Source organism: Indicator indicator, chromosome 16 (genome assembly GCF_027791375.1).
Source record: "Indicator indicator isolate 239-I01 chromosome 16, UM_Iind_1.1, whole genome shotgun sequence".
Classification (NCBI taxonomy): Eukaryota; Metazoa; Chordata; class Aves; order Piciformes; family Indicatoridae; genus Indicator; species Indicator indicator.
This window is the reverse complement of record NC_072025.1, coordinates 12,714,640-12,847,013: the sequence shown is the minus strand read 5'-3', so window position 1 is coordinate 12,847,013 and position 132,374 is coordinate 12,714,640. Positions and strand designations below refer to the sequence as shown.

The window sequence follows — 132,374 nt, the reverse complement described above, 5'->3', positions numbered from 1 at the left end:
GCTGGTTTAGTGATACAAGCTTACTCAAATGCCCTTTCACTGATTCTCCTCTATTATTTACGGATTTCACCTAGACGAACAAGGTTGTGCAAATTAATATAAATCAGTCTACTTAAAACTTCTAACACTTATGGTTTAAATACTGAATTACTGTCCTTGACAGCTGAAAGCTGCACGATTTCTTTCCCTTCTAAATTTAAGACTGCAATGTAATTCTTAGCAATTAATAATAGATCATTAGAAATACTCTGAAAGTATCCACAATTGAACTGTAAAAGTGGTGAGACTGATCAGAATCCTACAGAGTACTGCAGCCGTGCATGTCAGAGAAAGAATGTTTAACAGCAAATGCTTGCCTGCCTCTGCTCCATCAGCTCCTTCAGCAGCATAAAAGCAGGGTAGGACAAGTCCCCAGTTATGTCTTTGGGGACAACCTTTGCAAAGAGCTTAAATACCATTAGCGTGGCAAACTGTGCCGGATACTACTCAGTACAGGAAGTCCAGTATAACCCCACTGCTCAGCTGAGGTTACATTTCTTTAATGCACAGAGAGCAGGAGCCTGCCACTGAAATGCGGTATGAGTCTCCATCCTTTGGCTCCAGTTGTAGAGCTCATACTCTTACCTCATTTCCAGATAACAGCTAATGTGATAGCTGTTTTCCAAACCTTTAACTGTAGCTCGCTGCTGATACCTGTGTGGATTTCTTGAGCAAATGAACTGATGCCACCCACTGAATTTTAGGGAGAGGTAGCTTAATGAATTATTTGCCTGTTCAAAAAGGTGGATTTTGTCAGCAGGTGCAAATCTCTAGGGATGAGTTTTTAAATATTTGCTTCCTCCCGTTGGTCTTGAAAGTGATTATTTGCTTTTTCCTGATTGTAGGAGTGGTGTGAAGTACTGCATCATTCTCCTAGTTAGTCCTGTAGCATCTTTGCACCTCTGCCACTGAAGATTTGTGCACACATGACCTAATGCTTACTAATTATCAGAAAAGTCAGGAAACTGTTTTGCTAAAAATCTGTTTACTTAAGTTTCATTCTTTTGAACATATGGCTTTCAAGATTTTATGGGAGGTTAAGTGATGAAACAATGGCCTGAGACTATCTGGCTCTAAAAGGGCCTTTAGCAGCACAGTCCAAGGTACTCCCTTGCTTCTACGAATAGGGCAAACCCCATTGCACGGGCAACAGGGAGGAGAGAGAGTTGGAATCACCTGCCTGTAGTTGCACAACTGTCTGGCAGAAAGTAGGGAATACAGTTCAGGTCTTTCAAGTCTGAAGTCAACATTTAGCCCATTAGGCCAAATTTCCTAGAAAACTGTATAACAAATTTATATAAGTCCAAAGGTATTTGAGCTTAAACTTAGATCCTAAAGTCATGCTTTGTTATATGAAGTACCATATTGTCGAATGCTACTGAATGAATTACCTCTTTACATGTAAGATTGATTCCGGCAATGTTTCTGCAAAAGTTAGGTGGTTACTTGCAATGCTAAAATGGACACTTTCTCCAAAGATAATCATAGAATCATAAGAGATATCTGGCTTCATTGCTACCTCAAGAATTAAAAAAAAAAAATACCAATAAAAAGGTCTTGCATCATGCCTAAGGTCATTAGCATCTGGCTTTGGGAAGCTGCCAAAGAGAATGAATATCAAAGGCTGAGACTATTAGTTGAGAGCCTGCCAGTCCCAGGAGATCTTACCTCAGTCTTAGAGCAAGAGCTTCCTGGCAGATCTTAATAGCTGTGACAGTACTTTCAGTGCGAGGATTTCACTTATGATTGAGTCTAGAACTAAACAAGACTTGGAAGAAACTTTCCGAGCACAATGAATGGCTCCAGGAAGTCACCTGAACCCAGTGATTGGCCTGTGTGCAGGTGTTGCCTGCTCACATAGGTTCTCTCTGCTCCAGGGGAAAACAGATGCTTTTCTGCACCTGCTCTACTTTCAGCCCAGCTAAGAAGAATGCACTGCATTAATCTTGTATAGAGGTGACCAAGTCAAGGTGAATTTGCATGGTCTCTTCCCCAGCCATAAACAGGCAGCTCTGTAGATGAGCGCTGTTGTACATAAACCATTAAGCCAAGAACAGTCAGTGCATATGTGGAGCAGGCACTGCTCCTGCTCAGTCCTCCAAATACTTCTCCAGCCAAAACCCCCAATCTCTTCTATCTAATCTGAAATGAGTCAGAATATTTCATAAAGTTCCCTGACTTTTTCAGGTACTGAGAAATAGATCTATGGCTAAATGTTATCTTCCTGTTAATGTGACACTGTGGATCAAAATAGGTGCCCATGCCTTCCAGCAGCCTTTAAAGATGGAGCAGTGAGGACAAGAGAATGCAGACTTTTCTGGGGTACAAACATCTGCCCAGGGGCCTTGTTTGGAGCACATCCATTAATTTTAGTTGTAGCATATGTGTACCTTATCACATAAATAAAACCAAAAAGAACTTTGGCTGAGAGGCACACAGAAATTGAACTAGTGAAAAACAAACCAAAACCCAAACCAAACATCAACTAATAAATAAATAAAGCAAACCTGCAAGTCAAATACATCACTGATGGAATTCTTTTTCCTCAGTGCTTTGTATCCCTTTGCCAGTGTACTTTTGTAGTCAGTGTCAGTTACTGTCTCCAGACATTAAAAAGCCTGTGTCCTTGCCTCAGATGAAAATGTGAAAACAGTGATTACAATGGATAGAGGTCCTTGGTTTCTTTTACAGGTAATAAAATAAGTGAACATAAGTGCAAAGGTACTTAATGGTTCACCAAAACCTGCCTTACTTCACTTTCAAGTTTATCCTCCTGTTGTTCTCACCTGTTCTTAATAGATCATTGATAATCCAGGTGTAATAAAAGGAAGTACCTAAAATTGCTTGCCTGGCCCTGTAACTGGACAAAGAGACACATTTATTCCAATAGTGCATTGGTGTTGCTGTACATAAAGACATTAAATAAGTCTTCTACAAATAAACACCATCATTGCTCCACAGAGATAAAATGGTGGCATTTAAAACTTACTGTGTGGGTCATCACTCTTCTACATGGGATCACTGCACAGCAGAATGCATTTTACAAAACATAGTTCAGATCATTTTAAATCTGGATGGGTACCTGCCTTTAACTTCAGTAATCAAGACTAGAAACTGTTTCACTATGAAGAAGTGAAAGTTGATAGATCTCAGTTCAGTTCCCATATGGATTCAGTTTAGTTCTCACATGGGAAGGTGCACAGATCACTGAAACTGCCATCTTTTTTTATGTTCTTTTGTTTGCTGGAAATGAGATCATATTTAGCAGGGTCAGGGAAAGAAAAACTTGAGTGAGCTGTGGAAAGAGAACATGTTTTTCTGAAGTTGGCCTTTTCTGGAGCTAGATTGGGACAGGGCAGGAAAATGTACAGGCCTAGACACTGTCTGCAAGCCCCTTGAATGTCTGTTTGCTGCCTTTCAATAAGACCTAATTTTAAATATCTACTTACACTGTTGTGGGGCCTGTGGATTTTGTTGTCTGAAATGCCAGAGAATTTTTTTGCAAGAAGTAGAGAAAACCTTTTCTCATATGATTGAGGTTTGTTTGTTTAATTGCACATTCAGTGATGTCCTTTGTGCAGTTTTTTTCTGCAGAGTGAAAATTGAAGTGACACAAGTCACTTAAGATTGTTAATGTTCTTATAATACTTATTATGCTTTAAATTTAATGGTAAAGAGGGATGTAAATTTGAAATAAAATGGTTTTGACACAGACTAAGCACTTTCACCCAAAATAAAATTATGAAGTGCTGCTCAAATGTATTTCTTCCAAATTGTATTTGGAAAATTACTTTACAATCTTCATGCTGCTCATATTAAGTGAAACTCAAGTGTTTTTAAAAATGCAATTATTATAAATTAAGAAAAAAACATCATAAATACTTACAGGCAAATTAAAAGTAGATCAGTGCAAGTGTCACTGCTGCTTTGCAGCTCTAACTGCTTAGTGCAGTACTGGCATTGGTAATTGGGTATATTTGTGCCTAAAGCATCACAGCAGGGTGCTGGACCAGGTATTCTCTCTGTGTTCCTGAGGTCTGTGCTTGGGTGATACTTGTGCTTCCTGGTAAAAAACTATGATATCAGAAGAGAGGCAAATGCTCTTCAATATGGATGTGTATTTTTATTCCCCAAGGTTACTGTTATTTTGTCAATTCGTATATTTGTCAGCCATGTTTCAAAGTTAGCTGAGTGTTCAGAGCTTGGTGTAGGTGGTAAGAGGCCAGTGGGTAATTTCTGGTCCTGGATATAGTTACTAGTCCCCTGAGGTTTGAAACCTGCAGGTGTTTGATTAAGACTCATTGTTTCAAACTGTCCTTCTTTATCTCTCTAGTAATAAAGTAGGTATCTGCTGTACGCTTGATCACAACTGTTTGCTTATGCTCATTGTGCCAGTTTTTTTTTTTTTCCTTACATCTAGCTAGGTGTGATGCAACACTTAAATTGGTAAGTAAAATAAGCAGCATGTTCCACTGCTAACAGCTGAGCTGTGCAGAGCAGTTTCTAATTAGATTAAAGAAGCACCAAATACTGGCATTGTCAAAAACTGGCTTTCCAACAGCTTATTTACATCACAAAATCTGTGTATAAAAGTAGCTTGCATCCCTCCTCTCCATAAACAGGTGTTTCGCATTCTGTAGGGCTGATGCTTCACAATGAATATTGTGAGATAATGTAGTTTGAAGTAGGGAGAAAGCATTCTGATAAACAGAATGCACAGTTTCTATGGTTAGAAATGAGTTTTTTAGAGCTTTCTAAAGAAGCCAATTTTTTTTAATAGATGTATTGCAAAGGCTCTGCTATTTCTCTTTACTGGCCAGTATAATATGATGGTTCTGCACAAAGACATCTTTTTCGAAGTCTATAGAGGAAGAGTTTGTAAAGGCAGGGATTGTTCATACACTCTGCTATTTTACAAACAGCAATTGTCACTCACTTGCTAAAATGGAGGTCAGGAGAAAGTGCTATTCTTGGTAGGAGGATGAAGCCACAAAACTGGCTGAATGACAATCTGGCTGTGTCTCAGGTTTCTTATATAACTTTGGGTAAATCACAAATTTACTGGTTTGTAAAAGGGAGATAATGCCAAGCTTACAGTGAGGATTGTGAAGTTTTATTGGTGGTTTGGGTTTTAATAAAATTTGTTAAATTACTTGAAAAGAATGGCCTCAGAGCTATATGGAATTTATTACATATCTGGTATATATTTAGATGCATTTCTTGGAACCAAACTGATTTATACCATTGAGGATTTGAATTATATTCAGCGTACAGAAAGGCATTTCCTTCTTAATAGTCTCTTTATTAGAGAAGAACATACCAAGTATTTAATTTCTACTTAAAACTGCAAGTTTTTACTACAGGGTGTGCTGACAATATCACAGCCTAATTTTAGCATGAATGATTTTAAAAGAAGATACCACTAAATGCTCATGTTGAGTTTAGTGTTTCCTCCGTATTCAGATTTTTGTCTAATCAGCTTAGAGTTTAGCACTCCTTTACTAGAGTCACAGAGGCTGGATGCCAGCTGCAGCTCCTGCTTGTAGAAGAGACAGTTCAAAAAGAATATTCTCTTAATAATCTGTTGGGCAAGCTGTGTATGGTGGAGTCATATGTGGGTGAAGAGTTTAATGCAGAAAAATTTATGACAAGCCAGAGGCTTTGGAACGAGACATATGGCCGGACTAATAAAAATTTCTCACAGATAGAGCTAGAGGACTTGATCCTGCTTCCCTTGAAGCAAGCAGCACAAGTCACATTGGCTGTGCAAAGGCAGGATAAAGTCCTTTAGCTTGTGGAGACCCTCAGCAGGAGGGGACACCTGTCGGAGCCATTGAAAAAGGCATCAAAAGTGTTCCTGAACTCCCATTAACCCCATGCTGCTCCAATACAGTCTGTTTTGGTATAGCTGCCTTTACATACTATAAGGCAATGACCATTCAGCTCTTCTCTGTAGGAGCCTCAGGGTCCTTCTTACCACCACTGCATGGTTTATTTTAACATTAGGACAACATGAAAGAAAAAAAGGAGGTTTGTGAAAATTCACACAAACCGTGTGTGTGTTTAGTATACCTGAAGGCTTGTTACTTCCTTGTGGTAATCCTGCCAGACCTCCTTCTTCAATCACTTCTGTGTCTCTCTGGCAGTCAGCTTCCTGCAGATATTATACCCCAAACCACTGCTCCATAAGAGACTTCTGTTTTACACCTGCCATCCTTCTTTTAATTGTATGATTTCGCACCTTGTTCTAGGCCTGGCACTCCTCCAAGCAATTCCCAAGTGTCCACTAAAAAGTGGTTGGTCTTGAAGCACTTTTCTTCTTTTCCACTTCTCATGCTATGCATACTCCCTTATTATTTTAAACCAGGGTATTAACAGAGGGAAAGCCCTGGTAACCAGTCCAGTGCGTCAGAGTTATTAACAAGGCAGTTCTGATCTCACTCTAAAATAGGCTTGTGCTTGTTCAAGTGTGTTGCAAGCAGCATGGATGCTAAAATGTAAGGGACTCAGTAACCAACACAGCACTTGGTCATAGGAACTTTGTGTTTCTTGAGTTGCTTCTACCTGTTGCAACATTCAAACATTGCCACAAGTTATTTAGTTCCCAAAGTTTCTAGATGCCTAAATAAAGCATTCCAGCCACTTTACCCAAGTCTAGTATCCAGATCACCCAGATAGATACTGCTTGGGCTGACAAGGTATTTAGTTCCAGTCTGAACACATTTAAACTAATAATTTCTAGTATTAAAGTCTGTTATTAATGATGCCTAAAAAATATCAGGTAGCAGAGAGATTTTGTTTTTTCTGTATAAGCAGTCTTCTGTCAGAAAGCTCAGTTATACAGGGAGTGGCAGAGAAGGAGGAAAGGGGCTGGAAAGCTTTGGTGTCTGTAAGCAGAGAAGGGCTGGCTCTGTGCTGGAAGGCTGCTCTGTATCCTGGGTTCAGAGGAAGGCAAAGTGGTGAGGGGGTGAGAGGAGGGGAACTGCAGAGACTGCCTGGGCAATGGGGCAAGGCAGCATCGGAAAATAAATGAGAGCTCACGGCAGATGCAGGTTCCTCAGCCAGCTATTCTTGGCAATGAATAAAAAGGTTAAAGCAAGGAAGAGTTACATTTCTTTATATAAGTGTGTGCGTATGTATATGCATGCATGTATTTTAGTTTTTAAAAGGTTGCTCTTATTTCCAGGTTTTCAATTATTTCAAAGGTTGCCTGTATTGGAGGTGCCACAATAACTCAAAGCTTCACAGAGACAAGTCTATTATTGCTTATATCACAGGAATGCCCAGAGGCCTCTTGTAAGGACAAAGCCCCATTGTGTCAGATGTTATGGAAGCACCATGTATATTTTTGATTCATAGCAGATTTTGAATCACCCTTAATAGTTTAATTTTTTTTTCCCCATCAGTTAATTTCAGTTTTCAAGCTCTGAAAGAGGCTTTTACATTGCATTTGTAGGTTCTGGCAAAAATGTCTATGTAGATTGCTACAGCCACCTCTGCATACCATTTCTGTGCACCACCACTGGCAAACACCAACAGCAGGCAATAAAACTAGAAATAAGTGATTCTGAGAATTTATCACAGTGGCAGATTCAAGTATTAATGAAAAAAAAAAAAAGTAGGAAGCCCAGACTTTTTTTATTTCTTGTTTTGTGAGGTGATTTTATTAGAATTGAAATATCCCTTTAATAGCAAAGTATTTAGACTTTCTGTGACAAAAGCTACCTTTTTTTTGGATAACAGACACTAGGTTGACTCTACAGTGTAAAGTTGTCCTATTGAGCAGACAAATAGTGGAGTAGTTGCTCGCACCATTTACCAGCACACTCTGCAAATAATCATTGGAAACCACTGAGACTATTCATGTATTTCAAACAACTGCTTCTGTAAAGTTATGGCTTTGCCCAGGAATGGTAATTGTAATCATTATGTGAATGCACCGACTTTGAATTTGTTCAGCATAATAAAATAGCATCCACTATGCACAAATGTTGGAAGACATTTGGACTATGACTGCATAAACTGATGGTTTGTGTTGTTTAGATTGCTGTTAGCCAGAATTCCAACCTTTTTCTTAGTGCCACTCTCATCATCAAGGTATATCCAAAGCTACCACCAAGTAGGCAGGCACCATTCACTGCAAGTTTTTCACATATTATCCTTCAGCACTCCATTTCTAAAGTCTTATCTCCCTTGTCCATAGCCAAAAGCTACTAACTTGGAACAAAGTTCAATCAAGACCCAAACATAATGAAGAAGGAGAAATCACAAAAGATGGAGTTAATGGTTGTAGCTACCGCTGTGGATCCTTTTGCCACAGGCTCTGAAAGTCTGGAAAATTAATCAAAGTTCAATCAAGGATGTATGATATTGCGGCTCCTGCAGCAGCAGTGTCTGGTGTCACCTGGGAGCTGTCCATTAAAAACAGCTCACTGCAAACCGTCCTGGTATCGATGTGCTATCCCAATAGAAGGGAGTAGCCAGATGCTACTCCAGGACATTGCTATACCTTCTGCTTTCACTCCTGGGTAAACTTCAAGAGTTCAATGTGTATTTTAGACATAAAAAGAACAGGCACATATCTGGAGTAAGTTAGTAAGAGTTGGTTTTAAACTAAGTGGTGGATAAGTGACCCTTTCAAGGAAGTTTCCTTGGAATGTCACTGTAAAATAAGAATTGAAATTTTTTCCTCTCAATCAATAAGAGAATGTAGACAGGAAAAGACTAAAAGTCTTTGCTAAAGCATAAAGTTGTAGGAAGAATCTTCATCAGAGTGTGAGAGCTGGTAAGTGTGCCTCCATAATGAACATTGATTCTCCTAATAGTAACAATACTTTAGGCAAATTCAACCTAAATTGTAGCTTTTGAACTTGGAAAAAAATCTACATATAAACTGTAGTAATTTTTCTTAAATAATCCTTCATCCAAAAATTCATTACAAAATATAGAATGTTTGCTTTTTATTTGCTGGGGGTGGGGTGGGTGGGGAGAAGTCCTGTAACCTATGTGATGTTTATGATTAAAATTTGACAACGCTTGTAGGCAGGGAAAATTCATCTTTTGTCAGTCTGCCATTGAGACCTCTCCTAGTCATCTGACTAATACTCTAACACTCCCATGAAACAAAGCAAAACTTCCACGATAGTTATTACTGCTGTATTACTCATTGGTTGTTCTATGCCATAGTTAAAATGGTTGAAATCCACCACCTGGTATTAAAGAACAAGAAGACAGAAAACCAACCAAACAAAACCAACCAACCAAAAACAACCACAAAAAACCAAAACCCCAGAAAAACTCCAAATTCCAAACACACCCCCCCCCCCAAAAAAAAAACCCCAACCAACCAACCAAAAAAAAAAAACCCTCAGAACCAAAAGAAAAAGAAAATGCTGTAGGCTGTGAAAATTAATACAAAACTTCATACTGTAGGTGAAGTGTCTCCTGTATTGGTAGAACTGAAGTGTGTTTGAGAAAACAGCATTACTGTTTCAGGTATCATACTGGGGACTCTCCTTCTTTAACCATGTAAATACAAGTGGCTACCAGTTTTATGGCAGGCATTTTATTCTGACTTTGACACACCTCTGGCCCAATGTCACACCCTTTGGCCCGAGGGCACAAACGGTGTTCCTGACTACTCCTCTTATGACAATACAAAGTCTCTGGAATTCTGTCTCAGTCGTTTCAATCAGATAGCATGAATTTGTCTGTCTCCCCATTGTATTTCTGCAGGGTTCATCAGGATACCTTAACTGAAATTACTAGTATTCTTTTGATAAACCATCACTGTTAGGAAGAGGGTTAAAGTTTGTTGTTAATTACTAAATCTTGGTGACAGATAGAATGTGCCTGTTAAAACTTGTGTTGTAATTTGAGGATTAAATGCTGTACCTCAGCAGTATCAAAACTGATTTGGTCTAAGACATTGTTAGGAGCTGCAGTTTAACAAAGTAGATACCTTAATGACAGAAGTAACAATTAAATGTTTTAAACTCCTCACAGGACTTGCAAGATGAGAGGATGGGTGGTAGAATTGTGCAGAAAGGGAAATGTGTAGCCAATACAACTGCCACTTCAATCCTTGATAGCAAAAATCCTCAGCTCCCATTGTTGTTTGGTTATTAGATTTCAAAATTGCATTTCACTTTATTATACCTTTCTCGTCTAGTTCAAAGTTTTGCATGTTCATATTCTCTGCTAACACTTTCTTGTGAGTCCAACCCCAAGTAGACTGACCACTTAGGTATCTTGTCCTTGCTGCAGCATTCTCATCTCAGTTTTTAGAGGGGTGTCTCTAGTTGGGTATCTCATACATACAACAAAATTATATAGTCTTTTGCCATTGATTTAATTAAAAAAAACCAACCAAACAAACAACAAAAAAAACCCCAAAAAGATACCTAGAAAGGTGGTGAACAGAACCAATGGAGTAGAAGGGGGCAAAAAAGGTCCTTTAGCGTATATCTGAAACTTAAGATTCAGGCAAGTGGCTGTAGACATGCTTCCTTTTGATAGCAACGTGTGGTGATTCCTGTTTTTATAACAGTTTTTCCAGTGTTGCTATTCACTGCACATATATGCAAAATGTTTCTACTTCTGTGTTTTTGAGTCAGCTTCAGACTTGGTGGGATTTTTTGGCATATTTGTGATCTTTAGCTACAAAATACAGTTCGGGACTGTGAAGCCCTCTTCTCCTTGAAGTTTGAATCTTGTGGAGGTTGCTCTGCTTTACCAAACATTTTCTTCTACTCTTTGGTTGTACATACTGAAATACGAGTGCAGGAAGCTACTAAGCAAGAAGGTGGAGGGAAATATATGGCAAAAAGGTGGAAAACAAATATTTGCAAAAACCAATGACTTTGCAAAGTTCAGCTGGATGCTCCAGGCTCCTCATAGTGTTTATTGAAAAGCTGAGGAGGGCAGAGAGAGTACAGAAGGAATGCTGCTTGCAGAGAAGATAGATGTTTTGGACTCATTGAGACTCTGAATTGTAAGGCTCTCAAGATCTAATAAACCTACCTAAAAATCAGATAAAACTGTTGAAAAACGCAGAGTAGAGCATGCTGGAAAGAAGTAATTTGGAGTTTCTGTAAATGCTGTCAGTTCCTGGAATGAAATTGTATGCATACAACAGAAAGGCCCTGTTATCACAAAACTGGTGAACTCACCTTTATGGCATTTATTATGGATTGCGGATTAACTCTATTGAGAGAGAAAATGAGAGATAAAACGGTATATTTATCTGTTTGTCATCAAGTATATGCCAAAAGTTGTGTGTCTCTCTTGTTCAGTGTAAAACAGCATTAAAGGGAGGAAACAAATGCTAGAAAGCCAAAGAGTGGAATAAAGTGGTATTCAGCACTATTGAAAAGTCAAGTGTGGCAGCATATCCTTGTGGTGATCCTAAGACATCTCCAAAAATATTTAAGGAAATAATGAAAATTAGAGAATACACAATTATAGAAATCATTGTGAGCAGGGGAATGCTTTGGTAGGAAGATCATCAACAGGACCACCTCAATTAGCAAAGAGATTAATATGATATGACGTGAACAAATTTAGTGATTAGCACAGAGAAGTCAAACCAAGCACTTTAGTTTATTCTGTTTCATATTTTAAAGCAACAGCTTTTAAACCAGTATATTAAAAAGCTTTTTCCATGCAATGTACAATTAAGCTGTGGTATATAAATATAATATTATTAATGCTGAGAAATAGATCTTGAACAAGGATGTAACTTAAAGAAATAAACTATACTAGATGGCAGACTTATACAGAATCAAATTTTTCAAAGACAAATACATTGTGGCATAAAGCAATAATTAATAAATACCAAAAAGAAACTTAGCATTCAGGCAGGTCTTTTCATAATTGTTAATTGTAGAGTTTCTTGATCCCAGTGACTGTTTCAGTGAAGAGGCACTGGGTCACAGGGATGATCTGGTATTGATAATGTCTGTCTGGATCTGCCACATATACTACTTTAAATATTAGTGTTTTGTAGTGGCCAGTTCTCATTTCCCTATTAGTCTGAGCTACAGAAGTAATGCAGTGAAGAGCCAGATGAAAAGTTGTGGTGAAGCAGCAGTACAAATGCAGGTAGTATTAAGTAAACTTATTATTTCCATTGCATCCTTTGCATCTATTTGAACTAAATGGGATGTAAACAGCAAAACAGGGATCAAGCTTTGAGCTATTGTTAAATTGTTACTGTTGTTTGGGATAATTTATAGCTCAGTATTATCTGCTTGGGCCACCTTACAAAATCAGCCTGCCTGGAAATACTGAACAACAGCCTATTTGACTAGTGCTCAAAATGTATGCTGAAGCACATTAAGTTTAAAATTATTTTAATTTTCAGTTGCAACAGTTTGTTAAATTTTGAAAACCACTGGGCTTGCAAGTTGTTTGAAACCCACAACTGTGTTTATGTCTTGCTGGCAGGACCTCAGTTTTCATTTTCAAGGTACATTTCTGCTTTCCCCTCCTACTTCTTCAAAATCTTGGGTCCCATCAGTCCTGGACAGCACTTCCAGGACTGATTGGCTTTTCTCCATGAAAGGTGAGTGTGCCCATCCATGGTGCTGTGGGGCTGACCATTACTTCATGTGTCTTCAGAGGAGTGAATTGTTTAATCCGCACATCTCTCCAAGGCGATAAGTGAGCAGCACATTAAATTAGCGTTAAGATCTTTGCCAGCACTGGCTTAAGAGGGACATGGTGTATTACGTGTTTGGAATTCAGGCCAAGCAAGCAGGACATGAAGGTTAATGCTGTTTTGCAGCTAACTCTGGTAGAAGTGTGAAGCAGGCAGCGTGGGGTTGGGGAAGTTACGTGCGTATTTGCCTAGAGAACACCTCAGCAAAGACCAAACCTAACATTTTGTCAGTGCTCAATTAGGTGTTTTTAAATTCTCTTTAGAATTTTTTTTTTTCAAATTCATGTAATGATTGAAATTTAAAATGTTTAGAGAAATCTTTTCCTGGGGAATGTATTGCTGTGTCACACTGTTGCAGTTGTAATGATTCCTTAGAATTTATACCCATTTTTAAGCATTCTCCATAATAAAACCAGCTTAGAGTGGCAGCTTTTTGTTTGTAGTCAGTTCCATATGTTGGATCTTTTTTCAAAACTTCAAATGCCTTTGTATTTGGTTAAAGAGTTATAGCACTTCACGATCTGCTCTACGTACCTGTTCATGCTGCTGTCAGTACACAGGCTGAGACATGGAGAAGAAGAAACAGGCTGGGGCGGATGGGAGGAGAAAGCAGCTTTCCTTAGGCTGTGTTACACTGATTCTAGGTACTTACATTATGATTTACATGGAGTTCAGACCTGGGGACCCCATTCCTTTGCCCTCAGCACTCTCCATGAGAACACAGTAAGATGCCATGGTTTCCTCAAAGAGCTTACAACTCAGATTTTAAAAAATAAAAATTAATTAAAAATTTCAGAAGCAAGCAAGGAAATAGAAATCAGAATTTAAATAATTTGCCCAAGGTAAAAAAGCATCTCAGTGGCAGAGCCCCAAATGAAGCCCCAGATGACAGTCTGAAGCCTGGTGGACTGACCCAATGCCTGTTTCTTTCCACAAGTAGCCGATTTACCTTTGGGTTTTACTACTGGAAGATGATTTGTGGGACTCACCCTCTGGTTTTCATTTTGGTCATTCTTCAAGACTCATCTTGATAACTGTTCTGTAGAAGTGAGCTTGAACTATGAATCAGCTGAAAATGCTGTTAGCGTCTCAGTATTTCTTTGAAAGTTGACCTGTGAATACAAACTGTGCCTTGCACATGTCACATTGTGCTAGAGATTGAATTTTACTGAAAGGTGCATAGATAGTAAAATTCTGAAAAATTGCTGTGAATAGTTCAAGAAGAGCAAGGCATGAATAGGTTTCCATAAAATATTCATAGAAAAAGCTTGAATAATGAAAATAATGCTTAAAATAAAAGACTGCTAGTAGATAATTAAGAAAAAAATAAATTGGTCTTAAATTGTTTGCTATGGATAGTTAGCCCATTTGATAAGAATTATCATCTTACAGGCAAATGGCAGATAGCTAGTAAATAGGTTTTTCCTGAGAACTGGCTAGACAGTAGAGCAGCTCTCCACATATCTAAGTTTTAGTCACTTATTTTGAAGTCAGTTCAGAGCTTCTGGCAGTTTATGTAACCTTAAGCCACTCCTCTCTTGTTGCAGAATTTTCAATGGGGTAGAGTCCTTTTAGTTACATCACTGCTTATTTCATTAAGAAGAAAATAAGTTTTTTCATAGTGAGGTGTGCCTTTGGCTTTGAGTTGCCATCATGAGAGGAGCAGTCTTGTCCTCATAGAACATATGCTTTAGAATATGCTGTTAAGAATCACCTCAAATGGCATAACATTGGCTGTGATTTCTCAGGCACTTTTTCCTTCAGTTTGACAGCACTGAAAATGTGTGTGTAACTGTCCTGTGTACCTGAGAGAAAAGTACCCCACCATGTTGCAGGGGGCAGAGATGACACTGGAGCCTCCATGCAGAGTCCTGCTGGGCAAGGACCAAGCTGCCATTGATGGTTTATTCTTCCCACACTGCAGGTGTTTTTTGGCAGAAGTATTTGGTAGACTGTACCATGAAGCTAAATCCCTCTCTCTTTCAGTGTCATTCAGTAGCTCAGTGGGAGAAATAAGCTATAGGGTGGAGAAACCTAGGGATTTAGGGATAATATATGCTTCATGCCATGCTTTATGGAACCAGATACTGGTATCACATTGGCTTTATCCTGGCCTGGTTCCAGCTACCACTGTGGAGTTAACATTAACTGTACTGCAGTATTTAGTCAAATGTAAATTAGGTTCTCTCCATAAGCATTGTGCATATATCTAGCAAATAGTAAATAGGATTAGAAGAAAACAACAAATTAACTGACAGTAATAATACCTTAGCTCTCTTCTCCCTACAGCCATCTTATTTCCTGCTGCCTTTCCTATGGGCTAACAGGTATTCATCTGGTCAAATATTGCCATGCTATGTTCCTAAAAGGATTTCCACTGAGTTCAGTGTGGCTTGCTCTTGTCTGTCTCAGGGCATAGTACAATGTATTGCTCGGTTAGGAGAGTACCAGGAAATTACCTACAGAAGGGAAAAGCAGAAAGGAGGGGAGAAGTGTTTTGTTTAGTGTTTTGTTTTCTTTCTTTAAATAGGTGAGAAATTACTATGACAAAAATCCTGCTCTAACTTGTGAATGCAACCCAACACCTGAATAACTGAAACCAGATTTTGCCCCAATTACTGGAAATTCTTTTTCTGTCTTTATGACCTGAATTTCTCTTAATACGTAGCTTCATAAAAAGAAATAAAATTCTGCCCTAACTGAAAAGTAAGTTGATAGGGAGAAGTGTTTTAAAAGTTAAAAATACACACCCCACTCAGTGAACCTTTGAGACCTGCAAATGTTTGAAAAGAAAAAGAAAAAGCACAGCAGCTGCAATTTGAAAAATAACACTCTGGCACTAAAAATAAGTAATTTTAATCTTAAGAACCTCATAGCTTATTTGCAGATAGTTGTACTCTCTGAGAAGGAAAAAAAAAAAAAAACACACACACAACCAAACTGTAATAGGCCTTAGGTCAGCTGCATTGATTTAATGCATTACTTAGGCTGCCAGAGCAGAGGTAGAATCTCCTCTCACTGCATTAGGAGCGCCTCAAGCCTCCGTGACTCCTTTTGATCAAATCTCTGTGAAAGATGAGTGTCATGCCCTCTTCAAGCCAGCTGTGAGGGGACTGCCCTGCGACTGGAGGAGCACGCTGGAGCACACCACTCCGGGGCAGCGAGGTGAGAGCTGGCTGCAGAGGTGAGAGGCAGACACAACTTCGTACTGTAGGTCTGGAGAACACCAAGGGGGAGGATCTTATTTCACTCCCCTGTGCACAGCCTGAGCATACATCAGACCTTGAGGTGCTCAGAGTCAGACAAGAGTAAAGAGGCGTGTGATGGTTCTGCCTTAGTACTTGTACAGGCAGGAGTGTTTCCAGTACTTCTTTGTACAACTCACTGAGGGAATGGGAAACTGTTTTATAGCTCTGGAAACATAAGCACAGTAAGAATGTCTGAGGTAAGGAAAGTTCTTTGCAGTTCTGTATGAATGTGTATTTTTACTGTGCAACTTTTACTTGTGATTATGCACTGTGGAGATATAAAAAAATCTTGCAGTGGTGGTGTTTTGAGTAATGAACAATGGAGATGGGAGCTGTAGGGGGCTGTACTCTCTATGTCTTAATTAGGAAAAGATACTGTGAAAGCAGAAAACTAGTTTATGTAAAAAATCCTGGGTTTCTTTCTGCTGCGCACTGTAAACAACTGCATGACTTCTGTTCTACAGTAACTAATGCAGAATTGCAGGCTGATAATAATAAGCAGAGCCATCACTTGTGTAATTGTTTTCTAATTGAAGTAGCAGCATGTAAATCATAAATACTTGACAATGTTTAATTGTGCAAGTCCTCAATATACGTTAATAGCAATAAAATCTGTGATTTGTGACTCAGATGTGTTCTGAGTCAAGTGCTTTAAGCAGATACATTATCATTATTGTGACGTATAAATGCACTGGAGAGCAGACAATGTAATTTCACTACGAAGTTCTTTAGAAATTATTACTAAAGTGGAGTCTAATGTATGCCCTTTATACAGGATTTATTGTTGACTATTTAGCATCCAGAAAATAAGGCCAGTAATTATTTTCTTAGGATCAGCCTGTTTGTATTTTGGGGGGGGGGGCGGAGAAGAGAATGAGTGTGTATGTACGTGGGGGGTGTGTGGGGGTGTCTGTTTTTTAAAATACATTGTGCTCATTAAGAGGTTAAATGCATCAGAACACAAGATGCTTATTTAATTTATTTTGATTTTTCTTTTATTTCATCACATAGAAAAATAAACATGGTTTAATTGTCAGCTCAAACATAACGAGGTTTTGTTAGATGTGTTTAAGATATGGCATTTTACTTTCTGGTTTATTAATTGGCCAAATACTTCTGTGTAACAAATCCTTGGTTTAAAAATGAGGAGAGGGCAGATCACTAACCCTGGGGAGGACTACTGATATACACAGGCTGTGGTTTATCCTTCTGTAAAATCTTATGGATTAAAAGTGGCACTGTTTTTTCCACTTTTTCTTTTCTTTCTTCCCCCCCCCCCTTTTTTCTTTTATCTTTTTTTTTGGTTGATGTTTTTTCAATTTGAATAACCTGTGAGCCAGGCAAAATTTTGATACTTTGGGAATGTAGGAGAGAGAAAACTAAATAACTAGTTTTGTTTTAATTTAAAACAAGCCATTGTTTGAAAGGCATTTAGCAGTCAATTTTCACATCTGATCTGAAGTTGAAGTTTATTGTGCTAATTTAGCTGAGCTTGTTGTTCAAGCGATTTCTGTATAAATTTTTGTAATTCATGTAACTACTTGGCTTCTTGAACCTCAGGAGCTGATTGTTTGTCTTATCTTTTGGTGAGCTAACTCTGCGTTATGTTGCAAAACCTTGAGGCATGTTGTGTTTCTTCGTGTTCTTGCAGTCTGCAAGTGAAGTCAGCTTCATTAGTTTCATGATGGCACATCAGTGCATGGCTGGTGTTGCCGCTTCCTTCAAGCTACTCCCGGAGCATGATCTGGGCTGCCTTGGTTTGGATAAGCTTGTAAGGATTTGTCAGCCAGATGTGACAAGATTGTCAAGAGGCAAGTAAAGAAGGAGATCTGATATTAATCAGTGCATAGCTTGGAGCCAAACTTTCTCAAATGCAGTGTAGTAACATGTTCTTCTCATTTACTGCTTCTCTTTGTGGCTATAGAACTGCCACTGTCTGAGTTTGACGGTTAAAAGGGATGCCAGCTAATAGTCTTTAATTGTAAGGATACAATTCTAGGTGGGAAAAGATCATATGCTTCTATTTTTAACCTCTTTTTGGAAAATAGAGTTCTGTATGCTGCAGTTTGCTGAAAAATATGCAAGTGGTATGTTAGTCTCTTTCTGTACTTTGGGGTTTAAAACACTGAAATTGTGGCTCAGCTCTCAGTGCTGGAGGAGTGGGAAGTGGGGAGCCTCACTCCAGGTCATGGTGCGAAGTAGGACTAGCATTATTTTTAACTACTAACAACAGTGTGAGTTGGGTTTCTTTGTTCTGGTGATTAGAACAATATACACTGAAGAATACCTTTCTAATTGCTTCTTTTCCAGAAAAGGGAAAAAGTAAGTGCTTATAAAGAACATATCATGTATATTCCATTAGACCTTTTTACCACTATGTGTATAAGGCTAATAAGTTTTCTTGATAATAAGTATTTCTCTTTGAATTAAACTCTGGAGTTTTCAGTAGTTTCCGGTTTAATCTGACTTCTATTTAACAGTAGGTAAATGTGTAAAAAGTAACTAATTTTATGGAAAATACATTTTTGTTAAAGTTAATACATGGATTTTTTTTGCATGACTGATTTTTAAAAAGTAATTGTTCTGTTTATTCTTTGAACTACCAATTCATCTACAGCCTATTTGGAACCCTAAAAGTAATGTTATCTGCAAACATATCCAAACCTATAGGAGAGTTAAATCTTTCCAGAAACAGGAAAAAATATTGCAAATGTTAAGCCACTTCATGGGCTTTTACTATAGGCAAGAGGAAATTCTGCCAAATTAAGCTGCAACAAGGTTTGGCCTTTTGATACCAAATGTCTTGACTTCCAGCTTCCGTGCCTGTTCATGATATTGTTAAAAATTCTGTTCATACAACATGGAGTGTGTCATTCCATTTCAAATCAAACAAGCCAGTGATTTATTTTTTCAGCAAGTCTTTATTCTGATACTAACTACACCTCTGAGAGGAACAGAAATGTTCTCTTTTTATTTTAGATTAGAGTTTTTACTACATAAACATGATGTAAAAGCACTTCATCCATGATTTGGCATTTAGTACACTTTTTCTTGTGCAGATTTGAGCTAAAAATTAGATATGGGTCTTGAATTCATTATTCCAGCAAAACATCCACCAAATGTAGGGAAGAAAAACTATTGTTTTGGCCCTCTGGGTCATCTACTGCCCTTCCTGGCTTCAGTGATGCAGGAGCTCTCACAGTTCCCATGTTGGGCAGCCAGCAGGTTTTTTCTAGCAGATGCTACAGTAGAGGTTTTACAGCAAGTGTCATCGCCTTTCTTCTCAGTTTTTATTTCATATTATTTTGTTGCTAACTGCTATCTAAAACCTCTGTTTGAGGACTGGCACTTAAATATTCAGACTCAAGAAAAGTATTATTGAGAGAATGAGGAAAAGTGACAATTTCTAACAGATATAAGTCATTTCGGAATAAAGAACAATCTCATTTTCATTCCATACTGTAAAACCATGGTAGGGTTGTTTTTTTTAAACAGGAGCAGGGGAAAAAAAGCAGAATGCAAACTTTTTATTCCAAATTTAAAATACAGCTGATTTTCATTGAGAAATGGATATTTTTGTATTTGGATATAGCTGATGCCTGAAAGCCAGTTAAAAATTTCCTCACCTGTGTTCAATAAAAAGGAATGTTAAGTTTTAAATTGTGAAATTGCCAATGGAGCTACACAATTGCGTAAAATATTGCATAATTGTAGCACCATAGATAGTATCATGTATATGTCAAGTACTGATTTGGTTTAAAATTTATGAAATTGCATTAAATGGAATTGTGTAATGCTAAGTATTTCAGAAGGCTCTTATTTTTCTTTTATTCTTTAATCTATGTCTTCATTCTGTTACAGGGAAAAAAGTGAAGCATGCATATTTTATGGCTTTGAGACTTAAGCAGTGGTATAAGGAACTAAAAAAGTTAGGATTGTCTTTGAAATGTGAATGCACCCAGATTGCACAGATGTAAGGTTTTTATAAACTAGATAAAGAGTTAAAGACATATTATAAAGAACTTGCAGGTGATTTATACTGCTGTTCGTCATTTTTCTGATACTTGTTTGTAACACATTTCTTGCTGATGTAGAGCTTGGAGTTAAACCTATCCATGAACTGGAGTTTAATTAAATATTTGTAGTTTCAGCATTTAACATGGTGTGCATAGCATGTCCATACAGATAAATTGTGTGTGCACAATTTGTGTGCTAGAGAAATAGCACACACCAAATTTCACACTATTTCTGTCCAGCAATTTATCTTTACCCATAAAGCCTGAGTGGTTTTCCCATCAATATGCAACAATCTGTTACTCATTTTTTATATCATTGGTAAGAAGAATTTTTTTCCTGTGAGTTTATTAGGAAGGGAAGTTACTTCATTATCTTGTGTTGGACACTGCTTAATACTCAGCAAAATGTTTCTCACCTACGCAGGCTAGGGTAGGTATGCCGTGGAAACTGTAGCACTGTAGTCTGTTTCAGAAGCAAAAGTAACTGCAACTGAAATATAACAATAATGTGACTTTTTTCATTCCTCAATTTGTATGTCTTGTTTTCTTTTCCAAACCAAACGGTAAAAGAGGATCTAAATACATTCCAAGTTTGACCGAGCTGTCTGTCAGCACACACCTGTTGTTAACAAGTGAGATTAATTGCAGCATAAGCCAATGTATCCACAAGCACGTTCCTGAACAGCAAAATTGAGTTTTGCTGTCCAGTGCTTTTTGTTTAAAGAGTAGCAATCTGAGTGTGTGTGCTCTCACTCACTCACTCTCTCTCTCTCTCTCACACACACACATTCTTTTCTCTATATAATTATTTTGACAGTGCCATTAGCAAGAGTTGCCCTAAGGGGCCCTTTAGGGTAAGTGACATGCATAAGGAGTGATTATCATCCCACAAGTTATGCTGTGATTAAAGTCTGGCCTTGTAGTGTGCTGCCTTTCTCAGAAACGGCTCCTTCTGCTTCCTCACCCAGCTGTGCTGCCCGAGACTGCTCAGACCTCCTTGCTGTTAGCCACAAAGCTGCCACTGAGCCCAAACTGGCTGTAGAGTTGTGAGTCTGTATTTAGTTTAGGCCCTTACCTCAGCTCTGTTCTGCTCTCAGGACTGTTCTCAGTTAGAAAAGCTTTTTACCAAAGTGGCAACATGTGAACACATCGTCCATAATTCAGTAGCCAGTTAAAAATGTCTTTTAAGTCCATGAGCATGGTTGGTTTGATGAGGTGGTGCTATCATGTGAATGTATTACCTTATATCATTTCCGTCTTAACTGAGCATTTTCACTTCCTCTCCTCTCACCTTTTGGCTGGTTTTGAGGATGTTTTAGTCAATTATTGCAAGGATGATTAAACATTTTGAGTTCCAGGTGCTCAGCTGCACCCACAAGAGAGGTTTTGTCAAATTGGCTTTATTCAGCCCCACTGAGGGGGAGAGTGTAAAGGGGCAACGCAGCTTGATGCGGGATCTGGCTTATGAACACTCTGTATTCTCAGGCTGCGGCTGTTTAAAGGGAGGTCAGGTTTTGGTATCTGACCCCAAATAAACAATATGAATATATACATAAGGATCCAGATAATTAAAGGGATGTATTCTGTGGTCTTATCTAGAAAGCGTATTCAACTTGTGGCCTTTGTGTTCTTTTAGGAGTAAAAATCATAACGTAATTTCCCCACAGAGGAGGGATAAGTGGGAGTTGAGTGGTGTCAGCACCAGCCAAAATTTTCAGCACAATAGTTAAGTTCAACTCGTAAATCCATGTTTGGCCTCTAAAACAAAAGCTTTTTGTCTGGGTTTTTCAAAGCTTCTTGCACCTCCTGAGCTTGGTAGGAGTGTACCTGGTCAGTGTGTATGAAAACCAGCCCCATTATTGAGCTGTCGTGGATTTAGGAACTGAGTTCTGGGTGTAACTTTGTGTTTTAGTGGCACTGTAAGAAGCAAGTTGTGGCCCTTCTCCATCTTTCTAATCTCTATCCTAGCTGGTCCTTAAGCAAGAGACAGGAATTTTGCTAAACTATTTTATTAATAAGTAGTTTGTGAAATAGATTATCTAGGGCCAGCATTTTAAACACATCTGTTAATGGAGAAGGTTGGAGTTCTTCAGTCAGTGCTGTTTACTCTGTCATATCCATCTGCAACTTTTCTCTACTTTTAAAAAAAGCTCAAAATATGAAAAGGAGCAGACTTTTTTTATGGATACAGGAGGCTTGTTTGCTTCTCATGAAAGATGTTTGTTATTATTTATTGTTTATTAAATAACTGTATTAACAGTAGCTGTAACTTTGTAAGACACATCTTTTGTGAGATGAGATTGTGGAAATGGTGCATGCAGCATTTGGCCACATAGAATTAGAAATCTTATGAGGACCTTTTCCATGTTTTAATAATTTCATGTAGTAGTTTATTTTACTCTTAAGTATTTTTAAACTTTAGTATAGGAACAGCATCACTTAACAACAACCAAATGTACTTGAGTATGCATACATGTACATGAATGGAAATTCCTTTGTTTGAAGAGCTAAGGTTGTGGAAGGCAAGTGGAGTATGTATGTTGTCGATGGTGTGTAACTTGCCAGTACAGCTTTGACCATAACTGAGAACCTTAACCCCATGACAGAAGAAAACACCACAATATTGAACATGTGTAATTTGTAGCATGGGCTAAGTCTAGTTTGTGCAGAGTAACTATCAAATGAGTTTGCTGTCAGACCTGTATGTGTGTAAGTGCATTTCAGAGCACTACTGCTTTGTGAGTGCCTCCCATTCCCTATGTTTCCTCTCAGCAATACTTACAGGCAATGAAGGGTTTCCATATTCTGTCCATCCTCCAGGCATCCTGTTTCCTCTTTGAAGTGAGCATGTCAAGAAGAAGAAAATGGCCCAGAGCCTTTCCTTTAAGATGCTGCAGGGGCCCTCCTAATGTTCTTTACAGGCAGATGGAATTCATAGCCTTACTAAACTTAGAATTTGTTGATATTTTTCAAGGAACAATAGATGCTTAATCTAAACTGTAGCAGATAGAATATCAACATGTAGTTTAGGCTTAATTGTTAGGCTGTGTCTTCAATAACTACTTATACCATCTGGAGCAGCCAAACACCTTTGGTGAGCCTACTTGGAATGTACTGAAATATATTTTGATTCCAATAAACTGCAGGGAGCTAGCAGAATATCAAAACCTGAAGTCTGTGTTTAGGAAAAACACACACAAGGGCTCAGTATGTACTGAGTGGACAGAGTGAACACAAATACATATGGGATAGATTAAAAAACCAAATATTAGTAGTGTGATACAGATAGGCACAGCTGGGCTGTGATACAGTGAAAATAAGGTGGACAACATGTAAATTGAGAACATGTTTTAAATCATGACAAAACTGACAGATGTATTATTTATCAGTGGAATATATCCCCAGGGAAATTGGCAAAAGTTGCCTGACGAAAAATGGACAAAGCAAAACTTCGCTTGTACAGTGTGGAAAATTATGGCATTGACGGAGATGCTTAAGATAAGTTTTTTGAATTGGTCTCTGCTTTCAGTCATTATTCAAAGTATTCAAATACAGAAGCAGTCAAATGTAACTGAATGCTGAAAAAGGAAGGCTTACTTAAACTTTGCAACTACAAGAAACCCAGTGGATCACAGGAGGGTGGCCAGGAAGACAATTTAGCAGTCATGTCCAGTTACTGTTCTCCTTACTGAAAGATGCACACAGATTTGGATTCAGTCTTTGATTTAACTGTGGATTGTACTTTTAAGACTTGGTAAATTTATCCATCCCTTTATTTCCTTTGCAAATCTTTTACAAGGTGCAAGCAAGAAAATACCTCCTAATAACCAGACACAGCCTATGCTTAATTTTATCTCTACAAACAAAAACGAGAGCTTAATTTCTGTGAATTACTCCTAATGTGAGAGGAAAATTGTTACCTGTACTCTGGAAAGTAAGAAAACTTTCATATTTTAGCTGATTGGCTAAAAAATTTAGCTGATTGACTTTAAAAAAACCCTAATACTTTACAAATTTTCTTTCCCTGCTATAAATCTTGCCTCTTCCTCCACGAGTGTTCTTACTGTGGAGCCACTGCAAGTCTGTTTTGCAGAAATGGGACACATCCCATTTCTTACCTCTAGGATATGTGCTCATGAGAGCACACACTTTCCAGGCTTACCTATATTCAGTGGTATTCCTTTTCTGGGAAATGAAGGTGAGATGGCTGTGGGAGGTACAACTTGTTGCTAGAAGCCCTCAATAAAGGACATGTAAAGTGGTATCTGTTTTATCTCATCTAATGAAGATTTCTCTCACACATTTCTTATATGTAACTCCTATTTATTCCTCAAACTTTGCGTTTAAACTGATGTGAATTTCTACTCCCTGATTGCAGAAGGTGTTCCTGTAATATACTATCAGTGACACCATTTTGTCAGTAATCAACATAGCAAAGCAGTGAAGATCTCATGTTCTTCATGTGATGGCAGTCACTTAAAAAAAAAAAAAAACAACAAAAAACCACCCCAGTTTCTAGACTGAGGGGTAGCTTTGTGCAAAGAAGACAAGGGGTGTTTTCAGATGCCAGAGACAAATGAGGGTGCTGACCTGTGAATTGTTGGCACAAAATATTACCAGGGTAGTCTGAGACTTGCTTTTCCATTTTACTAGTGTCTGCACTTGCAGCTCTCTCCGCATGCAGAGAGCCAGACTGGCTTTCTTGCATAAGCAGAGATCTCTAACTTGGTCCTGACAGGGTCATCTTCAGTATTTACTTACTTTCTAATTTATTTCCCAAGCCAAAGTGCTGTCAAACCAGAATCCACTTAACACTGAATGAGCTTTGATACAGTTAAGCTTTGATACAGTTATATTGCCCTTCTCTTGCTGATTTTTTTTTTTTTTTTAAACCTGCTGTTAGTATGTTTGCAAGAGAGCATAGGTCCCAAAAGGCTTCAGGAGAGCATAGATGATATCAAGCTTGCTTTATGAAATGAAGCCTGATTGTATGCCCAGAATCAGAATGAACTTCTCCCATTAGTTTGTGCTTTTCTTTAACTGTGAAGGCTGCAAGTCGATTGCAAAGACATGTTCAGTAACTTTTGAAGCATAGTCGAAGCCACATCAATACCTGGCAAAAAAAAGATGTCAGCAGTCATGACATTCAGGCAACAGAGGTTAAGATTGCTTTTTCAGTGATTAGTAGTTAGACGTTTTTCACTGGCCAGTTTAATAGTTAATCTGCTCTCTTATAATGAGGAATCAGTTGTATTAAAAATCCGATGTTCAGATTCCCACAGTCATGCTGGTAAAACCACAGAAAATTATGATCAGATTTTTCCAGAAAGTGTTGCTGATAATGGATTTGGAAAGATCCATTTGTGTGAGAGAGAGTGACGGGGAAGTAATAAGAAGATCCTTGATGATAGCATAGGATTTTTTTTTTTTTTTTTTAATATCCACTTTATGTTTCTGGAAAATTGAACTAAATAATAGACTTGAATGAAAGGATTGCACTTTAAAAAATTTCCACTCTAATTTCCATCTACATTTCCAATCCCTTAATTATGATTTTGAAGCTTTACATGTATGTAATATAGAAAGTTATTCCTTTGTTCTGTAGGATGAAATTGTTCCACTTGTTGGGAAAGTAAAGCCCATTAAAAGACTTGATATAATTATGGTACCTTAGAATAGGCGTATTAAGGATGGTAGGATTAACAGACAGAAGACAAGCGTATTAATCACCTGAAGTTTTGCTAAGTTTCTCTTCATTAAACTCTGATACAAGTTAGTTTGGGAGATAATCGAAGTGCATCTTTTACAAGCGTCTTAAGTTGAACAATGAATGAGGATTTAAAGTTGTGACCGATTATTTTCAAAGTTAATTTTGCCACGTTCTATGTTCTCTGTGACTGTATTAAGGCAAATGTCGCTAGGAAAGTTTTAGGAGACACAGTCTGACAAGCACAAATGAAGGGATGTGCTACAAACTAGAAAATCACACTTGTTACTTCTTAGGCATTCTTACAAGCAATTTAAGTCAGCCACAGACCCCTGATTTGAGGGTATGCTTCGGGTGAGTTGGTGATATGCAAGCGAAGTACATCTAAGACTGGTGACCAAAAGCAGTAATGTATGGACCTGAAAAGGGATCAATTCCTTATTTAGGATGGAAGAGGAACTCTGCTCCCTTTGAAGAGCCACTTTCATATATGTGAACCAAAATGTCCTTTTTTTCTCTTTCTTTTTTTTATGTGCAGTTTTGTCTTCTACCTCTATACAGGAAGACAAATAAATATATGTATTATGTAGAAGAAAGATTTTACACAGAACTATTAAATGCAAAAATGTGTGCAGTGTATCTTTCTTGTCTAAGTATGCAAGTTAACAAGAAAAAATAATTTTAAAGGTCATGGTTCATGAAACATGTCCAAAGAAAAAGGAATGCAAAAATGTTTGAAAACTCAATTAAGTTATTATCATGACAGATTTGTTTCGTTGTGCATATTTCTGTTACTTGTTGCAGAAAAAGGAAGTGCTCTTTTGTAATTTTTCTGGAAGGACTGCAAAAGATGTGTTCATGGAATGCTCTGCAGTTTACTGAACCTAGCAGAGTTACTGATGGAAAGGGTTCAGTCTGTGCAAGTCACAGAATAATATGTATGTACAGAGTCAGAAGACTTGAACTGCATTATTATTTGGTATCTTGCGACAGAAATTAATCAGTGGCAAACTACACCCTTTTTGCCAACCTTTCCATGGGAAATGTGTGTCTTCTTATTGTTACATCAAAGTATTTTAGCATCTAAGTGAAAATATATCCTCCATTAAAATGAAGCCATTTACACTGCGTAGGTTATTGATGTGTATTTTACAACTTTATAGCAAGCACAGAGCTTGTCTCAAGAATTCAGTATTTTGCAATGGCTCCTTTAAAAGATTAAAAACAAAGTGATTCAGAGATTTCAGTAGCCCTGTTGCCACTTGTTCCAATCCTTCAAATAAAGGTAAATCTCTGCATCAAGTCACTGCAGTTTGGAGATGTGCATGTAAGCTAACTCCTTGATTAGCCAGCTATGCAGCCCAAATCTAGTCATGTAAAGCACCAGGCACATGCTTGTTTGTAGTAGGGTGTTGAATGTAGCCTCCTCTTCTGCCCTAAGTAGGGCAAATTCTTCAAGTCTAAAAAAATGCCCATGGCAAACCCCATTGAAATTATCTTTCTCTAATGTCCTTTTCAATTTAAATATTTTGTGTATCTATCTTTCTTAGCCTGATTGTCAAACAAACTTGTTTCTTTGAGTGTTTTCCAAATGTGCCAATGTGAGGATGCCTGCGTTGAAAAGATACTTTTTCTTCAAGTCTTGTCTTGCTTTTCTATAGGTATTAATAAGTAGTGGAAGTCCCTATTTTGCATAAGACCCTAGGAGCAGGAGTGGGAGCCAGTAGTGGGCATACCTTTGCTATTTGTTTCTCTGTACTTTAAAACGTTCTGTTTTAAAAGCAGGAAAATGCAGACATGTTACAATTGCATAATCTGTCTTTTTTTGTATGTGTATTCCAGTGCAGAATTTCTGTGCATTAATTTCTTCATTTTCCCTGCCTTAATAAATACTCCATTTATGCAGAAACCATTCTCAGTGTCAGATCTAAGCAATATGGAATCCTACAAATGTTTTGCTCTGTAGCAATCCCTATGGAGCTCTAACTAGGACCCCTAAGCTGTCTGTCTGCCTTCTGCAGCAGATGGGCACACAAAGAAGAATGCATGTATTCCAGAAAGCAAGTTTGTATCGTCCTGTTGATTAGGAGTATCTGAATACTAATTTGAATTGCATTATAGGTGACCTTGGTGAGAGTGAAGTAATGCACAAACTGAACTGTGCAACTGGTTGCTATCTCTGTGCTCTGTTTTGCCTATTTCTTTCAAGCATTGCCCCTATAAAATGTGACTGATGTAGTCTTTGAGGAGCTGCAGTACTTCTAGGTGAGCTCTGTTACCAAGTATTAGTGACCTCCTGTATTTTTGACAGGATGCAGACATTCTATGTATATGCTGCTGCATGTGAAGGACAACATCTATGCAGTGCTAATGCACTACTCACTAGAACTTCCTCTACTGCAGCATGGAGTTCCAGCAAAACTTGAGGACAGTGGGACTTTAATCTGTAGTCCTTAGTTTTCAAACCTTCCTTACATGAAGATCATAGCTTAGGTGAATCCACAGGAACACTTCATTATTATTATCAAGGTGCTTCAGCCTAAATAAACCCACAGAAGTGTTGCTATGTATACCATTAAATATTTTGCTTTCATAATATTCTAGTGTTGTAGCTGGGGTCCAATTCTCTTCAAAGCAGAGGTAGTTTGCACAATTCAGGTTTTGTCTGGATTACTTTTGTTGCACATTGCTGGGTATGTGCTGGTGTTATAACTCTATATGGATTTTATGGGTATATTGTGTATGTATAATCTGCACGCTCGTGGTGATGCTTGAGAAGGCCGACGGTATTCTGGGGTGCATTAAGAAGAGTGTGGCCAGTAGGTTCTCCTTCCATTCTGCTCTGCTCTGCCCTGGTGAGGCCATTTCTGGGCTCCCCAGTTCAAGAGGGCCAGGAAACTACTGCAGAAAGTCCGATGGAGGGCTATGAGGATAGTTGGGGGACTGGAGCACCTCTTTTATGAAGAGAGGCTGAGAAACCTGGGGCTTTTTAGCCTGGAAAAGAGCCAGCTGAGAGGGGATCTTATCAATGCATATAAATATCTGAATGGAGGAGGTGTGGGCTCTCTTCAGGCCAGTGATAGGACAAGGGGGCAGTGGGTACAAACTAGAACACAGGAGGTTTCACTTGAACTTAAGGAGAAACTTTTTCACTTTGAGAGTGCCAGAGCACTGGAACAATCTGTTCAGAGAGGTTATAGAGTCTCCTCTGGAGGCTTAAAAAAAACCACCTGGATGTGTTCTTGTGCAACCTGACCTAGGTGCACCTGTGATAACAGTGGAGTTGGACTAGATAATCTTGAGAGGTCTGTTCCAACCTATTGCAGTTATAAGCTGATGCCTAGGAAAATTCAAAAGAAAATAGTAGAAATATAAATAAAATTACCACTGAATGTAAAAGGAGCATAATGATAAGGTCTAAATAATTCTATTGGCTTGCTAACTGGGATAAAGTTAGTTGAATAAACTATTCTGCCTCTCTTTCCTGCTTCTACACTTCAGTTGCTCTTAGCTGGTGTCTTTGCTTGGCTTTGCTGACCTTGGCTGCATTCCTTGTTGTGGCTAAGTACTAGAAAACTATACTAGCTGCTTTCTCTTCTTCTTTTTCCCTTGTATGGAGGAAGGAGTGGGGGGCTGTTGGTAGCCCCTGGCTTTGTCCAGAGGGATCTTTGTGTTGTTTATAAATCGTAAATATATATATAGAGAGAGTACATAATCATTGCATTTCATATTTTTAGATTTTAGTTTGCTTGTAAATATAGCTTCATTTGCTTCCAAAACCTTCTGAGCTAGTTTGGCAATTTATTTTGGGGGTATTTCTCCAAATTCATGTTGGGCGGTAATTTTCTAAACCCACCACACTACATTCTGCGTACTACTTGTCATGCTTTCTCTTGCTTCCAGGCTATTCGATGCACTCTTGTGAGCTGCAGTTGTCAATGTTTTAAACCTGGGAAAATAAATCAGCGACAATGTGATCAATGCCGGCATGGATGGGTAGCACATGGTAAGATTTTCTTCTCACCACCTGTATAAAAAACTTTCAGGACCCTTCTCACTACAGCATACTTTTTGTGTCACCCCTCACCCCCCTACTTCCCAACATTAGTAACATTCCATTTTATCTATCTCGCTGTGACTCAAGTTTGTTTACATTTTGTGATTTTATTTTCAGCCCTGAGCAAATTAAGGATTCCCAATCTCTACCCATCAAGCCAGGTAGAAATAGTTCAATCCAATGTTGTCTTTGACATCAGTAGCCTCATGTTGTATGGAACCCAAGCCATTCCCGTGCGCCTTAAAATTCTGCTAGATCGGCTTTTCAGTGTTCTGAAGCAGGAAGAGGTGATACAGATTCTCCATGCTCTGGACTGGACACTACAGGATTATATACGTGGATATGTGCTACAGGTATTTAGAGGGCCTTTTTAAATACAAATATGATAGCTAAGTAGCATTTCATACTGTTTTCTAGCTTAATATTGTCAGTGGTTCGCAATGCATTAACAATGTGGTACTTCTGAAAGCCAGTAATAGACTTGTTCAAGCTCAGCACCAGAAAAGAAAGGGTGCATTTTTTATCATTGCTCACTTCTTAGTCAAACTTAACTGAAATCTTTCTACTTTGCTCAAATCTATCAACAGAGGTAAGCCAAAATAAAAAAGAAAAAACAATATACTGGGAATGTATCAAAGTAAAGGCTTCAGAATTTGCTCTAGTATTATTTAAACAGTGATTTTACTCCTATATAGCAGAATAAACTTGCTGTCATTTTAAGCACCAGGAACAATATTAATTTCTGGTATGGTGCTACTGACCTTACTGGTGCTACATCAAGGATGAATTTGGCCCTGTGTGCTTACACTGATGTTAGTCCTTGCTTCTGTGGAAGTTACTTTTTATGTAAAGTAACATTATGATCTTACATTATGACATGAATCAATATTTAATGGTCTTGATAATCTTGCTTTTTAGTGTTAGGATTAAAAATATGGAATCAATTACCTTGAACCTCTATCACATGAAAAATTTATAATGTTACGTTCTTCATCATCTTAGAAACTCTTACATGCACTGTGAAAAATCTCAGTAGGCCATCAAATACATGTTCTGTGATAAAATATTTATTGTAGTTATTGGGAAAAGTTAGGCATAGCTAGAGTTTGAAAGAACTCCAACACTCTAGTGTAATTACAGCTGTGCTCTGTGAACACTGGCAATGGATCAATACAGGTTCATTTGTTCTCTGATCTTAGTTGCTTGAAAGATTATTAAACTTGCAATGAAAGAATACTTGACTTAAATGAGGAGCTAAATCTTGGTCTGATTGCTCCATCACTGCTGTCTGTACCTACGTGATACTAACTGTTGTTCAAATGGTGTGTCTTAATTTTTGTGGAAAAAATAAGTTTATTGGAAAGTATTACTGTCAGTTCTGAAAGAAATAATACCACTAATGTGGTAAAATTTGGAAGTATCACAAAATTTGCATTAATATCTTCTTAAACAGAATGATTTTATCATTTCACTAGAGAAGAATATTCAGTCCTTAAAAAATTAGATGTTTGAGGAGTAAGGTGGATGTTGTTCACTTTAAGTAATGTCCAACTCATTTAAATGTTTTTGGCTTTAGGATGCTTCAGGAAAAGTGCTGGATCATTGGAGCATAATGACCACTGAGGAAGAACTGGCTACTTTGCAGCAGTTTCTTCGTTTTGGAGAAACTAAATCCATTGTAGAGTTAATGGCAATTCAAGAGAAAGAAGGGCAATCAATTATAATACCACCACCAACTGCCAATTTGGATATTAGAGCATTCATTGAGAGCTGCAATCAACACAGTCCTAATTTTTCTGCTTCCTTGGACAAAATGAGTCCTACCAACATTCATCCCTTTGAAAATATTGTAAATAACATGGCTTTTATGCTGCCACTCCAGTTTTTCAGTCCAGTGCCTCCACCTTTGATAGGCTCACCACCAGAAAGACATTTGATTGAGCAAGGTCAAGACCATTGCAATGAAACTAAACAAGATGTTCAGATACCGTTTTCTGAAAGCAGCTTCTTAACTTCTAGTTCTGCATCATTTCAAGCTGAAAATGAGAGGAGCATAAATGGTCCAGATGTCACCACTAAAACAGAAGATGATGCCCTTTTAAGTGATTCCAGTTCACATAATACAGCAGCAAAGCTTGAAATGACAGCACTGTCTCCAGAAAACAAAATTAAATCTGTTGAAAAAAATGGCGCTGGGCCAAGGAAAGGGCGTGTGTTCTGCACTGCATGTGAAAAGACATTTTATGACAAAGGTACTTTGAAAATACATTACAATGCTGTCCATCTGAAGATAAAGCACAAATGCACAATCGAGGGCTGTAATATGGTGTTTAGCTCTTTGCGCAGTCGAAATCGTCATAGTGCAAATCCTAACCCCAGACTCCATATGCCAATGAATAGAAATAACAGGGATAAAGATCTAAGAAATGGTTTGACCATTGGACCTGGAGATAGTAAAAGGACAGAATTCACAATTTTAACTCCAGATAGCAGAACTATTACCAGCTATGCCAGCTCTTGCACAGATTCGAAGGGTCAGGTTGGATTTCCCAGTATTGGACAGAATGGTGTCCTCTTTCCAAACCTGAAGACAGTACAGCCTGTTCTTCCTTTTTATCGTAGTCCAGTCGCACCAGCTGAGCTAGCTAATACTCCAGGTATTCTTCCTTCTCTGCCTCTTGTTTCTTCCTCAATACCAGAGCAGCTTGTGTCAAATGAATTGCCATTTGATGTGCTACCGAAGAAGAAATCTCGTAAATCAAGTATGCCTATTAAGATAGAGAAAGAAGCTGTTGAAACGCCTAATGAAAGTAGTGATGTTGCCAGTTCTGAAGATGATATACGTCTGCAAGTGGTAAGTGATGGAGAGGGAGAGCTTGAGACCTGTGAGCATAAGATAGAGAAGCGAGTGACCAACAGGGTGGAAAAGCACCCCCATTCAGGTAATTCATGGAAATCTGTCTCTGGGGTAGAGGGCCCAAAGTATTTTGAGTCTGTCTTTGCGCCAAATAACAAATACATCAAGGATATCTCTGAGAATGAATTGCATCACTGTGAGAAAGAGGTTAAACCAGAAGAAAACCAACCATTAAAAATAGTTTCCCATGAGATTATATATGAAGATCCAAAACACCACCACAATGATGTTATAAAACCAATGACTGAAACCCCCATGTATATTAAAGAGCAGTCAAAGCGCAGGATTCCTAAAGATGACTGCCCTGAATTGCAACACCACTTGCTGACCGGGGGCTTTTTCAGCACTTTGTCAAACAGGGGTGCTGCCATTCCTTGTTTTGAAGACTCTAAAGATATGGATCATGTCAGCCAACATGCACTAGGGATTCAGAAGGAAGAAAGCCGCTTTCATTGTGACATCTGTAAGAAGACTTTTAAAAACCCTTACAGTGTAAAAATGCATTTTAAAAATGTTCATCTCAAAGAAATGCATATTTGCACGGTTGAGGGCTGTAATGCTGCTTTCCCTTCTCGTAGAAGTCGAGACAGGTAAGAAAATTATAAACAAAATTGTATTTATTTTATCATCACAATGGAGCCTAATTTGAAATTAAAAAGAGTGTTTGAGGAATGGAGCCTGCAAAGATTTTCTGTGTATCCTCGTATAACAGGTATGATAACTTATCAGAACATTCATGAAATGAAAATCCATTGACAGAAACATTTCCTTTCCACTAGACTACAAGGTATTAAATAAAGCCATGAAAATTCTATAACTGATACAGACTGCAATAGTTGAAAGAATACTTTAGAATATAAAGGGAAAGCCACAAGAATATGAATTCAGCAATTTTCCAGTAGATGCATGCGTGGACTTCTATGTTTAATATGTACGTTCATGTGTACTTTATACAGTGTTATTTAATGGCAAAGCTATGAGAGAGATCAATTCAGGAAATGTTCACTTGCCCTTGTCCTTGCTTTACTCAAGGATTTTAAGCAGACTGGTGGGGAAAAGCCCATAAGAAAAGATTACTCTGTGGCAGTACAAACTTTACATAATGGTAGTTAAACTGATGCTGTCTGGTATGCATCCACATTGGTAGTGCTTTTATGTGAGATTACATTACTACATCATGAGGTTGATTCATCTTCCTGTTAGCTGCAGTGTTGCCTTGCTGTAAATCATTTTATTTCAGCCTATTAACACACATAGGCTGAGAAACAAGAGCTGAGGCTTTATTGTTGACCATCAGTTACGCATCTGAATTGCTAAGTGATAGGTAACAAACCTGCTAAAGTGTGACCAAGTGTTGCAAGTTTTGTAACCCTCCTGGAACAGTGTTACAGCAGCTTTTGGCTGCCGGAGGCATGCCTGGGTAGCAGTTCAAAGTGACACAAGGTTTAGGTTGTTTGTAGTCTAGAAGTACTGAGGCTAGCTGATGCAGTCCAGAGAGAGGATGAACCAGTCTCTGAGGATTGGCTGCTGCATCTGAGATGCACAGATTCATCTGCTGCTGGCGGGTTTCGTACTCTGATCTGCTGCCTGCATCTTCCCAGATGTGAATTCCTCTCCTCTCTAAGTGTGATATGGGCCACAGGAAAGAAGCCCAGCAGTAAGATCTGTATTTGCATGCCAGAAATTCCTTCCCACAACAATATATGCTGTTAAAACTTAACATAAGTGCTTTTGGAAGATGGTCGGTTTTTTGTTTTGTGATTTGTTGTTTGTTTGTGGGTTTTGTTTTGTTTGTGTGGGTTTTTTTTAAGCCAACTCACAAGACAGTTCCCAAACTTTGTGTGAAATAGTAATTATTTGTAACAATTTTGCAGAGGTTTCCAGACTTTAACATGGAGTGCTGTGACTGCAGGTTTGGATTAAGCCATGATGGCAAGGGGGAAAATGAATGTTTTCCTTGTCTTGCAATAAACTGAATCTTTTAGCCACAGCCTGGAAGTTCTCAGTGAACTGATTTTATATTAGTCAAGGAGGAGAAGGAGCAGTGATTTCAGTAAGTTTTGGTGGGTTTTAAACTGAATCCAGAGATGCCCACTTGAAAACTGCAAGTTACATAAAAAGCAATATTCTTGAAGTATGTTCCTCTCAAGGAAATGCTTTGTACTGATGTGTACAGCTGCATCCTGGCACATGGATGGTTACAGTACTTGAGATCATCAGTATTTTTTACAGACTCAGGTGTCACTCTCTTCCTGCTTTTTTCATCGGGAAGGAATCTTGTTTCTTCCCCTACTCAGTCCATTCTCTGATCTCAGTTCAGTTACACGAGTTCTGAGTATGTTCCCCAACTCTTTTAGACCCGCCACTAGATATAGTGGAACAGAGAGCCTTCGACAATGCAGGAGAGAATCTGAAACACTGATTCCTGTAGAGTTATTTCTGATATACATCAGTGCAAGCCAGTTCAGATACCCAGTCACATTTGTAATTGAACTGTGTGCACGGTGTGACAGTTGGTGAAACTCTAAGTCTATAGTTCATGCATGCTACTGAAATACTGATTTGTTTATTTTTCTTTGTTAATGATCGTTATGAAACAGCTGTTAAGTGAGGTGAAACACTTTCTTGCTAAGCTTGTCTTTGTTCTTCTAGACATAGTTCAAACCTAAACCTTCATCATAAGCTTCTGACTAAAGATACACTGGAATTCAACAACCATTTCAATGCAACATACCTCTTGAAAGACATGGCTAAGGAGTTTTGTCAAGATGTCTCTTTAAAACAACATGTTGGACATACTTCTGTAATCTTCAAAGGAATGAACAGAACAGGCAGCTTGGTTTTTCCAGTGAGCAAAATTAGTGAACCCTGTTCTGAGAGTTATGGATACGATCCATTGAATGATGGAGCTGTTCTGGATCTAAGCACTACTTCCAGCGTTAAATCTGAGAGCAGTGCTCATTCTTCTTGGGATTCTGACGGAGGAAGTGAAATATGCACCATGCCCTTGGACGATAGTGATGAAAGCTGTGAAGGACCCAGCCTAATGCCCAATGATGAACTCTACCAAGACTGTACTTTAATTGAGAAAGCTCATCAGAGCTTTACAAATTTACCTTCCAGTTTGCCAATAATTTGTCATATATGTCAAAAAACTTATAGTAATAAAGGAACTTTCAGGGCTCACTACAAAACTGTGCACCTCCGCCAGCTCCACAAATGTAAAATCCCAGGTTGCAACACAATGTTTTCATCTGTTCGCAGTCGGAACAGGCACAGTCAAAACCCTAATCTGCACAAAAGTCTGTCTGAATCACCAACTAGCCTACAGTAACATCATGCTATCTTCATTTATTTCTGCTAAGAATTAATCATTTCAATTCAAGATTGTGTTTAATGTTAGTTTTATTTAAACTCATTTCTCTTCTAGCCCACTCAGCAACCACAGTCAAATTCTTTTTTCCTCTGTGTGCTCTCCAACAGTTTCATTTAGCAAAGCTTGGTGCTGTAGTTTTTGTGCAATTGTTTGGTTTGATGTTAAACAAAAAAAGCCTTCTGTAAGGAGAAGAAAGCATCTTAGAAATGGGGAGAATATGGAGACCTAAACTAAAGTATTTCTCATACCTGTGAAGTATTACTTTCTAATAATAGGAGCTTCAAATGAGAACCATCATCCCTTGTGTTTACATGTTAAGTGAGTTGTTGTAGTGTAAGAAATAACTAGCAACTGGAGTGTTTCCTCTAGTTAGGTTGAGAGTTTTGGGGCTGCCATTTCATTCCTGTGACCATAGTCTGAAGCTGACTTGCAGTATTAATTGAACATGGTATTTGCCATTTGTTATATTTCAAAACACAAAATAAAAATGTTGGAAGACTTTGCATACAGTCCAAATCTTCTGAAAATGCTGCAGCCCTTAGTTGTTAAGTTGGCGTTTCACTTGGAAAAAAAGGCTGTAGTATTCTGGCTTTCTTAGAATTTAGTATCATTTGCTTTGCAAAGGAGGGGCTACCTAACTTGGCAGGGTTGCCTGAATAAATCTGAGACGTTCTGATAAATTGTAGTAATAGAAAGAATTACGGGGATAAGATAAAATTTCTAAACCACAGCAAATGCATCCATAAAATAGGGAGGAAATTTAAAATGCACTTTTTGAGTTCCACTTTAAGTAAGAGAAATGTTTTTATTAAAAATAGTGGGGAGAAAAGGGGAGAGTGTTTAGAAATAATAAATAAGCAAACAAATAAATAAAAACAACCAAGTATCCAAACTACTTAAGAGCTCAAAGGTGCAATTTTAAGCCTTTGAGAGACCAAGATAAAATGGATGTAGTACCTATCTTTCATGATTCAGCAGTTACTGTGTTTCTCTTACTAGTGGGGGGAAAGTGTGTTGATCTTTGTAACAATAGATGAATGCTTTTTCTCATTCACACCTTTTTTTTTCTTTTTAATGAGAACATTGTTCAATATATGTTAAAAAAAATTTAATATCTTTGTACTTGTCCCTGTAATTAACAGTATTCTGCATTATGTTCTATGCACTTAAGAAGACTGGTTTTGTATTGTATTTAAAAAACACTTTAATATTTAATTTGTAATCACATCATACAAATGCTGTGTTTGTACTTCTTTGACTGAATCATTTCCAAAAAGAAATAAGAAAGCAAGTCTTAAGGTACCTTTTTTTCAGTTTAATTCACCAGTTGAAACCTGTTGATCAATTCTAGTATGCAAGCATGCTATTGACAGCACAATCTGTACATATTAAACCAAAGCGCTCACAGTATTTGTGGTTTCTAGAACTAGTCTAGTTTTCCAGTATAACTGGATCTTATTCTTTATTCATTTTTGTGACTGAATAAAAAATAGACTGAATTTCTGGATTTCATATGTATGTAGGAAAAAAAAATAGTACAACGCTATTGCCATATGTCTTGATGTTTAACTTATTCTAAAAAATACTATGTTATTGTAACCATTTCATATTGTATAAAAGAAACAAAAGTGGACTGAATATTTCACTAATTCTTTTGAAAACTGATTTGTGTGTGAGTATGGGTTATGCAAGGAGAAAAACATGTCACAGTTGTAAATGTTTGTGCTCACTAGAAATGGTTTCCATGCATTGTGTAAAGAAATCTTCTATTTTTTTTAATTTACAGTAGGTTTATGTGATATTTAAAATAATCCATTTGTGCTTGAAGCTGTCAAGAAAAAATCAGTAGCCTGGGGAAAGTTGCGCCATTGCTTTGAGATTTTGTGTTTTGAGGGGGGTTGGTGTTCTGGGTTTCTTGGGGGAGAGTTTGCTTTTTTTTCAAATGGGCACTCATATCCGTGGATATTGTTGTTTGAAAGCTAAGGGCAGAATCATAGGAGACACGTTTGCTCCCAGCCTTTTGACTACATACATCAATTATTTGTTATCCAGCTATTTCAACCTCTTTTATATATATATAAAAAACCCTATTTTTTCTTTTTGAAACAGTGTGATGTAAACTAATGCTGTAATGCCCATTAATTCAGCTTTCACTATGTCCAAAAAGGAAACACATTTGTATACCTTAATAATTTTGTATGTGTTAATAAAAACAAATAATAATGCCTCTGGTTGATTCAGAAAAGTAGGCTTTTGTGACTGAAAAAAAAAAAATACTATTTTTAATTTCTATTAAAAAACCCCAATAATTCTAGAAACACATTCCATCTGTAGAGAGCACTGTTTTGACAGTGGTACTAACTTAGTCTGTAATAAGGAAGTTTTAATGAGCCATTAGAAATAATGTAATAAATGTTGCCAGATATTTTATTGATTTATTTTTTCCTTTTTTCTTTTTCACTAGGCAAGGGTAGAGATTACTTTAAATGCTAGCAGCTAAACAGAAGTCAAATCTCTCATCATTGAAGTCTGTGCGAAAAGATAGATTGGGGGGGGCGGGGACACAATTTATACTTTATATCTTGGAAAATATTTTTTTTGTTGTTATTGGCAAAGATCTAGACAGGATGGGAAAGGCTAAGCCCTTAGTACCCCTACTACACCATATGTATCTCATGAAGCATTTGTGTAGCTCCCTCCTCCTAACTACCACAATGTGCCTGGACCAAGCCTTAACATCTCCTGTTAGGTTTAAATATGTGTGGTGCTTATAGTGCAGCCTGTATCACATATTCACCACAGATGTTGTAGAGAGTAAGCTCACTTCAGAATAGTAGTACCATTATTCTTTTAGCTTTTCAGGGCTGATCTGGAAAGCTGAAGCAGCTTCCACTGACTGAGGCTCAGTTCCAGAGATCTTTACATCTGTGATACTGCGAGTCTGTACAGTTGGAGGCTCAAATCTTTGCATGAGACTTGAACTGGGCCTGGATATGCCCACCCTTGCTGCCCAGGTATGTTGCTCCATTTTTATTTGTATCTTTTTTTTTTTTCCTTAGAAAACAAGAGCCTCAAAAACTAGATCCTGACATCTTTCTGTGACTCCAAAGGAGAAGGCACAGATGCACACTGCGGGGTAGCCACTCTGTACGTTTGAGCATCCGATTTCTCAGAAAACAGGTATTTTCAATAGTTCTTCGTAGCAAGCCTATATTGCTCTGGAGCAACAAGTGTCCTAGGGCTTACAGGAATATTTGCAGAACCATTTTGAACAGAATGTAAAGGTTCTGGGTTTATAGCCCCATTTCATTTTTTTAAAGTGCTTTCAAAAGAACTGTGGCAAAACCAGAGGCTTTATTGTTTCTGATAAATCTTTAGTGAAGTTATATGTTGTAAAACCTAGCAAAGTGGAGAAACGAGTTCTGAAAATACCTGTCTGATACCCTGCATTGAATAGGGAAGCCTAAAAAACAGCTAAGCTACTTGGACTTAGTCCAGGTATTTTTAAATAGAGTGCCAGGTCCTCCTTAGAAAGAATTCACAAGCAGCTTCTGATTAATCAGCAAGCACAAGTTTAAGAAATGCAGCTAAACTAAAAACACCTTTAGAGTTTAGGATACAGCCCATAAGGATTCCATTCAGCCTGCAAGTGAGCATTCATTTCCAAACTGAAATGAGAGTTTGACTCTGAACTGGGAAGGAGACAACAATGCAATAAGAGAAGGAAGGTTGGATCAAAGAGGTTTTGTAGAGAAAGCCAGGCTGCAGGTTTTCTTCAGAGCAGCATTTACTGCCAAGCCCCCCAGTCTGAGGGGAGGGCAAGACAATATGTAAGAGGTAAGGTTTGAAGTTGGATTAAGTAAGCATAGTGAGATCAAGTCAGCTTTGAATTACTTGGAAAACTTTTGGAAAACTCTTTTGAACATTTTGCTGGCTAGTGACATTTCCACATAACTTCAGCAAGCATGTTTCTAAAGGTAGACTGGCTTTTAATTTCCCCTTGCCTTCACCACCCCCCATACCCCTCAGCTCCCCATGCCTTTTAGCATTCCTTGGATTATGTGAGTTGCTAACTTGCAAATGTATTGTTGAAACATCCTGTTAAGCTCTTGCACTGTCAGCTCTGTTCCCTGTAAGCACTCTTCAGATTTCCCCTGTGTTCTATAAATGGGTAAAGGAAAGGTAATGCTGTGAAGTGAGAGACCCTGTGTGATGGGCACTTTGTCTAATTCTGCTCCAGTTTAGAGCTTCACAGGAGCACTTGTAGCCCTTTGTTTTGTGTCTCTGTAGCTCCAATCCTAAACTGATAAAACTGACTGAAAATTACTTGCCATTATTGCCTGCAAATGCACATGTTTAATAAGCAGAGGATTTGCTTTTAAATCCTGAGTGCAGTACTAAAAGTTTGTCAGTCTTGTGCTTGCCAAAGTCTCTAGCAAAGCTCTCATTAGTTTGAATTGTAAGGAGTACCACATATCAGCATTCTTTTACAAGTTTTTTGAAACTTTTTTCTTTTCAATAAATTAAGGCAAATCCAAACATATGTAAAGTGTGAGCTGATTTTTTTTGCTTCAGTCTTTTAAATCTTTGGTTACCAATCTTGTTCTATATTTTCCGCACATTCACTGTAGAGATTTCCATGATGTGTCCTCTTATTACTGTTAGTTCTTACTGAAGCTTATAAATTTAAGTAGAAGCAATCATTGAAGACCATACATTTGGCAAACATTTGCAAGTTTAAGAAACTGTCATGGTCAGACTGAAAATAAGTTACCACTTTCTGGGAAAGCATGCTGTTGTGCTGCTTGAAAAGAGATCCTAGAAGCACCATGTACTAGAAAAAGCTCAAGCCTTCCTTGTCATATGGTATGAGTGAGAGAATCCAGTGCTTTTGAAGCTTCTCTTTTTCAGGTTTTGAGTCAGACAAAAGTTCATTAAGATGTGTAACACATTTCCTATTCGTTCCCTTTCTGCACATCTTCTAGCAGAGACTAGCATTTCTCATGTCCAGAAAACCAGCCTGCCCTTCTTACTGAAGCCTAAAGCTATAAATGCAGCTACCAGGGAGGTGATTGTCAAGGATTAATTGAACCATCCTGGATTTTTTTTCACCTTCTCTTCACATCTGTTCAAATTCAGAAACAGCTAATCGTAACATTTGTTCAGTCACAGTAGTAAACTGCAACAGCTTCCTAAGTTGTTTTTTGTTTTTGTTTTTAAAAGAAGATCCTTGGGTTGCAACTAACACATTGTTAGGGTCTTACTGAGCAACTTACTCTGCAGTAAAACTGAGGCAGACAAAATTATTTCAATACGAGTTTTAACTTTAATTCTAAAATTATTCTTTTCTAATTATAGTCATTATACAAGTCTTTTTCTAGAAAAACATTTATCTTATCTGAATCTCCTGATTTACAAGAAGGCTATACATATGCACTCCATGCATAGGTAATTTATGCATGCATATCAATACATAATACAATTGCATATGCATAGGGCTGCAAATTCACGTTAAACCTAATTCCACTCTCATTTATGCTAATAAGTTGGGAGCAATTTCAATGAATTCAGTAGAAGTGGGCACACAATACTGGAGTCATGTCTCAACAAGGATTGTAAGTTAATGTGTGAGTGCATGGGCTCACCTTGGCTGCTTCTACTGCTGTGTAATTGCTGGCTTACTGAAGCAGGTCAAAGTATAATACTGTGAAAGAACAAATAAGTTTTACTGATTTCTATGTCCCCATCTCCACTATAAATGATTAGTTTTCAGCTATATTTCTGCATGACCAATGTAACAACTGTACTATGAAAAGTGTCATCTTTGCTGGTAAGAGAGCATAAGAAAGACCCTGTATAGTTGTAAAACACAAACTCAGAGTGAGCTCTGCCAGTTTAGGCAAGTTCAAAATCTGGACAGATATAACTTATGACATTCAGACAGTCTCCAGCCAAAAATTCTCAAAGAGAACAAAATGTGTGAGTATATGGTGTGTAGAGATGTGGAAGAACCAGGAGCAGCCAGAGTGACTTCAGAGGAGACACTAGGAAAACAACATAACTTACCAGAGAGGAGACACGTTATTGCTGCTCTGGGAAGCCAACATCTGCACCTCTGTGTGGGATGATATAAACCTTACGTTGGATTCCTGAGCACAGAGAGGCCATGTGCAAGTGAGAGGTATATGCAGGCTTCTCAGGCTGTGAACAGCTTGAATAGAGCGTGCTCCAAATGAACAACTTGCCTTTATCCTATCATGCACACAGTAACGCAGGGCTTTTTAATAATGAGGGCTTAGCTCTCTTCAGAAAGTCACTGTGCATTGCTTCCAGCCTTCACTGATGTCCAATAGTCTGTGAACCTCTCTGCCTTCCTGGGCATATGCAGGAAAAACTCCTGTGAGTGAAATCGTTCACTTTGCTGCTTTTCCTATCACTCTATCTCCCTCTTTCTGCTTTAGCAAAGCCCCACATCTTTACCCTCCATATACAAAAGATGGAGTAGCTAGAACTTCTCTTGTACCCACCTTCAGCTATTTCTTCATCTCCTTCCTTTCAGGAGGAGGGGAACACATGGGATACTCTCACAGCAGTGGAATTTGACAAAAATCTCCAGACTCCTCTTGCTTTTTCTCAGCCTTCTCTTGCACAAGCAGGAATGAATAAGAGCAGTAGCTGGAAATGAAACAGGAGGGGAGAGGCCGTAAATTGGAAAGCAATCACAGGATGGCTCCAAAGGGTAAAGGAGTGCATGGAACACATAGTTACCACTGCAGGTGACATTTGTCTACTTCTGTATGTTATCATCCACAAAGACAGAATTTTTTATGAAGGTTTCCTTCTAGAGTATTATTGGTGGCAGACAAGGAGGAAATCTTTATTTGTTGAAGAAAATAGTAGAAAGTGAATGGTGGAGAACCCATTTTGGATGGTATGCAGGCATGAACAGCCACTTCCAGTGAGCAGATAAGATACTGTAGTAGATGAAGCTGAAATGGAGGAAGATTTGCGTGTTGAAGATGACAGTGTGTCTGTATTCTCTGATTCGCTTTCTCTGTTCTTACTCTTTTCTCTGTTGCAACTGAGAAGGCTGCTCTCCCTTCTTTTTCCTGTATTCTGTATTGACAGAAGAAAAAACACTTGAAATGGGACAGTTGGAAAGCAGTCTCAACTTCTCACTCCATGGTAAGGGGATGGAAATTTTCCTTTCAGACCATGCAGTTCACCTATGAGAAAAACAACAGTGCCTACTCTCACACTGAGCTGCCAGCATTACCTTACACACTCTTTGCTCTCTTGCTAGTGCCCTTGAGCAGATCCAATATATCTGGAACATACTATGGAAGATTATTGCAAAGATAGTTTCTGGATGGCATTATACTCCCCCACCCTTTAGTTCCTTATTAAAAAAAAAAAAAAAGGTCTTCAGGATTCGTAAGCAATCCCTTCCTCTATCACCACTCTTCTTGTTTACCAGCAAAATGCCAATAAAAAGTAAATTGCTCCATTCTCAGATCCAAAGAGCAATAGCCACTGTTAGATGTCAGCTCCCATCTCTTTTCTGCTGCCCTTCTGTGTGACTGAAACAAATCAATTTGTTGTTAAACTGGCATTTATTTTTGTTTTACATGTCAGACTATTATTGCAGGGAGTGGATGATTACTTGTTTTTTTGGCCATTTTCTGAGTCTGTCTTGTGAGGACATGTTCACACAGGTATACACTGCTGCACTCTTCTGGATGGAATTAGATGTGGCCAGACCCGCCTTTTCCTTCCTAACAGGAGGTGATACTGGCTCCAATGCACAGTAGATGCTTGTGTAAAAGGTACATAGGCATGCTTTAGAAAAACGAAATCTAAATTTTCTTTCCTCTTGTTTCAAGAGGTCCATAGCAGTAATATCTCCCAGGCAATGCCCAACTTGACATAGATTCCTTACAACACACTGTATTTTGTCTTAGGAGGCCTGTTGGTCATTGGAACAGACCAAGATCATGAAGTGTGCAGCACAAACCATTACTGCTTAAAACGTCAAGATAATAAATACACATGATCATGTCAAGTAATGGAAATATATCAATTGTTGCACATCTGGTTTCAGGGATGCATATAACCCAGACAAAAACAACAGTCAAACAGGGAAAGTGGAATCATTTCCAGGTCAGTAATAATAACTGTTCACACAACACTCAGGGGAAATCAAGCATGTGTATTTGCATTCAGATTTGTACTGCAAACTCAAGAAGTCTGCATACCCTACTATTAAAGCATGCCAAAGTTTCTTTGAAATGTTGTGGTTTTCATCACATTAATTACAAGTTGGATTTAGGTAGAAGACCACCATCATGACATTACATCAACAACTTTTGCGCTAAAATAAATACCACAAAGAATCCTGCAAACTAAAGTGAGCACACTATCCCAGAAAGCTTTGCAGAACAGATCAGAAATACCACCCTACTTGGCACTCTGCTCCTGAAATTTAGAATACCTCATGAAGCAATGATGCTTTTTTAGAAAGGGAAAAAATATCTTTCTGATTTCCAGTTTCTGCTATGGAACTTATAGTTTCTAACTTTGTATTAAGCCACAGCTCTTTCTTAGATATATCTCTCCTGTGTTTTAGCATGAATGTAAGCAGAAAACTTTGAAAATCCCCAAACTGCACAAATTCTGTGAACAGCAAAGAGTGCACCCCTTTCCTAATAACATCAAAGCAGAGTCTCAGGGCATTTCAAATGAAGATAAAAATGTTTAATTATGGGTACAGAAAATACTTTCAAGTGAAACATACACTGGAAAGAGAAGGCTCCCTCCCCTGTGTTCTGGCCTTGCAGCCTTTCTAAAGTCCCTAGACTGAAAGTGAGTCACAAATATAATTCTAATCCTTTATTTGTTGTTGTTCTTGTCTAAAATAATTATATGCTATGTGGAAGAAATAGCTAAGGTAGCTGGATGTTCAAGACAGTTCTATGCTTCATAGAAATTATGTCTATGCTTCATAGAAGCTATGTCTAAGCTGAAGGATAGTCCAAGTTTCTGGACCCAGGTGCATGACACTGTGTCCATCTTCCTGCAAGAGTCAGCTTACAGCCATCTTGTGTTTTAAGTACTACTGCCCAAAGGCATGCAAGGGTGTGCACCTAGGATGATTTTCATTGCATGATTTAAAAGGTGTCATAATAGTGTAGTTGGATTGGGTGTGCTTTGAGGTTCTTGTAACAGAATCATTGACTTTTCCATCCTGCTTTTCCAGCCTAGGGTCTCAGCACCATGTGCTCTGCTCTACTTAGCTGTTACGTGGCTTCTTTGTACTAATGCAAAACTTCAGAGGCATATTTGATTAAATAAAAAGGAAAAACCAAATGTCTCTTTATTCTCAGTCCTAAGAATTTTTACAGATTTTAAAGCTAAGTGGGAATGAGCAATGGTGAGAAAAAGGACCTTAGTACAGAGAAATTAGTGTCGCTGGCATGTTACAGTAAAGGTGATTTGGGAACACTCACATATTCAGGATTGTATTCTTTCATCCATCCACTCAAAACCATAATATATTCTAATTCCAAGTGTTAATACTCCATTTTTTTCTGTTGTTTACAGTGCAAAAACCAAGCCCAATGTTGTATCCTTACTCAAGGACTACGTTATGAGATCTTTCTTATGTGGACTGTGATGTAAAGAAAGATTATTCACATGATCAAATCATGGCCTTTTGCCCCCAAAAGATGACTCTCATTTATAAAGTGCTGACTTTGAGTAGCAGTACACAGCAAAAGTATATTATTTTTTAATTTTTAAAAATGAATATTGTTTGTGTGACTTTATCATGCATGAAATTATCACAATGATACTAAGCTGTTGAAAGCCTTGAATTCACACCTGCAAATCACTGAATTAGTAGCACTCAGTTCTGTAAAACAGCTAAACAATGGCAGCATTTTGCTGAATGTCTGAGAGGTGGAATACATATGAGTCCTCTTCTTCTGCAAGTGTTGAAGTATTGCTGAGATCTTAATATTGATGGCCCCAAAAACTGAGAGTATAGAATTGTAATCCCATGACTTGCTCCTTTCTTCATATTGTTAAGCATTTTTTTTCCTGTGGTTTTCTTGTGCTGTGTTAAAAGCTCGACCCATTCCTAGTTTAAAAGTGAGGATCTTGTATAATTGTGCACTTCAGATTTTTGTATTTACCAGATTCTGCTTTCACAGAATTTATATTTCTGCTGAATTCAATACGTAGGGGAATATTTTCAGGCCAATAGCGAGCTCTGGCAATAGAAGGCCACTGATAAATGTTTTGCTATAGCAGGTATAAAGTAGAAGGATAGATATTGGGAGAAGATGTGTGATAAGATGGCTCTGTACCTCTGCTATAATTTTTCTGCAAAAAACATATGCCAAGAAAAAAGACCCACAAACTCTCTTCACTGGTTGGATTATTCATCACCTTCTGCTGGGTTCATGGTCCATTTTTGCCCTGTTTTCATTTCTTGAAGGTAGCTATAGCCTACTGAAAGGCCTTACATTTTGGAGCAGCAAGAAAAGAGGGACAAAATTCTTCCTTAGGGGTGTAAATGTGACATAAATTTCCTCAGTATCTTTAGTTCTTTCACATGAAGTGAATGTGAGCCACTTTAGGACACAAAACAGGCCCAATGCATATTCTTCTTTCTTTTTCACCTATCTTTTCTTGATGCTTTTCTTTTGCATCTTGGTCCCTCACATGGATCATAAACCAGTTAATAGTTGATCTTAAGACAGACTTTTAATCTGGGATATTCTGGTGAGCTTTAACTCAAATAGACTTATTTTGAGCTTCTTCAGGTGCAAAACATGATAAATGTGCCTTTGAACTTGTAGCCTATGTTCCCTTTCCTGGCCATTTGTTTGATTTTCTAACATAAGCTTTTTTGAATGGTCTTGATCTGAAGATATTGGGTTATGGAGACATTTTGGGGCAATGTACGATGTTTATGGACAACTAAGAAAAGAAAAACAGTAAGAAGGTGGGATACAGTTATTTGGACTTACTGTTCCAGGCCACAGTGATACTTGTATGGTAGCTGCAGAGTTTCAGTGGTGTTCATGAAACAGTCTCTTATTCTTGGGATAAAAGAGACTCTTGCTGTTCTCAGCTTTAGAGAAACGAGAGGATTGTCTTGGATGTAGTCTCTGATATTGTTATGACTCACAAGTGATTTTCAAAGGTTCTGAACACCCATAACTGCAAACTAGATTTTTGTGTTGTTCCCAGACAATCCTGCCTTCCATTGTAGCTTCTTCCAAAGCCTTTCCATTATAAGGTTATAAGGCAGTGCAGAAAAAGGAGGGAGTTTTGCCTACAATATCATCCAGATTTAGAGCAGCTATGTGGGAGGCAAGCATCTAACTGCAAAGTATCAGAACTGGAATTGAACACTGGTATCCAGAGGTTAAGAACTTCTGCCTCTCATCTCCTTCTTTTCATAATCACATTTTCTCAGCTAAGTGCAAGGTGGCAGGACAGTTTGAATTATAGTCAGTGCCCCAAAAAAGTCAAGATGCTGGCTTAAATCAGAGACAACACTAACAAAACAAGGATCAGCTTTTAGCTGAAATGCAGGTATTTGCTAGGGAAAAAATGAGTGAAACATGAATCAAGTCCTACTCAGACTTTGCAAGTCAAAGAACTACTGAGTTGCAAGTGAGATTTTTCGAAGGACTGCTGGAGTACTAGGGACTACTAGAGTACCAAGGGACTTTCTGTCTCATGTTGAATTATAAGCAGCAAATAGGTGCAGCCATTGACTTGACTAAAACATTCGGTTTAAGACATAGTAGAACTTTTTGCTGTTTGATTAAAATTCTTTGTATTAAACCACAAGTAATTTCGCTCTTTCGCTCTGTCCCAGAGGGCTTGCTATAGCACTGGACACTGAGCAAGCGCGCTCGTTATCAGTCTGTTCCTTCTATACATGCACCTTCTGCTAGCTGTGCATGAATAGAATGGGTTGAGTCAAAGCTGAACAAAGAATTATGGTGCTGATGGATTTTGGCCTGCAATCCTATCCACATAATGCCACCTTAACTCCAGTATGATTACATCGGTGTAGGTCAGAGTAAATTATGCGCCTGTGCTAAATTGTAGGTCTTGTGCTATGTGAATTTGTTTACAGTATTGTTCCCAGTGCTATACATGCAGCTTCCAGTACTACCTTGATGCCCCAACTTGTAATATTTTGTGGAAATGGAGTGAGTGAGAGCATGTATGTATGCATAGCTACCATCTAATAATAATAATGCTAGATTTCATGACATGAGTAAGTGCTATTAAGAAACTGGCTTGTAATTCTTCAGGCATTCCCCACAAAACCTACTGCTGTGAGTCACTCCACTGAGACCAGTAAGATCAGACTTTGCATATGTTCCAGTGGCATTTGTCCCATGGTCTTCTCTGTAGGGATGCTGGTGGTGGTGGCATAGATGTGCTGGACTGGTCACTTGCCATGGAAGGCTGCAGATGACAGGAGTGTGCACCTTCCGCCTCACAGTTGAAAGATTATGCCAGGATATGTTCCTTGAGAAGCTTTCAGGATGAACAGCCATTAGCAGTATTTCGTTGTTGTACCACACTTACTATAACACTCTCACACAAGAAGGTGTAATTGTATTATGAACCTGACAAATCATGGTGATTCTCCTGCAAGACTCTCACATTACACTGTTCTGTGCCATAACATAATGCACATACCAGCAGATGACTTGGCACAGAGGAGGGTAAAGCTCTTTCCTGAGGTGAGGGAAGGGAACTTGCCCCACCCTGATGATATTGTTTGAGCTTCTAAAGAGCCTCTGTTTGAGACTTCTTAAAGTCTCTTGGTAAATTGAGATGCTGCACAGAGCAATTTGAGACCAGACCTAAAGGTAAAAATGTTTAATTTTTATTGTAGCACCTTTCATTTTACCTGTGCATCCCAATCAGTGAAACAGATTAGTAAATAAAGACAGGGAAATGTAGGGGGAAAAAAAGATCTCATAAGCAGACAGTACACTTGTCCTGGAGGCAGATGAGAAGCAAAGAGATTATAGCCTGAAAGCTGAATGTCCCTTGGAGCAGTTCCTCTTGACTGTAGTTAGATCTTAATTTAGGGATCACAATGCACTCTGAGGAAAATTTAAAAAAAAGAAAGAAAGAAAGAAAAGGGAAAAAAAGTTTTTCTTTGCCTGAAATGAACTTATCTGATTTGCATCCAGAAGTGTGGTATTTACAGTTTAATAATTCTCTGATATATTTAACAATGCATGGCTTGTAATTCTTCAATTCTTTGAACCATGTTGTTTTTTGGTAGATAGGCTACATGTGCCGTGCAAACCTGAGAGAGTTATTTAACATATCTTGCATAAGGAAACCTTTCTCAAGAATCTCTGTGTATGTAATAGGTATGAAGCAGATGATGGCATCTCAGGTACTCAGTGAAGTCTTGGGTTTGTTTCTTAATCCTGTGAAGGGACAAATGATTTTTGAACCCTATCAGCCAGACAAACTTTAATTATTAGCAGGCAGAGACCTCTGCTGGAAAGTGTTCAGTACTTCAAGGGAAATACAAATGTCTATTAACAGAATAAAGCTTGGAAAACCCTCCTGGTGAGAAAGGTCAGAGACCTGGGATGGACAATATCATAGCAGCACAGATATGCCTTATGTGGCTTTTCTCTCTGTTCTTTCTGTGAGAGCTGAATGGATTTTTAAAAGAAAATTTTAACTAAGAAAATAACTTAGATCTGATCATGAGTCCAACAATGACAACACTTTCAGAGTGCCTTCTGGAAAAAGCAGTGTCTTGGCAGACAGCAGTATGCCCATGGCATTATCAGTAGCCATGCAAGAGATGCACCTTTGGCTAATGCAGAGGACAACAAGAAGAGAAAGCCCAGCTGGACAAGTCCTTCTGGCAAGTACACAATGGCAGTATGACAGTATTTAGCATGTGCTAAATAACTTCAAAGATGTGCTAGTCTGTCCTGCAGAAACTTCCTCATCAATATTTCCTTTTATTAATAGTGCAGTTGTTTTGGATGCAATGGCACCACCAAACAGCTGCCAGTTTCTTGGTCTCAGGGCAAGCTGTGTAAAGCTACAGCAGGATTTGACCCACTAGTTTTTCCCAATAGGTTGCAAAATTTGGTGGCTATCAGAAGCAATGGATTCCCATCTCTGAAAAAGAAACCAGTTTTGTTCTGGGACAGCACCAGAAAGAGCAAACTGCCAAAGCTCCTGAAATCCAATGAGTGTTCACCAGGCATGATTCTGAAGAGTCCTGAGTTTCTCTCCTGGCCACAAGATTACCAAGTTCAAAAATAAAATAACACCTCTCATGGAAATTGCAACTCATAAGCACATGCTGTTATTTGATCCTCAAATCCATAAAAAGTCTCCAAAAATGTCTAGAAACATTTGGATTCTTTGGAATCAATCATTCACCCTATTGGTCTAGCATGGTACAGAGTAACAAAAAGCTTAATTAAGGCAATATGGAGTAAATTTTGCTATAAAATACCCCTCATGCAAAGTTCAATAGTTAATGGAAAGATTCCTACTGACTTCAAGTTTTTGATTGTGCTCAAATCATCTCCACCAGCTATACAATATGCACATTTTAACATTTTCCCTAGCCTTTGACAACTACAGCTTTCTCTGCTTTAAGCTAAGCAGAATGTAGCTGGTGGTCATGTGTTGAAGGAATGGCAGTAAATTTTTCAGTGTGAGTGACAGTCTGACAGACTTCTTGGAGGGACTGGCATATTAACTTCTAAACTAAAGTTTCCCTGTGGACTTCCCTTTTTTTCTTAGAAAAACTTGCCAAAGCTTTCTTAGTTTATTCTCAGTCCTAAAGCCCAGTTTAGAAATCCTGGCTTTGTGGTATTTATTGATTCTGTCTGCTAATATTTCTTTCAGTTCATTTTCATACAAACACATTCCTGCTCCAATTGACCCAAATAGCCAATAGTGAATACTTGTGGACTAGTACAGTTCACACACATCTCTTTATTTGAAAGCCTGTCCAGAGTCACAGCTTATCTGATTAAAGAAATGAGATAATCCTGGCCTAAAGATCTCTCACCCAGCACCCCACCCCAAAGTCCAGCCTCTATATGTAACTGCTTTTTCAAAGTTCTTTATCAGTGAGCTTTCGTGTTCTGCTTCCTCTTGTTTTTCACTATCTCTTTTCTTTTGACAAACCACTTCTCACACCAAGCCTAGATATATTTTACAAATTCCTGGGCTGCCTGGGTTTTGATTTTTAGAAGAAACCATGTCTTACTACCTTTGTCGTACGCAGACAGCCCATTGACATAGCCATTTCAGTGATATGTAAGAGGCAAAGGATCCTCTGATACCACTTTCCTAACACAGTTTGACTCTTCTTTGATTTATACTAATAACATCATTTTTCTGTGATAAATAGAATACGTGGCCTCAGGTTATTTAAAATATACAGAATATATTACCTGAAATACAGCGTTGCTTTCACACATATTAGCTTCCCTGACATTCCAGAACAAATCACTCAAATATATTTTACATTATTTACTACTCATCATAAATGAAATTCACATTGTGCACTAACCCTTTCTATGATATTGGGCCTGCATAGTGTTCATTTTCCACATGCAGGCTGTTTTCATAAGCTGTCTGTACCTAGTTTTTGTGGTGATTTTTTGTCACAGACATAGGCTCTATTGGGCTAGGTGGTAGACATGCAATGAGAAATTTTCTGACCTTTCTATACACTCCACCATTACACTTCCAAACACTATGCCTGAACTGTTTTGTGCTGCTTATCCCTTGTCCCTGCTCTGACATTTTGAGTTACTTAAGCACTCTGGTGGCTATTTCAGTGTTGAAGGAGAAAAGTTAATGTAGTTAAGGTGTTCTGAGTGTTTAGCTTCCACATCATTCTCAAAAATATTCTAAAAGCTCTAGTGATCCAAACTGAAAATAATTTGAACAGTTTTTGATGGAAATTGGCAGTAGTGCATCCAGCTCTGGTGCCCTCAACACAACAAGGACATGGACCTGATGGAGCGGGTCCAGAGAAGGGCCACAAAAATGATGAAGGAGCTGGAACACTATCCTTGGAGATATTCAAGGTCAGGCTTGACAGGGCTCTGAGCAACCTGATCTAGTGGTGGATGTCCCTGCTCACTGCAGGAGGGTTGGACTAGATGACCTTTGGAGGTCCCTTCTGACCCAAACCATTCTGTGATTCCGTGATTCATAAAGAAACACATGGCCAGTTTAGGACAGTCAGTACAAAGCTGCAAATTGACTCTGTTATTGCACAGAGGATCAAACACTGGGCAAAAGCTTACTTACATTGTTGTGCTGAACTGATGCAATCATTGTGATTGCAGCTGGACAGAACATGTAGCCCACAACAATCTTTAAAATGTCTGTTGCTTTTATTAGTATTTTTACCTCTTATGCACATCATTAACATTGTAAGGAAAGCAAGAGCAGTAATATATTTATTTCTGAAAGCAAGCTAATTTTGGAGAAAGCCAATGTTATTGTCCTTCTATACTACAAACAAGATGATTAGAAGCACAATGGAAAGCAAGAGTGTTTAGTAAGTCTGCTTTGGAGGACACTTTAAAAGCATTTGTATGTTATAAATGATCACATAAATTAATATGAAAAACCGCCTAGATTAATTTTGAAATTGTAAAGGTTTTGGCAAGCGAGAAGCTCTTTTCTCATAGTGTCATCTGGTTTTACTTTTACACTAAAACAGCCCTGCAGTATCCTTTAAAATAGTGCAGGAGCCCCCAGCTGGGCCTCCCTGATTTCTAGTGCAAAACCCACCAAAATGTAAAAGAAAAGTTTTCCCTTTAAGCAGCAAGAGCCATGTGTCAAGAGTGTGTGTGTCTGTATACTATAATGCAGAACCAAGCTGTGTGATTTGTGTCGATTTTACAGATTAGAAGTAGAACCAGTTTTGTCACCATACTGACACCTTCTCCTAGATGAAGAACTCAGACCAGCCAGAAAACAAAAGCCCAGCATTGAGATAAATCAGCCTTAAAGCTGGAATAAATTAACATTTCAAAAGCAAATCCATTCCCAGAAGATTTGCTAGCCAAGGGGAAGGCCCCTCTGAATGCAGTAGATATTCAGATGTTGACATTGCACAGGCATAATCTGGATGCATGGCGACACGATGTCAGGAGATAACATCTTCAGTCTTTTCAGAAGTCTTTAGTTTGCCTCTGTAGGATTTTTCTTATGGAGGTGTCTCTACTACAACATTCATGCTACTTGGTTATTTATGCTCAGAGATTTTTGTAGGACATCTGACATTCCGTCAGTATATGGATAGACAATAACAATAAAGGTCCAGACCTTAGGAGTATCACAAGATAATCCAGATTCCCATCTATTGCAGTAATAACAACTGTACATGCTCTGACTTGGCTTCTGCTCGTTACTGTAGCAGTATCTGTGAATGCTACTGCCCATTCAGTGGAAGACTGGAGCTCAGCATTCTCCATGGTGGGGCAGCAACCTTTGACGTGTCTGGCAATGACCTACACGCCATGAATCTGAAGCATTTAGGTGTTCAAAGCCCTAGTTTTAAAGTGTTTGAAGCAAAAGCTGAAATAAAGGAGCTTGCAGGGGAAATTCACTAAGAAAAAGCAGAGAAACAGAGTATTTGTACAAACGAGTGGTTACTGATGGAAGGAGGACAGTGAGAGGATCAAAGCAGTTGCCAAAAAAAAATCCCTGGGAGTTAGAGGGTGCAGCAGTATCCTCATTCCTACAGATACTTCCCTCTTTGCTGAAAGAGACTGCACATAAAGATTTGTATTATCATGTCACATGATGGTGCTGCACTGACGGTGATAGATTTCCTGACAAATGTTTGTGTAGAAAGGGAAACATATGGCAGAGTGATCTACTGAGAGACAGCTATTTGGACCTCTACCCAGCCCTCCAGGGATTCTCAGGATCAGTAAGAATCAGCAGGTTTGTTACAGTGTGCGTGAGTGTGTATGAGAATGTGTGTGTGAGAGAGAATGAGTTCAAATTCAGTGAAATAAAGGACTGTGTGTCTGTCATTCCTGATAGCTGAAGGTTTCCATCAGCTCTATGTGGGTATACTTCACTGAATGCAATGTGATATATGTATATGGTTTAAGTAACATTTAGCATAAATTTAATCTTCCAGTTTTTCATTAGTAGTCTGTAAGTGTGTAGAACTACATAGTATTTATAAGACTGCAATTCTGGCTGGAGAACTCAAATGCAGAATCTTGCTGGTCATGCAAGTGGGCAGCCAGAGTCAATGGGAGTTTTATACTCAGCAGGCTTGCGTGAGGGTGCTTCCTTTCACTGCCTTCTGCAGCACGCGCCTGGGTACACCAGGTACACACTGGCCAAATTATTCCTTGCATTGGGGTCAGCAAAGTTGCACTAACTGTTTGGCCTACTGACTTTTATTACAGTTACAATTATTGCAAACTACGTATTTGCTGAGAAATTAATTCCTCACTTTAATTTGTATACCTGTCATCACTAACCCGTCATCACTTCATTAACTTCGGGAAATGAACACAAAATGGAACCATCTTTTGTCTATTCATTTAAAGTCTCACTGCTGAACCAAACAGACAAATTGCACAAAGTCTATGTAATGGCCAGTGCTAGGTGTTAAACAGCTTATGGTTTTCACTCACAGAATAGCCTGCTGTTATTCTGTTGTGTTACTGTCCTGAATCTCAATTGTTCGTAACTCTTGTTAACATTGTTTTTGTTATGTGGGTATCACTGATATCTTAACAGTTTATATTGATTTGTATCCTTCTATATTGGGTGCTGAAGTCTACATGCTATGAGTTCCCTAACCTGCCACTGTAAGGTAAGAACTGTCCTGGAATGCTAGTATTGGATAGAGGAGGACACTGTATGGGAAAGTAAAGTGCCATTGCTGCCTGAGAATTCTCCTTCACACAAATGTATGAAAAGTGAATCTTTTCCTATTGGCAGAGTCCAAAATGACACATAGGTCCAGAGCTAAAGCTCTAAGGCTTGCAAGGCAGAACAATTCAACTAAAGGTTTGTGGTACCTGACCAGGTGTATCAGTTCTTGCCTTTCTACTACTCCTCTGCTAGCCATGATCACTGGGTGACAAAAGGCAGCTGTGAGTGTTCAAATAATTTTTCCTCTTTGGGCACCATGAGCCACATGGCAATGAAGACTTTTATCTTCATAAGGCCAGCATCTGCCCAGTACTGCAAGCTGTCAGACCACAGGAAATTGCAGAGGGAGGATGTAACAAGTAATTAATACAGGCATTACATGAATGGACAGAAGATTTGGACATCACTTTTGGTCTCAAAGTCCCTGCTAATCTCTAGACAAGTAATATGCCCTTTGAAAGTTTCAGTAGGAGGGTTGTCTGAGTAAGACAGGAGCATCGTGTCTACTGGGAATGAAAGTCTATAAAATACCCATCCATTACAAGACTATCATTGCCAATTCTGTTTGGCTTCTTCATCTCATAATATTCTCTTTGACTTTCTTAATACTAACCAGCCTAAATATTTTATACTTGTCTTCCAGCAATATACTAAGCCCCTTGCTGCTACTCAGTGAAGACAGGTATCATTTTTCTGTTTATTCTGAGACACTGTAGTTCTCTGAACTACAGTAGGAAGGTTTGAACTAGTGTTTATGTTCTATGTTCTATAAAATGTGACAGCTAAAGGAGAAAATTAATGAGTGGCCAGAAACAAGCCATTTCCTTACCAAGTCACTACGTTCTAATTACATAGCCATGCTGTCACTTTTCTGGAAATACATATATTTCCTGTCTTATAGTAATTTCTCTGCAAATCTGTTAGGATGTGTATTGTTTTGTAATATTTATATATTGTCTTTGCATCTTATTGGGATTTTACATTTTAGCAGCTCACTTTCTCAGTAATATGAATCAGGAGCAGCTTCACTATATTAGAAGTAGGCAAAATGGCATAAAAGTAGCAGAAACAGATACTGTGAGTTCTAAGAGACCTGGTGAATATTGGCTGTTTGCTAGCAAGCACAGTAGCCCTGATTTATTATTATCCTATTTATTATTTATAAACATATAACTTTACAAACTCAGAAGAAGAAAAACATGCCTTCTTTGAAGAGGGCAGTGTTGAGGAAAACAAAGTCAGACTATAGGGAAAGGGATACATTATACAACAAAAAGGATTACTGGAACACCAGACAAGGTAACGTTAATTACAATTTATAATCTCAGTTGTTATTAAGCACGCTAACTTCCTTTCCTCCTCCACATCCTACTCATGACCTTTTCTTCTCATCCTATATACTGCTTTAATTCCAGGCTCTTTATATTCCTAGGCTAATCCTCACTCATTAGAGATGTGGTAAACCTAGTCAGCTGTCCTGAGTATCTAGGAGGGATAGAGTTTTGGGAAAGGAATTAAAAAGAAATGAGGCTGTGATTCTTGAGAAGCAGGATATGAAGGACATGTCACAAGAAAGGAGTATAGGCTGGCAATCTCTGAGAGACAAATAGGTGAGCAGGATATTCGGTTTGGCATGGCTAATGGGGAAACAATCAACATATGGCTGCCACATGATAAGATGTAAGTAGGAAGGGGCAGTTTTTGCAGACCATCACAAGAAACATGATCTGGAGTAGTGGATATGTGGAATGTGTGAAGAAATGTGCTTTTAAGAAGGTCTCATGGGAGCCAGCTGGAACCAGTTCTTGCATTCTGCAGGGTGGTGTGCTAATCTTTCAGAGTACACTCAGAAAGCTTAAGCGATAGCTTTTCAGACCGAGTGTAGTGGTAGTGAATTCAGCAGCTTCAATCCCCTCCCTTTCAGCTTCCCTTCACTTCTTGGAGAGGAAGGGAACAGCTACCCAAAGAGCTGAGTCCTTCTTTGTTAGGAATGAAGGAAAAAAAAAATAGCTTGCCCCATTTTCTGCCAGTGACAACTGACCTCCCCTGCAACTCATCAGGTGCAGTATCATCCATATTGACTTCCCCAAGCACTTCCTCATGGCCATTTTCATACCAGCACCCATTGTCATCATCACCTTCAGTATCAACATGGCCACACAGACTGAACCTCCTGTCAATGCCTTCAACCCCAGCAATATCTCAGTCCTTACTCCCAAGTCCATTTGAGCACTAAACATCCTCCAGGAGCCAAGGGATTTTGTGCTTTTCTTGCACACGCAGCTTTTGCTTTCCTCACTAAACTGTCTTCATGTCAATCCACAGTTTTCACTTTTATCCTTACAATTCTCTTCCCCATCCCACTACAGGAGGGAGTGGGAAAGTGGCTGTGTGATACTTAGCTGCCTACTGGGATTAGCCCACAGCAAAGCAGCAGCAGGACCCTCAATCCAGTGAGGACAATTCAGAAAACACAGATTTGGCAGAAGCAAGACATTTCCAAATGACTCTTGAGGAAAGTAAAGTGATTGTAAAGAGTTACCATACTGCTTTAAGGGCAAGAAAGGTGTGTAGTGGTAATATCTGCAGAAAAGTGCCTTCACAGAGAAGAAAAACACCTGTGGGTAAAGAAAGATAATAAGATGTGGTTGTGGCCTAGGTAAAAGAGATGGAAAGAGATGCTTGAGTCACTGAGAATTTGCTGATGTTGACCATGGAAATAGAGAAGGACTAGCTGAACAAAGGTGACATCATGGGAAAAATGCTGAGAGGTTTTCTACTGATTTCAACAGAGTTGGGATAACATTCCAGTTATTCAGTTTGGATTCTTTTAAACTCTTTGTTTTCCCTGTGATAGCACCCATGCATCATGCTGCATTACAATAGATGAGATTCAGATCTTGGATTCTGGAGCTGAGAATTCCAGGTACATCCCAACATCAAACTACTGCTCCTGAGAACAAATGTATGGTACAAAACAGCCATAATGTGGCTAGCATGCAACTTCTTGTGATTATTTATTTTCTGTTATGACTTCTTTTGCTGTCATTTAGATGACACAAAAGTGAAATTACAATCTCTTTACATAAATATATTCTGTTTTCCATGCTGGGATGTAATTATACATTAAGTCATTTTGCTTTCCAAAAGGCAGTTCAATGAGTGTACCAGAGGGCATGTGAACGAAATTCTTAAATCCAGTGTTTATGAGGGGAAACTATTATGGGGTAAGTGTCATGAATCTCACCCAATAAATCTGTGAAGCTTTAGAAGACACATATAAAATATTTCTCCAAAGCAGAAATGTCAGCTGCAGGTCTTCTTTTGTAGGTATGGAGTTTCTCACCTGACTATTTGAAGGGGCACTTTACAGATTAATTTATCAAATTAAGATCTCTTTAGTTTCATTATAATGAATGATCTCTCTACTAAACATAAAATGTGGGAACAACAAAGCAGACTGTGCAACTTCTGCCCAACAAGATAATCTTTGTATCACATGCAATGTTTGCTGTGTATTAATGCAAGTACTAGATTTTGATGAGTGTTTCTCAACAAATGGCTGCTAAAGCATCTCCCATGCCACAAGAAAATTCAGAGAACAGTGGAGTTGCAAAGTCTGGTAGTCAAATGTTGGGAAATACTTGGGCTTGGTTGCTGGTGCAACTTTAATTCTGCTGTCTTCTTGGGAGGTTTGTGATACAATCTTTAATAATCTTTCTGGGTTGGTTCATTTGTTATTTTTTTCCCCTAGATAACCTCAGGCTTGTTATCACTTAGAGACTCTAGCAGGTCATAGAGTTCAATACCTTTGAATGCAGTGTCAAGATTTCCACATAAGCTGATGGGTTAACTGGCAGGATAGTAACAGATCATTAGATCTGAACGTGTGAGTTTTCTTGATGTATCCTAAGATATTCAGAAATTTTTGTCTTCTTACACTTATTTTTACCTCTCTGTCTCTTAATTCCTTTCTGCTTTTCTCACATTCTTCCCAGGCTTTACCTCCTGCTCCCCTTCCTGCTTTTTCCAGTTCTCTCTCTGCATGCAGGTCTGGTCACTGCACTTTGGTATACTGTCTAGGTACTCACAGGGAGACAGACATATTTTCCTCTCATGAGCTTTGCTTCCACAGTCATCTCCAGTCATGAGCTGAATCACATTCACTTTAGCCTAGAGCATGTTTAGTCCAGACAGAACATCTGAGATTTGTTTATCAACCCCTACTGAGTGTGAGTGAATGCTTTTTCAGACTCTTACAACTTGGCTACATTTATATGGTACCTGGCAATTCGGTAATTTTGCCATTATTTCTTCTACTGTCATTCTCAGAAGAGTTTTGATTTCTATCCGCACGATCATCATAGATAATTTCAATTCTAATAGCTAAATTATGAAAAACGTCCAAGTAACCGAAACCAAACGTTTGATTTGGAAATTGTTAAGCAGCATTGACTGTAGGCATCTTTTATCTGCTGTAGCTTTAGCTGAAACACTTGTAGAGAGCAGGAATGGCAGCAATGCATACGTGCTAGTAACATTTCTGGCCCATGCAAACCTTTCCAGCTAATAGTGGAAAGCTCTCAACCAGAGAGAAAGTTAATTTTAACTGAAGCACTCTGCTCTTTTCTGCCTCTAGGATGTGCATTCAAACCTCTGCAACATGTAAAGCAATGGCCTTAAAGGCTCTGTAGTTTAATATGATTAGGAGATCGCTCCAGTGTATAACATAAGAAGATTCATGAAACGAAATGTAGATAACTTGCTCCAGCTATGATACACACCCTTCTCCCTTCTAAGCTTATTATAGAGAAGGCCTGACATCCCCTGGTGAGCTTCTTATCTCTAGTAATTAAGAACATCCTAATGGGTATGGTAAGTGCCTTTCTGTGCATGTTGGGGTGTACATATAACATCATGGCCTCTTTCTGCCTGACATGAAATAGCTCTGTGATTTCAGACAGTGCTCTCAGACATGTCTTACACAAAGGAATGGCCCAGCTGTGACTCAGAACAATTTCCTGTTAAAATAGTTAACAAACAAGCACTAGCTTAGCATGGACATAAGCAAAATAACCAATCACCATAATCATTGCTGACAGATTTTTACATACAGGAAAAGGAAATGTAGAAGGAAAAAAAAATTATCAGCTATAGATGGATCAGTAGAAATAAATAATTTTATTTCAGTATCTTAAAGTTGGTTATCCAAGTGGCATTGCTGCGGAGCATTTGTAGTCTGATCTCAAAGGGATTGAATGGGGAAAGCAAAAATTGTAAGGTGGTCAGGGACAGAATTTCAGAGGTGAATATAATAATGTGTGGCTTCCACAGACATAATATAGGCAGTATCTCACAAAATGGCAAGTGCAAGACAGCAGCATGAATGTGGTCCACAACCAACACAGTTTGCACAGAAATATCCAACGTGTGCAAAACTATGATCATGGAGTATTTGCTGCAAAACTTACATATGTTTAAAAATTTATTTGTGATTTTGGAGGATACTTCTGAAATTAGGCCTTTTATGCCCGCATGCTCTTTGGTTAATGATTGATCTACACTTTTGAATCAATTAATTTGTTCCTTTGTGAAAATGTTCAACCTACAGACTTGTTAGTCTGACTTCTGTGCCATGTAAGGTCATGGAACAGATCATCTTGAGTGCCATAATGCACCATATACAGGACAACCAGGGAATCAGGCCCAGTCAGCATGGGTTTACAAAAGGCAAGTCCTGCTTGATGAACCTTATCTCCTTCTATGACAAGACGACCTACCTAATGGATGAGGGAAAGGCTGTGGATATTGTCTACACAGACTTCTGTAAAGCCTTTGACACTGTTTCCCATGGAACTCTCATGAAAAAAAAAAATCTGGCTAGTCATGGCTTGGATGAGCACAGGATCTGCTGGATAAAACACTGGCTGGATGACCAGGCCCAAAGAGTGGTGGTTAATGAAGTCAAATCCAGCTGGTGGCCAGTCACAAGTGTGTTCCTCAGGACTCAGTATTAGGACCACTTCTGTTTAACATCTTTGTCAAAGACCTTGATGAGGAGGTAGAGCGCACCATTAGTAAATTTGCTGATGACACCAAGTTAGGTGTGAGTGTTGATCTGCTTGAGGGCAGGGAGGCTCTACAGAGACACTTAGACCGATTGGATCAATGGGCTGAGGTCAAGGGTTATGTGCTTCAATGGGGCCAAGTGCTGGGTCTTGCACTTGGGCCACAACAACCCCATGCAGTGCTACAGGCTTGGGGAAGTGTGGCAGGGAAGGTGTCCAGCAGAAAGGGACCTGGGGGTTCTAATTGACAAGTGGCTGAATAGGAGCCAGCAGTGTGCCCAGGTGGCAAAGAAAGCCAGTGGAATCCTGACTTGTATCAGAAAGAGTGTGGCCAGCAGGAGTAGGGAGGTGATTGTCCCCCTGTACTCAGCACTGGTGAGGCCACACCTTGAGTACTGTGTTCAGTTTTGGGTCAACACAAGAAAGACATTGAGGCACTGGAGCACAGGTGCAAAGAAGAGCAACTAAGCTGGTGAAGGGCCTAGAGAATGAGCCTTATGAAGAGCAGCTGAGGGAAGACTGTGTAGTCTGAGAAAGGGGAGGCTGAGGGGAGACCTTATTGCCCTCTACAACTACCTGAAGGGACAAGATAGAGAAGTAGGTGCTGGTTTCTTCTCACAGGTAATTAGTGCTAGAACAAGAGGGAATGGCCTCAAGCTGCACCAGGGTAGATTTAGGCTAGTCACTAGGAAAAAAAAATTTCACTCAGAGAGTGGTCAAGCATTGGAACAGGCTGCCCAGGGAGGTGGTTGAGTGCCCATCCCTGGATGTGTTTAAAGGTTGTTTAGATGTGGTGCTTAGCAATATGGTTTAGTGGTGAACCTGGCAGAGCAGGGTTAACAGTTGGACCTGATTATCTCAAGGGTCTTTTGCACCCTGAATAATCCTATGATTCTATTTTTCTCCTCATATAAATAGGAGAGAAATTATCAGGACTGTCTTAAAGCTGCTCAATAGCTTAAGAACACCATTTCCTGGGAATTACTGGGGAAACAAAATTCAGTAGTGTGGTAGAGGCTTCAAAACAGTTACCTCAGACATGCTTTGTTGTGGGTAACCGTTTCACTACTGACTCCTGGCCCTGCCACCTCTCTGCATGGTCCTGCTGGGGCTCTGCCTTTACCCCCTTCTCCTTCATGTACTTGTATATACTGCTCTGCTCTGGAAATGCAGCACCTATCCAGAATAACAAAAAGTGAGATGGAACTTGATCTTATCATTTTGGGGAGCTTAGGGGCAAGAAGAGAGCTATCCTCGCTCCACTGCAGATCTCCCTTGCTCACTAAGGATGTGACCTGCTCATCTTTTTGCCCAAAGCAGACTCAGCTGTTGACTCTTGTAGACATAGGACTTGGCCCATATACATGTAGCATATATATTAGCAAGCCTCCCCTTACAACTCCATGGGATGACTTTTCTTTGGAGATTTAGTATGTGATTATCTTCACTGCAGACTGGAAACATTATTCATTCTCCCTAGAAACCAGTGCTGGTACAAAAGAAAGTAAGAAAGCAGACACTTCAATGAGAGGTTTCAGTTCAGTCCTTAGGTTGAATTTTACTGTTCTGACAACAGCAATACATCATTGCATGGATGTGTACAGTTTCCATTTTGAAGAAATTAGCATTCATCCTGCTCCTTTCTGATTTAAGGTAATTTAAATAAGTTAGTAGAAAGAGCTATTCATATCTGAGATGAAAGACAAATTTCTTTAATTATTAAAAAAAAAAAAAGCAGTTCCACCTTGGAGATAAGGCTGGTTTGGGGTGATAATAGAAGTATAGGAAGTAAGAAACAGCACATAGGATTACTCTAGACAGACTCAGGTCAGAGTCCACTACTTCTATACTCAAAGATTTAATATTTAATTTTTCTGAAGGGAATTTAAACTGATACGAAGTATCAGTGTAAAAAGATGCAAAGTCCGTCCTATGTGAAAGTGAAAGTGAGCTCTTTGGCCACATGTCTAGTCTGTGTTGGCAACCCTGTCACTGATCTCAGTACCTGAGGAACAGATAACAGCACTGAGCACAGTGCAAGCTAATCATCTAAATGTTTATCCAACTTCTTGGATTTTTTTTTTTCATTGTTTGTATACTAGTGATACCTGAGCTAATGATTTTACAGCAGTGCTTCTTCCAGCAGATTCCCAGTGCTTTATCCTATTTTATGACACAGAGTGACAAACTTTATCAAGTCATATGCTACCAACAGCAACATTTGGGTACCAGAACTACATCTAGGGACACCATATAATATGAATCTTCTTGGTCTTGTTCTTGCCCATGAACAGGTACTAAGATACTAAGGTACAGCGTTTCTTTCTCTGCCATTCCCAGCCCTTACAGCCTGGTAGTGCTCTTTGTAGTCCATATACTTTCTCCCCAAAATGTGACTCTCTGATTTTCAGATGTCTATTTCCTTCTTCATCACTAGGAACTGCCTGCAGCCAGGTGCTTTCCCTGGGACTCAGAGAAGCACTCTGACAAAAGCAGATACTTCCATCTTGCATGTGGGAATGGTTGGGGAACCCACTGCTACCGTCTCAGACAAACCTGAAGAAAAACTTTTCCTAAACTTCTTTGCTTGTGGCCCAGATTGCAGGTGCCAAACACCCCCAGAGGGGAAGTCCCTTTTGTGAATTTAAGAAGATCTCAGGTCCAGGTCTTTATGACCAAGGGGTTTTTTGAGCTTTATGCCGAGAAGGCAGGTGAAGGGGTTGGCAGTGAGGAAGAGGCTGGGTTCAGAAATTGGAAAAACCCTGTACCCAGAAGCCAGGCCTTTGCCGAGGGCCGTGCTTGGGTCTTGCTGTTTGGCTGCAAGGGGAGGCCTCGGGTGAAGCCAGAGGTCTGCAGGCACCGACCGGGTGCAGGCAGCCCTGGTTCAGAGGAGGCTTATTGACAGGGTGTGCACCGGTGGTACTTGGGGGCTGAGGCTGCCCGAAGGAGCCGATCTGTGCTGGGGCCTGGGCCTCCATGATAAAGGGGAACAGGGCACCCCCCACGCCCAAGGGTTGGAAACCTCTGGCCGGCAGAAAGCAGGGGGCCCTGATGCAAAAATCATCCGGCCTCATCCGGCGCCTCGTCGCCCGGCCTCCATGTCGGGCGCGCATAAAGAACCATGTCATGCTTCATCTAGGAAGGAAGGGCCGGGAGGGACCGAAGCCGCTCTCTGCTCTCATATTTTTATAGAAACCTATCTGTGTACCTAGAAAATAACAGGAAGGGAAAGCACGGGGGGGAGGCGCGGGCTGGGGGGGGGGGGGGGGGGGGGCGATAAGAAGATCCTGTTTTCGGTCGCTGCCCGAGGAGTAATTCGGAGGAGACGGCTCCATATTCGCGGGGCCGCCGCGGCTGCGGCGGGGATGGAGCGGGCGGCGCGGGCGGCGTAGCCAGCTCGCACGGGGGGGGGGGGGGGCCGCGGGCAGCGCCGCGCCCGCCCGCCGCCGCGGGGTGAGGGCTCCCCGGCCGCCCCCGCCCGGCCAGGCGCCCCGCCGCCAGCCGGCTCCCTGGTACCGGGGGCTGCTGGGGTTGTGTCCAAGGCCTCCCCCTCCCCCGCGTACACACTCACACACACACAGACACACACACACTCACACTCACACACACCCCATCTCCTCCTGCTGCCGCCGCCGCCGCCGCCGCCGCCGCCGGAGAGATCGGGGATTGCCCGCGGCCCGGCCCCGCTCCCGGCTGCTCTCCGTGCCCGGGCGCATCGCACCCCGCGGGGGCTTGCCTGGCTCCCCCCGGGGCGGCGTGTGCAGGGCGAGGGGTGTGGGAGGGCGGGGGGACACACGGCAGCTCCCGCGGCGGCTCCCGATGGCTCGTCCGCGGCCCCGAGAATACAAGGCTGGAGACCTGGTGTTCGCCAAAATGAAGGGGTACCCACACTGGCCGGCCCGGGTGAGTAACCGCGGCGGGGGCGCCTGGCCCCGACTTCGCGCTGCCGCCGCCCCCCTCGCCCTGCTGCCGGCTGGGCAGCGGCTGGGCCGCGGCGAGCCTCCGCCAGAGGCCCCGCTCCCGGGCCAGCCGCACGGGGGGCCGCGGTGCGCGCCCACCCCGTTATTATTGTGCATCTTTTCTTTGATCTGCAGATTTCTCTCCGGCCCCCCGGGAGGAGGAGGAGGATGAGGAGGAGGGAGGGAGGGGGGCGAGCGCGGGCTGTACCTGGGTTGTTATCGCGGGGAGGAGGCTTGGGGAGCCGGCAGCCCTGCCTGCATGACAACGATGCTGTTTATTATGCGCCCTCCCTCGCCCCGTCCCCTGTCTCCCCCGCGGGGCAGAGGGGCCCTCATCACCCTCCGCGACCGGCGCCTGGGGCAGGGGAGGGCGGCCCGCTCCCCCGGGCCCAGCGCGGCCCAGTGCCTGGGCAGAGGACATGGCTTCGGGCCGGGCCTCGGAACCTCTGTGGGGCAGGGGCAGAGCCAGGTCTAGAGGGCACATGTGGGAAGGGGGAGCGAGGCCCGGTGGCGCGCCGTGGGAGGGGGCTGAGGCCCGAAGTCAGGCTGCGGTTGTCCCCAGGGTAGCGGGTGCCGGGATAGCCCCGCGGGCGGTAGAGGAGGCATGGCTGGGTGCAGAGAGGTTGAGTGAGGTGAAGCAGGACCTGGCTGTGAGGTGCGGCAGGGTACATGCAGGGTGCTGGCATCCCAACAGCTTGGTGGCTACCCCTCTGTACGCAGGCTTTAGGGGCATTCGGCCTCCTGCTTAATTTTAGTCTTTTACTGTGTTGACTTTCTTCCATAGTCCTTTGTCATTTTTTGTTTAACACTCCCATGATATAACTGAGGTGGAAGGGCATCGTGGACATTTGGCAGTCAGATAAGCTCCCTATTGTATTTAAACATCCCTTTTTTGGTGCTGCTACAATAATGCAGAACAGAGCTTTTCTCCAAGCAGTCTGGTACTGTGGCACACTTAACACGGCCTGTTCTTTCCCTCCTTTCTATGCAATACTGTGTAAACTCGCTGTGTGACATGTGCTGTGTGAACTGATTGTCAGGCATCAACCAGTGAGAGTCTGTATTTACTTGTCTTCTCCAGCCTTACCAGAATGATTGGGTAGTGCTTCACGCCATCATTTTCTAGTCAAGGGAAGTTACTGGTCTTCATAGACTGTAAAGAGCATCAAGATAATGAAGTATTGTATGCAACATGCAGGGAAACATATATGGGCAAGATAAAGATGGACTGATATTTTAGCATTATCCTTGTCAAGAGGAAAAGGATGGGCAGAAGTGGTGGAAATGTGTCCTGAGTATAATTGAGGGACCAAGAGAAGTGGTGTTGAACAGCAGACACTTTACAAGGAGGGAAGGACAACACAAACAACCAAGCAGGGGTTGGTGAAGAAAGAATAGTGACAGGGTGCTAAATATCTAGAAGCCTGTAAATAAGGTGGTACATTCAGTTATTTTGGCAGAACAGACTAAAATTAGCATGCAAAAGGCTGAACTTGATTAATCAACACTGGGTTGTGGTTTTGTTATTCTATCATTACACAGGTTGGTAGATATACTACCTAAAAACCTGCAATTTATGTCAGTAGAACAGCATGAGCCACTGAAAATTGACTTCTTTACTTCCTCTGTCATGGTTTAATTTACTGTGAAAATTTTAATGTGAGCAGTTGAGACCATTACCACATTGAAGCATGTTAATCACTTTCCTTTTTGAGCTTTTGTAAAAGTCCCATGTGTTTACCCAGAAGCAGAGCAGAGCCTTTTGTTTTAATGGTGTTTTCTTTCCTTTAAAAAAATCATTATATGCTATGCAGCTGGTCATAGCCTTTGCTGGGTGTCTAAATAGGTATCAGAATGGCAATAATATCCAACAGAGTACATCTTTGCTAGCAAAAATAGGTGTACTGTTAACATAACTTACTTCCTTTGTGCTAACTAACAGGATATAAAGTTCAAATGAAGGCAAAACAGTGTCTAGTTTTAATATGACTTAGCAAGCAGTGGTAGAAACCATAAAACGCCCAGAATCTGCCATCGAGTAGGAAGACATCAGTCAGGCTAGGGAAGTATCAGTACTGGGGTTTAGTTCACCTAAATGTGCTCCAGTAAACACATGATGTAGTTGCATACAGCTTTATGTTAGACCAGACTGATGTTTGCCTGAACCTAACATATTGCTTGTTACATACAGTTCATCCCATCTTTACTAGGACTTCTCTTAGTCTTTGTTGCCAAGTTTTACATGATGCACACTTCCTCAAGTAAATGAAAAACCTAGTGAGGACACTAGTTTTTCTTCTGTTTCCTAGAAAACATTATTGTATATGATTAAGTAGGAAAGAAACATTTGAGCCAAGAATGTAATTCAAATATTCTGATCAACCCAATGCCTTTTATCCAGGGGATATGCTTGTTTCCACATTCTTGAGTGTTTTCTACTTATTTTGTTAATCATTATGCAATTGGCATGCTTGATCTTTGTATTCCCAGGTAAAAATTTACACATTTCATGCTAATATAGTAGCTTAATAATGTGAATAACAATACCTTTAAATGGCAGTGTTATTGCACAGACTAAATGGTGATTTGCATCTCAGAGACCTTTGGCATGAATTTCCTGTCTAGGGATAAACTTCTTAAACTGTGTTTAATCAACTTGAGGAGTGTTAAAGCAGGATAGAAGGACTCTGCATACCCTTTAATGAAACATAACTGACCTGGTTCAGAATCAGCCATATACTTTTTGTTTGCATGGGCAGTGTCATACAGAAAATCCAACTCAAATCCCAGAAGCAGTCCAGCTGTGGTAATGCAGATCTGCACTTGGAAGAGTTACTCTTGTATCTCATTAGGTATAATGTTCATGGGCTTGGCCAGCTCCATGTGGCACAATACTGCAGTCCCATCTAGCCTAGGCAGCAATCTCTAGTTCTAGGCCATTAGCTTTGCACACCCTCTCTTTGGAGATATGTTGATCTAGCAATCGGCAAGAACATGACTTGCAAGCCTGACTTTCATCACAGAAAGAGAAACTGTGAAGCAAGTCACCAGGTAGTGCTGATATGCCCAGAGACCACTGAAACATTTTGACTAATAATCGATGGTATGTTATAGCAGTCAAACTGCATTTGAAGTTTCTTTGTGGTCTGGTCTAGAATTAATTTGAAAGGACCAAAGTTGCCATACTTAATTAAAACTGTAATGGCCAGTAAATCTCATCTTTACACACACTGTTAAAACTGCAGAATAAAACTGCTTTTAGATAATAATAAAAGATGCTTTTAGATACTTGGTGTCTGAAAGATGTCACTTAGGTCTCATTACTTGCAACAGCTGGGACCTTTTATTGGGCAAAGCCAAAATTTCCTTTAGCTTAACTGGTGGACAGTGAAAAGGTTTAGGAGTTAGTTCCCAAGAATTGTATTGAAGCTTAATAATAACAATAGATAAAAAACTGACATCAGTTTGGTTTAGCATGGGTTTTATGCTAGCCTGTGATGTCAGTTGTCTTCAGATGCTCATCAGAAATGCAGAATAAATACCAACTGGCCAAGTCATCTGTCCCTGTAATCCAAGAAATTGTATATCCAGGGTGCACACAAAAATAGAGGGAAGATGCTGTTTTGCTTAATATACAAAATATTTTTCTTTACTTTATGAATGGTCTTTCCTACTTTATGAATGGTCTTTGCCTTTGAAGCACTAGATCCCTCCATTTCTTAGTTTTAACAACACTTTTCCCTTTAAAAAGATGTGGAGACAAAATCACTGCTGCTTGACTACTGCTATGATAGGAGCTGTATAAGCACACAGACAGAAAAAAATCTCTTTCTTCAGATACCCTAGTTTATCTAGGGTAGATGTCCTGGTTTATTGAGGAATTGCCCCTTGAATAGTCATTCAGATGAGATAAAATAGAAAAACTAGTGGTAGATTCAGAAAGATCAATAATGGGATTTGTTTTATGAGTGACCCTGAGGAAACAATAAGCACTTAGTTGCTGAAATTAGCTGCTGATTTAAAAATAGGAGAGAAGCTGTTAATGCAGCTGTAGAGAGCAGAGGAAAAAGTCTGGAATGACCTCAATAAAATAAGAGTGTGCCCAAGTAAATAGCTCATCCCATTATTGAACAGAAAGCTGGGATCATACAGCTGGGAAGACAAGAACTCTATTTGGGTAAACACAAGTAGGTTGTGTAGGGATGGTAAAGTTGATTTGGAACAATACAAAAGAGATCTAAACAGGTAAAGCAGCGCATTTTAGTGTAAAACATATGAACGTTTAGAACTGTCCAGAACATTTTGTGTTGGGAGGAGAAAGCAGCCTTTAAAGTGATGGTGTCACACTGTTATGAAGGTATATTTACTGTCTTGTGGAGGTGAATTGCTATTTTGTGGACTCTTGTTTGTCTTGTCTAGTTCCTTTATTTCTTTTCTGAATTCACACCTACTTGAACTCCAAGTCTGCTAGGTAGCTGACAATCCTCGCGTGTTGATGTCACTATTAAAAACATCTGCCAATAGCAATGGCAAAATGGTATTTAGGGCACTTTCATCTATTAGAATTGCAAATGGGTATAAGTTTTCAATATATTGCTTAAAGTAATACATAGTAAATTCTATCATTTTAATGGGAAATAGTGTCTGAGGCAGGCTGAGCATCAGCACTGCAATGGTTACATTCTAGATTGTAGCTGAGTGTGTTTTTTCAGTGTTGTTAACTGTGTCTTCAGTCCAGCAAGGCATGAAAGTAAGGCACCTTAAAATATGAATTAAAGTAATACATGGGAAGGGCATAAAGGTAAGCTTCTGCTTAAAGACTTTATTAGACTAGAGCCTAAAAAGATAAGGCTAATAACACAATAATATTAAAGTATATTATAATATTAGAGCCTATTCAAAGAAATTACTACTACAAAGTGACAGAATTCCTGAGGACTTTCAGTATCAGTTAAAAAAACCACCAAAAAAATGTAAATTGAACACCCCTATGCAGGCATTTTAGTAAATAAACCTCTCTCCTCCAGTTCAGTGAAGTATGGATGGAGCTAGTGGGTTGATTGCAGTGAAGCTCTCAGTTTAGGACTGAGGCCTGTGTTCTGACATAGGCTGGTGAAATACAAGACACTTAACCAGGAACAACTTTGGGCAGTTATAATTGCAAGTATGACAGCTTGGAAATATCAAACTCTCCAACACATCATAGAAGAAAGATTCTACATTTTTAAGTGTTTGGTATTTAAAACAGACCATTTATTTTCCTATTAGTATAAGGATAAAGGAAGGTAGGTTTTCCCTGGCAGGGTTTATCTTTTTTGGCAAAGAATGACAGACAAAAATCAGATTAGATCCAGAAAACTTCAAAGGGTCCTTCAGAAATAAACAACAGATCTTTCTCTGTTTTTCTGCCAAAACCCAGTCTGCAGTCTTTTGAGCTTTTCTTCTTGGCCATTTGGGACTTGTCCAGTCCTTCACCATGTGCTTTTCTCCTTTTTCACCTTTTGGTTGCTCTAGTTCATGACCTCTCTTTTGCCATGTTATTAAATATGAGTCTCCTGAGACTTCTCCTTTACCAACTCAGAGCTTCTTCCATCTCTTTCCCTCTTTAATTATGTACCTCACTCATACATCACTCCTTGGAGATCTGCAAGCAATTTTTTATGGCAGGTCTCTGTTCCTTTCTGAGATGAGACGTGATTTGCTGATGACTGCAAAGGTCTCTCTTAACCTAGGAACTAATGAAGTCATGGCTTCTTCAGGCAGCACTCCTGTGACTTCTGTGGTGCATCTGAAAAGAGCACATTTAAGGCAGTGAGTTCTTTATGGAATTGTTTTTTCCTTTCCAAACCTTGTGTACCAGGCTGACACATGTTGCTTAGATAGGATTTACATTTTTATTTGCAGATATCTGGCCACATTTAGAGTAGATATGACTGGCTTTTCAGTGACTTCATCAGCTCATTGAGTACTGTTTCCTTCATTTCCTAAACAAAAATAACAAAAAGTAAAGTGTGAATTCTCCAGATGTTCAGAAGGTGATGAACCTCAGCAGTTGATAATCTTTCTTCATGCTTCTGCATTCTGTTTTAAGTGTGATTTAAAAACAGGGGATTGTAGTCTAAAATGGAGTAATTATTATACATAAAGCTGACCCATAGCTTACAGCAAAACGTTCCAGTTACTCGTTCGGTAAATGATTAATTTTAGAGGCAAAATATCTGTTATTAGCGTGGCAGGGATATTTGGGGAAACTTCTTTTAAATTAAGCTTTTTTAATCTTTGTGGTAGTTTTTTGGGTTTGTGGTTTGGATTTTTTGGTTTGGTTGGTTTGTTTTATTGGTTGGTTTGGTTTTTTTTCTTTTTTTCTTGAATTGGTTTAAATAACAAGCCCCAAATGTGCAAGTGACCTTTTGTGTGAATGACAATAGATGAATGCATTTTCTCTTTCGGTGTCATGACTTAAGTCCAAATAAAGATGTCCCAGAATCTAGACAGCTGTCTTGTTAATTTTGAGGTGGTAAGCAATTAAAAGCTTTTCATGCTCATACAGTGTAAACTGTTTGTTTGATATTTTCCCTTGTCACTTTAAAGCCACTGAATAATTTTTATCAACTAGTCTCGTGAAAATCATTGGATATATGTTTTGTCTGAAGGAAGGATGTCCTTTTCAATGAAATCTGTAGCCTGTCAAGTCGTTCTGTATGTTCTTACTGCAAAAAGAAATGAGAAATGTTAGTTTCCATTACATTAGCTGACAGATCTCTTCTTTTTATTATTATATAAAGAACATTTTAGGACCCCCAACTGGAATGAGGTTTTTTTTTAAGTGTAGAGAGCAAAATGAAGGCCAAAATTTCAGTCTTAACTCTTCATTTTTCCATCATAATAATGCATTAACAAGCCTTCCTGCATTTAGGGTAATAAAAATCTTCTCAGCAAGTGATTGCTGACAGTGAGTATATACAATTGTCATTTGAGAATAGATGAAAGGATTTCCTGATAATACTGGAAAAGTGATGACAATGTAGAGAGCTTGGACATTTTAGCTATTTGAAATGGTGTTGCCTGAGCAGTAAAGACCTTTCCGCTGTATGCTTGAGAGGTGTAAAGGAGAACAAGACTGCCTGAGGCCTCTTGGTAATCACTGTAATTCGAGTGATAAATGTAGCAACAAACACTGGAAAGTAGCCTGTATGGAGCAGTCAGGAAGAGGTGGTGGAGCCAGCTTTTTAAAGGTGTTAGGAATTGGTTGAACACCCAATAGGTCACTGTATCTTTAGGTACTTTGGTACTTTTCTAGTCCACCTAGGGATGTCATCTGCATCCCTATCCCATGGATATGTAAGTGTGTGTGTACACATAGCTGGTGCTGTGCTTAGTTATACACACTCCAATAGATAAGATGCTTAAAACGTAGGTGTAGCACAACATGATAGCAGATCACTTGACTCTGGGCTCCAGCAGAAACAGCATCAACATAGGAGGGCAAATAGTTTGGCTGAAGCACAACAGGAACAACAAGAAAGAACAGTTATTCAAAAGAGTCTAAGAAATACTTGGCAAACAAATGAATATCATGAGGTAAAGCTTCGCTTCTAAAACTTAAAGAAGGAAACAGGTCGTTGGTTCCTCCTCTTGGGAAGGTCTCTCCGTTACTGGCTTTGCACATCTGAGACTGTTTCATTCATTTGTGTAACAGCCAGTTCTAAACCTGATACAGAAATTGGAAATAAACTGCAAATTCATTTCCAGTTTTCCTTTCTCCTACTCAGACTATTCAACATGACAGTCTTGATAATTCTCACTTTTACCTGAAGGTTGTAGGAGACCTGGCTTTGAGGTTATTTTTGAAGGAGCGGGGGGTAGAGGGATTGTTTAGATTAATTTTTTGTTCTAGAAAACAAAAGGAATGTAAGAAATTTGAGTAAATGCTACAGCATCCTAATAAAACAATAAACTTCCCATATGACGTAGTTCCTATCGCCCCATTCCCATTGCCCCATTCCCCATCCTTCAAATGGTCTCAGGTCAACTCATCCTTGGCATCATTGCTGCCCCAAAAAGGCACACAGTGTTCTTGAATTTCAGAAGGATTTAATCTCTGTCTCCTTGCCTTTTGTTAAAGCCCTGTGAAATTCTGAAAATCATTCAGTCAACATAAAGAGAGGAGATGACGCTGTACTGTGCTCTGGGTAGCACAAAGCCCAACACTAGGAAGGACAGATGTCCATAGACTTTGGCCTCTGCCTTAGAAAAGTACATGTAAATCTCTTATTCCATTAGCAGATTGAAAAGATAATTAGCATACATCTCTAGCCCCAAAAATGCAAACTGGAAACAACAGTTTATTTTGCCTTGCAGCAGCATGTAAAAAACCTAGAGAGAGGCTGTTTGCCAGCTTTAGTTTGTCTGCTTGAATAGAAGACATCCTATAACAAAAGAGGAAAAACAGGGCAAGGAGTATCATACACTAAAGAATTTCTTTAAGATCATCAGTTAACACAGCATCCTACATACAGCAGAATAAGTGGGGTCAGGGAAGAAAACAAAAATTCCATACTGTAGGGACCTCACAGATATCACTGTTGTGTAACTGATGTCAACCATAAAACAGCGTGTCAGACTTTAAAGTCCTTGGGCTTGTAAAGCACCTACCTGTGAAGCCACTTAAAATACAGAACGTAAAACCACACTGAGGCAATGAGTAAAAAAACCTTGAAGTCTGGGAGAGCTAGAGACACAATTGCACAATAATGCAAACCATTTCTGGGAATCAATCCCATTCCAGACTGGATTACTAAATGTACTAAATACAAGTACACACTGAAACTTAATAACATCAGGACCTTACAGAGGTATGTAACTTCAGTGTGCAGATACAGTCCAGATGGGAGAAACAGGAAAGCACAGATAGAGGAGCAAATGCTATAGGTGCAAAGATCAATTCTGAGTTGCTATCTTTCCCATGATATGTTTATTTGTTTTGCGTAGAAAGTCATTGGAAACAAGCAGGTTGTCTTTTGCTTTTTTGTGGCTCCACAATTCTTAGTTTTACAGTGTTCAAGCCTCCATCAAAGGGATACTGTGAACCTGTTCTTTTAATTCCTGGAGTACAGGGTATCTTCCTCAGCTGGAATATCCTCACATATGAAGAAAACAAGAATCCAGGTCTCAGTCCTTAGCTGTTACCCTAGTCCCTAAACTATTGTTCAGTAACTTAGAGGCAGTTCCTCCAGCTCCTCCTCCACATTTCCATTGGAAAAACTGGGGATGTAGGGCATTTACGGTTTACCTTTCCTATGGCATGTATCAGTATCTTCCCATTACAGCAGCTGTGGGATGGGGGGAAGTGAGGAAGGCAGTGATGGAGTGGCATTTAGACTTGCATATGCCATTGGTTGGCCATCCTGGCAAAGCAGCATGTTATGCCAGAAAGCAGAACACTGTGCCTCAAAAGGTTTGTGTCCTTCCTCCTCTCATGTTTTACCTTTTTTTTTCCCTACTGCCTGTGCAGGGACCACCCAAGCACAATGGCTGAGGGGAGCTCCAGAGCCAGCAGGCATGGAGGGGTGTGATTTGTGCCCTACAGCAGACGTGAGGCCATCCATGCACGGCCTGACTTCCTTCCTTGGGATATGACTTATTATTTGTCACTGTATGTAAAGCAATCCCTCTGGCCTGATTGACTGGATTTTGGTGTGAAAGTTAACATAAATGTCTGTGTATTTTTCTTTAGCTTTCTCCAACTTGTTACCAGACTGTGGTGATGTCCTGCACAGGGCCAAAATAATTTTCCTGGGTGTGGTCACACTACATGAGGGTTGTCTGGCAGGATGTGTGTTTGCATATGGGGATTTCTGCATATTGCCTTGACCTTTGCAGCACATTAGTTGTTCAAATGCAACTTGTCCACTGTTGGCTTTCTGTAGCATTGCTGTTTCCAGCTTTCTCTCTCTTATGTTGCCAGTCCTTTTCCTCAGATGTATTAGCTTTTTCCTTTTGCAAGCTAAATTAAGGTTTATTTGCAGCTCATATTTCTCATGGACCCAGGACTCACTCTGTAAGTCAGTTGCCATGTTGGTGTTACCATCACTGGGTGTAGTGAAGTGACTGCATGTTCATGCATACACACATATGAGCACAGGAGACTGTCTTAATAGTTGCAAAGGTTCCCAGCTTGCTGTCTCAGATACCTCTTCCACAACATGGAAGTAAGGCAGATCCTGGCAAGGAATACACCTAAGCAAGGCATCTTATGCCAGACGCTGCCCTACTGCAGTGGCATCTTTTGTTATCTTTTTCATAAACTAATTAGTTGCTAGTTAATTTTCAGCCAGATGTCCCTGTTTCCATCTGAGCAAGTGTAAATTTGTATTTCTGTAAGGATTTCTTCAGACACTGTTACCTGGAATCCAATTAGGTAGCATTTGCTCAGGATGAACCACATGTGGAAGTATTTGCAGAAGTGAGGTTTCTGTGTTCTGGTTAACACTGTTTCATTATCCTCCAGCAGGTTGGGGCTTGGGCATTTCATGTAGCCCTGCACAGATCCGCTGCAGGGCTGGAGGCTTGCTGTCCTGGTTGTTATAGAACAGCATAAGGAAGATGGTACCAATCCTATTAGTTTACTCTCTAACGGCCATGTCCCAAAGGCAGTGAATGAGTTTTGACTGCATAAAGATTCCTTGATTTCAATAAAACTGCTTACATGTGTGCTGCCATGCCTGCAGAAACACAAAGAAGGACCACAGCCTAAGGGAGAAGGCAGATGTTCCTCTTAAAAAAGAGAAAAATAAAAGATGACATTCCTCACTGCAGTGCCTCTCCAAAGGTTTTGAAAGATATTAGTAGTGCAGCTAACTCAACAGATAATTCTTTCCATATGTTGTCTGGATCAGGTGACTCACATGTGTTCACATTTTCAGGTACCTCTTTTGCTGCTTTTTATCAGGAGCTTTTCAAAATCTTCCTCTTGTGCAAACCTTTGTCACAGTCAGTATTTCTATCACAGCTTTGCGAAGAAGGTAGCATGAAATTATTAATTTAATCCCTATGGTTAGAATTTTAATGTCTGCAAAGATGTATCACCAATAATAAGCTTGTTCTATCTGTTAATATTTTATTTTCTTTGCATGTTTGAGAGATGCTGCTTTGGAGCTTTTTTATTGTTGTTAAGGGAGTGGGTCAATTTTCTAAGGAGGTTTTTTGGATTGTAACTTCTGGTAAAATGACAAGAAGTTCTTGTTAAAAGATGAAAAGAGATTAGAGAAGACACATTTCTCAGGCAGGGCTCTTGAGCATTAAAATGCTGCAAATGTTTTCTCCTTATCTTTTGGAAGATGCCATCTCCTGCCTTACAGAAGAATGGATTCACCTGTGTATATAATTGCTGTGTTATTTTGCTGGATGAGATCTGATCATACAAAGACAATGGCTTTGTTTATACTGCCAAACTATGCCCAGCTGTGCTTGCAGGATCAAGCCTCTAGCTGTTAAGTTTCTAGAAGCCCATAATAGTAAAGATTTTAGTGGCAGTACGTTAAGACGAAACACAAGCTTCTTTAGCAGATGTGGGAGCAAGGGGAACAATTTTTAAATGAGCAGCCTACAGTTTTTATGAAACATTTGCTGCTGGAAGAAGGTGTTAGTTTACTTGTTCATCAAGTGTCAGCAGTACAGTTTACCTGGCGTTAGTAATGGGGGTGTCAGGCTTGTCTCTAAGGCAGTTTTATTGAAGAGGACACCATCATGAGTGCTGTGTGTGAGATTGACTTGGGGATCTTGGCAATTAAAAGCAGTGTGAGCTAAAACACTTTGTTTGCGGAGCATGGTTTGGAAATGCCATGTATCGTCACCAGTATGTTAAAAAGTAAAGGCAAGTGGCACTTAGAATTACAATTCTGAATGCTGACTGAAAGCCTTCTGATTGGCATTTGCTGATTCGTATGAGGTGTATATACGAACTGTATAAGGATTCCAGGATAAATTTATACATGCAGTGTTCCCTAATGCCTTTCCTACTTTTAGGTATGCCTCTCACTAACCAAGCTCTCTTTCAGATGTGCAACTGCCCTTTCCCTGTTGTTTGCACAATGTACACTGTTTCTTTGTAGCTGCTTTTTAGAACAAAATGACAGCCTCACTTGGAACATGTTTTTTTTACTGAGCTGCCAAGGGAGAGTACTAAGCTCCTATGCTTAGTATGGATGCCAGCCCTGATGCAGAGGTAAAGAGTGTTTGAAAAATTTAATATTAATGTATGCAGGCAAACAGCTATTAAAGTTCCACATGTGCAATTTGTCCCTTGACAGACTCCATCCTTTTAAAATCATTCCTTTTAAATTAATCTGATTGCCACTCCAAGTCCAGTATGGAAACAAGAGTGATGGCCAGAAGCCTTTGGTCTTCTTTAGAGAAGGAAAGTTAGAGAAAATCAGAGACTTTTGGAAGAAAATAAATTCTGGAGTAAACTTTGTGACTTCTGTTACAGAAGTGCAGCTGAGTCAGTAGGCTTTGTAAATAACTTGTGTTCATTGAAACAGCATTTTCTGAGAGCTTGTTTGAGAATAACACCAAATACTTACAGATATCTCATACACATATTCAGCTTAACTTATTGGATAGAAAGAAAGGACGTCAGAAAGTAACTCTTCATCTTGCAAGTATATAAACATGTTGACCATGTAAATTAAAACAGAATACTAATGCTTAAACCTCATATTTAATGTTCATGATGTAAAATATATTTTTTTAGAATAACAGATATGCCACCTTAGCAAGTCTGATCACTACCACATTGCTGTATTCATCCCATCTTGGACGTTAATGCCACTTACATCTCTTCTTGTCCTTCATGTTTTTATTGTTTCATTTGAGTCATTTTCTGCTAACATAGTTTAATGATTAAGATACAGGTTCGTAGGTCTGCAGGTACAAAATGGTGTGCTTTGCATATTTTTATATAGAGTTTATTCCTGTAAGTCACTGCTTGAGATTTCATTATATTTTATTATTTTGAGGAAGATGTTCATTTTGATAAATAAGGCTGTTAATCTTTTAGGGACTATCTCAATTTCAGCAATATTACATTTTTGGTCAAAACTAAATGAAAACTCTCATTCTGAAGTTTTGGAAGCAGAAAAACAGGCAGGTGGGTGGGAGTATGACTTGGCCTGGAAAAACTCGTTCCTGAGTCTCTTTAGGCAGACAGATTAAAATTCCTAAGAGTTTAACCTAGACTGAGGGACTTTGCAGAGAAGGTATTTGACACTGTAATGACAGCTCCTGGAAATCTGAGCAGAGATTGAAAGCAAACCCAGGAGAAACAGCAAAGTTGGGTCTAAGTGCTGTGCAGAGACTGCTGTGACTCCACAAATTGCTTTTCATTCCATGGTTTTAGTGACCCAGTCAACATACACAAAAGTTCCATCTTAGCAAAATAGTCTGCCAGTTTAATTGGGTTTGTACCATAGATAGTGGCTAAGACTAGGGAAACAACTGGAAACAATTCTTTGCAGAGAGTCATTTGGTCTGTAGTGACCATAAGCTTTCTGCAGACACTGAGCTCTTCTGCAGGTAGGAGTTTGCAGTCTGTCAGCAGCACAAACAGGGAAACCTACCTTTGAAAATTTATTGTAAATCCCTCCATTTTGCTGGGTTTGCAATTAGGTTTCGTTGCCTCTCCTTCCTTCTAAACTGTGTACATGTTGTAGATGTATGTTTTATTTGCATCACAACAAATTAGTTGGCCTGTGTACCAGTGATGCTTGGTGATTGTACTTATCCCATAGCCCCAAAATTGGGACTGAGGCCTCTCCCCTGCTGAAGAGTCCCAGTCCACCATTTTCAGGTGAGCAACCTCTGTACTGTGATTTTGTACAAAGCGTGCCTGTGTTTCTGCAGTCCTCAGCACCTGGAGGTTGTGTCTGTTCAGGACCTCCCTCATACTCAGTTCCTGCAGAAGATACCTGTTCATGTGGCTTCTGCACTGTGTGTGCAGCTCAGCTCAGATTGTCTGTGCCTGCAAAACAGTGGGTAGGTAATAGGAAAATAAGTTTATGATACTATGAAACAGAAGTTTATGTTTTGAAGTAGTTGCTTAAATCCTGCAAACAGATATTCTGGTATGAACACACACTCAGATATGGAAAACCACGAGTCTTTATGAGCTAGGAGTCCAGACAGAGCAACATGATGGAGAAAAATACATGCTTAGCTGTGCCTTCATTGCCTCTGGAGGACTGGTCATGATACTCGTGGTCTCATCTCTGCTGCTGCACCCCTGCCTCAGAGGGTTGCAGGACACTAATAATGTTTGTGCTTTGAATGGACAAAGATTTTGTGTTCTTTTCACATGTAACACTAAGGATTTTTTCTGTGCAAACACTTGCTCAGTGACAAGAAGTGTTTCGGTTCCCTGATATTATACTCTTTAGCTGCAATTCATGGTAACAAAACAGGCCACAGAGGAGACAAGCAGGAAGGTTTTCTGTACCCAAAGGCCCAAATGATAGTTGCAATCTCCAGAGAGACAAGCTTTGAGTCCTCCCTAACAGGAGCCTGTGGGCAGCATCAAGTGAAACAGATTGTTCCCTTCTTTGTCTCTTGGAAGTTTTTGTGTCCACCCTGATACAAATTGGAGGCTCATATTCTGGGACCTGCAGTCTCCATCCATCATGTTTCCTTACTCAAAGAAAAAAAAATATCTGCAAGCTGTGGTGTCAATCAGGTTTTGTGTACTTTTTCAGAAGCTGGACCAAATATTGCGTGGGGACACTCAACGTTCTTCATCCTGGAAATGTGCCAATCCAATTTTTTTCTACTTTTTAGAGAAGTAATTTACATTGGAAAAGAAATAGAAAATTATGCCAGCCAAGTCTGGGAAATGGCAAACTTCCAGAAATTTGCTTACCTTTTGTCTTTAAGTGTGTCAATATAAGGACTAGCAAGACTTCTTTTAATAAAAGCTTGGACAGTAGAATATGAAGCTTTTGATATATGGAACAGATGAGCCTCAAGTGTAAAATTTGGTTGCATGTATCTGACCAAATGTCAATGCTGTAGGGCAGGTTGTGTCTGATTGAAAAGGTTTTGATCAACCTGACTCACAAAAAAATCCTGTCTTGTGAATGCAACATTTTTCCTTAAAGCAGGTCAATGAAATAGTGAAATTATAAAGTAAATATTTAAAGGCCAAAAAGAATTCCTCTGTCTAATGATTTCTTACACCATTCATCCTCTCTTTATAGCAGCTGTGGTAACGGGGGGTGGCAGGATTTATCTGGGCACGTTAGCAAGGAAGAGTATGACTTTTCATGTCCTTTTTGGCTTATGAGAAGGGAGTAGCTGGAGAGAAATACAGTGCCTGTGAATGTTCAGTCCCTAAAATTTCTTCCTTTTTTGGGATGGATCAATAAGTTTTTATTTGCAGTGTGTCTTCCAAGCACACTCTTGTATGTGCATTTCTTGCATACATTCATATTTCAAGACAAAAATATTTGTAACAAAATTATAAAGTAGAATAACCAGATTTTGTCATCAGAAACTGCTTTAATGTGGTATTGGTGGGCTCACTATGGTTTACTCAGGTTTACCTTGCAAACAGTGCTTTGATTTCTGAGGTGTAATTCAGACAAAGGAGAATCAAGTTCACAATGTTTAAAGGGAAGTAAACACAAAATGCCTCCGAACTGGCAATATTTGTTGAAAATGAACAACTTCTCCCCACTCATCCACAAATAAAAAGTAATTTTGTAAGCCATGAAACTTAAGAAGCTTATTTTTCCCTGGTTTGCCTTTATGTGGATTCCCTGTTGTCTGATGCTTTGGTTGAGCCTGCATTGCAAGCTGTCTCTCAGCATATGGACTATTCGTCCATTTTCTGATGGACAGCCTAATTATCACAAAACATGGGAACTCTTAATATCTCTTTGGCCTTTCTCCTTTTGTCTGGTTTGGCAAAATTGCCTGATGTGTGCTTGAGTTATTGCAGGTAAAAATCAGACTGAAAACTGTGTGATCACAGACTGGGGAAAAGAAAAAAAGAATCTGAGTGGTAGCACCATTGTTTCCCTAACATTGGCAAGGAAACACTTCATTGGAAAAAATGGAGCATTTTGTCAGCAGTCTATCTTTTGGGGGGTGTTCACTGGGAGGATTACAGTTTGGTAACCTGAAATCCTACTCTGACAGTTCTGGAAGTATTTGTTACTAGTAACGTCTAGCATTTTAGCAGTGGACCTCACGTGTTTTATAAGGAGAGTAGGCTCCTTTTGTAGAAGTGAGACTGAAGAAGATGCAGTGATCTGGCCAAGGTCGCTCCAGAGGCCAGTGGCAGAGATGGGACTAGTCTTTGTAACCCTCGAGTCTCCTCCTCTGACAGTCTTGTGTCCACCAGCCACAAAAGCGCACAGAGGACTTGAATCACATGAATCTGTTATCTACAAAGTCATGCATATAGATACCAGTCACGCAGAACTAAGCTTTGGCCCCATTTTCATATTCAAGATTAAAGCAGCTCTGCAGAAAGTGTATTTCAACTTTCTGTCTTAAAAATATGCTGCTAATTAGGGATGTAAAGGGGGCTGAACTCAGCTGCAAGACTGCTGATCTTTCCTAGTGAGACATTGCCTGCCAGCATTGTTTGGACTCCAACTAACCCTTCATTGTCTTCTATCTCGTTGAGGTCCTGAGCATGCACAGAATTTAAAAAAAAAAAAGAAAAAAAAAAAAAAAAGAAAAAGGATTGATGTCTTTATATTGTCATTTCTGGCTGTCTGCAGAATACCCTTCAGCCATGTTCGTCAGTGCTCTAAAGTATGCTCTGCTGTTTTTAATCTTGTTTTGCTTTTTGTTTTTGCTGGTGGCACTCTTCCATGCCTAGAGACTTTTTTAATTTTTATTTTTGTAGTTGTACAATTCCATCTTATTAAGCTGGATTCTGCTGCTAGTCTCACTCTTCACAGGCTTATCTTCTTTAATGGGTGGAAAAATGCATGTGCCAGCATTCCACACTAGATGTTCTACTGTGTGATGTACATCATGGAAGGAGTTGTACTCTGCTGCAAATATCATACAGTCCTGATAAATGATAGAAACATTTAAAAGTCTCCAATCACTTGGATTGGTCTTCAATTTAAAGTACTACAGAATCAGAGTCACAGTTTTTAGCTTGAAGTAGGTTGGATATTTTCTCTCTCCTAACATTTTAGGATCTTCTGGAAAAAAAATATTAATATTTTACATTTTACAGAACAGCATTTTAAATAATGGTTTAGAAAAGATACTGCCATACTGCTGGCTCCCAGTAGCATTAGCTGTTAAAAAGCATATTAACTCTATCTGAATAAAATTGTTGTAGAAAAGCAAAATATCTTATTTTAATAATAGAGTTTGAAGAGTGTTGCTTTTATCCATGTAGAGTTTTGCTAATAAGCTAACTGCAAAAGATGAAGCTGCTTGCATGTGTTGGGCAATAATAAGCAACTTGAACCACTTCCAGCAAAAATACTATAGGCCTTTGCTCGACTGCTGTGCAGTGACTCCAGGGGTTTCAGTGGGAGATACTGATCTCTGCAATGCTTCTGTGTGCTTTCGCCAATCAAAGGCATTTACACTATGTCAAAACAATCACTAATGACTGCTCTGCAGTTTTAATTCCTTCTTTTTACAAAATAAAAGGACTTTGTGGCTTCAATGCCCACATAAGCATCTCTGTATGCTGAAGTAGAGCTTTCTTGTCTGTACATGTGGACCTGATAGGTGTTTTTGCATAGTGCCTTTTTTTTTTTCAGTGTAAAATTGTTGGAACCCAGTGGAACAGGGTTTGGTTTGAAAGCCACCCTGACAGCCTGGAATTCCTGCTTCTGAGCAGCAGCTTATCCACAGCATGGAGATTTTGTGATAGCCATACAACATGACACCTGCTTTCCCTCCAAGTGGAAGGAAGCACATCTGGGATGCCCTTCTGCCTTGGTGGGCAGAACTGTTCCTTTCTTGACCGCTGCAGTCATGTAAACCTCCACAGAAAGCTGCTTTACATAGACAAGCAGAAAGACAAAGCTTGCCGTTTTGTGTGTCTTGGTGAGATGTTTCCCATTTTGCAGGAAATCTAGAGCTCTGCAGAGCAGAACACCCAGGAGGGGGTGCAGCTTCCTCTGGTTCTGCACCAGCCCTCCCAGGGAGCTCCTCTGCCTGTCTGGAATATGCCTTGTTATCCCACAGGCAGGCATGGGGATGATTTGTGCTTCGGGGAGCCACTGTTGTTCTCGGAGAACAGCTCTGCGGCTGTGGCTCTGCAGCTGCAGTCCAACCCACCCAGCCAGTGCCTCTCTCCCGAGAGTCCCTAACCTCATGGCAACTGGGAAGAAAGTGTTGCAGTGTGACTGCTGCCAAACCAAGCCTGTGGGAACCAGATGGAAATACTACCTGGGAAGTCAGCAATTACTTAGCACCACTGAGAGCAAAATATTCAGGCTGCACATACATCCTAACCTGTAAACTACACTGTAAGGAGACAGATTTCATGCTTGCACATCAGTAGTCCCTAGCAACACCATTTAATAAAGCTCTGCTCTGGTTTGAGAGGTCTAGGCTGCATTTTCTGTTCAGTGTTCTGACCCTAGAAGCCTGGCACTTGTTTACCGAGGGGGGGAAAAAAAAAGCACCGTTACATCTTTAAAGCTCTCCTGCTTGCTTGGCAAACAAATGCTGGGAAGTACAGCTCAGCTGAGGTTGTGCAAAAAGAAAGCAATTGTTATTCATTAAGCAGATGACAGCAACGGGAGCAAAAGGGATAAAACTCGAAATCTGAAACCACCTGCTTTAATTTTAGCCATAATTGAAGCGGCTGCCCATGATGTTGCTGATGCACATGTCAGATTTGGACGCCATGCGCTGCTTTCTCTGATTTCTGTGGCAGCAAGCTCCAGCCCACTGTCTGCTCTGGTTCAGGAGGGGATGGATCTCATGTTTGATTGCAGATTATAACAGGCACTTTAGAATCTGTTTGTTTCCTTCCAGGAGCAAAATGCAGTGGCAGTCTGGCTCTCAGATAGACAGATGCTTTAGTCATTAGTGAGGTTTCTGTGACTACAACACTGTCCTAGTATAGGTGCACTTACCGCTTTTGTTCGTGGTTCGAAGAAGTGATGCTTTTCTCGCTCTCATGCTCATGTGCTCACTCTCCCTCCCTCTCTCTGTTTTTGATCTTGCTGATATGGGGAAGAATATCAGATCCAAATCTTCAGCGTATTTAACAAAAACATTTTGTAGGATGGGAATAAATTGTGACTGAGTGCAGCAGCAGGGGGCTGCAATATGGTTGCTTGTATTGCTTGCTTTCTGTTAGTACAAAACAGCAGTGATTGTCAGGGAGTGCTGGGCTTGTTCTGCAGCTAAATAAGCATTTTCAGAGGGCTATGGTGGTTTTTGCTGGAAATGGGTGGACTGTGCAAAGCTCTCCTCTCATGGTCTTTAATGCAGGAATTTGTGTGGAATAGGTTAAAGGGAATAGATCTTTCCTAATGGCAGAGAGGGTCTCATCCTTCACTAAATTCCCTGAAGTTTTTGCTACAGAGTTAAATGGCCAGAAGATAGCACTGCCACTTCATACTCAACCTCATTACAGTACATTAGCCTGAGAGCTGGGGAGCTCACAGTAAAATCAGTGAAGGCAGGAAAAGTCTTGACCTCAGCTGCACAGTGAAATGTTAGAGTGGGAGCATTAGCAGTCTATCCTTGAGCTGTTTAGTGCAGATTTATACTGTATGTGTTTGTATGTGTATGCCAACTTTCAAAAGCTATGAAAAGCTTTTTTATGGTTTCCTGTGATGAAACGTAGTTAGAGGGTATACTTGGATGAATAAAGAAATGTCCCATGAAATAAGGAGCAGGTGAGCTGTGTGACAGATGTATGTGCTGTCCTTTGTCAGATTGGTGCTGCTCCTTTGCTAACAGTATAAAGTGCTGGGAATACAACACGAGGCTTAACTCTACTTGGGATTTGCTTAGGAGAAGATCCTCACTGCTTCGGAGCACAGCACGTTGTGTGATGTAAGATTCCCTTCTGATCAGAGTTCCCTACTTAGCATGTCTTCATTCCTCTGCTTTACTGATCATTTACAGCTGTTTGCTTTATTTCGTGAGACATTCTTAAAGGGCTGAGACAGTAACTGAACTGTGCAGCTCTGTAATGCAGCCCAGAGCTGGCGCCGTGTTGCAAGTGGACAAATGAGATTCACACTCAAGTCCCAGCAGACTTGTTCATCTTAGTCGTGGGAGTCCACATTTTTCTGGGGTCTAGTATCTTTCTGGACATCTTCCTTGTCATAATAAAGAGGAAAATGGCTGTAGCATCCAGGCAGTTGAGTACCTTGTACTTGTTAAACTACCAGCACAGCCTTTTTTTGGTCTGATTCATAGATACTTCTATCTTTAAGGAAACATTAAAATGTGCTGCAAAGTGGGACATAGTATCTCCCTGACTTGCTATCAGTTTGTAAAATGAGTTGCAGTGTTTTTCCCCTGCAGTCCTTTTATCGCTGTTCTAGTCTAATACCTGTATTTAAATCATGAATTAGTGAGAAAGTAACCACATTATGGGCACTTAAAACCAAATAGTTAGTGTCAGGAAATAATGAGTTCTACAAAAATATCTTTGGCAGTCTTTCCTCTGTGTATTCCTGATGATGAAAGGGACGCCAAGCAGCTTGTCATGTCATTTCAGTTTCTTCTTACACAGAGCTGAGCTAAAAGGCCATGCTTCCATCTTCCACCAGGATCTTTATTCTATGTGTATTTAATCTGTTACAGACTTTCCTTTTATTTATCAATTCATTAGCTTTGTTGAGTAAAAGAACTTGAGTAATTGCTGTGCCCGCAAGGCATGTGACACCTCTGACCATCACAGTTTGTCTTCTGCAGATCATGATGGGCAGTGAGAGCACAGTGACACATAGCCCAGCGTGCTAGAGCCCCACCATCCACACCTCTGAGCTGTGCTGCAGAAAGGAGACAGGGAATGATTTAGAAGTGCTCTTGTGTCACCTGATTTTGGTGTAGCTTCAGAGAATGCTCCACTTAGAGCTAGGAGATAGGTATCCATTTCTTTTGCAGAGAGGAGTCCTGTGATGTTTTAGCTCCACACATGGCTCTGGTTTCTCTGTCCCCAATGGGTACCAAAAGGACTTGAATTCTTATAAAATCTTGTACTCCTTTGAGAGCTACATAGCCAGCAGATGCTTTACAGCGAAAGAGAACATCCTTTGAAAATAATCTGGTGTTTATTAATCAACAAGAATTCAGTGTATGGGGTCCTTCAACAGGGAAAGAGAAGGAAAGCACATGTGGGCCTGGCCTCTTGAGTGAAAACATGCAGGTTCCATCCCTGTGCTCTGCTGAGGAGCAGATTTCGTTATGGCATTGGTATGTCAGCACTTTGCTCTCAGTTCCAGTGACATTTGGTGGGATTCAGTATGCTTATGTTGAGATAAATTGCCTAAGACCCAGGCAGCAAGCCATTCTACCTGCTCTCTGGTGTTGCCCTATAGATGTCTAGATTCACTTTTAGCCAGAGACTTCTCTGGACATTTAATTTTAGACACCTACGTATGCTCAGAAGTGCCATTTCTGGGAAGGCAGGCACTTAGGTCTTATTTAAAGCTGAGCTGTGTTTCTGGTTAATGTGGGTAGACACCTGGACTCTCTCATTTCTGTTGCAGATGACTGAAAATTTTGATATGGACAAGACTAAGGCCTTACAACCAATGCTCTCACTCAAGACACCAAAAATGGGTCTAGGCACTGCTCGGCCGAAGGGGTTGTCCTGTCCTGGCTGCTCAGGAGAGCTATATCTTAAGAATTATGAGGCTGGGGATAAAATGTGAAAGAAGAGATGGAGGAGAGAGGGGAGTGGTGACCAAAACCAATTGTTAGGATGGTGCAGAGGAAGGAGAGACCCAGGCCCTCCTTCCTGGTGTGCATTATGCATTTTACACTATGTACCACCATCAGCACCAGGAAGTACCAGTGGGGGGTTGTCCAGTTTTCCAGCTGCAAAGTCTTGCAAATACCATCTGTTCCCCATTTGTTGCAGAAGTTATTTAGGTGACTATGTGAGACAGACAGGATAACCGTCTGGGCTTCAGTGCCTTTGATGAGGTAGCATCTGAAGCTAACACTAAAATTAAGCAGACTTAATTTTATTGCCTTTGTGTATTAGAATGCCCATGAAATCGTTAAAACTTTTTGTCTGCTCCTTGGTCTTCTATCATCTCCTTGTAGTGTTTCTGTCATATGCTGACTTTGTGGTATCTGCCTGCCTGAAAAATGAACAGCTGTCTTCCCTTCCCCACCTCAGCACACAGTGGGACCTCCCAGGGCTGCGGGATACCTGCATAGCACTTCCATGGCTTGTTGGGGATTCTTGAACAAGGAACACCACATTTGGGAATAATCTTTTTTTCCATTTCTGTCTCACAGATTGATGAACTCCCTGAAGGAGCTGTGAAACCTCCAGCAAATAAATATCCCATCTTCTTTTTTGGGACTCATGAAACGTAAGTGAATGAATGTGATCTTCTCTTTTGAAAATATCTTCTTCCACTGTAGCTAACATTATCTCCACTGATTTTATTGATCCTGACTGAAGCCATTGGGTGCCTAGAGATAGGTCCTAGGAGTCCAACTCATGTGTATTAACACATGGAAGTGAAACCTGAAAGTAGGTGGGAACAAATCTGCGTGGGTAGTATACTATGGTCGAAACATAAATAATAACCACTGCCTGTGTTTACTGGCATAAATTTATTAAACAGCCATCTGAACTCAGATGCAGGGGCAAAAGCTTTTTACTTGGAGGTACATGATAGCAGGGATCAGGCTTCTGTATGCATACGCCTTTGGATTTGTGTCCTGTGTGAGAACTCACTTGGTAGTTTGTAAAACGAAAGCAAGCAGATCCCAGAGTCTCATGCAGTCCTCACATAGCTTTAAAATACATGCATTCCTGTGAGATTTGTGCCCTTGTAGGATTGCGTAGAATTGTAGGATTTGTGCTGTTTGTAGGATGGAGCTCTCAGAAGTGATAAAAGAACTATGCTGAATGAGCTCGTAGGGAGAGAAAGGAATCAGAACAGTAAGGCTAAGTTGGGTCTTACAGTAATTGCTACAAAGTACAGAGATTCAAAATTATAATGTACATATCTCTATTTTAAACTTTGAAGTGGTGAAAATAAATCACAGTTTCCATTCTGTATTAAATGTTTACATTGTAAAGCTTTTTCTTCCTCACTTTCAGGGAATGCATTTTCTAGAATTTATTGAAAAATGAAAAAATAAAATTCTGATGGTATTTTAAATTCCGGTTTAGAGCTTTGGAGCTTCATTAAAAGTGTATGGTTAATGTTTAAATTTTAACATTGTTCCAAAAGATAAGTCCCATATATCACATTTTATTTTGAAAATCTTTAAAGGCAGTTTCTGCTTAACAAAGATCAAAATTTCTTCCCATTGCTGTAATTATTATTTGATATATTGTGATCTACTACTACTTTCACAATTAATCTAAAAATAATAAAGTTCAAATAAGCTTACGATGCTTTTAAATCAGAAACCCAAATGTAATTTGGTTTTAATTGAAGTTTTTTTCCTGAGAAACATTCCGAGAAAAAAATCTCTGACCCTTTTATTCTAAAATTAATGAATCCCAAACTGGTAATCTCTTTTTCATAACCCATCATCTGACTGTAACATCTGAAACAGGAAAACAGTTTGTAGTTACTACTTGAATAATTTAAAAAGCACAACTGTTAAACATGAACCATAGATTGCAGCTCCTTACTCTGACAGCAGAGCAGTGGAAACTCTGTACTCTCCCAGTGTAGTTCAGACAAAGATGTAACAATTTCCCAGTGTTTACTGTATGTAAATACTATAGAAACATTTCCATTCATGACTGTTGAGCTGAATTAAGGTAGCTCATGGTAAGTTTCATAACAATTTTTGTTACTGGTATTAGAACTATTTGTGTATATTTTTTCCTAGTATTAGCAAAAGCACAGATAAAATTATTTATTCAGATCCCTTGCCCTATTGTAGCCTTTAATATTAATGAGACGTCTATTAGTTTGGACATCCCTGTTTAGGTTTCAGGTAGGAATGCATTCTTGGCTTTGTAATGATATAATTGTAATATTTCTCAATGAGATGGTGTCTCCTGTGTAGTCAAAAAGAAGCTTTTTCCCTAGAGACTTGGCCTCTGATGCCTTTAGCCACCAGCTGGCTCTGTACTGGCAAACTTTTGGCTAGTGGGATGATTTAAGTGAATGAAACTTTGCACATTCAGAAATGCTGGGAAGAATTAGAGCATAAATCAGGCATTAATCTGAAATAGTGTTTACAGCAAGGAAGAAATACGATTCTGTGATTAAGGTATTAGACCAAGACCAAAGATAGTTGGATGTTCCTCTGTACTCTGCTGTCAGTTCAAATTTGACCTTGGGCAAATCTCTGTGCCGTAGAAGCTCATCTGCAAACAAAGGCAACTTCCCACCCTTGTGGTGATGTTATGAGAATAAACGTGTTGTAAATGGTGGAGCTCTGTGATCCTGTAGTAATGGAGAGCAGAGTTAACATAACATTAATTTCAAAGATCATCAGGGAAGTAGGACAGTGATTATAGTTAATATATACTATATATATATACACGTGAATATATACTGTGACTTGCTTAGCTCCAGTGGTGTCATAGTATCTTCCATGTGAGAAGGAAGGGATCTTTTGCCTTCACTGTTTTCAATTTAACTTGCAATTAGCCATCCCAGTGCTATGATACAGAGCAAAGTAAACACACTGGATGTGGATACCCAGTTGAAAGGAAATGATGCTTTCTTCAGTTTTATGTAAGAAGTTTAGAGTTAAGAGGTTTACTGTAATATATGTATGAAAAGCACTCCTTTTTTTTTTCTTTTTTTTTTAAATTATCTTTCCCTGCGTTGTGGTGCCTGTGCCTGAAATTTGTTGGCCCAGTGCACAGCTGACTTATACAGCAAAAAGCACAAAATCCCTCCCTTGCTGTGCTGTCTAAAAAAAAAAAAAATTGGCCAGAAGTGTGTCTCATTGTTTCCTTGTATTACTCATCTGCCTATATTCACCCATTGTTTTATGTCTTACATGGAATTATAAGATTTTTGGGAACAAGGACATTTTTATTGTGTTTGCACAAAATGTTGCATGTAGGGGGCTTATTCCAAGAAAGAAACTCCCAGGCTTACTGGCAGTAGAGATAATAAGAAATGCCACTGCTTTTTCTGTCCTGTAGTACAAAGGGTAAGTTTTGGCACATGGGTTCTAGGCACTCCCTACACTCTTCAGCTTTTCTTACGGTATTTTTAGGCCTTTTTGGATATGTAACACATGGACTGGGAGGTTTGGTCCCTTGCTATCTCAGGCAATGATGTCATATAATCCCTTTCATAAACTGTTCAAGTACCAGTTCCCAGCAGTAGCTGATATAATAAATGAGACTTGTTTTAGTTGTTTCTAGAGAGACTCAGCATGATTTTGCAACATCAAACATCAGGATGGCGAGACAGTCCATTAAATCAGACTCATGGCAGTAAATTCAAAGCCAGTGTGTTAAAGAAGTAAACAAACAAATAAATAAAAGTGAAAAAGAAATGATGGCATGAGCAGAAGAATAGGGAAAACATCTGCACTGTTGTTGTTTGGGTTTTTCTGAAGAAGAGGAATTGAATTTGAATGTTACCTCTGTTAAAACGCAGTGCGTTCCTGGGGCCCAAAGACCTTTTCCCGTATAAAGAATATAAAGATAAGTTTGGGAAGTCAAACAAGCGAAAAGGATTTAATGAAGGCCTGTGGGAAATAGAAAACAACCCTGGAGTAAAGTTTACTGGATATCAGGTAAATTATTTTCACTTTTATTCCACCTTATCTTTCTTGGTTTCTTCTTGTCAATGTAAACATTATATGAGTGATGTGGAGTGTCCTGGTTTTGGTGGAGCTAGAAAGTTTCACAGCTTTTGTAATGCAAAGGCAGCTGTGGTCGTGAAGTCTGTGACAAATTGAACCTTAATCACAGTGCAGAGCCCTTTGCCTTCTGTGATGTGCTAAGGTGATGAAGTGGAAAACTCTGCAGCAGATTTAGTTGAATTAAAAATGGAAGGTTTTGTTTACTCCAGTGCAAACATGAATAATTTCTGACTTCTTTTTTCCTGTAGTTTATGTCAGGTTCGGTGCACTTCATACAGACCTTAAGGTCACTGCACTTTTGATTTTTACATGGGCAATGCGTAACACGTCGGACACCACTGCCGAAGTGGTTAGGGGTGAGAAGGTAGAGGCCTAAGCTGCTGTTACCAGATAGTAGCTACTGTCCAACAGCTCTCCCTGTTGGATTTCTGGAGCAAAAAGTCAGTGAAGCTGGAGTGGGGAGAAGAGTGGTTGTGAACTGTATAAAACTAAAGAACTTTTCTCATTAAAAAATGTGGTCCTTTGAAGGCAGAAATCACCTCCAAAAGAAGGCAAACACCTATTACATTATTAGCACAAAACCTTACAAACCAGAGTTATGGACCACCTGCAGACAAGCTGCTGCCCTCTCAGTTCCTGTTTCATATTTTCAGCCCTACAGATGTTTTGCATATGTCTGTGGATTTAAAAAAATCTAGCGAATAGTCTGTGGGAGATGGACTGTCAAAGAGCCCTGAGCCTTCTGGTCAGTGTTTGCTTTTTCCTAATACAGAGAGCTTGCCCTTGTAACAGCCATCTTCTCTCCTGAACGAGTCTCTCCTATCGTAGCCAGTCAAAAAGTTCCATAGTTTTGCTTGAAGTAGAACATGCCAGGTCTCTCCACTGAGCAACTCTTGGTTCTCTGGCAAACACATTTTTTGTATCATATCTTCTGTTTCTGTCTAAACCCTTCAGAACATGCTATCCCAGAATCTGCACCTGATAACTGTTTTCAAGTGGTGACTAAGTAAACTGTCTTTGCAGCCCTTTTTTTCTTGATAATTGCTAGAATAACCTGAGCTCTCCCTGACTAGAGCAATTAAAGTGTAAGCTGCCTGTTACCAGTGTTTCTATCTTTGATACAGAACCAAATTTAAGTAATGGATTTTAATTATATTCTTCTTGTTTTTTTCTATTACTGTTACTCTTATAATTTTAAAGGCAATTCAGCAACAGAGCTCATCAGAAACTGAAGGAGAAGGAGGAAATACAGCAGATGCCAGCAGTGAAGAGGAAGGTGATCGGGTAGAAGAGGATGGAAAAGGAAAAAGAAAGAATGAAAAAGCAGGCTCAAAACGGAAAAAATCCTACACTTCAAAGGTTATCATCTGAGTTTTTCCATTGATACTGAAGTGTGTTTACAATTAGAATACTGTCCACCTCATGGCAATCTGTTCTTCCTTTAGCATTTTGATTCCAGTTCCATAATGATGGTGTTCAAACAGGCAAAGGGAAGTGCTCCTGCATTTGTAGACAACCATGGTGAGGCAGCAGTTGAAATACTCTGTTCTGTTCTAATTCCCACACTTTGAGAAAGAGGCGAAGGATGAGAAGGAGTTCAGCAGGGCTGCAAAGTCTCTGCAAAGATGGATTGATATGTTTGATCATCTTTGATAGATATGTCCCCTTGAAGAGGAAGAAGAGACTTAGGAGTGTGCCTCCTCGGAGACATGAGTTCAGGTTTGGGTCCAGGCGAATTCAAGCTTCCCTCTGCCATCTCCAGTGTGAGTGCCCCAGATAGCATGCTGAAAGATATGATAGGGTCAGATGTGCTTGGATGCTCCTGTTGTAGCTGAGTGTAAAATACATCAGAGGATACAGCATGTGAGAGAGGGAGAACTAGTTCACTAAGCAGGAAGTAGGGCACTCAATTTCTAGACAAAAGACGTGCATTGTATTGCCCACCTGCCCTGTCAATCTCTAGGTAGCAGTGTAGAGGACAAAGCCAGGAGTAATGTGTCTCAGACTGCCTTGTGATGGCTAGTGAACATAATCACTTGTGTACTGTAACTTGGGGTTCAGACATCTGTCTCATTTGTCACCTGGGTAATAGGAAGCAATATTATAGTCACTTCCTCTGGTTCTGTGTGTGCCTCCAGGTCTGCACTTTGCTTAAAAAATTGTGGGAAGTGTGGCAGAGTCACGTTCATTCACATTCATGTTATTCTCTGAAAGTGAAAACTAAATGAAATGAGAAGAAGCAGGTAAACAATCTGATCCAGGCTCAGCTTGAGGAACAATGAGAATTTTCATCTTTCATCCACCAACCAAAACATATTACATAATTTGACCCCCCTTGTGTGTTTTACATTAGAAATTCAGGTCTGGTCTACCATCTTCTTTCCAGAAGACTCTGGGCAAACAGAGGATTAGGAAAATGGTGGCTTAATGCCACAATTTATCCTTTTGTCCTGTAGAATTGCATAACATAAAGGGAGCAGAAAAGATGTATTGGTTCCACATGGCTTTCATGTTAATATATTAAAGCTGACAGCACTAAAAAAAGTATGGATAGCAGCTCCGCTAATGTTATTCTCATTTTACATCTCTGTGTTTAATCAAAACTTTTATCAAGCTGGCACCATCTGTTTCATTAACTAACAAAACCTACAGGTGACCCAACACTAATACCCATCTCCTATTACTGCGCCTGTCTTACAGTCAATTGTGCTGCCCACCTGTGCTGAACACAGAATTTTTCCTTTTGCTTTATTCACTCCAGCTACTTTATCTGAGAAACATTTTTCATCCCACATATCCTCCCCAATATTCACCTTGAACAAGGAGCCTAACGATCAGACAGCATCCCCCATAGAGCTGAAACGTGTCTCGCTGTGTCCAAAGCTGAGCTTTTATTCCTTACCTTTGTTGTTGATCATTTTAGAAATCCTCCAAGCAGTCACGGAAATCTCCTGGAGATGAAGATGATAAGGACTGCAAAGAGGAAGAAAATAAGAGCAGCTCTGATGCTGGAGATGCAGGCAATGACACAAGAAACACTTCTTCAGATTTGCAGAAAACCAGTGAAGGGGTAATCCTCTGTTAATATCATTCACTTCCCATGCTGTTTGCTACCAGGGGGCTTTGGAGCTCGCATCGCATTGCAGTGACCTGTGCATGCCGTATGCCAGCTTTCTCTGTTGCACTTTGGTGCTCAGAATGTGTCTGGAGCAGACACATGGGACTGGTCCTGCACTGCTAGAGATTTTTCTCTAGAGCAATGACTGAATTATTCTTGTTCCAAAATAACGACTGCATTATTTTTGTTCCAACACTTGCATGGATGTCAGCTGAGAGGAACTACTGAAAACCATGAGCTGGAATGATGCAAAATTGATGTGAGAGCAGAATCAAACTGTTTGATAATGCATTTTGACTCACCAAACAGTGGGAGCCTGCTTATCCTTTCACACTCGTTTAAAATCTGTGCAGTCCCATTGACTTCTTTGGAATACATGAGGGTTCAAATGCACATTACAGACCCCGCATACTGCAGGTTTCAGGACAGATCCTGCCTTGGGATATGACCTTCCAAAGCAGCGATAGGCAGTCTGCTCCAGAGCAGCTTCATACAACCTCCTTCTATGTTTGTGTCAGTTGTGTGTTCATATCAATGGCACTTTGTTGTGACCACAACAGAAAAAAAGGCTGCTGAGCAGGGGAATTAGAATGGGAATTGGTTAATCATCAGCTACTTTTAACAGCCACGACTATTTCTGAGCCTTTGGAGCAAAACAAGCCTCCCTGCTCCAGCACTTACAGCTCCAGCTCAGAACCAATTCTTGCGCAGTTCCCATGCCAAGGCACTGCCACATTGCCAGCAGCCAGGCTGGGCTGTCAGAGGAGCTGTTGAGTGACATGAATCCCCAGCTGGGTGAGGAAGCCAGCCAGCACAGGCTCTCATCTCACATTGCTGAGGTGCCTTAGCACCCAGCTGCTTGCTTAGGCTCAAATCTTTCTCACAAAACACAACCTCTGGGGAGCTGCTATTGTCTCCTGATTAAAAACTCCTCCTAGAGCTTTGTTTCCCTTGTCTCTCTGTGGCACAGTGTATGTTCTTTGTGGCCCTTCACCTTAGAAAGACTTTGATATGTGGCTCATGGGGTTAGGAGCCTCTCACATTCACTCTGAACAAGCATCTGGTTTGAACCAGAGGCTGAAGCAAGCAGAAGCTTTGGCCAGCTATGCCTTCCCAGCACCACACCCACACAATTTGATGAGTATGGCCAGTGCATAGTGCATATGTTGCCCACTTTCAGGCTAGAGAACCCTGTGACACTGATGTCTTCAGATAGGTCTTTGAATGAGAAAACTGTCTATAAGGTCCTTCTGAGGTGACAAGAGGTTCAGGAGGGCCTGTTTTGTTTCCCATGTTTGTAGCAGTGACAGCAGATATGCCTGTGAATTTCAGGCTTGTTCTCCATGTAAGGGCCAAATGCTTACTGAGTTAGGTCAGTTGCAGACTAAAGTGGCTAAAAAGTCACATAAGACATTGGCTTTGTGGCTGGTGGCATTCATATAGCTCGCTCTTCTGCCTCTAACCACTAGGAGGTAGAATCTGGCATGCTAGAACATCATGGTGCTCTTCAGCATTTTCAGAATTGCAGATATTTTAGCCTCTGTGCTGAAATACAATGAACAGTCTGTGTCCTTCATGGCAGCACCAACGCACAGAAATACTCACAGTCCACACTGCCATACCTATGAGGAGCTGGCTCTGTCTATGACTTCTACTACCCCAGCACTTGGGCTTGACTTCACACTTGAACAAGTAGAACTTGGATGATTTTGACATTATGGGAAAGGTGGGGTTTGAGCATCATGTACTAAAGCGAGATGGAGAGATGATTTAAGGGCAGCTGGAGATAAATGCACCTGTAAGTTTGGAGAAGCTCACATCCCCATACAGACATTTTACCTTGGGTGCTCCTGCTGTAGAATCAGTATTTTGTCAGCAGTGCAATTCTCTTTTCAGACCAGGAGGGGACACTCTGTCTCGTGGCATCCTCAAAGCAGACCAGGTGTCTTTTCAGAAGGCATGCCTTCATCAGACACAAAGCACACGAAAAGGAGCAATCAGGTATTTTTTGTCACTTGTTAAACAGCAAGTCCTACAGCACATGTCTAGATTGACCTTGTCAGGTACAGGGCAGGCTGTCCTGCAGCCACATTCTGCTGGACATCCAGACTGGGATTCTGTTGGACATCCAGACTGGGAGTCTGCTGGAGGCTGCTGAGCTCCTCCAGCCCATGCACTTGGCCTTCTATAGAAAGGAAGGTCTAAAAACACCAACATGTCCCTGCAAAGTTGGGATCTGGTCCTCTTGTTCACACGCATGAGTTCAGAAGAATGTCTAGGTCTGCTAAAAGACACCATCACAGATGAGATTATGGTCTCTTCAAAATCATTTAGCTTGTGAGAAGAGCACTGGACCAACACCACGCAGTCTGAAGAAGATGGGCTTCCTCCTCCTCGGTGTGCAGCAGAGGAGCTGCATACCCGTGCGCTTCGCCTTCCTGCGAGGCCAGCCAGGCTCAGGACGTTTGTCTGGCCATGAGATGGCGCCAGGAGCACACCAAAATGAACTCTGAGTGCAACCTGCTCCCTCCCTCCGAAAGGTAGGGTGCTGGTGGCTGCGTGAGACTCACACCAGAGAAGCAGTTGTTTCAGAGTGAGGTGTAGAAAGGTGCTGTGAAGGCAAAGAGACACGAAAAGCAAGAGTTCAGAGCCCTGATCTCAAGGATAGGCATTCCCATGGCTTTGCCACCGTGACTGACTGCTTAAAAGATTCCTGGTAGTGGAAGCTGGGAAGGGCTGCAGAAGGCAGGTGGGCAGAAAGCTGTGGACTCAGCAACCCTGCTTGTAGTGCTCCCTACAGACTGTGTCCTGGAGAGCCTTTGGCTCCTGTGCTGTGCACTTCCCAGGACTCTGACCATGCAACAGTTGCCTAAAGGACACAAGCAGCTTTTCTCTTAATAAAATACTGATAATGATGAGGCAGTGATGATGTTTTATAATGCCTGGACTTCAGGCTGAAGACTCATCTCCCCCCTTCAGATCAGAGGGATCCTTGCCTTTTAATCACACTTACCCGCAGCAGGATCTTCTTGAAGGGTTAACAGCTGAAGTGAAATGATTGCAGGAGCATCTTCGCCTGTATTTTTAATGAAATTTCTAACCTCCAGGTGGTAGAGGAAAGCTTGAAAATGTGAACTGATGGCTTCCTAAAGACTCAAAACCCAGAGCAAATAAAAGTACTTCCAAAGCTATGATATTTTTTCCAGCCAATTTCATACTGTTCAAAGGCTCAATTTGTGCTTTTATTTTATGCCTGGGGTTGACAAAGCTGCTTTCTTTTCCTATCTCTGTCTCTTAGTTTCTCAACTGTTCTCAAGGACCACAGACTCTCTCAACATTAGCTTTCTCAGACTGAGCTACGGTTTATAACTGTGCCCTGCCTCTACCTGTTTCACAAGGTCTTTCCCCCACTGCTGTTCTTTATCTGATTCCTTCCCTGGAACGATGCAAGTGCTGAGCCCTAGGTTTTGTTTTTTTTATCTAATATTAATTAGATAATATGTTATCAGCTACTAAAGTCAAGAGTCACTGACCACACCAGCACCACCACCCCTCATGACAGCACTCTGCTATTAAATATGAATTGTTTTGGTTTTCTCAAAAATAACCACATAATGTTCCAGTGGCAAGGTGTTCATGGGTCTGTGTTGTCTACTTTCTGTGGTACAAAAGTAGTTCAGAAATCAGGGAATTCAGATTTGCACTCCACACTGAAACCTCTGGTGACTTGTATGGTTGGTTCCTAGCTGGCATAACTGAATCTTTACAACTGAACACTTGAGTCACTTTTGACTTTCACTGTCTGGATGCCCATATAGTGGTGTTTGTTAGCCGACTCCAGTCCCTGCCCTACTAGGGAGTACTTGAATTTGAAGGTCAGCACTCAGGGTATGTGGCAAGTTTTTCTTCTGCTATTCATTATTTTAGTTACAGTCTGGACATTGTGTCACTAAATGAGGCATTCTCTTCTGTACAGATGCATGTGGTTGCTTTTCAGGAGGTGCATGACTTATACTGAGTCTCTGAAAAAGAATGAATTTCTTGGAAATAAAAGACATTTCTTTTTGCTGCTGGTACAGCCTGAATATTAAAGTGGGGTAAAGGACTGTGATCTTTTTACTCACACTGACAATCAGTTACTAACATAGGAGTCAGTGGAGCTATTTGTGGAGGCAACTGCTTGCCAGAATGAATAAGGGGATCAAAATCTGGTCCAAAATTACTGCCATCTGATACTATTGCAATTGGGAGAACATATTTAAAACAGCCTGTGTCCAGGACATATTTTTTGTGTGATGTTCTTGTGGGGTAGCAACAATTCCAGTTACTGCTGTGAAAGACAAATGTTATGTCCGAACTGACCAGAGAAACACACGTTCACTGTGTCCTTCTGATGTGTTTTTGAGATGTTTGATTTCTATGCTCTTCCTCCTTTACTTCTCAGGGAGAGCATTTGTTAGGCTGCATAACAGGTTTGGGGGTTTATCAACATTAAAAGTGTAGCATTTAGGGCTCTATTTGACTTAAAAGTATTTATGTGCATTTTCTAGAAAACGAAAACAAAAAATGTATTTGTCTGATTGATTTTCTGCAATTTGAAGTAAGTTAAAATCTATCCCTCAAAAAAAGAAAGAAAAAAAAATAGCATTTGTAAAAATCTATTTAGCTATTGCACACTAAAATTTCTACACGAAAAGCAATGCTCTGGTGTAAAGAGCCATGCTGCCTGCTGCCTTCCTATAGCTCAGGATAGCAGCACTGAGGCAATGAGACATAAGTCAGGAGAAACGTAGAACTCTGAATGCAAGTTGAGATTAAAACAGCCAGTATAGATGAAATATACTCTTTGCATCCCTGTGTGCATTGAATCTTGTAACCATTTTGGCCTCAAGCCTATGTGGAATAGCAGTGATCACACAGGGCAAGCAAATAATTATCCTTCTGTCCACCCAGCAAGAGCTCTTAAATGCAGGATGGCTAAGTCAGTTGCCAGACACTGGGCAATTTCTGGATTTAGCTTTATTCCCTGCTCTCTGGGTTTTGTGTCCCTCAGTTCGAATCAGGTTCTGAGCTGTTTCTTGTGTGCAGCAGCACTGGTAGTGTGGCACACACTGTACTGTATCTTACAGTAATGCAGAGAGACTTGTTCAAACAAAGATGATGTGAGCTGATCTGTTCCTGAAGAGCTGTGAAACCATGGAGACCATGGAAACTGCTCAGCTCTGCCGCATCCTTTTGCGGCGGCTGCTGCGGAGCTTGGCAGGCTGTGCTGCCTGGCTGGGGAAGGAGCCAGGTCTCTGCAGCCCCACTGGTCACAAAGGCTGCCTGCATCTGGGAACTTTTGACTTCTGGGACACCCAGGAGAAAAAAATGTGTGTTGTGCTGAAAGATGATGCTGGAAACTGAAAATCCTAGAGTATGATTTGCATACCTGTCTGTTTTTGTTAGTATTCCCAGTGCACCATGTAAGAATGGTGCCTACCGAGTCTTCTGGCCTTAGCCCAGAGGGGATTCTTGTTATGAAGTGGTAAGGTTTGATGCTCTACAAGGGCAGCTTTCCTTCCTGGATTTGAGAGTGATACCACAAGGCTCAGCTTCACCACCCATCCTGCCTATCAGTGCTGGGTAGCAGCTGTCATTAAGAGCTTTAGCAGAAGGCATGGTTTGGTTGACTAATCATTTGTAGTTGTTTTAATGGGTGGCTGCACTTCCCTCTGAAGGGAAAGAAATGCCAGTGAACCCTTCCAAGCCACATTTCCAAAGCAGCTGTTAAGTACAATCTCATTGACTCTTAAAGAGGAGCGCAGAGCCCTGGATCAGCAGTTCATTGTTACACCTTTTGGGGAGAGGCAGGGCTCGGGTAGTTCCTGTAAGCCATCATTACATGCATGGGCATTTTATAATAGCCCCTTATCATGTGCTGTTAGTCAGGATGTAGCAGGACCTCCCACACGGAAAGAGCAGGTTTCAATTACTTACTGTTTGCAGATGCCTCGTAGGAGAGAAGAACCACGCTGAACAAACACAGCCCTTAGTTCAGAGATGCAGCAATCAGACCGGCATCCCAGGCTGCTGACTGGGCACTCCTATGCTCCTATCCTCTTGGATAGAGAAGCAGAGTCCACTCTAGCCATGACATCAGACACAACAGGTATGGTGGGCCAGAGGGGAAGAGAGCTTAGGAGCAAGGCTGCTAGTGTAGGGATGTTAAAGTGTCTTCATGTTCTCCAAATCTTGTATAAAAGGAAACTTCTGTCATCTCCAGTGGATTTAACCTGTACTCTGCCACTTACTCCTTGCTTTGTTTTCTTGAAGGATCACATCAAATACAGTGCTAATTCCTTCATCCTGCTTCATGTGCTGTGCTTCTTTCCATCTGTCAGGGTGTGCATGGGCAAGCATTCACACTCTGAGTTCTTTACAAAAGAGAAGCGATGCCTTGCTCAGATTAGGTGGTCATGTAGTCATGTTGCTGCGCAGTAGTGTGTGCCTGTGCCTGTAGGTGAGCTTCACTGTCTCTGCTTAATATGAAGAAACTGAGTCTTGGAGACACTTGCCATGATCACATGAGGACAGTTTGATGCAGTTCCCACTAATGTCAGTGGAAGCAAGAGCTGACCTTGATTCCAGTCATGAAGTGGGAGTTTCTTCCTTTTCTGTCCATCACCTTACGTTGGACTCTAAGCCAGACTGTTTGCTTTTCAGAAACAACATGCAGACATGCTAGCTGTGAAAACCTCTTCTTTCATCATACTTGCCAAATGTTCATTTGTTTGGACAAAGGGTGTTCTCCTGGCAAGGTGTGCAGGACACAGCAGTGCCTGAGCTTTGGTCTGAAGCCATTCTGTGTAGTGGGAAAAGTGTGAAATGTATTTGTGTGAAGTGTGCTATGAGAATCACAAATCAGTGACTGGGGAAAACAAAAACCAACCCACATACCTGACTGGAGCTGCTTATTTGAATAAAGCCCTAAATGTTAACTTTTAAACTGTGTTCTTTAATATTCTGTAGTGATGTGTTTGGTGGATGTAACATAAGCAGCTTTCTCTGGAAAAAATTTCTGCTCGAACTGGCCAGGTGGTTACTTGTACCTGTGACTGAAGCATGGGAATAAGGCATTCCTGATACCAAGTTTGTTGCAGCATACTTTTTCTTACATTAAATGTGATTATTTTTTTCTCTCTCTCTTTCAGACTTAACCAACATAATGACTGCTGAATATTAAGGGAAAACACAAGAAGGTTACATGTTTGGTTGTCTAATATTCTTGGATTTGATATGAGTCACCACATCTGTCCATTAGTATCATCAACAGCATCCCAGTTTGTATGCACATTATTCACATTCCTATCTATTGTGTTTGCAGAAATGACATTTTACCCTTTTTTCTAAGGGTTACTTTTTGATTTTCATATTATTCGGTTGCATGAAGTTGCCCTTTACCAGTGGCTGAGGTTTATGAAGATATCACATACTTGAACATATTTTAGATTCCTTTTCCAGACAGAAAAGGTGTAACTCCAAATGATATCATTCTAAATCAGCGTTTTAACAACCAGTGAATCTTAGAAACGAGTCCCCTCCATACAGTACTACGATAGATTCCACCTACAAATGTGATTTAAAATTTCCCCATATCCATCCTTGCTTGATTTGTGATTGGTTTACAACATCAAAGAGAAATTTCTCTTCCGTTGAGATCACCGCCAAGTTCAATAATGTAATAAAATACCCTTCCTTCTTAGAAGTACCTAGCTAGTTATACTCTTAATACTTCTCAAAACCATGATGTAATGTACACTATCTGACTTAGTTCCTATATGTGGAGTTAGTGAAAGTCTTCTTGTGTTTCTTTAGATTAATACAAGGATTTTTTCCAATGCCAACACAATTTGAAATCATTCATTTGGATGCTTTCCATTTTTAAGCTTACTGTGATACGAGAACCCTATGGGAAACCAAAAGAAAAACATCACTTTTAAATACCGAAAGGCTTAAAAAAGGATGCTGTCATTCTGCCTTTTTGTTTGGGTTTGTTTTTTTTTTCCTTTTGGAAATAGAACTAGACTAGTAAGTAAGCATTCCAAATCCATTATTCTGTGTACATTATTGTTGCTATTGTGATAATAGAGATTTTTATTTATTTTTATGCCAGCTTTTATTGTGAAAACATATTTAGTCTGGTTTTATCAATCCTTGTTATGCTTGTCCTTGGAACATCTTTTGCGTATTCAAGGTTTGTAGTTGATGAGTTTGCTGTAAAAAACGTAAGAAAAAAAAACCACAACAAAAAAACAAAAAAGGAAACAAAAAGAAAACAAAAAAAATGTATTGTTTTTACAGAATAAATTTATTGGAATGTGTATTGGGAGTAAGGTTTGAGGTTGTAAGCAACTAAGTTAGCGTCATATTTGGCTTCATACGTGTAATAATGTGAGGTATTAATGTAAGTCAAGTATTAAAGCAAAACATTCTGTTAACATGAGTTGACCATAAATAGATACAAGTGCAGGTGAGATCTTTATTTTTTCTGTACTTTGCCTTTTCTGGATAACAGGAGGTTATTAAATTCACCTTGAATGTATTCAAAGTTTCTTTAAAAACATTACAAGTAACACTGGAGGCTCAAATACCTGTTTGGGAGCCAGCATGTCCTGTTACAGCCCAGCAGCTCTGGGGTTGTCTGTGGGAGGATGGACTGGGATGGAGCCATCTCAAACTGTAGCATATGTGGAAGGAGCCAACACCAGGGAGGCTGGGTGCTGGAGGAAATTATTGCCAAGTTCCTTTTAGCCAAGAAGCATTGCCTGAGGTGTGCTGTGGTTATTTTGGACCTGCCCCTTTGGCTGGAGGTATAAAACCCTGGTTCACTCTTCTGAGCACTGCTATGAACTGCACCTCAGTGTTCAACAGGAGAGCGTTAAGGCATGGATTGCTGTGAAAGTGCCCCTGCGCAGAGTGCAACGCACTTGTACGTCAGCTGATGCTCTCTTGTTCCTGATTAGGTTTAAAAAGAAAATTCAGTTTCTCTAAATCCAAACACCCAAAAGTCAACAACCCCCAAGAAGGTGTTTCCAGTTAAAGTGTATCAGCTATGTTAATCTGTAAGAAAGGCACTGAGTGTACTGCTTTTAGTATAAATACATGTCCAAGGCATAGAAATACTGTAACTGCAAACAGCAACGGAAGCTACACAAACCAAGGTCGCTGTATTTGCTGCTACTCAAAGTAGCTGCAGAGAAGAACAGGGCCCAAACCCCTCCTCCTCTCTGGGAACACATGCTATGGTGTAAGGCCCAATTCTTCAAGGCCCGCTTCAGAAGTGCTAGTAAGCACACGCTTAACTTCAGGCAGATGAGCAGTCCTTGCAGAAGAGAATCCTTTAAAGAATTAACTGAAGTAAATGATTTGCTTACCATCTCTGGAGTCTTACCGTAAGAGTTGATTGCTTCTTAAAAGATTTCTTGGGATTTTTAACGAGGCTGACCCACAAGACATACTTTTGACAAATAAAACATGTGCATGTGACAGAGTTATGTATGGTAATTTCTCACACTTCCAAATGTTGACCTTCACCTTCTACAGTAGCTGTGTATAGGAATTGCTAGCACAATTGCTAGCACTGATATTCCTCAGTGTGTGAAGGCTAAACAGTGACATCATTATTATGATTTAGCTTTGTGCAGTATTTCTAAGACTGTCAAAGCAGCTTACTTAAAAATAGCTTTAGGAACTAGCGACTCGCTGCAGCGCAAGGTCAGACTGTGAGAAGCGGTACTGAAGGCAGTCGTCTTTATTTTCCCTTTTGGAGTAGGATAAACAGAACAGCCCATGCAACTTGACACAACTCTGCACTCTTACACATCTTACACGCTTCATCTGGCTTCCAGCTGAGCAGTTCAGTTACATACCAACCCAATTATATACACAGCCAGAAGGAGGACCTGCAAACGCTTGTGCTATTCTGGTTTTTCTTCTTGTTTTGTTTTCATAAAAAACTCTGGCTTGTTGACGCACCTGTAAGCCAGCAGCTGGGGAAGAATCCCATACATTATGTTCAATACCAGGAAAAACTGTTTTGCTTCTTCAGGGACTCTGTAGATGTAAGGAGTTCGAGCATGAAGAGAAGCACCAATATGGGAGAACTGAGCCTGTGGTGTGCATATAATGTAGATATTAAAAAAAAAAGGGTAACGTTGAGGCGTATTTTGGAAAGACAGCATAATCTGCATGCAAGTATGCATCTCCAGTGACATTTGCCAAGCCAGCCCTTTCATTCCAGAACTATCCATCATACTTTTGCACAGTGGTATAAAAATACAGTCTAAACTGAGATCATGAATATTTTGGTATAAGAAGCAGAAAGAGAACCATCAGTGGCATGGTAGGAGGTTTATTTTATGTACGTGTTGGAACTGATCTTTACACCAGGTCTAGGATTTCACCCTTGGTTTGTAGTTGACTATTCATACAACAGGGTCAGTGATCCTGCCCCAGGCAAATGGCCACTGAAGTGTGCACCACCAGTAGAGATCTGCTCTCCTAAGCCTCAGCCCAGCAGTGGGGGTAGGACTCACACCCACCCACCTAGGAACGCTGGAATTGGACAGACATACACTCTGAATAGTTAGAAAGTAAAATCTTGGAAGTTACCCAGTCTTCCAGATTCTGACCCCACAGCTCATGATGGTTTCAGAAAACATCTGCAATATTTGGCTTTTGGGCTGGGGGTGGGCCTGAAGGTTAAGTTTAGAGTGGAGGTTATATGCAAAGCCAAGAGCACTGGGCTGAGGCGTATTTTTAGCATAAACAGGACACTTAAAGATAGAAGCACCAGGATAGTTGCTGTCTTTTGTCTCCATCTGTTACCTGCTATTTCAAGCCACAGCTCATTAACTATTGTGTGTCCAATTTTTTGTTACTATTTAGTAAGTCAGCAGGGGAGGAGCTCTGAGAAGCTAACCATCAATATGATCTTGAGCAGGGCAGGAGAAAGGGCCACCAGGATTTCAGTAATGCAGAGGACTACACTATGGCCAGATCATGTCCTCTGTTCTGACTTCAGCAGGAGTTATTTTGGACTCACAAAAAACAGTTTTGCTCACTGTTAGCAAAGTAAAAAGTGAAATACAGGGTAGGTGTCTTTATAATACACACCCCTCTTGCAAAAGATTAGGCTGGAACTATCCATCAAAACAGAAAAGGAAATTGGTTTCAGGTGATTCTAATAATCTCCACTGAACAGGGAGAGGCTGAACTAGCAAACCTGAGTCAGGAAGTGGAGTAATTAAAGAAATCAAATACAAACACTTCAGCAGAGAGCCACTTAGCATGTTTCTGTAAATAATTATTGCACAGTAAACAGATGTTCAGGAGCATGGTATCAGTAGCCTTTTTATATCAGCCTCTGTCTCTCAAAGCCTATTCTCACCTGTCTCAGGCAGGAACTGCCTTTGGCACCTGGGTGGTCTTGCTCAAGATCCCTGCTACCTTGCCTTGCCTTGGGAGCCATCTCAGCCCAGGCAGCAGGAGCATGAGAGCTCAGCAGTTAAGTTCTCTTGTTCTGTGAAGCAGCAGTTTCCCAAGCAGATAACCAGCCACCATCAGGCATAAGGTAGGAGGTTTGAGTCTGTCTGATATTCACCTAGACACTAACAGCTTCCTGGCAGTATTTTAGAGCCTCTTGGGGTGAACAAGATGCTAAGCTATGAACTTCTTTGTGGAGGACTGCAAGGCCTGCATGTCTCTAAGAGTGACCAGTGGTCTGTCACTGTAAGTTGAGAGAAAATTCATAGTAAGTCGAAGTAAACCTTTCAACAAGAGCTGTAAGGCTCTGCATCTGAGAGATACAGGTTTCTCACAGCTTCCTACATGCCTTCAAAGATCTAAGCCTTGTTGTGTGGCCTTGTCTCTTACAAGAGTTGTAGCACATTGGTGAGCTTTGAGTATTAGAAAAAGGAGAAACATTTTGTTCTATTTGTAGCCCATGAAGATTTTTGCTAGTAATGATGCACTGTGTAATGAAGTTGTTGTTTATTAGACTTGTTTTTCAATATAAGAAAAACTTTTTCCTTTCATTACAGTCACCTGTTTTTTTTTTTTATACAGAACATTTTATTTGCCTGTGTGGAAGTTGTTTTTAATTTCATGTGTTTCCTTTCCATGACTGTACTCTGCTTCTGCAACAGTCCAGTCCTGCTTTTCTTTCAAGTGCCAGGCAGACTTGCACCAAGTCCATCATTTTAAGCAATAAGATAAGAGCTGTTAGTGTCTGCAGATCTCTGTGCCTGTTGTGCAGGAGACTGTCAGTGGTGAGAGCAGCCTGAGTCTGTTGTGTTACTTCGCTGTGATCAGGTCCTCTCAGCAACTAAGCCATTACTTGGTGCTTTCTGTTACTGAACCCTCTAAGCAGAGAATTTTGAAGATCAAACCTCTAAACCTTGGCTGAGAAATCAACCAAAAACGTCTAAGGTAGCCTTATCTGTTTAACATACAGCCTTTATTAACCTTGGAGCCTCTGCCAGTCTGCTGATCAGGCTGCCCCACAGCAACTGGCTGCTGCCTGGTGCTGGACATGGCACTGCTGAACTTGACAACTGCAATTTGTATATGCCTGCTACTCATGACGCTTCTTGCCTGTATTAAATAGCTTAGGTTTGGCTATTATTGATTTTCACTTTTTTGGTTTTTTGCCTGTAACCTAATCTTAGTCAATGCTTCCAGTATTTCTTACCCCACAGTAAAGACAGCCCTCCAGCTAGGGACAGAGAAGGGCCTGGAAAAAGGTTGTGAGTCTTTCTTCACTCTGTGCCTTCTTTCTAAAACTAAAATCAGGCAAAGACTAACTTACTGTGGAGGGATTTGGCCTAGATCTTATGAGCCAAAGGAAAGCCATCAAAGAGTAGGAAGAGAGTAACCTAGAAAGATGTTCCTTGGATTTAGGTTCTCTTGTAGACTAGAGGTGCTGCCACCAAAAATTGCAAGGATTAAGGAAAACACTTAGATGGAGAAGGAGTAGAGAAAAGCTTGCCACGCCTGAGAGAACAGGGAAGTGGACTATGGAGAGCTGGTGAGACACAACAGTTTGGGATTCTGTAAATACCACACAGGGCTGTGGTTATTCACACCACTTCAGGTGGCTCACTTGCATAGAACCCTTTGTGTAATCAAAGCTCCTGGTACTTCAGTCATTTGACATTTAAAAAAGCCTCTTCCTAAAGCTTCAGAAGGCCTAATAAGGGTCACTACTTGGGTTTGGAGTCTGGATGCTAGGAATAGAATAATTCAAGCTGAGAGCTATATGTAATTCTGAAAAGCAGGGAATGTTTCTTTTGTGTGTGAAAGGGCACTTTTAGAGGTTCTTAGTCTAGGTGCATCACACAGGATTTGGAGAATGGTTTATGTAAAAAAAAGCATATTTCATAATGGTAGAAATAATTAAAATCTGCATGTTCTGCATCTGTAGGAGCAGTGAATGTTCCCAGGGAGCTGTGCCCATTGTTTCTGTTGGTAGATGTTTACCTTTATTGGACATTTTTGAATAATAGGAAGCAAAATGTGTTTCAGTAACTGCATATTTTAACTTAAGAAAGCAGTAGACAAACCTGGAAATGTGTTTTGTGCCTCAAAATGGCCAAAACAAAAAATAATATAGAAGCCCTCACTTCATTGTCACATTTCTTTTGTTCCAGATTGCTCATAGTTCACCAAGTCATGTCAATTAATTCATGTTCAGATGTGGGATGACTGAAGTTCATTCTGCAGTGCATTAAAGTAAAAACAAACAAACAAAACCCCTCCCAAACTTAAAGAAATTTTTTTTTGAATCAGAATAAAATGTGAGGAGTGTTCAGCAACACACAGTTCTCTTAATCAGTTTTTGTCAGGTCATGGCTTTTGCTTGTGTCTGGGACAAGGTTTAAAGAGGAAAATGACAAATTTTGAATGGTAGCTTTGGGTTGTCAGTAGCTTTTCTTCTCCTTCTCTAATGTGTAAATCAACACTATCTTGAAGCCAAATCACAAGGGAGAACAGAGGGGTTTCAGGCTTCAGCAACAAGAATTTCATGCATTAATCATGCAGCTAAAAGGTACAAAGTGCTGTTGAAAACAGTGTTTGTTGTGGGAAATATTTAAAAGAAAGAAAACAAGCAAACCACACACAAATAACAACAAAACCAAACAAACAAAACCAAAGCAACCCCCAAAAAAACAAAACCAAATCAACCAACCAAAAATCATCTCCAATCTTAGAGGCTGAGCTCTTTAAGTTTGCTAGATTGTGATAGCACACTGACTTCTGGTTTACTTTTCCTTCTGCTAAATAACCTTTGAAGGGATTGTTTCTCTCCTGACTGTCTGGGCAGCTCACGAACCAGAGTAGTCTGTCAGCAGAGAGAGGCTACTGACCCTGCTTTGCTTACTTCAGCTAGCTTGTGGGTCTTTTTCAGATTAGATTGGGACACACACAGTTGTATATTATTTATGAGACCTTTGAGCATCTATATCTCCTCATTAATGTTTGACAGATTCTGAATTTTGATAAAATTTGGCAATTCAAGGTTCTCCACAAGCTGCTTAGTAAAAAAAAAGTCATTCTCTGAGATAACCACTCATAAATAGCAAAGAAAATGTCACTCCTCTCATCCTTGGTGGACAGTTAAGCTGGATTGTAGTTTGCATCCATCGCTGTTATCTCAGGCCTGAGGAACAAAGTGTTGGGCTGTGTTTGTCCCATAGCAGTACTTGAATTACACTTACTGGCGTGTCCCTATGCTCCCATTATTGTTGCAGGATTACATGTGTATTTTCTGCATTGTCTGGATGCTCAGAGGATATTTCAGTTCCTATGTACAGCACAAATCAATTGTCACTATGTTCTCAACTGTTCAGTGGTCGTTTGTATGTCATGAGAAGTCATTTGCTGGTTCCTGTTGACTTTTTCTGGTTTGGTCAGTCTTGTAAGCATCAGTACCATCTAATAATTAATGCCAGTTGTTTATTTAAAAGAATCAGAAGAGAATGAGTTAAGAAACTGTGATCATTGGCGTGCCTTCAGCAACACAAGCATATCTCAGTGTTACTGTGGTTTGTGGCCCAGGAGGTTCCTGGGGTTCATATCAACTGATATCACCAACTGATGCTGTTCATTTTGTGTGCTAGTTGATACTTTTTCCATTTGTATTTTTCAAACTACCTGGTTGGCCAACACATGTAATGGAAACAATGTATTGTACTGTTCTTGTTGTGTTTCGGGTTTATTTATGTGGTTGACTGTTAACAGCTTTAAGATAGGCTTCCTTTGTGGTCTCAGCTGAAGAGTCCCTAGTGCTTAGTAAGGTTTAAATCAGCCAAATAAAAAGATTCTGCAGGAGAGAAGTCTGTTAAAGCAAGTATGAAGTCACCAGAGACATGTAACCCGTTTGATTCTTCACTCCCTTAAATTATTTTTTTATGGATACAAAAGGTGATCTGAGTTACAAGGGTGTAAGCACTGCATGGGAAGATCAAGCCCTGAGTCCCCTGTTTATTTCATAGCTCACTGCTTATTAACTTGTGATTCAAGAGTGAACATTTTGCAAGGAAATACCTGAGCTAGTCCTCCAGCATGTATAAGGGTTAAATCAGGCATCCAGGAACAACCAGGTACCAGCAGGCCGTACAGAGCAATCACATGGTATGGCACAGAGTAGAACATGTATGCCAGCATCTGCATTTTAAACAGAAGTATTAGTTGTTTTGCAGTGTGAGGGAGATACATTTAAAAATTGGCCAGCTGCTGACTGTGAGGAGTTGAGACTATTCAAAGCCACGCTCCTGGCAGCAATAATTTCTAGGCCTTTTTACAGCTCTGTCTTCTCTGAGAAATGGGTTTCACACCTCAGTGCTGTTGACTGGATCCAGTTACCCTAAGGCCTCCACCAATACTGATGACTTGCCATTTTGCTCCATCCAAATCCACTTCATTCCAGGATGTTTGCCTGCCCTTTTGCCGTCTTGAGACTATGCCAACAAGCATGGCTTGACCTAACTCAGTCCAACACAACATGGGTGTCCAGTTCTCAAGCCCTGCTGCCCTTTCAGCTGGGAGGTGTGAGATACACCCAAGATACCCTTTCCTGGAAAGAACAGGTCCAGCAGAGTTACTTGGTTTCTGCTTGTTGCCTCTCACCGCGTCAGGCCCTGCCCCCATGCAGCAGCCAGGGTTGCAAAAGAGTGGCAGCTTTGCAGCTGCTGTGGCTGTAAAGCACAACATTCCCTTCTCTGCAATGCTTGTGTGAATAGGGTTTGTGAAAAGTGTCATGCTTCAAGGCATGCGTCATTGGGGACAGAAGCATAGATGATCTTAAGGATGCTCCTTAATACTACACCCCTTTTTAACCTGTTAATCCAGACTGAAAGTCTACTTTGCTCTTCTGAGGAAGAGAAATGGTCATAAAAAGTATGCAGATGTTTCATGGATTGTATCAAAGGAAGCCTGAGTAACTAGAATGTGTAACTGACAGGTTTGAGTCTAAGTCAGGTTTATCACAATGAAGAGCTGTCACCCTGTAATGGCTGTAGTAGAAAATAAGAAATACCATTTAATTTGCCTTGAACCAGTACTTCTCTTATTGATCTTGTCATCTGTGAAACCCATTGCATCATCTTTGCACCAGTTAACAAATCACACTCCATGCTCCGCAGTCAGTGCTTTACCTGAAGCTTAGGATAGGCAGCAGGATCTTTTATGTAAGGCTCGTGCAGCTGGATGTATAACCGGCAGAGTTCAGCAGGGCAATCCAGAGCAATCTAAGAAGAATTGTTAAAACTTGTCGTGAGCAAAGAAACTGTTTTCAAACGAGCTAAGCTGACACCAGCCCTAAAGATACACTAGTGGTCTGCTGCACTGCTACCCTGGAGGCTTGCTCCAAGTCTGTTGCAAAGGTGATCCCTTTGATCACCAGTTAAAAAGCTGAAATGCAGCCTCCCCTCAGCTCCTGCTCAGAGGGGTTGCAAGGAAATGCTGACAGCCTGCTTTAAAGGTTTTGACTGGAAGAGAATTCAGTCACTTGCTTATGCTGAAGCAAAACTATAATTGATACTCATTTGTTCTGATAAACAGACTTTAATCCCAGCAAATAAATTTCCAATGGAAAACTGCTCAAACAGTGGAAACTTCAGGTTAAGCATCCAAGTTTAGGATAGCAAGCTATAAATGTAGTCCAAGAAGAGTTGAATTGTGGCAAGGTAGCAGTGGAGAACAATGCAGAGGGACAGGTGTTACTTAAAAACAATTTTAAAGAGAGTACCAAAGGAGAGATTATTGAGTTTTATAGTAAGAACAAAATTCCCAATAATATAGTGACCCAGTTGCAAAAATATTTCCTTTTCCTAGCAGCCCTTAAAACTACTAGAGAAAAAGCTATTCTGAGTTAGCAATCCGTGCCAACAGCTGCCACTGAAAGTGTTTTATGGCAAAGCATTGTTAATGCCAAATTTGTAGGACTGAGCAGGAAGCTTTGCATATTTGTAATTTCATGTGTATTTGTTTTTGTGATTTTGAGGGGGAAATGTGAAGGTTTACAGACAGTGGATGTTTCTCCCCCTTCATGTCCAACATGGCATCCAAGAAGCAGGTCTGAGTGGACTATAATGCATTACGTTTTATTAGGTTTTTCATAAAATCATGGCTGCATAAAGATGTTCAGTTGCTGCCTGTAAACAGTTCCTGTTTGGTGAAGGAAATATACAAGGAAATGGACACACTCTCAAAATAAATAATAAAATATTCCTTGGAGATACGAAGAAGTGGGATTGCAGAACCAAGTGAGTTTTTAGAGCATGAGAGTAACACTTCCCACAGTGAAATTACAGGTAAAATAGCTGATTAACTTGCATCAGGGTGCCCTGATGTAGCATGATCTGTAAGAAGTCTGTGACAAGTTAGAGGAAAAAATACTCTGAGAAGCAAGTTGTCAGAGAAAGAGCAGAGGATGACAGAGTAATGTAAACAGCAGAACTACAAAAGGACAGCCTGTGCTAGGTAAATAAAATGTTGCTTGGATACCATCATCACTGCTCGCTTGAGTTGTAGACAGAAGGGGGCAGCCAGCAGGGGCCAGCCAGCAGGCAGTTGCCTAAGACACCTAAACATCTGAGCTCTGATCACTGAGTGATACACAACTTCCCTTCTGCTTAGGCAGAAAATGCTTGAGAGCTGACAAAGGACTGGATTTATCTACATCAAGTGTTTTCTGTACTGATTAATTCCCTCAGAAATTTTAAATCAATCAACTATGCTTAAAAAGCAAACATTTTAAAGCCCTCAGCTCTTGGTAAGTAGAAGCAACATGTATTGTTTAGGTAGCGTCAAAATTTCACGTGGAAATGTTCTGTCTCACGCAGTGTAAATTAATTTGGTTTTCTATATATGTGCCTCTCTGTTTAGAAACACACAAGTACAGATTTAACTTAATTAGCGTGTCCCCATGTTCTTGGCCATAAATGTAGCACCACACCAAGGAAAATAGTTTTAAATCATGTTTCCCTGCATGGGATGCTGCTTACCCTTGTGACTGCGTGCTTCCTTTTGAAAATCATGCTTTACACAGAGCAAAATGGAGAAGCAATGTGCCACTAAGTACCATAAAGAATACTTTTGTCCTTTTTTTTTTTTTTTTTTTAATCCAAGGCCTATTCCAATCCTGAAAGTCACAGGATTTCCCTCGACTAAAATATATGTACTGTTTGACACACACACAGTGATTTCAAATTTAAAAGTTTGAGAATTAGAGGCCAGAATATTGAAAGATCTTCAACTTACCATGCCCCTAAATATGCAAAACCCCGTTGCTAGAATGAGGTATGCAGCTAACATTAAATCGATTGGTCGTCTTAAGAGTCCTTTCTTCTGGACCTCCTGAACCGCCTGCAACACAGAATGCTGACTAAGTACATTCTCCTTCCACATGAGCTGTATTTAACTCCAAATCAGTCACTACCAGAAGGCCAAAGCGATGAAACATTCTGATAGATGCAGTTAGTCATATTACCCTATTGATCCACTCATTTCACAGACAAAGTTTTCCACAGCTAAAAGGATGATTTCAGTCTTTACAGGATACAGTGAGCAAAATTAATCTGAATAGTCTAGAAATGGAACTAAAGCCATTGTGATATAGATTAGATTAGATTACTTTCAAAGCAACTTCAATCAAGTGAACACTAAATCTGCATCTGAATTAATTTTCCTCAGTGTCCCCATGTAAGAACCTTTGGAAATGTAGGTTTGTCTCAAATATTTGAAGTTGAATCTAACACGCTTCATAAAAGGACTGTTTGGAGGGGCAGCAAAATGAAGGTCCACCTCATTCTTGACAGTGAATGATGGTTTATCAGCACCCTGTGACACTACTGAAATTAATGGAATATCACTGGAATAAAATAAAAGCTTTTCTGTGGCCAGCTGAGTTCTCTGCTGAGTTCAGTGAGCAAATAATACAACATGTAATGCAGACCTGGAGAATGTAATGTGTGTGCCTGTGGAGCATCTAGAAAATCTTCCTTTCATTCTTTTATTACTGTGTGCTATGGATTCTCTGACAGGCACTGAAGCACTTGTTAGCATCTGGATCAGATCTGTTCTGTACCTCCTTTCATCAGCTCAGAACAGGAATCCCCTCCCGCTGCACTGGGCAGATGTGAGGAGTTCATATCTCACAGTAGCAAAGGCCATAGAGAAATTTAACATTGAAGATGACTTTCAGAAACAAAGTCACCTCTGCCCAGTAGAAGATCCATGCAAATAATTTGAGATACATTTTCAGCCCTGTGTAGTCACAGACAAAATTCTAAGCACATGAGACTATCTTTCTGTAGTTCAGTGGGAACACTTCCCCATTTATATGTGTTACTCATTTCCTCTTCCTTTTCATTAGCCATGTGTTGGCATGAAGACAGCAAAAGAAAAATCTGATTTCCTTCCTGTTATACACTGGTGAAATTATCTCCAAAGCATAAAACAATAATTAGGATGTAGAGGCACAGTTAAAAGCACTCAAGATCAAGATACTCACAATGAAGTTATTGAAACAGGAGAACTGATCTTGCAGGCACAATTCCTGAGTAAAAACTGCAAGATCTGAATTGTAGTTCAACAAAAATAAGGCTGTTATAAAATCTTTCATAAGACTGTTTGTTTGGTTTTTTTTTTTTCCTTTTATAGGATCGTTTTCAGGGAAAAAGTGACACCTTTTGTCTGTTTTTCAAACACAGGTAACAGGTCTGCAGTATGGTGTCACTTCACAGTATTTAAAATACTACTGTAGGAATGTTGATAATATTACATGCAAAAAATGTCTGTATTCTAATACTTATTCCTATGAAAGGCAAAGGCCTCCTATGGCTGCTGAGCTGCAAGTCATTTTCAGATGTAGACTTCCTGAGGATAATGGAAAGTTTGAGGGTTGATACATTATCTTCCCACTTTTGTCTAAGTATGAAGCTTTTATATACATATGTATGTATCACTCCTTTCAATAGGTCTATTAAATTAATGTGTGTATCCATTGTGATCACAAAGCTACAACAGAATTTTGTACTCAGAAGCTCTGGAGACAAAGCCAGTATTAGCAGAAACCACCTTTGGTCCAGTACAAGTTTGCAGAATTGCCAAGGTACAGAAAACTCACACCTCTTTGTGTGTACACTAACACACATAGATAAAAATGCAATGCTTGGTGGGGGGGAAGGCAGAAGCAAGAATCTGAAAGCATGCAGCTGCTGACAGACCTCAGCTACACCATACTTTTGCCTTACCTTTCTTTTACACAGCAAGATCACATCCATATGTGCTAAAATGAATGACATGTTAAGTACCCTTGCTGAGCAGAGATCACCTGCCATAGGTTTCCCGTTTACTGTAAACATCATTGAACTCTGCATAGATCTCACCAACCATGCAGTTTCTTTGTGTGGCAAGGAAGTATTTAGGCATACTTGGCAATTTCTCTCACTTCCAGGAAAAAGCTATTTCCTTACATGATCACTTGTAAGGGATTAGAATAATCTTGTGTGCAGTCCACAGAAGTCAGTCACCTTAGGATTCATGTGCAAACCCGAATTCATGTGTATTAATTCTGTTAATGGATTTCATATTACATTAAACTTTCCTGAGCTGCTCCACCCGTAGATGAACCTGCTGAGCTTTCTCAATACAGCAGCACAGCTTGGTTTGATTCTAGAAGAGGGCATAGCTCCATTCCCCTCCCATGAATCCACTTCTGTTAGGAATCATAGAATCACTCAGGTTGGAAAAGACCCTCAAGATCCAAAATTTGATGACCTCTTCTCTGCCCCCACAGTGATTTTATTTTTAAACTACCTGGTTTATAATAATATTCTAGCAATTAATGCCTTGGCCAACAGAATATAGCTTGCTTCTGTTGTTTTCATGTATGTATTTTTCTGCATACTTGCACTATTTTCTTCCTATATCTTTTAATACCAACTCTGAATAATGATAGCTAAAAATAAGTTCAGTTTTACAGTTAACTGCAAATGATCTGTGGAAAAAGAGCTAAATATTTCCAGGACTTAAAATGATTAGCTAACTGAGCAGTAGCATTACACACAACTATTTCCTGGAAACTTAACAAATTAAGAAAAAAACGTGAGCAGTCACGTTAAGGAATTTTAAGGTACAAAGTTATTGAACCCAGGTATTTACCTGGGATATGGAGCATAAATTAGCTGTGAAGGTAAAAAAATGGCTTCTTAAAAAAGGGAACTACTTAGGAAGGGTAGGAAGCCCCAGTGAAAGGAACCAAGGCTTGTTCCTATGACTTTCTGAGCAAGCCAGTTTAAATCTACACGAAAGGATTCACTAGAAAGTGCAGTGTTACATTTTTCCAGATTGCCAGCTTTTTATGCACTCTCTTTTTGAAAGAGAATTAAAACCCTAAGTTTCCCTGCAAAATATATCAAAGTGCAGTATCAAACCCAGGTAAGCAGATTAGCTCCTGGTAAGCATAGGAAACATGGCTAAATTTCAGCAAATAAGCAGTCCATCAAATATTTTCTATAACAGCAATTTCAGTGGTGTTCTCAGTACTAGGAAAACAAACTGGAACCATCTACCCTCCATGCAAAGGGTGTTCTTCCACTCCAGCAGTAGGGAGGTGACTCTCTGCTTGTACTCAGCTCTGGTGAGGCCACATCTTGAGTATTGTGTTCAGTTTTGGGCACCTCAGTACAAAAGAGATGTTGAGGTGCTGGAGCCAGTGCAGAGGAGGGCAAGGAAGGTGGTGAACGGCCTGGAGAATAAATCTTATGAAGAGCAACTGAAGGAGCTGGGGATGGTTAGTTTGAAAAAGAGGAGGCTGAGGGGAGACCTCATTGCTCTCTACAACTACCTGAAAGGACATTGTGGAGAGGCTGGTGCTGACCTCTTCTTACAGGTAATAAGTGATAGAACAAGAGGGAATGGCCTCAAGCTGCAACTGGGTAGGTTTAGACTGGACATTATGAAAAATTCTTTCGTGGACAGAGTGGTCAGGCATTAGAATGGGCTGCCCAGGAAGGCGGTTGAGTCCCTACCCCTGGATGTGTTTAAAGGTCATTTGGATGTGGTGCTTGAGGATGTGGTTTAGAGGTGAACCTTGAAGAGTAGGGTTATCAGTTGGAGTCGGTGATCCTTAGGGGTCTTTTCCAACTTGAATGTTTCTGTGATATCTGTGACACATACAGAGCAAAAATCACCACTGCGACCTTTAACTGCCCTTAACTTCTCTATCCTGATTGCTCTGACAAATGTGTTTCTGTCCATAATTAGTGATGCCTTTAAGTAAATCAGCTCAAATTGCTTTGAGATGGGACATATGGCTTCCTATACACCCGTGGAGGAGGGTAGGAGAGGGTTTGGCACCTGAAGTCTCACAATTTGCTTTCAATAGTGATTTGCCCTGAAAGTGGCTATTCTGTAGCAGTTCTTCAAACCTCAGGAGGTACAAACATCTGTCTGTACCTCTCTTTGCCACTGAAGAATCATGGATGAACAGCTGAAGGTTATCTTTCATACAGTTCTGGGAAAGTGTGTCAGTACATCACCTGCTGTTATTCTATGCATAGGCTATGCCACTTGCACACTGCCTGCCTGTTAGGTGTGGAATGGGAACCAACTCCTTCACCTGTGTCAATGTTACCAGTTAGAGAGCGAGCCTGACTGTGCTTTGTACTGCAGGTATATTTAAAATATTTCTTTTTTTTTTTTTATATAAAACAGTGCAGAAATTATTGTTACATTTATTGATGATTCAGTTCATCTTATTACAGCCCAACTATTAAATTCAAAGGCAAAGCCCTAAGGAGTTTTAAGTAAACATTAGTTTTGCAGATCGATTTTTATTTTTTTTTAAGTAAGTGTGTAAATTTTCATATCAATTAATGTACAATGTCTGACCTATAAAAATCAAATGTTGCAGGAAGCACATTAAAAAAAATGTTAAATTACATGAAATCTGTAAGAATATTTTCCTGCAGATCTTCTATAAGGACTTTGTGGTGCTTTGCGAAGCTGGTATATGCCAATATTTTCATCAGCTAAGAAACTGGAACAGTCAGAAACTAGAGAGGGGGGAGTAACACAACTACACCTAGAAATGGGCTCTTCAAATGTGAGATTCTTGTGATTGTTCTTTATCCCACCACAATGAAATAGTCCTGCAGTATAGATATTTTTACAGTGTCTACACAGCCTGGCCTCAATTGCCATAACAGTGAACAGTTACAGGACATTCCATGCTCACCAAGGGACCTATAAAGCTCAGTAGAAACAGCAGAGCAGATTTCAGCCTTCTTAACAGTAGCCAGCACTTAAATACAATAATTTACCTTGACTGGAGCATCACGAGTCGATGAAGGTTGGTTATAAATCCGGAACCCAGCCCATATGGGAAGGCAAATATATGGTATGCTTAAGAAAAAAGCAGGGCACAATTTTGTTCCATATTTACCTGTTTAAAATAATTATAAGATGTATGGGAATTTGGAAGCTGTGTTGCAATAGAGTTAAAATATCCTATGTAACATCAAACCCAAAGCAGCTCTGGTAATGCAAACATAAAACATTAGAAATCACTGTTAAAGCAGCACACCAATCTTGTGGAAAATATGTGCTCACTAGTGGTAAATTCACAGGTGGCAGAGATCCTATCAGACAGGACACCATTTCAGAAATTAGGGGTTTTATCAGAGGACAGGAAACCACCTGTCACTCTGCAGTAGGTAATCCTACAGGATGGGACAACTTTGAACTCTTTTAATGGAACCTGCTTCAAATAGAGACATTGGCCTTGAAAAATGGAAAAAAGGAATGTATCCATTTTCTAAGATCTGAGTTAAAATTTGTTTTCATAGAATCAGTCAGGGTTGGAAGGGACCACAAGGATCATCTAGTTCCACCCCCCCTGTCATGGGCAGGGACACCTCACACTAGATCAGATTTTCAAAAAGTTCTGGTTTCTCTCCAGGCCTGTACTAATATTTGAGTACAAAATACAAATTCAGAGAGCTATCCTCATCCCAGGTAAGTCAGGAAAATCTTTTTTTTTTTTTTTTTACACTAGCTACTTGTGTTCATGAGAACAAGTTTTTCAGCCTTCCCTAGAGGAAAGAGGAAGAGATATTATCTCATAAAATCTGACTCTGTTCTCTGTGGTGTGTGTGTATCTACAAAGGAGGGAACTAGACTGGCCTAGGCTGCACCATGAATATTCTTCCTCTTGTTATAAAGATTAGGGCCAGGGCAAACTGACTACAGGATTTGGACACAGGAAGATTTTTCTCAGTTGAACACTTGTCAACTTTGCATCAATTTAAGCTTTGTTAAAAGGAAATATTTCATTTCCCTCTGCCAGTAATAACAGTGTAGAAATTTTTTTAACAATTCTCAGCCTCTAGCAACACAGTTATGCACTGCTTTATGTTAGAAATCTAGGAATGCTAAATTTATTTTGAAAATACAGTAAGTTTCAGATTGCACTTTTAAAGGTGATTTAGATGCTCTTTGTAGAGTGTTTGAAAGTCAGACTATTAAGTAAATTGGAAATTTTATGCAGAATAAGACTGATATTTTAATGATACTAAGAGACAGTTATTGTCATATTGCTTAAATTAAACCTAGTTTGGATGAACTTATGGATATAACAAAAGACAATATTTTTTTTCCTCCTTGACAAGAATTTAAATTGAAAGGGTTTTTGCTTTCCTAGTCTCCATCTTCTCTTCCTCATATTTATATTCTGAAATATCTTGTATCTCTTTACTGATATTTCTAAAATTCTTCTTTCATATTATTACAGAATCAATACTGCAATAAAATATAGATAGCCTTATACTGAATTTAGGAAATGTTTCACAGGAAAAAGTCAGTCATATAAATTACATCCTTACCCACAATATTTCCAGGCATAAAGACAATGATGCTCATGATAATGGAACCTAGCCAGTAGAGGCCAATGGATCTATAGCTTTGTCTGTTTAAAAAAACAAACCAAGATGTAATTATTGCAGTGTCCCTAAAAATCCCCTACCCCAAATCACTCTCAAGTATTACACTAACTGCCATGTTGTATCGTAGTAAGTAAAAGTTTTAAATCTGTACTACAAGTCAGTAGTGGATTCTTGCCCCAGAAATCCTGCATTCATTAATGTGTAAGAAGGTTCTCACATGAACAGTACAGGATTTGTGCATACTCTGTGATTTGCTGTTATGTTTTGCTCATCTGAAGACTGACTGTATGATTTTTGCACATTACAGGTTGTACAACAATATAGAAGAATTAGTAATTAATACATATTTAATTCTGACAATACATCTACTAGCAGTAGGTACATTAACCTCTGGAATTTAAGTACTTGTTTTCTCAGACTCTTTGTTCAACAGCAAGAAACATAAGAATCTCTAGAAATAACCATTTTCTCTTAAGCTGCATGATACCCTCTAACGTGAATGAGAGCTCATTATCAAGCAATACATAATTCCTATCTAAAATATGTTACTTGGGGAGAAAAAAAGGGGGTTTTCACGTGTGATTTTGACATGCATCTCCTTTAATCTTTCCTTCTAATGAACACAAAGCATGCAGATGGGCTGTGTTCTCTGCTGCAGAGTGACAAGACAGACTACAACTCGATGCATTTGCTGGGTTTATTTAGCTGAGAGAAAGGGTGACTTGGTGAGGGTGCAATTTCTGAAAGTAATGAAATTTTAATTGCGTGGCTTTGGCCTAAGACATGAAATATTCCTGAAAGAAAACTCCAAATACTGCATAGGGTTATGTGAGAATGCAAGCCAAGTAAACAGTACACAAAGCAAAATTACTCACTCCCATGCAATAGCTGCCACCATCAACAGATACATCAGATAATGAGCAGAGCCATCCCAATAGCAGATCACATGGCCATAGGCAGTGTTCAGATAGGGTTCACCCTATGGAACATTTATTTTGAAAAAGATACTGTGATTAGAGGAATAATAACAAATAATAAATAAAGAACAGCAGGAAGCAATTTCAGAAAAGTTGTACATGTTCTTTCCATTCAGAGCTACAGTTTTTGACTGACAATACATGTTTCCAAGCACAACCTTGATTTAGATAGGGTCAAGTATCATTAAATCAGTTCTATAGTTGCAAAATAGCGTGCAAGATGGAAGAGAAACGGTTATATATGACTGCCAGAATTATTATGCTACATTATGAAAAGATTGCTTTTCCATATTTTAGTGACAAAAACTACAAAAGATTTAACATAGAACAAAAAAAAAAAAAGATCCATTTGGCAACCCAGAGATCTACAGCAGTATTGCATGTATTGATGGCAGTGTATAACCTTGTAAGGTCCAACTCATTTCATGCTAAAGTTCATGGAATCTTTTCAATTACTTCAGTGACTTTCACATCAAGCTCTTACTGAGCAATTTTTGGTGGATGTTGGTATTCAGCAGCCAACAGATTTTGCTGACTGGGAATCTGGCATCATAATTTTTTAACTCTACTCTAATTCGTTTTAGCGAAGTGATTAGGCAAAATAAAGGAGCAATTTTGTTTCTTTCTTGGTAACATATTTAGGAACAGAAATACTTATCCCCTCACCCACTCCTGAGTGCTCTCTATGGCTTTCTGCAAATACCTACAGGCTAGTCAGTTCCCACAGATGTTAATACAGAACAGCATTACTTAAACTAAGTGAAATAACATTGGAGCTCAAAAAGAATGGTGTTTTTCCCAAATGAGTCAGTGATTTCAAGTCAGTGAAGGTTCTGTCCATAGCAATAATGAAATGGGACAATGACCAAACTCAAAAAGATCCTCTTGAATGTGTAAATGTCTATTCTTCTGTGATAAATACTACACCAAGTTATCAACAGTAAAGATTTTGTTTACATTTGTAAGCAAAATGATTGTTTACCTCTCTCAAGTAATGAGTCATGAATCCATCAATAATACCATCCTGTTCCAGTCCAATTATTAGATTCACTACGCTGGTAAAGGCAAATACAGCATAAACTGTAAAGTGGGAAAAATTAACAAATTAATAAAGATTTGGAATCACACAGCTGCTTTACAGTCTGATAAATTCAGTCAGGCAGAGATCTGTTGAACTAGATGCATCTACTTCGAGGTCACAGATATTTAAAATGCAGTATGACTGTTCCACATAGCTTGGTATTTTTAATAAGTGGTTAGTCAACAAAGTTCTTAGGAAGCTTTTCCTGGAATGTGAAATTCTACAGAGTTGTAGGCTATGCTTCCATGGAAAGCCAATGTCTGCAGAAAAGACTACGCAGCCTTTCTAAAATCTTGGTCATGTGAAGTATACAACCTTGACTGTATTCATCTCTTGGAAAAGAGACAGAGAGGGAAATGTGACTTGCCATTTTTGGCACTGAGCAGGGCAAACTGCATCAGCCATGGCAGTCCATACGAGACCTATCTGACAAGTTAGTGAAGTCACTCCTTTGAGACAGGAAATTTACTTGTGGCAAGCTTATATTATTTGTTTCCTTTTCCTTCAGTGTGAACTGAGAGTTTACAAACTCATGTAGAACACCAGGGAGAGACACCTTTGAGTTGTAATGAGGAGGAAGACAAAGGGCAAATACAAGCGATGTGTATGTTGCTCTGTCTATGGGCCCATCCTGCAAAGTTCCAAAAAACAGCAAGGTTTCTTCTATTCTTTTTTCCATAGATCTAAGGTTTACTTTTAAAAGATAATTAATACCTCTATTTTTTTACGGCAAAGTATCAATACAGAAACATTTGCCTGAGTCTGCAGACAAGCCTGAGCCAGTAGCTGGGGTAGTTTAAACTTTCTTTTATATCATAAAAATGAGTTAACACAGAAAGCCTAATAAACATGGTAGAATCAAGGAATTTAGTCATAGGAAGAACCAATGGAATTCATTAATCCAAAAGAGCAAAAAATCCCCGATGAGATATGCATGAGAGGTCTATTGTGGTGCCTAAGTCCTGATACAAGCAGGGTCCTTACAGAGCAGGTATGATGATAGTCCAAACACTTCCACAGCCCAACCAGGGTGTTATCCTTTTCACATATGAGGTGTGGCTTGTCCCTAAGCTGGATGACTTCTTTGAGAAGAATAACAGTTTTCAAAAGAAGCATTATTTCTCCTCATTTCCCCCCCCCCCCGACTTTCTTTCTTGGGTCTTTAGCACCTCACCAGACTGGGTTCTGAAGCCATGCCTTACATGTTCAATAACAGTCTTATGTTATAATTTATATAAATGAACATGTTCTGAATTCAGCTTTGTTGTTACAAAGACATACCATAAAAAAGAGGGTCTTTTGGTGGTTTTCTTTTGACAAGAAGACGAGCCAACAGAGCAATAAAAACCAGGACCAGCAATCCAACTGCAACAATTGCCCAGGAACTATAACAGTATTAAAAGAAAAATAATTTAAAAGAAAGACAAAGAGATAGAATTTTGCTTCTTCAGCTTTTCATGTCAGCTCTCCTCAAATGCACATACTCTTAAAGGATCTTTTAATACTTTAAATGGCTGATTTTCAAGTCCATTGCATAGTCTGTCATAGTAATGATTTTACAGTTTTGCAGAATTTATGTGATCATCAACAACAACAAAAAAAGAGAAAATGAAAAAATAGCTAGATAAGTAACATATTTGGGAGTCTAGATTTGTCCAAATAAAATCAGTTTTCATACTGGTACGAAAAATGATGGGAAACTTAAAGGCCAATGAGAGGTGAAAGTCACAAACATGGACTTCATGGCCAAAAAGGATCATTAGGGACATTTAATCTGACCTCAGCAATAAATTATCTACTCGGGAAATTACACATTCACAAATAATCCCACAATCCCACAGAATAGGAATAGCAGTGTGAAGCACCCATGATCAATATAGGTTTCATTTCTAGTTTTGGAAGTGCTACCAAAGCTCTCTCCAGCCTTGTAAGACAGCGTTGTTTTGGTGAGGTGTCAGTAATCACTGCAGGTGGGCTCTGTCAAAAAAGACCTTTACTCAGAAGACTGGGTTGTAATGGTAGTGCATGTAAAGTGGTATTGGAGGAAAGCACAGAAATCTTTAGCATAAAGCCAATCTGTCTACTTCCTCAAGAAAATGCAAGTTAAAAAACTTAGTTTGAAAGTGGTTTACAGCCCATGGGGTGTACATTTTATTTAGTACTCTTTAAGACAGACTTTCCTTCTCAGTCTTCACTGTTGTGCTTGTGCATGGCGCAAAAAAAGGAGGGGAAAGTTAGATAAAGCTCAGAGGCATAAGATAAAATCATTTGGCTCATGATTTTATACATGATACCACATCATGTGTCAAGAAAACAAACTGTGTCCAAGCAAATAATACTGCCTGTGACAATTTCAGACTTACTGGAACTTGACTTAAAATTATTGCAAAAATTTGCAAGATGAAATATTTCAGAATATACACACAGACACTATCTGAGCCAGGATGAGCAGTACTAGCTTGTTGATTTATTTTATGTTTGGAATCTTCTGCTAGTCTGTTTTCCCAGTGATTAATTTCTTCATACCATTACAGCTGTTAATGTTGCAGTGACTTCTCACTGCAGTCTATCAATTTGAAATAAATACTGGCAATGACTCAAGGAAGTCAGCATGTGTTGTTCGGCATTTTTCTAGCAATGAGAAAGACAAAATTAAGTTATTGTCCAGAAGGATAGAAATGAGGAAGGAACAGATGCAGCAAAGCATTAAGAACACAAAGTCAGTATTTCTGCAGCAAAGCTGCAAAACATCCCGGGCTGAGGGGTCACAAAATACCACACGGACCGTTAAGTACATTGTTTTTCCATGAGGAAAGATCCTTCTTTTCTAGACCTGCGGTTTATCCTGGTTTTTTTATGGCAGAGAGAGCGCATATGGACGTTTTCAGTTAAAGCCGGCACGTCCCAGGCGGTGCCCTGAAGCGTGCGGCTCGGGAGCTCTCAAGAGGCCGGTGCGTTCTTCCCTTCATTTTTAAACAGAATGGGATTTCGTTTGTGAATACCTTGATAGGAGAGCCAGAAAGAGGCCGCCGAGCCCCTGAACAGCCTTCCGCGCCCTCTGCCCCGAGATTCAGGGCACGGTGCGGAGCCAGGCGATACCTCCCGGGCTCGTTTGTCCTTTCGGCGTCACGAGCCGACTCCGTCGGTGAGTCGCGTACGGAAGTGGCGGTGACCCGAGCTCTGGGGACCCGGGACACGCTTCAGGTGATGGGAAACCGGCAGTTTTGAGGGTTCTGGGCATAGCGGCCAGGCTGGGCTCCTGAGCCAGAACCCCACTCACGTCTCCCCGGTTACATCCCGGCACGGGTCTCCATCTTCCACCCGAGTCGCTCCTTGCCGGCGCCCAGCCGCCCGCGGCGAGACCCGACCCTCGCCCTTCTCTGCCCTGCTCCGCCTCTCACCCCGTGCCGCTCAGCCCCGCGGCCGCAGCTGCCCTCTCCTTACGCCGCCGCTAAAAATACCCTGCCGGGCTCCCCTGGCCACCCGCACCTCTGTCGCTCCCGCCGCCCGCCTGCTCCCCTCCCGGCCTCGCCCGCCTCACCTGCTGACGGCCGCCAAGCAGTTGAAGAGGTACGTGACGGGGATGGCTGTGAGGGAGAGGACGAAGACGCCGGTAGCCGCCGAGGCGCTCATCCCAGCGGCGGGAGGCGCCGCCTCACCTCAGCCCTTCCCGCCCGCGGCCCCGCCGGCCTCTGCCCGCCGCTTGCCGCCCGCCCCATCGCCGGCGCGCGCCCCCGGCGAGCCGCCCCGTCCCGCCCCGCGCGGGAAAGGTTAAATCCGCCTCAGAAACTGAGCCGCCCGCAGCTCCTGCTGCGACTCCGGCAGGATACCGGAGCTTTCAGCCTTGTCCCGAGGCTCGCCCCACTGCCCTTCGGCCCTGCCCTGGGAGTAGGGGACGTCCCGAAACGCTATGTCGGGGGCGATGCCCACACGGGGCTGTGGGCGTGGGGCCGGTTCCGCAGCGACAGGGAAAGAGCGTCCGCCGGTAACCGCCAGCGAGCGGCAGCGGCGACACGCCAAGGGACCACTGCAACAGTTGAGCTAAGCGTTGGGAAAGAGGTTTCGCACGTTCATAGGCGGTGACTTGGCAGTTCTGGGCTTACGACCGGGCTCGATAGTCCAACATCCACGAGTCCGTGATGCCGTTCTGCAGGTGGATGCTGCCGTGTGTGCCGTGTCGCTCAGGAGCGATCAGTTTTTATGGGAGGTGGTAGATGGAAAAGAAGTTTCCTCGATTTGACCAGTGCAGGAGCCTCTCGAACCCATAAGAAAGAATTATGCATCTCTTCTGGCATCAGAATTTACCTGGATTTTTAAGAACAAGGACCTGAGCATTTTTAAAACGTTTTAATTTGTGAACTTACATTTTCCATTTAAATGTCAAAAAAATCCCCAGATATTAGGGCATATGTTTGGATTTATCCAGCAGCACTTTTTTCTGGCTTCAAACTATACATGAGCGTCAGCACTAAACTATTAGTGTGCAAACAAAGCTGAAATGTGCTTTGTGTGCAAGGCAAGCAGACATGAAAACCACTGTTCCTAGAAGCTGCTGATCATTTAAATCCAGGACATTTGCCAGACAGAGTGGCACTTTTAGCCTGCCAGGCAGGCTCTTTCTCTTAGAATTTGGGACGTATTAACATTGTTGTAAACATACCCATCTGCAGTAATGGGCACAGTTCTGATTCCCCTGTACTGAAGTAATACAAAGGAGGACTGCTAAGGTGGCTGCTAAGGCTCTGTCTATCAGGAAGAGGCTGCAGAGCTAGGCATTTGTGTGCTCTCCATAAACACTTGAGGAGTTAAACCAGGGAGAGGAAAGAACTCAATTTGAAGGACAAAGCTGTGAAGAAACTTTCACTAGTTTTTGGAAATAGATTTTTAGCTATGAGTAATGTAATGAGTAAATAGCCTTCTAAGTCTTTTAAAATAAGAGTAATGAATTAAAAAAAAAAACTAACTTTGATAAGTATAAGCAATAGACTAGTTAGTGTGATTGCCTCTGACAGAACTTGACAGCCCAGAATATATGTCCTATGTATTATATATTAACATTCTTTCATAGTTATTTCAAATGAGAAAGGTTTAGAATATGGCCAAAGGTATATGAATGGGTTAAATCATGCTCTAACTATCTGGTAAAAACATGATGCAACTCCTAAAAGTAATTTAGTCCATCCAAGTGCCAAAATTGCCTTTGGATGAGTCAGGGCTAAATTTACCATTTCCAAATGCCTACCTTTCAATGAACAGCCCGTTTACTTCTTAAGCTTTCAAATGTATAGCTTCTTATTTGTATGCAGCTGCCACAGTGCAGTCTCAACACATCTCAAGCTTTGCTTCTAAATTCCTATGTCCATAAAGACAAAACTTTATATGAGAAACTTCTTCCTTCCCAATCTGCCAACATGTTCCAGCACTGATTTGCAGCAGGCTTGTTGAGCCCTATTTCAGCTTCTAAGTTGGAAACTGTCAGGGCACATCATATAATAGACATATAATAGCAAGTCACCTGTATAGGGTGCATTGTGTGAGTCTATTTTGTTGAGATGTAAATATTGATTAAAAAACAATTATGAGCATCTGATAGCAGAAAAGACCTCTGAAATGGGATGTTTGAAAAGCTTGTTCAAAAGGATGCGTTTTTCCCTTTCCTCTTGCCCTGGGAAAGCACTAGTAAGCCTTCCAGCTCTATTATTCCTTTCCATTTCCTGACAGGGAAGGCCCCCAAGTCCACCCATGATTGTACTGAACATGTGGATTCTGTGTGCCACAATTTCCATTGCAGAAATCTTTCTTTCTGGTACCTATAGATGCTTCTAATTCCAACCATCCTTCTCTGTGCCAAAATACCCTGGCTTCTATTTCAGGCTTCATGAAGAAAACAGAATCCCCAGCATTCTTGATGACTTTATTTGTTTAGTTGACACTAATAGAGTCTCTAGAGGAGAAGGGAAGCTCAGTTAGTTCAGCCCAAAACCACCAGCTAATAGTTCATAATTTGGCTTTAAGTCAAATCACAGAATCATAGAATCGAGATATCTTACTGATCAAGTAACATCCTCATCTTAAAAGGAGGAGTTCTCAAAAGCTAGCACAAGCATTTCTTGAAAGCTTTAAGTGTTCTTGTGGGGGAGGAACAGGAAAGAATTTGAGCTTCAACTGTATGTAACACCACCCTCGATTCACACATACTAGAACAGCAATATAAAAATAAAGGTAGGAATAAGGTGTCTTTAGCAATATAATTACTAAGTGTTGGATGAAAGCAGTGTTGATAAGCATCTGTCACCAGAGTAAGTGTAACCCCTCTGCTTTCTGTCACATACTCAATTGTATTAATTTCTTGATATTGCAAAACCATTTTTCCTTTATTTTTCCTGAATTTTATAAATGGTTACATCATCACAAGGCATTTGAATGTCATCACTTGCAGAAAATAATACAACTATTTCACTATTTAGCAACATCACATCACAGGATAAGACTGAAAAACGCTTCTATCCTACATAAACTGCAGTGAAGCTTAAAGAAGCAAAATGGAGTAAGGAAAATACCAAAAGTAAGATTCCTTCCCATGCAGAAATTGTCAAAAGGATTGTATTTACTGACACCACAAGATTCCTAGAGCTCTGATCTGAAAGACAGTCCCTTCAGCCCAGTGTCAAAACTGATGAGCCTTCACCACACTGTAACATTCATGTGTCAAAAATTACAGAATTTCTGTCTAAATGGTTGTTTTTTAATACGTACTCTCTCTCTCAAATCGTGTCAGCCTTATGCCATATGACAGATTCCTCACTGGGAATCCTGACCACAGCAACAAACCAGACAGACTTGTGTGGCCCCTTGCTTGGCAACACTCCACTCACAAACAGTAAGCTTTGGATGGTGTTTATCAGCTTCCTGATTAGACCATTACTGGATCAATATTCAGTGTCTATAATATGGAGGATGTTCCTCTTCATTCTCTCTACTAAATGGTGGGGCATCAGTCTTGATGTCAGGATTGAGGAGGCATTTGTAAGTGTGCCAGCAAAAGAATGCTGTGGAGGACATAAAAATGCTTATTTATTAATGGTCAGCTTCAAAGTAGGAGACTGACCATTAGGTCTTTGTGTCTACTTTTAGTCTGGGAAACAGTTCTCATCTTTAATAACTGCCTTTAATAAATCCTAACAAATTGTAGGGTTTAACATCATACTGAGACATAGCTGATTGTATTTTAGATCAATGAAATGGCATTAATCTACACAAATATAGGCAGGTGAACCTTAAGCAACATGAATATCAATGCAAGGATTAAGAGACACTTATTTATAGCTCATGGAAGCATTGCTCATGTGTTCACATATAGCCCTGCCAAGCAGCAAGCTTTCCTTGCATTATGATGCCAGCTACAAAATACCATCCTGGTAAAAAACAACTCATGTCATTCAATTTTTATTGAACTAAGCTGGTACATTCTTGAGAGTGTACTTCCTGTATTTGCAAGTGAGATTTTAAAGTGAAGGAACTCAGTAACCAATAGTCCAGTTGAAGATGGATTAAAAGGTGAATTAATAGGTGAACTAAAAGCTTCAGGTTTGGGACTTTTGGTAATGTGCTGAAGGAGCAGCTTAGACTACACATAACTGCAACCCTCTAACAGCTTTAAATCCAACCTATTCTAAATTTCTTGTTAGTTGAGAGTGTAAGACCTAATAAATGATGCTGTAAACCACATGGTGCACCAGAAGCAATATAATGTAATCATATAGTATGCACTGAGGGTCAGGAGGCCATGCGCTAATGATCTGCTGAGGATCTGGGGGGATTCTCCAGCAGTAATAACAGCACCAAAGCAGCATGCAAAGAGAAATTAGTGATTAGTGTCCATTCCACTTACAGAATTAAACATCAATACCTCAAAAATGGAGCTGCATTTTGTGCTACAGCCTATTCATCAATGCATAATCTTAAGTGGGAAAGAGACACGTCAGAGCAAAATTAACAGGCATGGTAGTAAAAGGGAGTATGTCAGTTTTACCATTTGACTTGAACTGTAAATGGCAAGAGTGTGCTTCTCAGTAAGGGCTGTGCTTATCATGTGGATATTGAACTGCTAACTAATGCCACAGTACAAATGGAGGAAATGTGTGCTCTGTCTGGAACGCATTTAGCAGCAATTGAAAAGTAAATAGCTCCACAAAATAGTCACTGCTTAATCATAAAGACATGCTGGTAATACAAAATGAAATAATTTCCCCTCCTTTGCTTCTCTAGCTAGGCAGTAACAGAACATTTTTAATTATTCAGAATATAAGGTTTTTCATAGAGGCTCATGTCAGTGTTTGAAATTACATATAAAGTAGGTATGTGGTCAGTAGAATCTTCTAATGCTTAGTTAAAGGGGTTTGTTTTATAACTACTTCCTAATAAGAGATGTGAAGAATGTTGCTGTTGCCATTTGTTGTATATTTTTTAAACACATGAATGTGCAGAATGAAAATGAAAGTGCTACCTCCACAACTGGATTGGTTAAAAATGTCCATGTGGTCTTTTTATCAGTTGTTCACATCTCGTTTTCACAGAAATATTTTGATTAGCAGGAATGTTTCTGGTAACAGTGGTACTGCAAGCAATAATTACAATATATCAACAGAAATTAATGTAGAAATTATGAGCATTATCACTAAAAATCAGCAAAGTGTATCAATATAACTGAGGGCATAGGATACAGAACAACCTTAATACTCCAGGACAACTAATAAGCACAGCTGAAAATATACAAAAAAGTGCTCACAGGAATTACTTGCAGAAATTACAGACCAAGGAGTGATGAATCTAAAATATTCTGAGAAAGTTGAATACTTATTATGATCAGTTTTAGATTACAGTTGATTTTAGAACATGGAAAAAAAATCCCAATTGCTCTTGATTTGGCTTTTTTAATCAGCATTATATAGGCACTTTACAAGATATAATAGAAAAACTTAGTTCCTGCCCTTCTGTGCACCTCAGACCTAAGACTCTAAATGTGTTTTCTGTGCATGCATGGATCCAATCCTCCAAAACCTGCAAGGTTACATTACCTGCAGTCCTCACATCACAACGGAACAGCCTAACACAAACCAGAGAGAAGAAAACAAGAACAGTCATAACAAAAAAGCCAAGGAGATAGCTTTACTATTATGTGAAAGCACTGCTATTATAGATTTACACTTTTGAAGAACTTTAATGCTACCAGTTTCAGTCACAGGTATGGTACTATGCATGTATGTCATTCACAGCAACGGTATGGATCAGATGTATGGGATTTTTAAGAATCTAATTGATGATGGAAAGGAGATAACATCAAATGGCCCCAACCAGGAAGTTTAATCAGAAACAAATCTGTGACTTTTCTGAATTATTCTCTTCCCTTCTGAGGCAGAGAAAGGATGCTAACCACTTATGAGAACAATTGCTAATCACTGTAAAAATACATGCCAGCTGAAAAACTCTGATCATAACAACAAACAGCTCCTTAGAACATACACAAAGCTGAGTTCATGTGGGGAAAAGAAGGAAAGGGAGGAGAATTTAAATAATTTCAGGAACAAATTATTGAAAACAATACCCTTTGTAACTCAAACCTTTTGATGGCTCTCACAGAACTGGCACTGTTTCCCTGGCTGGGTAGGCCAAGGCCACCACACAGGCATTCCTGTGTCTCTGGCACACCCCTGGCATCACAGGTATCTCAGAAATCCCTGCAGCTTGATCAGAACATTCTCTGGTTCTTCTTCAGTACCTGTAAATACACTTTTCCTCTCTCTCCCTACTGACTGGTAAAGGAACCTCAAAACCTGAAGAACACTTCTTTCATGAATTTCCACAGAAAAAAAGACACCAGGTCAGCATGAGCTTGCTCAGGCCATTATGTAGACCCTGAAAATTAGTTGCTCAGAAGTGTAGACAATCCATGACCTTCTGTTTTGCTGGCTAGCGATCAGGACAACCGTCACAGCTATATAATATAATACTGTTGAACTTTTGTCTGCAGCCCTTGGTTTGTAGCCATTCTGTTCAAAGAGATCAAACAGAAAGTTCTTCTTGAGCCAGTTTGTACTGATTATGTTGTATATTTTTCTCTATATTAATTTCTGCTGTATTTCCTAGACAAAACCTGAGCATGCTAAGAAAGCAAACAACAGGATAGCATTTCAGTGACATTCATGTGTAGCTCCCTTTGGGAAAAGCATTGTGTATTATTTCTGATCTAGACTGGTAAATACAATCCCGTGACATCATATTTTAAAATGTCTGTGATCCACCTACTGATAATGCCAAAGAAAAACTGAATGAGTTTTTTAAGCAAGCTCACATGAAGATGATGAGGTGAAACAGATGTCTGAGGCTCATTGACATTGAGGTCTTTGACACTCCCCCATAGGAAACTCCTGGCCAAGCTGTCAGCCCGTGTCTTGGATAGTTGCACTCTGCATTGGGTTAAGAACTGGCTGGAGGGTCAGGCCCAGAGAGTGGTGGTGAACAGTGCCACATCCAGTTGGCGGCCAATCACTAGTGGTGTCCTCCAGAGATCAGTGCTGGGCCCCATCCTGTTCAATATTAGTAAGATTGCAGACAGCACCAAGTTGGGGGCAGGAGTCCATCTGTTAGAAGTTAGGAGGGCTCTGCAGAGCGACCTTGACAGGCTGGATGGATGAGCAGAGTCCAACAT

The 132,374-nt window shown here is 40.1% G+C and overlaps 3 protein-coding genes across 5 annotated transcripts; 2 read left to right on the top strand and 1 right to left on the bottom strand.

Moving 5' to 3' along the window:
- The first annotated feature begins 8,399 nt into the window (after positions 1-8,399).
- BNC1 (basonuclin 1) lies at positions 8,400-35,979 on the top strand. Its single transcript, XM_054387717.1, has 5 exons — positions 8,400-8,486; positions 29,575-29,677; positions 29,846-30,081; positions 31,305-33,235; positions 35,298-35,979. The coding sequence occupies exons 1-5, from the start codon at positions 8,400-8,402 to the stop codon at positions 35,977-35,979; spliced, it is 3,039 nt and encodes a 1,012-aa protein (XP_054243692.1).
- A 28,892-nt stretch (positions 35,980-64,871) lies between these two features.
- Positions 64,872-101,485, top strand: HDGFL3 (HDGF like 3). The gene is made up of 6 exons (XM_054387951.1): positions 64,872-64,955; positions 87,491-87,567; positions 90,793-90,931; positions 92,201-92,359; positions 93,924-94,070; positions 101,312-101,485. The coding sequence occupies exons 1-6, from the start codon at positions 64,872-64,874 to the stop codon at positions 101,315-101,317; spliced, it is 612 nt and encodes a 203-aa protein (XP_054243926.1). The 3' UTR covers positions 101,318-101,485.
- A 2,425-nt stretch (positions 101,486-103,910) lies between these two features.
- On the bottom strand, positions 103,911-125,299 carry TM6SF1 (transmembrane 6 superfamily member 1). Of its 3 annotated transcripts, XM_054387901.1 has the most exons (10): positions 125,208-125,299; positions 122,948-123,051; positions 121,568-121,665; positions 120,484-120,587; positions 119,549-119,631; positions 117,989-118,110; positions 112,923-113,027; positions 110,816-110,908; positions 109,707-109,826; positions 103,911-104,269 (listed from the first exon to the last, which is right to left on the bottom strand). In XM_054387901.1, exons 1-10 carry the CDS (start codon positions 125,297-125,299, stop codon positions 104,078-104,080), a joined length of 1,113 nt encoding a protein of 370 aa, XP_054243876.1. In that variant the 3' UTR covers positions 103,911-104,077. The 3 variants fall into 3 exon arrangements, with proteins under 3 accessions (XP_054243876.1, XP_054243877.1, XP_054243878.1); XM_054387902.1 differs by lacking the exon at positions 110,816-110,908; XM_054387903.1 differs by lacking the exons at positions 103,911-104,269; positions 110,816-110,908; positions 112,923-113,027; positions 117,989-118,110 and having other exon boundaries at positions 109,713-109,826.
- Positions 125,300-132,374: the final 7,075 nt, after the last annotated feature.

Bases quoted from the DNA above. Each gene is read 5' to 3' on its own strand.
- TM6SF1 (XM_054387901.1), bottom strand. From the start codon at position 125,299: ATGAGCGCCTCGGCGGCTACCGGCGTCTTCGTCCTCTCCCTCACAGCC. The intron at 121,666-122,947 runs GTATGTCTTTGT...CCCACTTTACAG, and splicing joins AAAAGACCCTCTTTTTTATG to TTTATGCTGTATTTGCCTTT. The intron at 104,270-109,706 runs GTATTTCCTTGC...TGCACACCACAG, and splicing joins ATGCTGGAGGACTAGCTCAG to GCTCAGTTCTCCCATATTGG.
- HDGFL3 (XM_054387951.1), top strand. From the start codon at position 64,872: ATGGCTCGTCCGCGGCCCCGAGAATACAAGGCTGGAGACCTGGTGTTC. The intron at 64,956-87,490 runs GTGAGTAACCGC...TCTGTCTCACAG, and splicing joins ACCCACACTGGCCGGCCCGG to ATTGATGAACTCCCTGAAGG. The intron at 90,932-92,200 runs GTAAATTATTTT...ATAATTTTAAAG, and splicing joins TAAAGTTTACTGGATATCAG to GCAATTCAGCAACAGAGCTC.
- BNC1 (XM_054387717.1), top strand. From the start codon at position 8,400: ATGTATGATATTGCGGCTCCTGCAGCAGCAGTGTCTGGTGTCACCTGG. The intron at 8,487-29,574 runs GTATCGATGTGC...TCTTGCTTCCAG, and splicing joins GCTCACTGCAAACCGTCCTG to GCTATTCGATGCACTCTTGT. The intron at 33,236-35,297 runs GTAAGAAAATTA...TTGTTCTTCTAG, and splicing joins TCTCGTAGAAGTCGAGACAG to ACATAGTTCAAACCTAAACC.